We start from the raw sequence: 143081 nt of genomic DNA on the forward strand, positions 1-143081 counted from the left end.
CAAAAAGTGCCTGAGATCCATTTGTGATATGTATAAAATCCAGGTCGCTAAAGATAATGTTTGGCTAAACACCCATGGATTTAAGGGTTAAGGTGTCTCAAAATTGAAAAGAAGCATTAATTTTGTTTTGCTTTTGTCATCAAGAAGCTCATAGGTCTTTTGATAGCTAATAAATTCTGATGAACTGTTTTATTGTTATTATTATTAATTAATAATTCTAATAATTAGCAGTATTTACTATTATGACTATTTATGTAAATTAGTAGTGAAAAGAAACATTTTAATATTACATATTAAAGCATATTTAATTTGTTTACATCAGGATCACCGGTTCTTTTGTGAACAGTAGAGAGATATGAAACCGTTTAAGCAGTTTAATGCTTCTAGCCTAATTTCACTGAGCCGAAATAAATCCACCGTCTCAACAGCAGTGCAATCCTTTAAATCTATACGCGCTGTTTATTTCCCTAAACCCACACACATAAAAAAATAATCAAGACGATGTTATTCTTAATTCTGTATGGTATTTACTATCAAATATGACAAAGGAATGTCATTGACACTGTAGTTCCATTTATGAGGATGTCCATATTTATGTGTCAACATTGACACAGGAGGATGGTTAGGGACACGGTGATGATCCCATTAGCGCTGGCTGCAGTGGCACATGCTCAGTTACGCTTGTTGAAGGGGATCTCAGCAGGCTGCGCGTGAACACTGAGGTCATCGCCTGAGCCGAGGAAAAAATACTCAGCGCAGCCTCCATTTTGGGTAGTATGAAATAGACGAAAGCATAGTTTTGAGCCGCAGCTGCAAACAAACTGTTTACACTAGCGAAACGGCCTCTGCCATGGACGACTTGTTCAGTCCGCGAAGGTTTGTTGTTTCTTTCTGTTCCGGATTACTCGATTTGCACACGCCAGCGTTTTGCAGGCACCGCGGATACTTTTGCATTCTAGTGCGAACCGAGATGATTTTGAACTTGACAGCTCGTCTCGCTCGGCCACACACAAACACATAAAGGCCAGCTAGGAGCCTGACAAGATAAAATTGGGCAGATGTTGTGTAGAAACTGTTGCTAACTGTTATGTAGTGCATGCTGAATACGATGCGGTTCTTAACAAATTAGTTTAACCCGTCTGTTAGGTACATATTTGTTTAAGGAAATCATTTTCTGTTTTAGCGTACTGTTTTCTTTTTCGAAAAATGTCAAGATAACGAAAGGTATTTATGCACGTCGAGGTTGAAAGTTAATTCTACTGGTTTTGATTTGCACTGTAATTGATTCTGCACGCAGCGATTAAATGATTTATCTGTAAATGCATAAACTGGAAGAGCAAGCACACGTTTATATAACCTTTGGAGGGAACGGAGCAGTCGGACGTTGATTGGCTTGTTTCGCGAAGTGGGCGGGATTTGGATCGATCATCGCGACTGCTGATAGGCAAATCAGCTTTGATGATGAACACTGAAAGGAGGCGATTTAAATGTGTGGAAAACAGTGACATGAAACAGTTCAGATGACAGGGCGTGAAGTTTTCCAACTAAGTATGTTTCCATTAAAACATTGTTTATGTGTACAAGTGGGTGTATCTTCTAAATGTCACTTCTTGTTTCTGCCTTGAAACTTTATTGCATTTACACAGTAAAGTTGTATGTCATTATTTTAATTTTTTGGTCTTTCAGGCAGCTGAACAGTACACAAGGAGAGATTCGGGTGGGACCAAGTCATCAGGTTAGTAAAATCCTTACAAAGCGTTTCCAAAAAGTCCATGTTTGCAGATATATGGGATGCATTTTATTAATAAAAGTCCTTAAACACACTTGACTTTTGCTCTGTGACTGTTATTGTCACAGCTGTTAGATAAATATCATGCTGTAATGTGTGTAGGCCAAACTTCCTGAATTACAGCCCCCACCTGCCCTGAGATCAGAGTTTGTGACAGAAAATGAAGAGCTGGTGTGGGCACCTGGGGTCAATGACTGTGACCTCCTCATGTACTTGCGGGCTGCCAGGTAATAGCTGCAGGGCCAGATGCCAGTTCATATTCATGTTTTGCCAAATGCGTAAATGTTTTACATTTATCTTCACAACCGCTTCAGGTTGTGTCAAAAAAGGGAAGTGATATGTATGATTCAACATAACCTTTTCTATTTTCGTGTTTGCTGAATAATCAGGAGCATGGCAGCTTTTGCAGGAATGTGTGATGGAGGTTCAACAGAGGATGGTTGCCTTGCGGCTTCACGGGATGATACCACCTTGAATGCTTTAAATACGGTCAGTGAACGTGAGATCCTAACCAATCTGCCAACCCACTAAATTAGATCATTTTAATGAGGAATTCGATTGATTTGATTAATTTAAGATATCATCGTAGTATTTCCCAACTTTTAATCAAGTAATTAAGCAATTATATTTTATAAATCTTTAAATTCATTACATTCCGTCATTGTAATTGGATTAAAGGCAATGTCAAATTTTTTTTTTTAAAATAAATTGTAGCTGTGCAAGTTATAAATAATTTTGCAACTTGTACATTTTAATTTGTTCTGTGAACAGCTCCATGAAAGTCAGTATGATGCTGCAAAAGCCCTGCAGTGTCTGGTGAAGAAACCAGTTCCAAAACTCATTGAGAAATGCTGGTCAGAAGATGAAGTGGTGAGAGTCTTCCCCCCCCCCTTTTTTTACTCAGATAGTGTTAAACGGATAGTTCACCCAAAAATGAAAATTCTCTTATTTACTCACCTGATTTACTCATGCTATCCCAGATATGTATGGCTTTCTTTCTACTGATGAACACAAATTAAGATTTTTAGAAAAATATCTCAGCTCTGTATGTCTATACAATACAAGTGAATGGGGATCTGACCTTTGTAGCTCCAAAAATCATATAAGTAATCCATAAAACTCCAGTGGTTAAATTCATGTCTTCTGAAGTGATCCAATCGGTTTTGGATGAGAACAGACCAAAATGTAACACATTTTTACTGTATATCTTGCCATTGCTGTATCTAGGCACAATCATGATTTTAAGCTTGATAACACTTTCTAGTGCTTGATGCATGCACAGAGCACTAGATGGTGCTAGGAAGTGTAATTAAGCTTGAAATCATAAACCCAGTAAGACTGCTGCTGTCATCACTTTTAGTGCAAAATTAGCTATATTTTGGCATGTTCTTACTTCTAAAGCGGTCCAATCGGTTATAAGACATTGATTAAACCATCAGAGTCTTATGGATAAATGTTATGCTTTCTTTATGTGCTTTTGGGAGCTATAAAATTTAGGTCACCATTGACTTGCATTATATCGACCTACAGAGCTGAGATATTCTTTAAAACATCTTTGTTTTTGTTCTGCTGAAGAAAAAATGTAATTCATATCTAGGATGGCATGAGGGTGAGTAAATAATGAGAGAATTTAAACTATTCCTCTAAGGTTATGTACGACATATTGTGAGCACATATTTAAGGTAAAAAAAAATACTCATTCTGTTAATTTACAGAAACGGTTTATTAAAGGCCTCAGACAGTACGGCAAAAACTTCTTTAAGATCCGCAAGGAGCTACTACCCAGTAAGAAGACTGTAAGAACACCTTGTATTTCACATCTAACGATAAATGTGTATTTGTTTCTGTCAAATTTAAGTCTTCAGTTTAAAAATGCATTGTGCTCAGGGTGAGCTGATCACATTCTACTACTACTGGAAGAAAACTCCTGAGGCTGTGGGGTCACGACCTCATAGGCAGCAGAGAAGGCAGCCAGTGTCTCGCAAAGTCAAAACTCGCAATGCAACAGCTGTGACCAATGCAACATCACGCACTTCCTCGTGTAAGTCTATCACATTGCACCATTTGTTTGATAATTAATTTCAGCCTGTTTTTCCAAGTGTGATAGGAAATGTAATGCTATTAGTCACAATGTTGTAAAGGCAGTACTTCCTATCAGTGCTGGTATCGACTACTACCTCACAATACGATAGACATTGCAAAACACTATGTCAAGATTCAGTATATCATGATGCATCACAAATATAATAACTTTACCAAACCTTATTTGATCTAATTGATCTTGTATTTTGGGATGACTGTATTTCCTGTCTTGTCTATCTATAGTGGAGCCTAGTTCAGCCAGTGAAGATGATCTGGACAGTGAAGATAGTGAGCTGGGGGGCAAAGGTCAAGCCTGCAGTCACTGTCTAATCACTAGTAAGTTCACTTTAACCTTCATCAGTGGTGTTTATTAGGCTGTATATTCTGTGTATTGTACTCCATTCTGTTCATGTCGTAATTGTGACGATATGTGTGTGTTGAACCATTACACGAATCAGTAAGATGCTTTTATTTGGCCTGAACTTTGTTGAAATTTATGTCATTGTAATTTACCTGAATAAAAAAAGCAAGAACTTTCCAGTTCCTGGTCACTACATGGGATTCAGTATTCTTGTGTTTAAGCTTTTTAATTATAAACTGAATTAATTAATTTGGCAACACTTGTTGCTGTAAATAGTTACACTTATTGCAGTAGGAATCATGAACTAAAAATGAACAATCACATACTTTCATATTATTAGATGTTTTCGATTTCACCTTAGTCCCGCACAAATGTTTTTTCTCAGACTCCAAGGATTGGCATCGTGGAGGGCGAGACAATCTCTTGCTGTGCTCTAGTTGCTATTCTCACTTCAACAAGCACAGACGCCTGCCGCCTGTTCCCAAACCAGCTGATCCGCCCTACCTCTTCAAACCTGTCAAAGATGAGGAAGAGGGGCTCGCAGTCAGACATGGGATGAAGACTCGTCGAAGCCGTGTGCCGCCACATGTTTGTCTTTCTTTTCTATAATTGGTTGTGCTCAGGGCTTTGTGTAAAGAGTATTATCTAATAGAGCTGTTCAGTCATGACATGAATTTGTAGGCCAACCAGGGAGGCTATTTCGACATGGGTTCCCACTGGAATTTCTAATTGGTTTTTAAAATAGCAGTTTTTGATTTGAGTAAAATAAGGTCTGTGGTTACATCATAAATTACACAATTTCATACCTTAAACACAAATTTTGAGTTGCTACATATGGACTAAAACATTTGTTCCATTAATTACCCATTATTAATCAAGCATGTATTTGAGTTATACTGTATGCTTGGTAAAAATGTAATTCATCTGATAACCATTGTACAGTCCTTATTTTACCTTATTGAAAACTACTATTATGAACCTTATCTATTATGAAATTTATGAAAATTTCTAACTAATTTCAAATAAAAATATTGTTTAATTTAATCTTCTTATGTTTCCCTATGTAGATGTCATCTCTTCGAAGTGGGCGAAACAGGCCAACTGGAAGCCCTGACTCAGGCATGTCTCCCACCCCTGAAGATGCGCGATCTAATGGACAGTCCCCCAGAGGCAGTTCTACTGCTGTGGCAACCAGGGCTTCCATCTCTGATAGCAAGAATGGAGTTGCTGGGAAGACCAACAAGGTGCTGATAAAAAGGGACCTTTTTTACTGTTATTATTATTAAAATTAACTGCTACTAAATATATTCCCTTTCTCTTCCTTCATAACACACTCATTTTGATGCTGTGATGCTTAGACTTGAATTAATGTTCAGTTATTAGCTTTAATTTACTTTGGGCAAATGTAGGTGTTGTTGCAGATGTTATATGTTCATTTGGGGATAAGGGCTGACAGTTTAATCCATAACATGTTCCTCTCCAGATTTATTTAAAGATTTTTTTTTTCTAAAGAAAGAATAATACTGCCTGTTTCCTTTCTGGGTAACTCGTGTCACTATTACAAATGACCCGGCAACCATGTTTTGAAATTTTTTGGATTATTAAAAAAAAAAAATCCCACTTAAAAGTGCTACATGACTTCCATGGGCTCTCATTGGAACACACGTGTCAGAGTAATGGCGGAAGTGCAGCCGTTGCTAAAACAGGATTGGTCAGAAGCACTTTTAAGCCGGGGCTTAGCGAAGGGTCAATTGCCTCAGCACACCTCTATGTATTTAAAGTGTGTAATAAAGGTTACATATCACAATGCCCAGAAATTATTTGTAATGTCCTGTCAGTTGTCTATGTTTTTGATAACAGATACATAAAGTTATGTTATTATGTGGGTCTATGTCTTTGACTTCATTTGTCTATATGTTTCTTTTGAGTTGTTTATTGATTAAGAAAAAAAAAGGACCTTCTCAGTCAAGAGTGTGTTAAAAAAGTGTCTGTAACATTGCAGTGCCAGCTGTATATGTATACTATTTGTATTGTTTTATGTTCTCATTTTCAAATTACTTTCTCATTAAACTTTAGAAGATTAAAGTCGAGGTATCCGTTGTAAAGGGTGTGAAGAGAGAGAGAGAGGCCGCTGCTCCAGATGCTGATGAGCCAGAAAGGAAAAACATGAAACGACCCAAGAGTCAGGTAAGGGGAACTCTCTCAACAGTTTTATCCAGCTTGTGGTGCATGCTAAGCCAACACAACTCCGTAGAAAGCTTGACTGGCTACTCTGTTTCACCCAGCAGGGTCCCGACTCCCCATCAGAAGGCGAGGGTGAAGGTGAGAGCTCGGATAGCCGCAGTGCCAATGACGACGGCAGCAGCGACACTAAAGACATCGATCAAGACAACCGCAGCTCTTCCCCCAGCCTGGCCAGTCCCCTGCAGGCCAATGAGAGTGATTCAGACTCCCCAGCACCGCCCCCTCCACCTGGTACCACACCCCAACCCCTGCCCCAGCAGACTACTCCTACCCCAACAACAGATACCCCTTCTCAAACACCACCACCTCCACCACCTCAGCCCTCTGTGCCTGCATCCTCATCTGCACCCTCTCCTGGAGCTTCTACTACCCCCTCAAAGCCAGCATCTTCTGTGGATCTTTCTCAGGAGGTTCCATCTCCAAGCGCTTTCAGAAGTGGTCCCAAAGGCCTTGAAGCTCCCACCTCTTATTCTAGCTCTTCATCTCAGCAGGTGCAGGGTCAGGGGCAGTCTCTCTCTGCACTGTCCCATCATAAGCACCTTCCAGGCCAAATGCAGAATCCTTCAACTGGGGCCAATCAGCCACCAGGGTTTACTCCCAGGGCGCTACACATTCAAAGAGAGAGTTCAGTCCCTCCTCTTCCCCCTGCAGCAGCATCCCAAATCAAGCCACCTCCAACTACTCCAATTCCACCCTCTCTCAAGCAGCCCTCTCACCTTCCTGCTCCTCCACCTCATTTTCTCCAGATCCACCCCAATCTGCCGCCACCTCCTGCTTTGAAACCTCTCACTTCTTTGCCCTCACAGCACTTGCCTTGCTCCCAGCCTCCTCCATTGCATGTGATTCCACAAAATCACTCCTCTCAGCCATCCCCTCTGACACAGTCACAGAGCCAGCAGGTTAAAGTTCACCCAAGTGGTGCCCCTCCGGTTGCAGCTAGTTCTCACCCACCTCTACCACAAAATCGGCCCAACCCTGAGTCCACTGTTCCATTCTCTGTTTACTCCTCTTCAGTTCCTGTCCCTGCTCATCAACCCTCCATGTCCTCTTCAGAAAGCACTCCTGTTGGACAGGCTCATATCAAAGAAGAGCCAATTGATGAAGAGGAGTGTGATAGCCCGCCGCCTCCTCGCAGGAGTCCTTCTCCAGAACCGACAGTCGTTGAAATACCAATCCATGCAAGCCAGTCAGCAAGGTATTTGAGAATTTAGATCACATTTTTCAAAAATATACCACACTACAAGTATAGTAGCATATACATTTATGGCTAGTTGATGCATAATATGTCCATGGATTCTTTTGTTTATCAACAAAGATTTTAGGTGAAAAGTTATTTGAATGTATAATGGAAACTGTGTAACTGGTCCCCATTTCTTCCCATGTCCTGTGGTGTGATGTGTGTGTATATATACATTTTTAAAGGTAAAAGCATTCCATGTAGTCTCTCAATTAATATATATATATATATATAATATAGCAATATGCTTTTTTAAATAATAAGTTTTTTAAAAGCCACATATATTATATTTGATACATCATCATACTCTGTACACGATGTCTACTGCCTATTTCCCATGCTCTTCTGGAAGTAGAAATCCTTTTAAAGTAAAAGCAATGTGTAAAAGTAACTGTGGCATGAATCAAGTTAAACTGACATTACTGAAGTCCTATACAAAAATGAATTGCTGGGTCTCACAAGAAAGGCTGATTAAATATGATGAAATAAAATCACAGTTTTTGTTTTTAATTATTTCTTTTTTTCTATAGGTTAAAAACCAGCTCAAATTAAAAAAGTTTTTTTCCCCCTGAATATTATTTCAGATTTATATGGTTAAAAGAGCCCTACATTTCCTTTTTAAAACAAACCAGGTTTCAAAATGACACTTAAGATTAATTTATTTTTCAATTTAGCACATTGTATATTTGTTTGCCACCTGCAGATTCATCAAACACCTCAACCGAGGCTACAACTCCTGCGCTCGCACAGACCTGTACTTCACTCCTTTGGCCTCCTCAAAACTGGCCAAAAAACGAGAGGAAGCTACTGAAAGATCCAGGAGAGAGACAGAGCTGAGTGCTCGACAAGGGCGGGAAAGGGAAAGGGAAAGAGAAAGGGAGCGAGAGCGTGAGAGGGAGAGAGATAGACAGCGAGAGAGGGACTCTGATAAAGCTTCTGTAAGTGTGCATCATATTTACTTTGAATTATACATGCTGTATTTTACCTCAGTCAAATACATTTTTTTATTTTTATAATTTGCTTAAAGAAAATTGACATTATTTTCAAGACTACCAAGCACACCCCAGTTCTCAGTACTGTAATGCAATGTATCTAATTTAAGCATTTATGGTATAGTATTTGTTGTACCTTAATTTAATCTGATTTAAAAATGTGCTCGTGTTTTATAACAATAACAACAGAAAATCCATATTGTGAGAAATGTCACATTTGATATCTTTTGAAAAAACAGCTCTTGTAAAAAGATTGTAATATACAATTTCCATTGTTGTCGTTTTTTTATTTACAGCGTGCTTCAATCTCATCACATGATGGTCGCATTAGCGATCACCTGCTTGCTGCCCATGTGCAACCAGGTCGCCTATCATTTGAACCCCCTCCCCCCACAACCGTGGCAGCTGTTCCACCATATCTTGGCCCTGACACCCCAGCCCTCCGCACGCTCAGCGAGTACGCCCGCCCCCATGTCATGTCGCCCTCCAATCGCAACCATCCTTTCTTTATGCATCTTGGGCCAGGTGAGCACCTGCTAGCCTATCACATGCCAGGTCTTTACGCAGCAGACCCCGCCCTCCGGGAGCGAGAGCTTCGTGAGCTGAGAGAGAGAGAGATCAGAGAAAGAATGAAGCCTGGATTTGAGGTCAAGCCTCCAGAGCTGGAGAACCCACTCCATCCATCAGCTAATCCTATGGAGCATTTTGCTCGCCACGGAGCCCTGCCTCATGTGCATGGGCCACACCCCTTCGCCCAGTTCCACCCAGCCATGGAGCGTAATGTAGCAGCACCCCCCCGGCCGGAGATAACCTATGCTGAACGGCTGACAGCTGAGCGACTCCATGCTGAAAGAATGGCCTCTGTTGCCGCCGGTGACCCTGTTGCACGGTTACAGATGCTCAATGTTACGCCACACCATCACCAGCACTCACACATACACTCCCACCTTCATCTGCACCAACAGGATCTGCTCAACCAAGGTGAGAACTGAATACTCTTTAGAGAATTCTTTAGGAAATTTGAGAAAGTTTAATTTAAAAAAAAAGGTGAAGTATGTAGCTTCTGTTTCATTAGCATCCCAAAAGAACATTTTAAACTTGTAGAATGTTTCGAAGTGTTACAATTTTAGGTGAAATCAACCTGCAAATGGCTTACTGATAGTTGACTGTAGATTAAGCTGGGATACAAGAAAGAATTCTAACATTCTTTTCCTTTAAAGAAAGTATAATCCAGCTCTAATGTTGACATCTTTCTCTTTTAGGCTCAGGTCCTCATCCTCTGGACCCATTAGCTGCTGGCCCCCCTCTGGCTCGATTCCCTTACCCACCTGGTGCCATTGCCAACCCTCTACTGAGTGAGTTACCCCATGAGCACGAAATGCTGCGCCACCCTCTGTTTGGTGAGTCACCAAATAGTCTCCCCTGTTTCAATCTCTGTTACAAAAAAGAGAACTCTGAGCTTATCTGAAATGACAGGTGAACATTTCTAACTTGAATAGCTGCTGAAGATAACTTTGAATAAGTCTATAAAAGTAAAGTTAACAACTTTAGTGTATTATGTAATTGGATTGCACCAAGCGAGTGCTATAATGCGACAAAACTACAGTGCTCCCATTAATATCAATGAAGCTGTCTAAACATAAAGGGGTCATGACATGAGGAATCAAATTTTCTTGATCTTTTACTTAAGAGATCTTTGTATTATAAAAACACTTAAGTTTCAGAACTCAAAACATCCTCCTCACTGCAAAAACAGCATTTGTTGAAACCAAGCTGCAAAAACGACTCATTCTCTACTTCCTCCACATTGTGATGGCACACTGTGGTAGACATTTTGCATCTGACCGCCTCCACGACAACACATCATCGCCTACTTTATCACTTCTGTAGCCAGCCCAGTAGCGGTGAGCAGTGAGATGGCAAGGAGAGAGCAGGTCAGTCAAGAGCAGAGAGCCAATCATAACAGTGTTTGTTTACTGTCAAGTCTTAAAGGAGGAGTAGCAGCAAAACCAAGCATTTATAACAGCTGGTCAGAACGAGGGTGGAAAAAGATCATGTTTGACCAATTTATGACTTTTTTTTTTTTTTCTGTGCATAAAAACTTTATTAATATTATAAGTGAACCTCAAGGAACATATTGAAATTATAAAAAAAGGTGTGTCATGACCTCTCTAAAGCATAGCAATGTTTTTGTGGGCAAAAATTACCACATGATTTTTGTGGTAGTGATCTAGTTTTGTCCTGTCGCACTGCTTGCTTGTAGTGTAGACACAGTGTTTCATTATAATGCATAACAGATGAGTTGTTCATGTATTACGTTTCATAATATTTGTTGCTATTTAATTTACATTAACTAATGACCTGTTAAGCATTAAATAATATGGGGATGGGCATGAGTACTCGGAAGTGACTGGAATGATCGATAACTTCAACACAATACATGTGGGACAGTTTTTGTTTATTCTCTCATAATGGAACCTTAACAAACATCCAATAATAGCCAATCTTAATTTTTAAGTGTGTTGATTTCTCAGTGTACTCGAGCTGCCAAAATGACCAAAATGCACATCCCTAATTTAACTTAATGTTTGTTAACCTATTATTGGTTTATTGTTGTTTCACAATAACCATCCAGTGTCTATATATACAGTATATTATAGTCGCTTAGCAGGAAGTACTGTAGTTAAAAGTTACTGAATGGAGTTTTCTTTACAGGGGCACCATTCCCCAGGGACTTACCGGGACCCCTGGCTCCCATGTCAGCTGCACATCAGTTGCAAGCGATGCAGGTGCAGTCAGCAGAGCTGCAGAGGCTGGCACTGGAACAGCAGTGGCTACATGGACATGCACACTTGCATAGTGCTCCTCTACCAAGCCAAGAAGACTATTACAGGTGAACCACAGGGGCCTTGACATTTTGTTCTAAGTGTATGTGTAAATAAGCTCATAGTTTGACATGGAAAACATTTGTGACATTAAACTTACACATAAAAGGCATCTGCCAACTTTTTACTTCTGTTATGTGACATTGGCTATTTTCTGTGAGAAGAAAAGGGCTTGATTTTGTCTATTTGGAATTTATTGGATTGCGAAAAGGGGTCTCTATATGACAGGTGGTTGGAGGGTAAGGGTTGAAAAATAAGGGTGCTTGGCAAAATCAGCCGAAAAGGAAATTTATTTCAGAGGCAGAGCAAGTTATTACATTTTGATGAAAGTTTACAAAGACAAACATATTTTTTCCTTTTCGAATAACATGCATTGATGAATTGTTTACAATAACAACAGAAACGTCTATTAAGAAAGTAATTGGGTCAATTCTACTTCCATGTTGAATTTAAGACCCATAATTTCAAAACAATATTCTCTGCTTTTAGTGCAGTCTTTAGAGCCTAAAAATATAGAAAATACTTGAGCTGTCTTTTAAAGACAGCCAATAACAAGAAAGTGGCTTTCATTTACAGTGTTTTTAACAAAATTTGCTATCTCATGCAGATTACAGCTGTTTTTAACATCATTATGGTGCATGAATTACTTCTTTTTGATCACTTTTTTTGGGAATCACAATTTATCTCAGCCAAATGACAAAGTGCACAGTAAGATTTCATATAGGCCTGTTTGACCCGCCTGCTTCTCAATGGCTTTACCTATTTGTTCTTCTGTTTTCTTTTCAATAGTCGTCTGAAGAAAGAGGGAGACAAGCAGTCCTAAAATGAATGACACCTACACTATTGACTACAGAGTGGATTCTGTTTTCAGGGTATCAGACCTTTTATTTCAGAAGTCCCTGCATGGGTTCATCCCTTTTTCTGCACTTATTGACTCCTTTGTGCTATATGAAATAACTAGCCTTTTCAAGCACATTGAATTTGATTTCCTTGCATGAACACTACTTAGAAATGGTTTCTATCAGAAATGAAAATCCCATGTAATGTTGCTACTACACTAAAAGCAAAGTACTGTAGATTTCCTAAGTATTTGAAAAGTGTTGTCCAATCCAGAGTTTATCACAATATAGATTCAAAGTTTTTTGAAGCATTCGTTTTGAGATTGTAAATATTATATGTTTAAAATAATATATTAACTGTTAACTTTAAAAGTTGCAATGATAGATTTGGATACTTCAGATGACCTGTGTGCAAAAAGTGCATGCTTTACATACTGTATCCTACTTTTTCTCTGACAGCCTCTTTTCATCTATACCTCAGAGCACTTATATATATATAACCCAAGAAAAGTAAATGCCACAATACTTTTGCCACCTACCCAATTTAGCTTGTTCATCATTTGTTTTAGACCAAATGCAGCCCAAGTATTAGTATGTTGTTAACTGTAGTGCTGATCTTGCCCTTAATGAATGCAGTCCATTCCAGAGCTCGTCCATATCAGCATACAATGTTGCTTCACTGCCATGGTCATATTAAGGGAGTCCATATTTAAAAACATATTTTCACCTTTAGAGTTGAAAGTAGCAATAAATACCTAATGGCATATATAATGATATCCTCACTACCAGCTACATTTGAAATGCTAACTCACCTCCAAGCATGTGCACTTGGTAGCAAATTTAACAACCTGGCAACTGTTTAGGAAGTGGTGACAATGTTACATTTTCATAATTAGGCAGGATGGGAAAGAGCACAGCATTATCACAATAAACTGAAATGTATTATAAACAAAACACTGAGACTAATTTTGTGACAGTTTATTGCATTACAAGTGGAATTGTTGTGCACTACTATTAATTGTTAATATAACAATATAAAACATGAAATGGTGTGTAATTGTTTTGTAAATGGGACCTGTGTTCAACAGCATTTTTTTAAGTATATTAATATTTTAAATGGGAAATGTACTCTCATTTTTAGTATCCATGTTTATATACTTGTCTATATATGCATAGTGTTCTCTAGTTGCAAGTAGGTGAACATTTTCAGAATTACATTGTCATTTTGATTGATGATGATTATAAACCGCTTGCACCATAATTACCCTTCATACACCCCAGTACATTACTTAACTTGTCATACCAATGGCAATAGCCATCAACTCGAGATCTTTTCATTTATTTTTTAACTTTTACTAAATTCATTGATGTTTTTACATTTTATGTTTTCTGTGGCTGTTTCATATTCAACTGCTCTTATCACACTGACATCGGTCTACCTTTACAACCAGTGTGTTAGAAATATTTTACATACTGGAGTCATGGTGACACTTTCTGATGGCTCCATAACTTCAACTTTATTTTTATGTGCAAACTATATTCTTTCCTTAACTGAAAGTTATATGAACTTTTTTTTTAAGCTTTGGTAGCATGATGTATTTGCTTTAAATAGATACATCTAGAGTTATTATTATTGAAAAAGGAATTTTATTCACTGGTGACCAAAAGATTGGAATAATGCAGATTTTGCTGGAAAGAAATTGGTACTTTTAATTCACCAAAATGGCATTCAACTTATCAAAAATATAGTCAGGACATTACTGATGTAAAAAAAACAGCACCATCACTGTTTGAAAAAAGTCATTTTTGATCAAATCTAGACAGGCCCCATTTCCAACAGCCATCGCTCCAACATTTATCCTTGAGAAATCATGCTAAATTGCTAATTTGGTACTATAAAATCACTTGCCATTGTATCAAACACAGTTGAAAGCTGTTTGGTTCATTAAATGTAGCTGAACATTGTGTTTGTTTTTGATTTGCCACAGTATGCAATAGACTGGCATGTCTTAATGTCAATATTAGGTCAAAAATGGCAAAAAATGAAACCGCTTTCGTTAGAAACTCATCAGTCAATCATAGTTTTGAGGTTTGAAGTCTATACAATGCTTGAAAATGCCCAAAAATTTAAGATTTCATACAAAGGTTTACACTATAGTCTTTAGAGACAAAGGACAACTGGCTCTAACAAGGACAGAAAGAGATGAGGAAAGTATGACTAAACAAGGAGATAAGTACATCAGAGTCTCTAGATTGAGAAGTAGACGCCTCACATGTCCTCAGCAGACAGCTTCATTTAATTCTACCCGCTCATCACCAGTTTCGTGTAAAACCGTAAAGAGGAGACTCAAGTGTGCAGGCCTTATGGGAAGAATTGCAAAAAAAAAAGCCACTATTGAAACTGAAAAAGAAAAGGTTAGAGTGGGCAAAGAAACAGACATTGAACAGCAGATAATTGGAAATGAGTGTTATGGGTCGTAGCTGAGCTTTTGTGGGATCAGCTAGATTGTAAGGTGCGTGAGTAGTGCCCGACAAGACAGTCACATCTATGGCAAGTGCGACAGGAAGTGTGAGGTGAAATGTCACCTGAGTATCTGGACAAACTGACAGCTAGAATGTCAAGGATCTGCAAAGCTGTCATTGCTGCACGTGGAGGATTTTTTTGTTGAGCACTCTTTGAAGTAGTTTAAGAAGTTCTGAACAATTTTTTCAAATTGTAATAGAAATTTTCCACTTTTAATATTTTTGATCAGTTGAATGCCACTTTGGCGAATGAAAGAACCAAATTCTTCCCATAAGTGCAAAATCTGTACATTATTCCAAACTTTTGGCTACAAATGTATATACACAACAAATTAATTTGTATTTGAATTACATAAATATGTATAGCACAGCTTGGGTCCTGAATATAACTGATGCAAAACCAGTTGCCACTTCTGGTCCATGTCAACCTAATATCTAAAGCAATACATGTCTTCTAACTGAACAAGTGCTAGTACAGAAAAAAATATTTGTTTCCCCTGTTACTTTGTATGCTTATCTTTTAAAAACAAATTGTCCTTTTGATAAGTTATTTATTGATTGAACACATATTTTGTAACATGAAAATATTAGACTGTTAGGAAATGCGTCCTAATATGTGTATTTACTAAAGAGTGTTTGGTGTGAATTTGTGCAAAATTAACCCGTTCCCGTACACTGGCCCCTTTGTGAGAAATACTCCAAAATAATACTAGATTTTTATGGTTCATCCTCTGTTACTTCTTTTACGTATCGCCGCAAGTACTGGATAGCAGATATTGCGCTCACATTTGCCAGAAGAGCTGAGAATTAATAGAAGGAAAAAGGATTATGTTCATTTTGTGTGCTCATATTATCTGAATAAATTGCCTAATTTAATATGCAACAGACTGATCAGTGTCTTATTATAGAAATCTAGCATGTTCAGGTTTGTCTTACCTGCTTTCCACATGTCTGCAGATTTTAGGTTGGTTGATTTTAGTACCCATGATGCAAAAGCAATGCAAACCAGGCACATGTCTGCTTGCTTCAAGGAAAAAAAGAAGCAATCTCTGTCTGCAAACACAATTTTCAATGTTAGTTTAAAACATTTCAATCTGATCCATTTCCTCAAATTTTACTGACAGCATAAGGGTGCATGTCACTAAGAAATGTTCAGGTCATGTTTTACACCAAAAGGAAATAAATATACAGAACTGTTCAAAAGTCTTAGACAAATTAGATGTTTCACGAAAAACATTTGATGTTTATTTGATATCTTCTGCTTTAGTGTGTCAATAGGAAATGTCAATTTTAGATTTCTTTTTGCAAATAAAAAACAATAGAACTAAAAAAATTTATAAAAAGTCCAGCAAGAGATGGTACACATCATTGAGTTATTATGGACTAACGTGAAGAGATAGAATATTATTTTAGTTTAGAATATGTTTTTTTTTTTGTGTGTTTACTGCTCTTTGTATAAAGTTAATTTGTGAATAAAAATGATTCATCATTTTATTTTTGAAAACATCCTCACTTTACATTTTTCACATCAGCCTAAAACTTTTTCACTGTACTGTATATATATTTGGCACAAATATATACTATTTTTATTACAATTAAGCTCAGTTCCACCTTAAATTGTCATTAGTCACATAAAAAAACGCTCCTATTCATTTTTACTTATAATCAGCATAAATGTAATTAAGTATAAGAAATACTTCCTTGATGTTTAAATACTGTACAATTGTACTTAAATGCACTTTGAAATGTAAATAATTTTTTTTTATCTTCGCATTACAGTACGTTACTGTCATTAACTGTCATGAAAATAAAGCAAAAACATCGAATTGTCTGATGTAATCTGATTTAAAAAGTAATTAGTTACTGTAATCTAATTACTTTTAAGACAAAAATTACATTTGAATCCTTGTAATCAGATTTCAAATACTGACTTTCAATTAAGTTAATTACTTTTAAGTACATTGCAAGGGATATTTTGTAGAATTATTTTCATATGTACATCTGTTTGCATTTCTGTGACAGCTGGAGAGCGAGCGTCCCCTAATATGTCATTTTAAGGGTGAAACGTATGGTGCTGAGAGTATGATTTGTGCGACAGTGAACAAAGAGGAAATATAGACTTTATTTAAATTCATAGAACGAAACAATAATTAGTAATGTGATTACTTTTTCCATGAAATAATTCGTAAAGAAATCTGATTAGAATTTTGGAGAAGTAGTTAGTAATTTGTAGTTGATTCCTTTTTTGTGTAATTTACCCAATACTGATGGTCATAGACTCTAAATTCTTGTTTTTCTAATTGCAGTTTTCATGAAGACAAAGAAACTATTAGTTATCTAATTAAAATAACTATTTTAACACACTTACTTAAATACATGTAAAACAGACTTTACCTGGACCTGAGAGAGTTGTCCCTACATGTATCTGCTGATGTGTCAATTGTCCCAAAGTCTGGTTCTCTAGGAGAAGCATTGGAAGTTTTGAATAAGCTATAGAAGAATTTGAGGTTATTCCGGTTCCAAAATTTGCTGTAATGGCTTTGTCAGCTATTGTAGTCTTAGGAAAAACACAAGAGGTGGCCATTCTACACCAGGTCTTTTCCATGAAAGACAATTTGATTCGTCTCAAGGAAAGGTTTCTCCATGTTGTTTGGTTATTATGGCTTGTAATAAAGCACAGGTTTGGTGTTCCAGAGGGGCTTGAACACCTTGTTTGCTGATCTCGGATTGGGACACTCTTGTTTTCACTGTTTGAATGTTTCACCTCTTCCACCTTTGGAAACACTAGGTCTCTGATGACAGAGCGAGAGGAGGAATATATAGGAACCATCTTTTTCTCACTTTTCGTTGTACTTTGCTCTGAAGTAAAGAGAACATCAACCTCAAAGTCTGAGAACAAATACTCAAATGTCTCAGGCACAGACAGGTTCTGTGCAAACGGAAGTGAAACGACAGAGGTGCTTCTGCCTGGACTTCTCTCCTGGCGTTGCTCTAATTCAGTGTCATTCCTCAAAATTTCAAACAAGGACAGCAAACACTGGTCTTCTAGAATATCAGAAATAGATAAAACTGGAGAAGGTGTTGATCTCCTCATGGTACAGTGATCCAATAGAAAGGTACTCACGGTGGTGTCTTGATCATTGGTTGTAAGAAGCATCTCTTGCATATGTGTTTCCGAATACATATAGGGTTGAAGTTCACTCTCAGGAGGACATGGACTCTCCTCGGATTCACTTTGATAGCGTGACTTAGTTTGTTCTGGACCTTCTTGTAGGAGGTCTTTTCCAGAGGTAGACCCAAGGAAACTTTGAGTTTGCTCTTGACTGACATGGGGCTCAGGACTAGGGTTTGCACTTGCATGAAAAAGGTTTAGAAACTCTTCATCGAAATCCGAAAAAGTTGAGAATTCACAACTCGATCGGTCTGGTCTAGAGTCATCGACATGTGTGAAATAGTCTGAATCTGCATTGTCATCTACCAGGCCACTATCATCTATGCTCTCATCTTTAGAATCAACCTCACCTCTGTCTTGAAGATTGGCATCAACAGTTTCCACAGGCCTGCATTCCTCTGGAATATTGCTTTCTCTCAATGGAGAGCTGTTATTTGCTGTTCTAAGCTGCAAAATGTCATTTATTGTCAATTTTTCCATTTCATCCCAAAAGGAGGAAATGGCATATATGGGTCGAGCTGGACCTACTGCTGCTTCTAGAGTCTTTGCACTGTTACTAGAGGATTGTAGACATTGTATCTCTTGGTGAGTTGAAGAGTCTTTTACATTATCCATAGGCTGTCTAAAAAGTTCTTGCAGTTCTTTTCTTTCTTCTTCAGTATCTGAAGGAGCAGTTGGAGTGGAGGCACCCACAATAAATCTGGGACTTCCCACCCCTGTGTCATTAAAGTGGCTTAAATGATCAATTGTAGGTTGACATTCATTGTTGAAAGCTGTACTTTCATGATTCCATATTTGTTGCAAAGGGCCATCAACATTCTTAAATACTGACTGTGGGATTTGTTTAGGAGTTAAATGTGAAGATGAATTTATAGAGGCAGGATTACTTTCTAATTTTGCTTCTGGAATATCGGTTGTGCTTTCTTTTTTTAAATGTATAGCATAACTTATATTTTCCCATTCATCATCAGATGATCCAGCAGGTGAATCACATTTTATATCTTGATTATGAAGTACATTATGAATATTGGGCAAGTGAGAGGAAGAATTTTCATTGTGAGCATTGTTTTCTTCAGACTCACATTTGGGAGGTTTTTCAGATTTTACCTGAATTGTTTGTCTCTCAGTTATTTTGATATCTGCCTCTGCATTGTTATTTAAGGTAGCATGATTCTCTATTCTAACACTGCTATGCTGAGATTTTTTTTTTCTTCTTTTTTTTTGCCCAGAAGTGCTGGCCTTTTCTCTCAGGCGAACTGGGCTGTCATTCACAGTAACAAACCAACGTTCCTTCTCTTTTGTTGGCACTGGTGAACTGTCTGTCTCCTCAGTTCCTGTTTCTGTACCATCTGTGCTGTTTCCATGCCCTATATCCTGGGTACATGGTGAAGACATTTCAGAGACTAACTTGATGATGGCTTGGCTCGATCTATTCTCACCCTGACTCTTGCCATTTCCTCTTAAATTCCCTACATCTAAGTCTGTCTGGTCAGTGGGGTTGCTGTCTTCATTAGTGTTGTTGTTATCAAAGTCCAAACAGTCATAAGACGCTCCCTGGTCATTCAATCTGATATCAGAAGCCTGTCCAGCAGTCTTGGCATTGCATTCTGTAAACTCTGAATTCTCAGACTGACCTTTTTCTTGTGTTTTGCAATGTGTCTGTCCCTCTGCACTGCTATCTTTTTCAAAGAGGGGTTCAGGGCTTGCCTGAGTGGAAGGAGAGGACACATGGATGGATGTTTTGTCATCGTCATTGTCACTTAGGCCAGAGTCATCCAAGTCTGCAAGCTTGGCCTGCTGTACAGAGCATTCCTCACTCTCTGTACAGAAACTGTCCCAGTCCTGCTCCGCTATTAGCACGCTGTGGTCAAAGTCATCCATTCCAGCCGGGCTTATACGCTTTGTTCTAACATCTGAAAATAATTAATAACAAAAAATATCTATTATTTAGAATGATCTATTAGTTTGTTTTGTTCACCCTACATTGCTTCTTTTGGAATATTTAGGTGGAGAGTAAATACTGGGTGCATAATCACTTTTGAAAGTAATAGACAAAGGTTTTAAAAGTAAAAAACAAAACGCCATATAAACACATTAGCAACTGCTAGAACACCCTAGCAACACCCTTGAAACAATTCAGAACACATTTGAAAACATTGGGAAAGTTACCTGGCCAACTATAGCATCATGCTGGCACACAAATGTCATATTGCCTACAAATGTAGTTTGTTATTTAATGGTTGAGTGAAACTCAAGTGAAAGGATGTGTTAGTACAATAAGCTTCTTAGTCAAAAGATCACTTGTACAAATGTGTGTTTTCTCTAGCAAAGCTTTGTATGTTGATTTCAATATCTTTTTATTGAAAGGTATATAGCTATATAGAAACTGACTTGCAAAAGTAAAAAAGTGTGACAACTAGCGCCGTACTCCTATTCAAAAAACAAGATCTCTGTAGATTTCATTTTTTTAATTGGTTATTCAAATATCAGGTGAAAAAATCCCAACTATGTGGTCTTGGAAACCAAATAAATTTTCAACAACTAAACAAAAAGGGAAACATCCTTCTGCCTCTTAAGTAATGCAAATAAGACCTCCGTAATCTTCTTATAACTTGATGCCTCTTATAACTAGAATGCAAACAAAATGTCTCTAATGCCACTTTGGGAATCATCCTGTAAGCTGACACCAGAGCAGACTGTACCCAGAGTACATTTTCACAACAACTCACTAGAGAATGATTTGTGGACTTAAAACATGCCTGTCAGTAGCAACAGCCAGACAAACAAAGCATACCAGCATGCTTTCCTTTGAGTGTTGTTCTGCCTTTTGCAAATATTTGCATGGCCCTAATTTTATGACCTGGATTTGTCACTTGTTGCCTACAATTAAGATCATGATTTACAGCCATTAATAAGAAATAGTCTTATCTTATCTAGCTTGTGGAGTGTGTCCTTACAAACATTCTGGGTGCTGCAATAACTGCATTAAATGATGCTGTCATTTGTTATTTTTTCCTTTCATTACAATTTGAAGGAAGGTGACTCAATGTAATTTTTTGGGGAAAATCATGCCAATAAAGAATCTTTACAATGTTATTTCAATGTCCTTGCTCATTTGAGGTTGGGTTATGCAAAATTATGTTTGAGTTATATAGATATAGCCATCATGTTAATGCATACTCCGACTGAGTTTTACTACTTTGTTAGTGTGTGTAGTGTGCAATAATTCCATGATGCCAGTGCAGAGCCAGTACATTTTCAGGAAATCCCTTATCTGTGTGTTAAACATTTTTAAAAAAGTCAATTTGCGCTATATGGTATGCAACATGCTAGACTGGGCCACAAGTTTACATCAAGAGCTTTTAACATGCTCAAAATCTTACATGACCTAGGTCTATTTCTGTTGTGCAGCTGATATAATGTAGTATATTTTTAAGCATGCATTTTCAAGCTGTGCACTGTTTTCTTTAACGCTAAATGGCAGCCATTGAATAGTTGTATTTTGTTAATTTTAGAGCAAACATAATTGAACTCTTATGTCTGAAGTCTTTTTTCCTTGGGTTCATGGTTAAGGACTGTTTTGTACAGTATCACTAGTGCACACACCATAGACCAATGGAAAATATTTCCACATGCAAAAACTACTGAAACCGTTAAATAAATGTTCCACAAAGTTCTAGCTCCTTCATATTCAGTTCCTATACAAAATCTCTTATGTTTGTCCTACCTTTATCTGTTGATTACTCTTTTGAACTCTTCAGTGTTGATCAAGGACTGACATGGCACACCTTCCAAAATCCCACTGCCCTTGTGTGAAGGAGAGGGGGCCCTCTGTCCAGGTCTGTTATAAATAGAGCTATGTGTCTGATCACATGGAAGTGTATGTGTGTGCTGGCATTCTCAGAGGGGAATTCTGTTTCAGATTTATAAATAGGGTTTCTCTGGAAACATTATATGAATTTGTCTCTGGTCAGCCATTATCTACTGCTCATCAATAAAGGGTTAAACCACTGAACAATGTTCTCGGTGGATGGGTATAGCTTTAAGGAAGGAAAATAAGTCTCCAGGATCAATCTCCACGTATCTACTGTAATAAAAGTCTTGCAGAGTGCTAGAAAAGTGTCAAAGAATTACTGTAATTGTAATGGAACAATCTAGAAAAAGTAGATACTGTAAAACAACAGTGACCATTTGTAATAAAAAAGTTAATTTAGTTGTAAAAATGTTAATAACAAATTGATTGATAGATAAGACACATAATATAAAAAAGAGAAACTACATAAATTAGATAAAAATATATCTATCTATTTCAAATGCTACAAAAGAAAAAGAGAATTCTGGAAATTATTAATAATACCACAATTTAAAAACAAATGCCATTTGGTAAAGTGCTTACTGTAATCAAAATTCACATCAATAATTTGTGAGCATACAAAAATACAAAATAAATGGCATATTTTTGTATTTTACAGCAGGCACTATTATGGAGCTTTAGCCAAGACAATCTCTATATAGGATGTTGAATAATTAAAAAAAAATATTGTCAATTATTAAACCTTAGAGTCAATTTTGTTAATCTGTTTTAAACACATAAATACATTTTGAACATTTACAATGGAATATGGGAAGCATGTTACATAAATGAAATTGCAAACAAATATTTTTGCTTTCACTTTTTCAAATGAGAAATTTAATATCAAAGTCTTGTACTATATGTGAGCCATTCGTAAGCTGGTTTCCCCAAAATGATAAAAAAAAAAAATAAAAATGGCTCTGTGGTGCTTTCAAAACATTGCTCTGTTTGTTTAGTGCATCCTGACCAACCAAACCTGGCAACATGAACTCAACTAATGACTGGGTTTGGGGTGGGACTATCTTTTTGTCCAAACAATGGCAGAAGAGGGCGGAGCGGTCTGAAACCCCAAGCCATTATTTTTTCATTTCTGTTTGGTGCCGCTTGTGGCGCTAAAAAAAAATAACACATCACCTTTAACTTAAAGGGTTTTTACTGATATATCAAGCTGTAAATATTGTGGGCATGTTGTGACCTCTAGTGCATTCTTTTCACAACTTACCAACAAAGTATTTTGCCTTTGCTGAAACCAATTCTACCTGAAAGTTATTCAAGATTTGTGATATTCAAACAGCATCCAGGTTTTCATGAAAGATAACCTTCTCTGTTTCACAACATTGCTGTGTATACCTATATGTGTCTTATGAACCATTTGAAGGTGTGGTATTGAATGGAGTTGGATTCATTGATGTGTTCCGGAAACATACTGACATGTGGCCTTTTGTGAAAAAGCACTGGACAGGCCACAGTACCACAAAGAACAGCACAAGAAGAATCACAGTGAAGAGCACCAGCCTCTTCCAGTTACCATAAAATCCCATAAATCGCAGCATCCTGCTCCAACAACCGTCTCTTCTATCCTCTATCCTCTCATTCTCCTCCGGTTTATTCCCGCTGATGTCAATACAGATGCAGTTGGGTATCATTGGGTTTGAGTAGCACAGTCTCTTTCCATCTAGGAAAACTTTCTCCACTTGTTGCTGGTGACTTGGGAGTTGACCCAAAACTTCCTGGCTTGTGACCAGATCTGGAGGACCATGTGCAGGCACAGACGTTGGCTGGCGACAAAGGGGGCAAGTGATCAGGGTGCCCGACTGCTCTGGTGAAATAACCACAAAGCGCGCAAGACATTCCAGACAGAAGGTATGGGTACAGTCAAGAAGCTTTGGTGTCTTGAAAGTATTGTCGTATTCACTGAAGCAGATTGAACATTCCGGACCGGCGTCCCAGACATTGTCCACGTGATCGCTGGAAGGCAATGTCTTGTTTTTGTGCTGTATTGTTCCAGATGGTGTTACTGTTGACACTTCTGGTTCCTGCATCCTACTGTGTGTTCAGCAGAACCTGAAATGCATAAATAATCCCTCAGTTATTAATTGGCACAACCAATTAAAATGCTCTTTCCCAATCTCTGAAATGTTCAATGACACCTGAGAGAGGCTCACATTCATCACCGGAGCACACTGCTTTTACTTGTAGTTATGATCAGATATTCCCAATGTATAATCTGCTTTTCGTTGGAATTATAATAGATCACTTCTTAGGCGACTTTGATCTTGCTCTATATAAACACAAAAGTTAAATGCTGGATAACAAAAGCATGTGATCACAGTTAACTCTTTTTCAGTAGAAAAACTGTTTGAACTCCCTTATTTAAATACAATTATTAATGACTGACTGATTTGAGGTTTATTTGAATTTTATAAACCATTAAGGTTATATGGAAAGATTACAATATCTGACATGACATATACCAGAGTGTTAATGTGGTTGCTTTGGGCTATAGGTTGCTATAAGGTGATGCTGAGACTAAACACACAAAAGTCTAAATATCAATTATGAAAGGAAAGTGCTTTGAATGTCAATATAATAAGGATTGTGATGGTATCTATCATTTTACACTTTTATTTGTCATAAAATGTACCTGTTCATTGTGACTCACTTGTTTGAAATTTAATGCAGTTACAGGGAAAGGATACACCTGTCCCAACAATACAATTTCCTTAATTATTTACAATGTGGAAAAGTTGCACATTTAAAGATTTTCCCTTCTCATCATTGGAAAAAATTGTGGACATAACAATCTGCCTGAAAATTTGTTTACAGATTATTTTATAAAGTTACATTTGAACATCCGTTCACCTAAAAGAAGTTGAAGAGAGATATAATTACCTTAAAAGTAGTTTCGTTAAACCTTGTTGATACTTTGAGATCTTAAAGCTGGATCCAAATTTAGCTGAACACAGAAAAGTTTTCCAAACAAGTACTTCACTGCCTGTCTTTTTCCAGACTGGTCTGTTTTAGTATTCCAGTAAACTCTCTGCCCTCACCTGCTCCTCAGATATTTGATATACTTACAGTACAAGCTCTGACTCAAGTCAGTTAAGCCGTAAATCATTACCTTATTCTTCCTCTCTCCATTTGTGATTCTCATCTCGCCACCCCCATTGTACATACTCCAACTGACACACATAACTGTGCGAATTATGGAACAGCAGGTGAGACAAAGAAAGGGAAGTAGGAAGAAGTTTTCAGATAGGATTTGTTTACAGTACGCAGTCATTGTAGACATATGCTAATGGGAGAATAACAAAGCATTGTAAGTGACAAATGTTTGCCATGCAGGACTCATAAGGGCAGTTCTGTACATTTAAATGTAGTTTAATTTGAACTAATAAAACATTAACATAACATTTGCCACTGAATTTGGAGAGGCAATCTTTAGATAGATTACATTAGGCAGTATGCTGTCTGTTTGTTGACAAACTGCAACATTATTTACTACATTTACAAGTTTACTTTAATTATTCTTCCAGTTCTTCTGATCAATACGTCTGGTAACTGATAAGACATCACTATGCATAATAAAAACTTACTAATAAAGAAACTGGTCATTAATTAAATCCGTTTTCAAAGTCACAAAGTAATGATTGCTGCATGCCTGATCTCACCCTCGCTTGGAGATAAGCAGCCAGGTATGAAAAAAACACGGTCTGGACGTTCACATGTGTAACAATGTTCATGCGTCATCACAAGTCTCACCAAAGTTGTTTACTTTCCTGTTGTTTTACTGTTCATTTTATAGTGTAGTGTGCCAACTAGTGCTGCTAGCATGGCTTCAGTTGAACTGAATGCTTCAAATACTCCATCTGAAATGTGTACATTTGCAATTATATTACACATACGCCATATTTGCAGTGAGCAGCACATAATGGATTGAGCTAATGGAACGGCCATGTTTTTCTGGAACTTGCTTCATATTCATATGGTGATTACATTTGAGACCTACAGTAAATGGGATCAAAGTCCTCCCATCTGTTTACCAAAGGCAGATGAATGTCAATTTCGTATGGATTGTGATTTCCTGATCACAATAGCCGTTAAGTTTGATTATGTGAAATTGCTTTTGATGCGAAGTCCAACCTGCTCTAATCTTCTTCGATTTTAATATCTATTCTTCAGTATATAATACAATTATAGTAGTTAACCACCACACCCAACCTTGTCAACTCTTTGATGACCAAAACCAGCCACCACCTTGATTGTTTATTTTGCACTCTATGGCTCTCCAAAAGAACCACTGGTTCATATTTTTTATGCCATTTTCATAAACATAGGACAAATTGTATTAAGTGATGACAGGCCTTTGTGTTTTGTGATATGATGGGATGGTAGAGCCATTAAAACTAATAATGAAAGAGAAATGTCTTGTGAATCAAAATGTCTTTTATTTCTGACATCATCAAATATGATTCAATACTCACTCCCTTAAGATATCAACATAAAAATAGGTTCAGCATCTAATATCTGTACATAATAATAATAATAAAAAACAACGTACATGCTTGGCACAGGAAATAATTAGAATATATGTGGTTATATTCTGAAATCATTATCATTGCTGTATCCCCACACACAAACCACATAATTGACCTTTACCTTAAATAAAAAACAACATTCTGACAACACATTGAAGATTTTAAAATTTTACACAATATAAAAAAAAAGTTCCAATACCAATATTCCAATTTGTTGAATGGGTAAAAAACAAAAAGAAAGAATATGACAATCCTTCAGGTAAACAGAAGCATAATAGGAATACAAATGAGAAACTAAACAGAAAATCACAATCACATGAGATAATATGACAATTTAAAGGCCACCTTTTTCAAAAAAAGTAAAATAATAATAAAATAAAAACGGTAATTGAATAATCCAGCCATTTCATAGAAATAGTAGTGAATCACTCCATTTATGACATCAAAAACTGTAATAAAAAGATATATTTGCCTCTAGATCCAAGTTTTTTTTATATATATATATATATATATATATATATATATATATATATATATATATATATATATATACTCTTCCCAAATATTACATTCTAATTTGGTAACCAGGTCTTCTTCATCCATTATTACATTCAGTTAATGGCACTTTTGTCTGATAAAATGGAAAGACAAAATGATTAAAGTGGTCAAGGACAAGGTTCCTCAAATTAAAAATGGTATTTCTTTATTTGGCAACACATTTTCGTTACAATTTTGCTTAGATTTGTGCATTGACATCATAGTTTGTAACTTTAAGGCCTGAGGCCCATTTTAAATCATAATTATATACTTGGGAACAACTTTGGTGCATGCTATAACACACTATGAATATAGAAGAGCTCTATGAAGAACTAGCCACTGTTAACAGGAGGGTCTTTCATACTTGTTAGTATAACATAGTTGTACTATGTCCATATTTGTATTTTATATTGTTATTATATTATTTTTTGTAATATTCATGTGGAATTAATAAAGTGCTAATGGAATATGTGAACAAGGTACATAATCGATAGAAATAATCAAGTTTTTTTGTACAGGAACTGGACACTTAAACTGCTTTATCCACAAGTACAAAATGCTAATGGCTCACTGTGTGCAAATATCATCAAGGAAGTCATGTTTTGGATCCTAGGTACAATGTCAAAAGATTCAAAAGTACAATAATCACGTGAAAATACTGAAAATGAATATAAACATTACAAAATCCATTGAGAAAACAAATTACTTGACAAAAATAATAGATTTACACTACAAAAACTCTCCAGGTGTCAAAAACACCATGTGTGAAAAAAATATAAATAGAAATAAATATGAATCGAAAAAAAATTCCAAAAGAAAAATCTTACGTCAGTTTGAACATTTCACTCGCTCGTGTACATAACTAACGGAAAATGTTACTGCTCAATTAATTTTTAGAAAACAGTGCTGGCGGACACACTGTCCCATGTTTTGAGAGGGGGGCCCATAACTGGCCCTTTGAGGCTGGTCACACATTGTATACCTTTGTTACTGCACCAGTTGCCACAGTAGCATTGCGGGAGGCTGATGTTGCTGAAGGCCTCTCTCTCCTGACATACCTTTGTTTACGAACTGCAAACATAACAAAAATCATTAAGAAAAACAATGGCTAGCTTTAAATGCACTTTCCAAAGCTCAAAATATTCAGAAACCTGAGAGGCATTAAAGTGCATCATTTATCATATATACTAATCAGAGCTCACTGCTCTTACTAGTTTATAATAATCAAATATTCCAAATAGATGAAATATAGTCCAGCTGGTACTAGAATAAACCACATTTTGGACTACTTTGATCAAAGCATAAAATATCACAAAACTTTAGATAATAATTATCAGATTATGTACTAAGGGAGTTTTTCCCTCACTGCTGTTGCCATACACTTGCTCGCTGGAAAATGTGAGTCACTACACTTTGTAAAGCTGATCTGCATTGTGAAAAGTGCTGTACAAACATTTGAAATGAACTGAAGTAGTTCTAATTCCTCATACCTGAAGATGTGGCTTCAGGAATCATGACAGCCTTAGAAGAGAAATATTTCCTCATTAGTACTTTTGGTATCTTCTGCTTTGATAATATTTGAAGGCCAATGCTGCAATTATTCACATAACATTCAAAGAACATTAATGGATTATAAAGATCTTACCGTCTCACTTGGCTGGAACATAAAAGCTGACAAAGAGAAAAATTACAAACTGCTTACATATCCAAAAGAAAAAATTAAATGATTAAATTAACAATATTAAACATAATTGGGTAAAGACGGTTAACCTTAAACTTAAAGAGCTTGTCAGTAACAAAACATAAGAAACTTTTATACATTTTACCCTTGTTGCGCCTGTAGAAGAAACCAGGAAGGCGGTTTGAGCGCTTCAGGTAAAAGAAAGACGCCACAGTAAGGATGATGCCCAGGCTTATCAGAAGAGTTCCAAGAAGGACAGAGGCTGCTACACCTGAACCACCTGCCATTACACACACAATGCACAAAGGATGAAACTACTGAGTGCCAGTATAGAAATAAAAATTCTTTTTAAAGCCGTTTTGTTTGCGGGCTGCCCCCATTCACCCTATGGAAGTGGGTTTCATTATAGGTTCGTCTTCTCTCACTTGAGGAACATTTCAACAGTGATTTCAACTGATTTCACATTACAATCAGTTAACTTACCAATGAATGCAGGTACTGGAGTGTGACTGGACCTAGCTAGAGGGTGAGCAGAAAATACAATGAAAAGCAAAAAATAGACCTTATTCACAATTGTGCCATCTTTGATTTTTAATTGGAATGACAAGGAGGCTGTGAGGGATTACCATCTTTTCAATGGAAGGAACGGTATAAAGCTGTTTAAAGCTCCCAGATCACATCTGATTTTCCACAACTCATATTGTCTGGAGTTTGTCAACAGTGCTCTTGAAAATATATTTTTTTCAATGTTTTGTTGGTGGAATGATCCAAAAACATAAACAACAGTACAGACCATTGAAGAGACTGAACGTCTTTCCCTCACAGCGTCGTTGTCGTTCCCATTACGAATCAAAGATGGTGCTACGGTGAATGAGTTTTTAAAATCTGTTTTCCTAGATTTTAGCTTTAACATTTAAATTAAGTAAAATCTAAAATCATGACACAAGTGCACATGGAATTTATTCAACTGTCAAGCAATCTTATAAACTATGTAACTACACAATAATGTCTATAGCACAACACTTACTATTGTTGAATGTTGAATTCCACTGCTCCAGTGAGTCACAGTACACACAAAAATTTGTACTGTTCTCTTGAACATGTCGAAGCCCTGGTGATGGATTCAGAATTACAAAATATATAATGCACAAAGATTTATGTTTTTATATAAATTACATCTAAATGTTTGAGATCAAGCTTTGCACCAAATAAGCATATAAAATGGACAATCAATTTGCTCAGTTTGTATATTAAAAACACTCAAGCATTAATTTGCATCTCTGAGAATTATTCAACCAGGTTATTTATTTTGAAATATTTAGTATTTACCCTAAATTCAAAGTTTATTTCTTCTGTTAAATGACAAACATACCAGGATCACAGAGTGTAATATTTGCACAGGTTTCATTCATTCTCTTTATTCTTTCACAACAGTCATTGGAGTTTTCTAGCAGAGCCTGAAACACATACAAATCCAAAATATACACATAAAACATGGAACTGGTCTTAATAAATACAACCAAACAAGCTGCTTTGTTAAAGGGATGTTCAACCAAAAATAAAAATTCTCTCATAATTTACTCACCCTCATGACATTCCAGATGTGTATGACTTTCTTCAGCAGAATGCAAACGTAGGTCCATACAATGCAAGTGAAAGGTCATCAGACATTTGCAACTCCAAAAATCACATAAAGGAAACATAGCCATAACCCATATGAGTCCAGTGGTTAAATCCATATCTTCAGAAGCGATATAATAGATGTGAGTGAGAAACAGTTCAAAATGCAAGTAATTATTTTTACTCTAAATCTCCACTTTCACTTTTACATCTAAAAGTCACACGTTGTGCCTGTTTAGTTTCACTTTCACACCAGAAAGTGAAAGTTAAAGTGGAGAAAAAGGATTTAAACATTGTTCTGTTTCTCACTCACACCTATAATATCCCTTCTGAAGATATGGATTTAACCACTGGAGTCATATGGGTTACTTCTATGTTTCCTTTATGTGATTTTTGGAACTAGAAAAGGTCTGATCACCTTTCACTTGCACTGTATTGACCTACAGAGCTGAGATACTTAAAACAATATTTGTTTGTGTTCTGCTGAAGAAAGAAAGTAATACACATCTGGGATGGCATGAGGGTGAGTGAATGATAAGAGAATTTTCATTTTTGGTTGAACTATCCATTTAAGACTCACACTGAGAGTTGTGTGATTATTCCAAAGACACCTGAAGGGAAAAGACAAGAGATACCTTGGTTTCTGGAATTTCTAACACAAAAAGAGCAGCACTGACGATGTAGTAGGCTCTACTCATGATGAAATTACTCCTGTGGGTTAGATTGAGTCAATATAGAGCTGAAATCCATGTTCTAAACAATGTTATGTTCAATCTAAAATGTCACTTTAGGAGAAGAAAAAACGTAGGACGGGCACATCAACAGTTGAGCTAGTTTTTCTTCAACTAAACTCTTAATATCATTGTGCATTGAATTTGTAAGAAATGGCCTTCTTCACTGTAGTTTTTTTGTCTGACTCTGGACTCGTGGTTCAAATTCATTGTTTTGCTAGGTGGGTGTTTATTAGTAAATATGAAGAATGACATTTTATCACCAAGTACAATGACATTTGGCAAATATGTTAACCCACCAAACAGGTTCTTTATAAGTCTAGTGACTTTCAATCTGAGCAGCTGGCTAATTAGCTTGCAGTCTGTTTTAGACGCTATCATTCAAAAGACGCAATAAACAAGAGTGAATGAAGACTGTCACGTTTTCTCGGTTTAACGACAATAGAATCCAGATTTGATGATAATAAACACTTGCCTTACCAGCGAGACGTTTCAATGTGTCAGAAATCTGTTGACAACAGGAGTTTGCTTCCTGGTTAATAAACGTTCATTGCCAAAATACAGGTCTTTTTGTTGCCAGTTATAACGACAGCTTTGACATTACTAGAAGCATTTCCATGTCAAATCCATACTCAAGTCAAGTCAAGTGGTATTGTCATACGAATATCATTTAGTAACAAAAATATACATAAAACAGACGCGAACGCACGTTCGTAGCCAGCCAACGTAAGATTAAATGTTTCGTGTCTCAGTGAGGCATTTTAACAGACAGTTTTCTGTTCAAAAACATGTTTTTTTGTATTATTATTATTATTATTATTATTAATAATAATAATAATAATAAAACTAATATTATGATGTATATAAGATTCAATAGAATCTTGCGAAGATGGATCACAATATCAGAACCGAGTTTACAAGACTTTACATTTTCAAAGCTCAGTGACTTTTATTATGAAGACAACAAGTGCCTTCGTATTTTTAGTTGCTAGGAGACAGTTAGCTCATGAACCCGAGTGACCAATACCATATGATCATACAGGGAGGAATAAAAATGGAATGAAACTTCTCAAAGTCCTAGACGCTACAGACAAATGCACATACACATAACGTAGCTTAGCAAACTTCATTAGGCATCAGTTCACGAAATATATTAGCTCATGTAAAATAATAGCCATTTAAAATAATTAAGTGTTATTTATTGTCAGTTTCCTCTGATTTCACAGTGCAACAATGTTTTTTCTCTCTCTCTCTCTCTGAATAGTAAGTATTTCCTAATTGCTTTTGCCTCAAAAATATAGAAAATGACTATAATTCCCCACAATTTTTGCTTTTGTGACCGACAGTGATATTTTGAAAATGACCTATTTTCCAGAACATTCCAGATAGATTCAGTGCTGAGTAAACTTGGAGCAACTTCTAGAACTTTCCAGTAATATAAATATTAGTATAAATAGAGGGGCCGTGAGCCCACCTGTATGGTTCCAGCTGCCTAAGTGGACACATATTTGCATTTTTCTGAGATGGCATCAAGAGGCTGCAAGCATCATTTTGCTATGTCTGCGGCCAATTTATCAAGAAAAAGTACTTTGTGGAAGCACCTGCTAAGATGTGTGAGGCCTACAAGGCATATTTAGGCATGCCTGTCGGGTTCAAGACAAACCCTGGGAACCTCATTTCACCTGCGAGCACTGCAAAAAAAAAAAAAAAAAATTTTAAAAAAAATAACGCTGAAGATAAGATTATATATATATTATAAAATTGGTTAATTTTAAAAAATGCAAAAGTTTTTAATTTTAAAAGTTTTTAATGTTATTGAAAAAATATATAATATATGAAAAATGTTGCAAAATGTCTTAGACATTAGTCATAGGTGAAATAAATGTATTTTTGTAGGAAGGTACAGAGGGGAAAAGAGAGCCATGAAGTTCGCTATACCAACAATTTTGAGGGAACCCACTGACCACTCAAGCAACTGCTACTTCTGCATGGTGGACCCTTCCTAACGTCGGACTGGCAAGAATGCACCTGCTATCATGTATCCAGACCTTCCTTCATCCATCGCCCCGGTGCCACACTGCCATGAGCTCCCCGTACCCACTCCTCCGGAGAGAGAGCAGCCAACTTTAGAAGAGAGGAGCAAGTCAGAATGCGAGGAAGGTCGTTGTAGATCCAAATGACAATTTCAGAGGTGGAGCTGAAGAGAGAAACCCACACTACCCCAACCAAAAAGACCTCAACAACTAGATTAGAGATTTTGGTCTCACCAAGTACAATGCCGAGCTGTTTTGACATCTAGGCTCAAGCAGTGGAACTTTGTGGATGACAGTGTGTAAGTCGCAGATCAGAGGAAGCGTCACCAAACTTTTTCCAGCTTCTTTACCCGTCAAAATGGGCTCTGCTTCTACCACAATGTGACCAGTCTGTTTGAGGCAATCGGAATCACCTGTAACCAAACTGTAACCAGAATGAGTTGCACCTCTTCATTGACAGCTCATCCAGGAGCCTCAAAGCCGTGCTGCTCCATAATGGTAACAAGTACCTGTCTCTTCCCCTGGCTCATTCGGTGAACCTCAAAGAGGATTACAACAGCATCAAGACCTTGCTGGATGCCTTGAAGTATGATGAGTACATTTGGGGAGTGATTTACAGTATAATCGTAAATCTCGATCTACTCCTAAACCTTTTATATTAATTTTTGTATTACTTTATTATAAATACATGTTCATTTGGATTCATAACCGTAACGGTCAGGAGGATCTGCGGCGGCTAAATAAACCAATACGAATAGTTTCTTTCAACATTATAGAATATATCAACGTTACAGGTAAGACCAAGGTCTTTGAAATGAACACTGTAAGTGTAGACCTGTAAAACGAGTCCAGTTTTATATCTCTGCATTAGATTGTCATGAGTAGCCTAGTTATGTCCAGACATTGGCGCTCACTTGACGTTCGCACGGAATGATAAATACAACTATAAAGAATTAACATGAAGAAACACAACTCGCTATTTTGTACTAATGGCCAGACATTAAAGTTTATGAACTTTTTGTCAAAGCTTTGCTTTGTTGTGTGTTTTTGTGGATAGATTTTAATGCCCCTGCATCTTCTGGGTATAATTGTTTATTAGGGCATTTGTCAACAGGGTTAACTTTGGAATCGTTTTCATCAATATGTGCCCTTAAAGCAAACAATGCAATTTAGTCCTTATTTATGTATGGTTCACCAATTGGCAAAAAGCAGCATATTCAGAAGGCTTGTCTGTTACAGAAGGGTTAAAACAAGCAAGGTTCTGGAAACAGTGACTACTCAAGCCTGACTGACTCCCAGTTTCTGTTGACAGGGGCGTCGGACTGGGGGGGTAAAGGGTACCGAGTACCCAGGGCCGGAGGCAGGGGGGGCCCCTTAGAAGTCAGTTTTCTATACATACATATTTGGTACGGGGGCCCAGCAAGATGGTTTGTACCCAGGGCCCAAAATTTGGTGCTACGCCCCTGTCTGTTGAGGTCTCAACTCTGCCCTGACAATTCTCAAAGCCTTTCTCAGGAGATGAATGACCAGAGCAGAGGCTCTCTGCAAACCTCACAGGAGGTCAATAATTTGTACAGGCCTAATCTATTCATGATATGTGTGGCTGTGGCACCACATTTCCTCTTATCTAATATGCTGGACGTTTCTTGATTTGAACACCTATTTCTTTGGTCAGCAGCTGAAAATCTATCAATTATGTATCAATGCACTATTATCTGTGTGCTTCCTTATTGTCATAATCTTTTTGTTTGGTGGTGATGGGAAAATTCCAAACTTCTTTGGTGGCAAAGCCATAGGCATGTTGGACAGATTTGAAGAGGAGAAGAGGAAAGCCAAATAAAAATATGAAAGGTAATCAGTACATCTAACCTGATCAATTGATCAATGAAAAACGATGTTATCCATACAAATATCTATCACATTTTTCATTCTATCCTGATATATTGCCATGCAATTGTCCTCTTTCAGGATCATTCTCACCCATGGAATTCTACAATTGCAGGAGGCTCTAAAAAATGTAAGTACTGTACAAAAGGCACACATACATGGGTAACACTCTGTAGAATGATTTTAACAGAGTCACAGTTTAATTCGATCCCCACAGCCACCACCATTGTGCCCTTAAGCAAGGCACTTAACTCCAGGTTGCTCCGGGGGGATTGTCCTTGTAATAAGTGCACTGTAAGTTGCTTTGGATAAAAGCGTCTGCCAAATGCATAAATGTAGTTCAGTTAGCTCTTGCAAGTCCCATAAATTCCACTGTCATTAAACTATTTTATTAAAGTAGTTTAAAAAGCACATTTCAAAACATTTTAAATATAGTAAGTTAAAAATAAAATTAAAAAGTTTTATAAGTCGTTTGTATTTTAACATTAGCAAACATCTTTTCCATTACAGCTGATGGTTATTTAAACAGGAGTGGTGGTGGTGTAGTGGTCTAAACCACATAACTGGTAAACTGGTAATCAGAAGATCGCTGGTTTGATCCCCACAGCCACCACCATTGTGTCCTTGAGCAAGACACTTAACTCCAGGTTGCTCTGGGGGGATTGTCCCTGTAATAAGTGCACTGTAAGTTGCTTTGGATAAAAGCATCTGCCAAATGCATAAATGTAAAATGTAAACAAAATTAGAGAGGGCATAACATGCCAGTTTGAGACTCTGCAGAGCCAAACACAAATAGGGATGGATGACAGAGAAAAAAAAGGTAATGGCAGACTGTTCATCTGCATGTCTTGACTACTAGACCATTTTTGTAAATATATTACATCTAAAATGACTAAATATACACTCTATATTGGTATTATTTTGAAAAACCAAAGAAGAAGCAAGATATATGAAAGCATTAAACTCTATTTCAATATGACCTGGTTTAAAGGATAATTCTGTTCAATACAAGTTAAGCTCAATTGACAGCATTTGTGGCAAAATGTTGATTAGCACAATAGTAATTTCAACTTGTTCCCCCTTTTCTTAAAAAAAAGAAGAAGCAAAAATCGAGGTTACAGTGAGGCAGTTATTGGAAGTGAATAAGGTCCCATTTTTGACGAAAGCTTATAATTTCATAAAAGCACTTACATTAATTCTTCAGTGAAAACTTGTGTATTACACTGCCAAAATTAAAATTAGCCATTTAGATTATATAAGCAGATACTTAAGAGCCTATGATTGGTTCATTATTGCAGTTTCAGCTGGCAATTTTAACCCTAACTGATGCAGTGTGTATCTTCTCATTCCTTAAACAACCATGTTGGAAGACGTATTCTGTGGTCGTGGAAAAGGTGTTACTGTGTTAACAGTACTGTGGTACTGCAGGAGCAAATTATTGGCCTGCATCAAGCAAAGAAAACAACTAAGGAGATTGTTGAAATCACTGGAATGGTGATAAGAACTGTCCAACGCATTATTAAAACCTGGAAAGATAGTGGTGAAGCATCAGATTTGTGGAAGAAATGTGGTCAGAAAAAAAATCTTGAATGATTGTGATCGCAGATCACTGAAACTCGTGGTGAAGTCGCTTAAAAAAAAATCAACAGTACAACTCATGACTATGTTTAATAGTAAACGTTTCCACATGCACAATGTGACAAGAACTTACAGGTTTGGGTCTAATTGGGTATATTCCAGGATGACAATGGCAAGATTCATCAGGCTCAAATTGTGAAAGTGTGGTTCAAGAAGTATGAGGAATCATTTTCACACATGAATTGGCCACCACAGAGTCCTGACCTTAACCCCATTGATAGTCTTTGGGGTGTGCTGGAGTAGACATTACGGAGTGGATCGACTCTACTGTTGTCAATACAAGATCTTGGCCTAAAATTAATGCAACTCTGGATGGAAATAAATGTTGTGACATTGCATAAGGTTGTCAAAACCATGCCACGACGAATGCGCGCTGTAATCAAAGCTAAAGGCTGTCCAGAAATATTAGAGTATGCAAAGTTTTTTTTTTTTGGCCAGACAGTGTATTTGAGATGTAGAGTTGTTTAATAATTTTTCAGTAAGTTTAGGGTTTCAGGGTTTATGGTATTACATTGTCATGGCAGCAAAGTTGTAAAATACACAGAAAAGTGAGTATACATGCATAGATTTAGGCACAAAAGGACATTATATGCATATTGTTTACATCTTGTAGCTCTATATTTTAAAAGGTGAGTATTATAATGTTTACTTACTTCCATTGTAAGTGCTTCACTGTAACCTAGATTTTTTATATGTTTTTTAAAGGAGGGAGAAGTCAAAACAAATTTTTGTGGCTATAAATCAATATTATGTCATAAATGCTGCTGATTGAGCTTAACTTCTATTAAACCTGGAATATTCCTTTAAGTGTTTATCAATTGAATAAAGGCACATTTATTTTCTATTAAATTAGATCAGTATGGCTGTAAAAGATTTGGGCTCAAACATGCTTCTGGAGCATCTGAAAGCAGAGTAGAGCAAGGAACATGGCATGCTGGGAGAGATTCTGTCACAGCTTGGCATAGACAGTACCTCTTCTCTTTGTGAAAACTGGAAAATGACCAACAAATCGGTTGCAGATGACTTAAGACCACAGCAGTGAGCCTCTGTAGCACCAGTCAGTTGGAGTGTAGCTGAAGAACCTCTAAACCCCTTCAGTATGTGGTCCCAGGACACAAACCGCTCCCAAATGATTGTGGAATACAAGATGAGTGAGTGGGAAGAAGTGGTGCATAAACCCAAAGGCAATATCATAGCAGGAGAAGGCAGCTCTTTGACTTTAATAATGACTCAGAATGAGATGCAACATACTTCAATGCATGTTAAATACTCAGATATCCAAGAAATGTCATAAAGTATATTCTATGTTCAGTTTCCTTCACATTGGATTAGCATTGTAAGTGAAACCTAGAAATTGCATGTGACTGGTGAACTTTGTTCTGTATTTACTTTGCCTGCTGTAGATATCTGGACTTTGTGGATTCTTTTTGAAAGATATTAATTGACACGTGTGGATATTATAAAAACCCTGAGACAGTATGGTATATCTTACTGCAACTAAAAGTATTCTGTTCTATTTTAGTTGGACCATGCCACATCCAAACAGTTTTCACAAATAATATTGCAAATCTGTATGTGACAAAACTAAGAACTATCTTGAATGTTTGTAAAGTTCTTCCGAATATTTTAGACAACCTTAATATAACATCAATACATCAAATAATTATTTTAATATTTTAAAATATATTTTGAAAGTTTGTTTACAGTTGAAACATAACAAAAATGTAGCAATTGTTAAATTGAACAGATTAACATCTGTTTCATAAATTGCATAGACTGCTTAAAAGTTGCAAATATTGTTCAACTCAATCCAATAAATTTTTTCTTCTGTATTTTAAATCTGTATATAATATCTCACATCCTTTTGACACATTGTATTTTTCAACTTTTTGTAAAATTAATAAATAAAATCAAGGAACTTAAAACATTACTAAAAATCATTAAAGCACTTGCTACATTATAATTCAAAATAATTGGAGCTATAACTGAAAGTCCTATTGTTGCTAAATCTACTCTTTCATCCTACACTACCACCTTGCAGATGACATAATAGCCTAAATCCAACTTTTATGAAATTCTTAATCAGATGTTGTTGTCATTCATCTACCAAATCAGCAGGAGGTGGCAAGAGTCTACAAGGGTTCAGATATGCCACCAAGCACACGTCGTAACTGTTGTGCATTAGAGCCTACTTTGCCAACACAGTCGATATACATTTTCCAAGGGTTCAACTGCAGGATGTCTTTTGTGATGTTAAGACAATCTTTTGGGAGAAAGTGAAGTTTACTTTTGTATGTTAACGTTACAATGTTACAGAGGTGTAATTTAAGAGGGATGCATTAATTCAGCTACATGTTTGTGAGGCAAGAGGTTAAATGGGTGGGCTTATATTACAATATTTAAATATTTACCTGTTCCTTTGTAGTATCCACAAAGTTTTCCATCAACCACACCAGCATTTGATGCATTGCTGCGAAATGATTGGAGAGGCCATGGTAAAAGAAGGCCATCCCTCCAGAATTCCCCATCAGGGTTGTAGATCTCCACTACATTAAACAGTTTTAGATAGAAATTATTTGGGCTCAAACATATTAGCATACTGTATTGTCAGGGTTGGGAGGGTTACATTTGAAAAGTTTTCCACTACAGATTACTGGATACATGCTGTGAAATTTAATTTGTAACGTATTCCGTTAGATTACTCAAGGTCAGTAACATATTTTAAATACTTTGGATTACTTCTTCAGCACTGGTAGATTTTTTTCACTTATTTTGACTATAAAAATTCTGCAGTAAGACAAAATGCACATGTTAAAAATACATTATCTGAAAAACCTAAATATCTTATGCAGTGTTGTTTCTAAAACAAGATCAATCAAATTAATCTTGTTTTAAGGATTTATTAAAAAAAATATTATTATAGGTAAACAATACTAAAATTATTATCTAGAATATGATTTTTGCCCTAATATCAAAGGTCTTACTATAAAAAAAAATTATGATCCAACGTGAATTTTCTTGATAAAAACATGATCGTGCCTGGTAACGTGCATATAAAATGGCTAGAAATAAAATTTTAGCTTAGTGTAAAGCTGACAATTTACACAAGGTTTATTTCTATTTCTTCTGCTCCAAACTTACTTCAAACTTACTTCTCTGTCTGCTCGTATGAATTTAACACATCATAAGAAAGTGTTTCACTGCTGTTCAGATGCACTTTGAATCGCATCATTTATATGTATAAATGTTTTCCATCTGAAAGGACTAAATATTAAATGAAACAAATGACAATAAAATGCAAAGTAATCTCTTCAGTAATCAAAATACTTTTAGAATGTAACTGTATTCTAAATGATTTAAATTGTAACTGTAGTGGAATACAGTTACTTATATTTTGTATTTTTAAATACGTATTCCCGTTACATGTATTTCGTTACTCCCCAACCCTGTGTATTGTATTCATTCTGTTGACATTCTTACCCAGTACATTGATTTCCCCATTGAGTGCAGCTGTACTGCAATGATATTTTGAATATTTCATTTGACCAAGTCCACTCCATTTGTTGGTTTTTGGGTCAGACTCAAGCAGGCAATTACCCATACAGTCAGGCTAATCATCTGTGTGGTATGATTGTTGTTCATGAGACATGGCAGAACAGGTGCAGTTAAGGGAAAGGCAAAATGGAGATGGCAATAAACTTTACTTTACTAGTTACTGTGGTCCTCACTTGGTTTTATTTACATTTATTTGAAGAAATAAGAGCATGTGCTGACAGTATAGCACACAAGTTTTTTAGTGTTTAAAAAAAAACATTACATTGAAAAAAATATTTGTACCTGAGGGGTCCATCCTCCGAGCACATATAGGCGGCCCTTCATCCTAACGACACAATGATATGCAAGGGGCATAGGCAAAGTGGCATAGATATATTCACCAGTGTTGGGTGCATAACAGAAGCTGCGCTCAGAGTAGCTTCTGTAACGTGAACATATCGCTCCTCCATCATTACTAATGCAGAGCAATAGATCTGTTATCTCCATGCCATAGCGCAGCTTCAATCTGAGGAATGGAGCATCTGAAACCATTCTTGCTGCTTCCACTGATTCTTCCATCATCTCTAGACATTCAGCATCAACTAGCAGAGGTGTGTTCCGTTTCATTGTCTCTTCAAATAATGCACATCCACCAGTGGAAGATCTACCTTCTTGGAGTGGTGATGGCGTAGTGGCTAAAGCACAGGGCTGTTAATCAGAAGGTCATTGGTTTGAACCCCACAGCCACCACCATTGTGTCCTTGAGCAAGGCACTTAACTCCAGGTTGTTCTGGGGGGATTGTCCCTGTAATAAGTGCTCTGTAAGTCGCTTTGGATAAAAGCGTCTGCCAAATGCATAAATGTAAATGTTTAAGAGCTCTGGAAGGGGACTGACACAGTTTTCTTCCTCATACCCTACACCACCTGGGCAGTACTACACCCAATGCAGCACCATCTCTTCCACTGAGGCAAACATCAGTGAAGTGCTGCCGCAGGTAGCACTGAGCCTGGTCAGCCAAATCCTCTGCCCCAAGGTCCCGGGTTTAGTAATAGATGCCTAGGTAGTTGGAGGTATCCATGTTGTCGATCATGTAGATCTGACAATGGCTGAACACATCATCTACCTGTAGCAGAACAGCAGCAACAGAGATCCCCTGCACATTGGCTGCAGTGAGTGGAAGATTGGAGCTGTACATGTACTTCAGCAAAAGGGCCAGGTTTTGGGCTTGCATATCTCTTAACATTACCTGACAGTTGGTACACTCATGCAGGCTGCAGGTGAACATTACACGAAAGTAGGGGCTGAATGCAGAAAGCACTGTGTGATGACATGGGAAGCTGACTCCCTCAGAACCACATCTATGAACTGCGCTGCGTCCCACATTCGATTTAGCTGCTCCAACAGCATCAAACCATGCTTGGCTCTAAGATCCATTTTTGTACTTTGTCTCTTTATATCTCTGCCCTATCTTAAACACATCCTGAAGACCATTAAAAAGTGAAAATTCATCTGAAGAGATAAAAGATATTTTGTAAGCTAATGCAGAAAATTGAGATGGCACAGAAACTTGCAGCAACATGTTAGACCCAGTGTTTAAAAATCCACAGAAGCACTAATTCAAAGTTCTATTCTTATTTAATTTTATCATTTTGATGGAAATGTATAAACTGTTTCCTTCTTAAATGAGTCAATGTTTTGACATTTAAATTAAATGACATTTATAGTCGTATCTGTCATATAGCATTGGCAACAGTTCCAGAAACATGCAAAGTCTAATGCATTACATTACAGTATTGTAATGCCTTCAATACTGTATTGAAGGCATTCTGCCTTCAGGCAACAATGTGTTCATGTAATGTAATGCATTGTAATTTATCAAGTATTAGCACAAGCATTAATGAATCCTACCAGATCTCTGGCTTCCTGTGGTTTCTGCCTTCAGGCAACAATGTGTTCATTACCCACATTTGACACAAACACACTGGCTGCCTTGCTTCTGACAGTAAACACTGGGAGAGACACTGGGAGAGCCCTGTGTACTCAACCTTCTATGACCATTCCTGCTAAGCAACAGAGCTAATTATAGGCCATGATTTGTCAAACAGCTGAAGTGGGGGAGACAACAAAAATATTAAACAAATATTCTTGTACCTTAAAAAAATTAACATTTCTTGATATTGCAGCCTGTGCAGAAGGTCACAGTAACTTTCCTACACTGTTTGTGATTCTGGGGAAAGGCCCTAAGTACATTGGAGTGTAGAGGTCACATTTCACCCCATCATGCTCTTAAAGAATTTCACCTACTGTTGCACTTGTGTACATGGTAGTGTGACAATAAAGTGATTTGATTTGATTTGATTGATTTGAAAGTGACCACACAATCTGTTTGAAAGCTTTTTTTCCTTAAAGGAATAGTTCACCCAAAAATGAAAATTTGCTGATAATTTACTCATCCATCTCATCCAGGCCATCCAAGATGTATATGACCTTCTTTCTTCACCAGAACAGGATTTTAGATTTTTAGAAATGTGTCCATGGTTTTTAGCTTCACACCGTGTCCTAACTACACACGATAAAATTCCAGCGACAGCAAGTGTGTCGGTCCACACTAGACGCCCAACTTGATGATGTCACGTAACAGCGATGTGAGGCACTGAGTGTTTACAGGATGCAATATTTTAAAGTTAATAAAGTTTTAATTAGCGATTCGTTTTTCACACAAACGTATCGATTCACTTAAGAAGACATTACTTCACTGGCTGGAGTCGTGTGGATTAAGTGTGTTTTTTTAACTGTAAGAAATTGGTGTCCATTCATTTGCATTGGATGAAGCTAAAAACCTGGGATACTTTCCTAAAAAATCTTAAACCCTGTTCTGATGAGGGCCCTGGGTAGCTTAGCAAGTATCGACGCTAACAAACACCCCTGGAGTCATGAGTTTGAATCCAGGGCATGCTGAGTGACTCCAGCCAGGTCTCCTAACCAACCAAATTTGCAGGGAGGGTAGAGTCACATGGGGTAACATCCTCGTGGTCGTTATAATCTGTGGTTCTCAATCTCGGTGGGGCACGTGGTTAGTTGTGTGTGGATGCTGCAGAGAATAACGTGGGCTTCCACACACATGTCTCCGTGGTAACACGCTCAACAAGCCACGTGATAAGATACGCATATTGATGGTGTCAGATGCGGAGGCAACTGAGATTCATCCTCCGCCACCCGGACTGAGGTGAGTCACTACACCACCACGAGGACATAGAGCGCATTGAGAATTGGGCATTCCAACTAGGGGAGAAAAAAATATCAGGGTTAGGGTTAGTATCTAACTAGTTATGTAAAAAGAACCAAAATGGCAGTGGCCTCAACAGTTAACCCTTGTGCACTGTTTGTTACGGGTGCATTCTCGTGGTCTTTGGGGTCAAGCAATAACAATAGCTGTGTAATTTTGTACCGTAATCATGGAATTTTTTTAACAAATGTAATTACACTAACATCACAAATTTAGTTATTAAACTACACATTAATTTTCATATAAAATAAGATCATGTTATGTTATATTCACTTCAGTAAAGATCTACATTTCTCAATTTCAGTCAGGGAAAAAATATGATAAAGGTGTCATGCGTTAGGGGCAGATTGGTGTTTTTACTGACATTTTCAACCTTTCCCTCTTCTTGTCTGTGGTCCCCACATGCTTTAAAAAATCCACCATTGTGCCTGTACCAAAGCAACTCAAAATAATTTACTTAAATGACTGGCGTCCTGTTGCTCTGACCCCCATCATCAGCAAATGCTTTGAGAGGCTAATCAGAGATTAAATCTGCTCTGTGCTGCCTCCCTCACTGGACTCACTGCAGTTTGCTTAGGGCAACAACCACTCCACTGATGATGCTATTGCACTTACACTACACACTGCTCTTTCTCCTACCTGAAAAAAGGAACACATATGTGAGAATGCTGTTTGTAGACTACAGCTTAGCATTGAACACCATAGTGCCCTCCAATGTAGATGTGAGGCTCTGGGCTTAAACAGCTCTTTGTGCAGCTGGATCCTGGACTTCCTGTCAAGCAGACGCCAGGTGGTTAGAATGGGCAGCAACATCTCCTTATCACTGACCCTCAACACTGGAGCCCCGCAGGGCTGTGTTCTCAGGCCACTCCTGTATTGCCTTTACACACATGACTGTGTGGCAACACATAGCTCCTGTGCCATCATTAAGTATGCTGATGATATGACGGTGGTAGGTTTGATCAATGACAACAACAGTTGTCGGGTGGCTGTGGCTCAGTTGGTAGAGCGGGTTGGCCACTAATCACAGGGTTGGTGGTTCGAACCCCGGCCCACATGACTCCACATGCTGAAGTGTCCTTGGGCAAGACACTGTACCCCAAGTTGCAAATTTTTTTTGTACAGTATAAAAATCATTATGTCTATGGAGAGTCCTCATAAGGATGGCCGCACCAACGTGTGTGTGTTTTGTGTGTTCTGCATTGTGGCTGATTTGTTGATTTTATTTGACAAATTAAAAACAAAATGCTCCTTTTTATCATCTTACCCATTCATTTTCTATGTTGGGTCAAATTTGACCCTGAACACAACAAGTGTGCATTTTTCTTTCACACCTCCACTTCACCAGAATCCACCCACATTTGTGTGTGTGTGTGTGTGTGTGTGTGTGTGTGTATAGATAGCAAATGTAGGAAAAGTCACCAAACCTCATGCCACTGAGATGAAGGAAACCATGTTTTTTAAAGAAGCTCAGTTCAAAAGGGGTCATTTTTTTTTTTTACCTCAAAGCTAAGGGTTAAAGGTAGTTTACATATATTTCTGTTTGAAATTAAATTTTATTATAGTCAGTGTTGCCTGGATTGCTTTGCTCATAAACATTACGCAAGAACATATAGAGGTGAATTAATGAATTAACATTAATGTGATTAAAAATGTCATTGTAATCAACAACAAAGCCACACATTATGAGTGTTGCCAGGTCCTAGGACACGAACAGTGAAATTGTCATATTGTACCTTAATTACATTACGACATGACGTGCACGCAGCATATTCAACATGACAAGATGCAAAGCAGATTTTAAACATGAAGAATCAATAACTAGGCTTTAATTAAACAATGTGGGGTTTATTGAAGGTTGTATAGGGGGTTGTAACTAAATTCAGTAGACACTCTAGTTAAGAAAATATGCATAGAAGAACACGTACACATATTTATGTTTACATTTACTTATAATTGTGAATGGGGTAAAAAGAGGATATAATCAGCAGATATCAGATGCTTAAACATTAGTGAACTCAATTATTAATTAATATATTAACCACAGAAGAGAAGCATTCAACCTTCAGCCCTCATGCACGTACTCCTTACCCATTTATTTCTAGACCTTTTAAGGACCTAGTGTACACAGATGCGTATGTCTTGAGTTGTAAAGATTAGAGGATGAGTGACTTCAAAACGTCTTTTCCTGTTTTCTTTAGTGTAGTCATCAAATCTAACATGATATATTGCATATCACAATGGAATTTTCTACTGGAACAGGGAAAGTTTCCATTGCAGTTTACCCCAGACTGCAATAATGAGCGGATACTAATGAACACAGGAGGAAAGGCTGAGTCAGCATAGTACTATGATAATACAATAGAGTGAGATAGAATTCGCAGTTTGATATTCAGTGTGTCAGTTTTCACTGTGAAAACATCCACATTGGAAAGACATTTGTATTTTTTTTATTTGTTTAAATCTTTTTGGTGCTAATTTTAGTATTGTACAATAGTACGTATTCATCAAGGTTATTATACATTATCATCTGTCCTTAAGTTAATCATTGGTAGAAAGCACAACCTCTTGTTACTACAGACCAACCCCATCATCTCCCCTTTTAAATATCCCACTCAGGGTTAGATTGAAGGTATATCAGTGATCACTACCATGCAGAACGCCTTGTTTTTTCGATACTGAAAGGACAGTGTAACTTTGTGTTTTGTGAAAAGAGTGGTTTATTATTTTTAAGTCACCACTTGACACAGACCATTTATAACAAGTACAGCATACTCGCTCACAAAATAGAGAAAATGGACTCAGAGCATGCAGGGTATCGTGTACAGAGAGAGGTTATAGATGAACAAAGACTGAAAGAGCTGTCTCAGAGAATGGACTTTTCCCAGACCAACACTCCCTTTTCCCATCGGCTGAAAAAGTCACTCAGGTAAACTTCAGTCATGCATTGTGTTTGTGGGAATGGCATAAGGCCTGAATGTTTATAGATTTACTTCCAGAAGTGCTTTCAATTGACACCAAGGAACAATCTCTGCTTCTTTTATGTCTGTATGTCAGCTGTTCTGTACCCAGACTGAAGCATAGCATCATTGGTTTTTTGCCTATTCTATCCTGGTTACCTCGTTATTCCATCTGGGATTATGGCATGCCAGATCTTATCTCTGGCATCAGCGTGGGCATCATGCATCTTCCACAAGGTAAGAGGACATGTCTGGGCTATTGTTTGTCAAGGACTGTAAATATAATCCTTTGATTAGGGGTGTTTAAGGGACCTGTTCGTGTGTTTTAGGAATGGCCTATGCATTGCTGGCCTCTTTGCCTCCAGTGTTTGGACTTTACACATCCCTCTATCCACCATTAATTTACTTTATTTTTGGAACATCCAGACACATCTCCGTAGGTGAGAGCAAAATGTGCCTTCTTTTCACATCGGAAATTGAACAACAAAATATTAGCTAATTTCACTGGGTCTGAATGGATTGTTTTCTATCTTTAAAAATAAATTTTGTATCAGTTCTGCTTGCTATGTTTCATATTTTATTATTTATTTGAACCTCATAATGCTCTGACTTTAATAGTGTTTGTGTGTGTGTATGCATAGGCACGTTTACCATCCTTAGTATTATGATTGGAAGTGTAACAGAGAGACTGGCCCCTGATGCAAATTTCCTTATTTGCAATGGCACTAATGTGACTGAGGAGGTGGATATCATATCTAGAGACTTCTACAGAATACAGGTTGCTGCTGCCGCCACTGTACTGGGAGGTCTAATTCAGGTTCCTAAATACACGCACACATGAAAACATATACTTATGCATACTGTACATAAAGTATATATAAACTCACCACGTAAATGTAAACTGTCTATAAATATATATCACTTAATACTCTTTGCAAACAGAGAGCTGCATTTAAACACATACGCATTATATCTAATTACATAAACAAAAATAACTTTACTAATGTAGGTTTACTTATTGTCTTTCCATTTGAAATGATACATTTTGTATTCTCACTCAGGTTGTATTAGGATTGGTGCAGTTTGGGTTTGTCGGTACCTATCTTTCAGAGCCATTGGTCAGAGGTTATACAACAGCAGCGTCAGCTCATGCTGTAGTAGCGCAGTTAAAGTACATCTTTGGAGTCTCGCCCAAGCGCTTCAATGGACCTCTGTCTATTGTTTATGTGAGTAAAATCAAACAAGCATTGGATGTGGATGACTCAATGCATTCATGATTAAGCATTAATAAGCACTACTCCGCCATTTCTCTGTGCAGACTCTGGCAGACTTGTTTTGGTTGCTACCAGAGACTCATCTCCCATCACTGCTGGTCAGTGTTGTGTCCATTGTGGTTCTCATCACTGCCAAAGAAATTAACAACACATTCAGACAAAAACTGCTGGTGCCCATTCCAGTAGAACTTTGCACTGTACGTAGCGTTCCAACAAATTTTTTGATCTTTCACTCATGTTTGCTGGCATCTCTTGTTCATAGTTTGATTCCATGTCATTGTATGTACTTGTAGCTGTTTTATTTTATAGTTAAGCCTTGTGTACTGTAAGCCTTGTTAAGCAGGGTCTCTGTCGAATCCCTTGGTAGTGGCTGTCCTTGATGCCCTCTTTGTGTTATTATTCTGTGTAGTCAGCATTTCCGTTCTCTGCATCATACTGTTTGCATCACATCTCTTAGCAATTACTAATAGTATTACCTAGTCTGGCTTCTTATTTACTACACAGGAATCATTAACCTAAGTTTACCCTTAGCTCATGAAATTTATGAAAGTTTATGTGTATATTTATGCTAGATTGTAGTGGCAACAGTTGTATCATTCTACACTCAGTTGAGTGCAAGGTATTCGATTTCGGTTGTTGGGGAGATCCCAAGTGGGTAAGTTTTTACATCTTAAAATATTTTAATAACAATTTTTTGTAAATTATACTTCACAATAATATCTTGTGGAAATAAGTTTATGACTATAATATTTACTGTAAAATATTAGTTGCATTACTGTTATTTGTTTTGTTTTTGGGTCAATTGTCTTTAATTTGCCTCTATGTTTGTTCTGATGTGCTTGCTAAGACTTGAGCCTCCTAGAGTTCCAATTGCCAGTGTCTTTTCTGATGTGGTGGTGGATGCCTTTGCTATGGCCATTGTTGGCTATGCAATTTCCATCTCTTTGGGCAAAACCTTTGGTCTCAAACATGGTTACAAAGTAGAGAGCAACCAGGTGAGTAAATTACCATAGCACATAGGGATAAAGACAATCAAATAACTACACTGTAACTGAACTCTCTCTTTCTCTCTCTCTCAATGTATTGTAGGAACTGGTGGCTTTGGGTCTCAGTAATACAGTCGGAGGATTTTTCCAGTGTTTTTCAGTTTGTTCCTCTATGTCACGAAGTCTTATACAGGAAAGCACTGGAGGCAAGACACAGGCAAGACAAATTCACCTGCGTGGCTGACCCATGCATGCACTTAAGCATTTACCTAGGCTAGTATTGTTTTTTTTTTTTGCATTTTGTTTAGATCGCAGGTGTGGTGTCCGTGGTGATAGTACTGGTGACTGTGCTGAAATTAGGTTCACTTTTTCAAGAGTTGCCAAAGGTATGTGTAAACGGTTCTCTTTGAGGACTGAGTCAGACTCCATCTATTTGTGTTATATCAGCATACATTATTTTAATATGAGCTTTGAATAAAGTCTTAACTAGATTCCATTCTTTTTGTGTGTCTAGGCAGTTCTTTCCGCCATTGTCTTTGTGAATCTGAAGGGAATGTTCAAGCAGTACTATGACACGGTTACACTGTGGCGTAGTAGCAAGATTGATCTGGTAAGTAAAGTTTCCCCCCAAAATGCTGTATTCTTCTTCTACAGTCATTTTATTTAAAAAAATGTATCCTGCAGATTGCTTTCCATAATTTCTGCTTTGTTAATGTGCATAGCAATTAATCAAAGTCCTATGTTTTTGTTGTCTGTAGCTGATATGGTTGGTGACGTATGTGTCTACCATACTCTTTAACTTGGATATGGGTCTGGGTGCCTCCATGGGGTTCGCTCTACTCACTGTTATCTTCAGAACTCAACGGTTAGAATATTTCCTTCTGCTTCTAATATTGCAGGCATATTTCTTTGGGAGCACTCTTTTTAGGGGTTCTCCATTCTCAATGTTGTTCCATTGCTTACTGTACCTTGTTTGACTGTATCGTACAACATCTGCTTTCTGTTTAAGGCCCAGATACTCACTACTGGGACATCTCCCTGGCACTGAGCTTTATCTAGACATGGAGACACACAAGGAGGTGTGGTATATGAGTGGTATCTATTATCATATTATTGTACAAATAAAAATGTTTACTGGATTGTTGAACTGTGGGCCATTTGTTTATTATGGCAGCTAAAATTTATATAAATAATGTCCTGTCCAGAAATATCAAGTAAAATGTATTCCATATGGCCTCCATTACACTTATGCGAGTATTTGTATTTCCAATTTACTGTGCATTCATTAGGTGAGGGAGGTATCAGGCATCACCATATTTCGCTCCTCTGCCACCATGTACTTTGCTAATGCTGAACTTTATCTTGAGGCACTTAAGAAAAAGGTAAAATACTTTGTTTGAAATATGTACATTTCAGTACTTTAGAATATCTAAGAAGATACACCTACTTCTATTCATTGTGTTTGCTAATACACATTCAATTGCTGTGTACAAAAAGAGTGGCCTAGACATCGGAAAAATGCTCACCTACAAGCGCAGACAGGAGGCCAAGCAAAGACGCAGAGAGAGGAGAGCTGAGCAAAGAGCACGAAGAGATGCTAAAAGACAAGTAGATGACCTCTGCTAATTGTTTTCATGTTACTGGATGATGATATTATAAATGGCTTTCATAGTTTCTTTGTTTTTTACTACCGCCATTGTATGTGTACAATACTGCCTACTTATGGTTGTGGCTTGAATTTCTAGTGAACAGTTGTTCAACTCCGCACAGTCAAGCTTTGATTCACTTCTGTTACAGAAAAAAGTTCTTAGAGCAGCCTCTCAACGATCTAAAAATGCCATATTTTCAGTGGAAGAAGAGGCAGGACAGTTGAGGGAAAGAGATGAAGACACACAAAGAGAGGGAGAGCCTGGCTGGAGAGAGCGAGAAAACAGTACAGTGTTTGTAATGCCTTCTGATGGCAATCATACCTGGGAATACCTTAAGGGCACTGACCCTGAAACCAGCACCCTGGGGTCAATGTCAGATATACTCGATGGGGACACCACCACGATAGACTCCAGCAGTGAGGACACTTTAAGCAGGGACCTGGAGAGGGTTTCTCTGGGATCTCTGGGGAAGTGGACCTGGGACATCCATTCTATTATCTTAGATTTCTCCACTGCAAATTTTATTGATACAGTGGCCATCAAGACACTACGGAATGTAAGTGATCCAAAAGTATGTAAGAAAATACTAAGCCACTTTTTGCAAAAAGTGATTTTGTATTGAAACAGATCAAACTGTACAGCTCTCATCTCAATCCTTTATTCTAGATATTCCATGATTTTGGAGAGATTGATGTGGATATTTACTTAGCAGGCTGTCAAGGTAGGTGCATCTCTCACTTTCAGAGCTTCTACAAAGTCTGTCAGTGATGTTAGTTGTATTATGGTTCATCAGATTTATTACTTTTACATTGGACTTCAGACCAACATTCCTCTCTAAACATTTTATTCAATCCAAAACAAAGCTGATATGGTTAAATTATGTGGGCTATGCTTTGTTTTCAAGCACTGGTGGTGGAACAGCTTGAGCGTGGCGGGTTCTTCTCTGATGACATCACTGAGGGTCATGTCTTTGCTACTGTGCATGATGCAGTTATGTACTGTCTGAAGCATCAAGTAGCTGGGACTATACACAGCTATGAGAATGCTCTGGTAGGTTCTAAATTATATGTGTACGTTCACCAACATGCACACAAATTTGAACACACATTATTTATTTTAATAACAATTAGCATGCATGCCTGTTAAGACAACGTACACACTTTGGTCAATTCATAATGGAATATGATTTCTATCATTTACAGCATTATGTTTTTACAGCATGTTTTAAACTTCTCATTTCAGAATGTGAGTGGTACCCGACTATAAGGATTTCTGATTAGTTCTGCATGCTCCTCGTCTCATTCACACTGTATAAACAAAAACTAGACCTCAGCATTAAGTTATCTAATAGCATTTTGGTCAGGAGTTGTGAGTAATAAGGTACAACTGTTACTTGTTTATTAAATGTAGTCTTTTAAACGTATTATGCATGTTTGTGTTTCAGTTTCTGGTTTTAGGTTACTAGTAAGGGAATATTTTATATGTTAATGAATACTCATTTCTAAGGTAAATACCTATTTTTAATTGAAATGTAATTACTGTGATTTATGACAGTTTTGTGATAACAAATCGTCAAATTGGAGGCTAATTAATTTTTTGAGAGTATAAAAGTTGTGTTTTTAAAGAAACTTACTTAGTCATGGCTTGTCTTTATTTAATATTTTATTGAAGAAAGTGATTCTGTGCATTTTAAGGTCACAGCAACAGTGTGACAAAACTACAACATGTAAACAATAAATAAATACAATTAACTTCAGTTAGTCTTCTTTGGATGCAATTCATAAAAGGCAAACATTGTATTTACTAAATAAAACATTACAATACAAATGACTAAAATCCAAACAAATCGTACGAGATTGTGCAAGTTTAACATGCTTATCTTCAGGAGTATCTAAGAGGGAATAAGTGCAAGAAACATCTGGCAGGGATGGACGCTTACTAGATGTCACATAGGTTGGACCTCTTGGTGTTTTTATTTTACTAAAGCTAGTAAACAAACCTGTAGTTCATTGAAACGACTACAACTATCGAATGCTAAAAAGGAATATTCTGGGTTCAATACAAGTTAAACTCAATCGACAGCATTTGTGGCATAATGCTGATTACCGCAAAAATAACAATCGTCTCACCTTTTCTTTAAAAAAAAAGCCAAAAATAAGGTTACAGTGAGGCACATGGAAGTGAATGTGGCCCTTTTTTGGAAGGTTTGAAAAGGCATAATTGTGAAGCTTTTAATTTTATAAAAGAATTTACATCAATTCATCTGTTAAAACTAATGTATTATTTGAGCTCTGTAAATTGTACTTTTTACAGTAATTTAAGGTTTTAAAGGTTTGTTGACATTACATCGTCAAGGCAACGAAGTTGTAAAATCGGCTATACCTTTACACAAAATTTTTTATTAATCAATTGTATGACACTAAAATCATGTTTACATGCATATTGTTTATGTCTTGTGGCTATACTTATGAAAAAGTTCATATTTTAATGTTTACAGATTGGACACATATACACATTGTAATTGCCTCACTTGCCAACCAAGATTGTTTTTTTTATTTATTTTTTATTAATTTGTAGAAGAAAAGGAGGGACAAACTAAACTAATTGTACATTTTTCTGGAAATCAACATTATGCCACAAATAGTGTCGACTGAGCTTAAATTGTATTGAACCCGGAAAATATCTTTAACACCTTTTGCAGGTCATCTTCCTCAAACCCGTTTGGGGATTTTAAATGTGCGAAATTCTCTTCAGTAGAAAGCAACTGAATATTTTTCACACTCTTTGGCCACATACACACTGCACATTTTTTGAGAAGGGTATAGCTGCAGACAGAGCTCTGAAAAGGGGCAGGAGCTCCAAATCGCCAGCAAAGATATAGGGTGTACCTTACCTAACCCTAAACGTCTGCGGAGGTGTCTCCCACTTTTGGAGTTGGTGCAACCCCCCCCCCATGCATTGGTTTGGTGTCACACAATAAAAAACAAAATGGAAAAAAAAAATAATAATAAATGTAGATATCGAAAGTTTAATATGTTTGGTGTTAGCTCTAATGTTACTGAGTAAAGATGCATTATTGTCTTGCAATTTGGTATTCACACATGACTAATAAATTGCTAGAGGTCACCAAGTCGCCATACTGTGTGTTGTTAGTAGATATTCCTACTCGACAACACTATCCAGTGGTATTAGGAGGCGGATCACGTGAGATCCAGTGCCAGCACTGCCACTGTTAGCTCTGATGCTGCGGCAACAGTCGCTGTCAATTAATGGCTTCCAGTTGCTTTGTAGCTGCAAATGACTAATTAATATGTCACTGCATTAACAACTATTTGTTCAATTCTGTTTATTTTTAGGGAGCAAATCCTGTTGTAGTATGCGGTTGTCACTACCCTAAAACCATCTTTAACTGCAGTGTGCATGTGGCTTTTAGAAGGTACACTGGAGTGTAAACTCAATATGTAAACATAGTTATCAAATATGGCTGCATTTCCAAGAAAATAAATAATCATTCCTTCAAATATCTACAATCAGAACAGTAGCATTGTCGTTCACAATTACATAAAGCTTAAGCTTATTCTTGATTATCCCTGAATCCAACCTAGTAGACGTTCCAGCTTAGTCACTGGGACTACTGGAGATTGGGTGAGGCCTCATTCAGTTCTGAATATGAAGAGATGTCTTTTTATAATCTGTTTTGTTTTTGCGAATGTGACAAAAACAGACAGTGTATTTTGTGTATGTATTGGTATGTGTCTGTGAATGAGGTCAGTGTGTTTAAATGCTTTGGGGTATATGAGTGATCCTGAGGTATGCATGTGTGTGTGTGTGTGTGTGTGTACACGTGATTTTCTGCTGGTAATCGATTGATAATGTGTCTATTCGTCTTAGCATGCATGGGTGTGTGTGTGTGTGTGTGTGTGTGATAGAGAGTGAGTAACTATCTATAGATCATGACACACAATTGAGTATGTATATGTGTTGTGCATTGTTCCAAGTAGAGGAGTGTGTGCTACAGAACATGCTGTGTATTTTTACAGGTCTTGGTGTGTTTCTGTGTGCTGGTCCGAGTTCAGTTCTGAAATCTGTTCTTCCTGCTCCTGTGTCTCTTGTTGTTGTGAAACAAACTGTTGGTAGCGTGCCTGCCGCTGGTAGTCTGGGTCAACATTGATCCAATTATTTGCGACCCACTTGGTCCCTCGTGTGACCACACAGCCCCCATGAAGAGAATACTCATCCTGATCACCCACCCAACCTACAGAGGGCAGCACATCAAGTTTTTATAGTTTATGAAAAACATTTTCTATATAGGTAGCACTATATAAAACAGCAAAAATATACTATAAAAGAGAAGATTAATTATATTTATTACCTCTGCCATCAGAAAGGTAGTTATACCAGAAAACCGCTGTCCCCTTAGTGGGCTTCACTCTCAGGTTGCCTTTATCACAGTTTTTCCTCGTGTCCAACAGATCTACATCATTCTGTATCAATGACTGAAGAACCCACATAAATATGCATGTCATTTTTGGCTGTAAGTGCTAAAAAATTGCAGAGATGTTGCTTTTAACTAAAGAACACACCTCCATATAAAAATACACATTTATATTTATAGTAATTTCCACACACCGCTTCTTCATAGGTCCTATTATCTGCCACTGGAAAGGTTGTTTCCCCTCCTTCTTCAACATTATTAAGGTAAAACAGAACTGTGATATACCTGCAAAGACAACATAAACACTATGAACCTAGGGTACACCTACTTAGCTCAAGAACATGTATTCAACATCAACAACAATTTAAACCAAAAAAAAAAAAACACTTACAAAAGGAATAATAAAGACATAATAGACAGCATTTTTGGCATTTTATCTTACAGTGTTTGTGAACCTAAAGCTAAATACATATTCCAATTTATTAACATATACATTAGAGTTGTGAAACCTAACCTCTGTGATTCACCTGCAGGAAGTCTGAAATGGGGATGTGGTGTTGGCAGCGAGGCGAGTGTGTGCACAGGCTGTTTCAGGGTACACTGGCCCACTATCATGATGAGCGTGGTAATGGCCTCCCTGCTCATAGCGCACTACTTGAAGCGGTTCACTTAACTCCACCAGCGAGTACGGGAGTCGTGTTAAACGTGTCACTCTTAAAAGGCAGAAATAAAAATAGTAGCGCAAAAGAGAGAGAGAGCGAGAGAGAGAGAGAGAGACATGGAGAAAGAGAAGCTTGTGAAATGCTGTATAAAGTTAGTAAACTTTACAGGACAATGATGAGAAAGAACAGATATAGATAGGATTGAGGAATGAGGGGTGGACACCTTTTGCGGAGGTCTTGTAGGACCCAATGTGCTCCCTGGCCCTGGTAGAGCCAGGTGTGTCTGCTGTTCCTCACCAGCTGGCTCCTCTCCACTCCACGCTGTAGCAGAAAATGCTGAAAGGTATCACTTCTCAGACGCCTAAACTCCTCTAAACTCAAGAGACCTGTGTCAAAAAAAACAAAAAACAGACATACATGCATACATACACTCAAATTGAACAAGTATTTGTCAGGTTATGATCTACGTGTTGTAAAGGTTTAGTTCACCCGAAAATGATAAATCTCTCATCATTTACTCACCCTTATGCCATCTCACACTCATCTGACTTTCTTCTGTGCAACACAACAATTTTATTAAGGATGTATGAGGCATATTTGTCCATATTATGTAAGTCAATGGGATCCAAACATCCTGAAAACTCAGAAAAGGACATAAAGGCAGCATAAAAAGTAATCCATATGATTTGAGTGCTTTAATCCAGGTCTTCTGAGGAAATATGATAGCTTTAGGTGAAAAGCAAAGCAAAAATTCAGTCCTAAAGGTGCGTACACACTGACAGCGACATCGCGCGCGACAGCGACTCAATACCATTCATTTTCAATGCGAGCACAGCGACTTCCGGTGACACAAGCTGTCACGACCGTTGGCGCTAGATGTGGGTGTGTCCAGCGACGCGACAAAGTTGAGAAAAGTTCAACTTTGGAGCGACTAATGGAAGCGACAGCCAATAGGAGAGAAGACGGGAGAGCTCACGTGATCCTTCTCTCTCTCTCAGCTCCTGCAGTAACGGAAAGATGGATGAAAGGCTAATTCTTGCTGTTAGAAATGTTCCAGTGCTCTATGATATGTCTCTTCCCACGTACCAGGACATTTTTAAGAAAAATACTGCGTGGAAAGGTGTATCTGAGATCGCGGGGATTTTATGGACTCAGACAGACCGGCATTTGCATTTTCGCCGCAGATAAACAGCCGCTATGGCAAACAGCACGCCTGGTTTCTCATTCATCTTTGATTTAAAGCATTTTATGTACTGATTCCATTTATATTTAGTCCTTTCCCTCCAAAATGTTTGTTTTTAGTGGCAAGAAAAGAGATTCGCTGTCAACAGCAATGGAATGGCATCCGTGAATGTCATTTATAAACGTTACTAGGCAACCAGTAGTGGGAACGCCCACTAGCGACTTCACCGCCAGCCACTGGCGACCTGCAGCGATAAAGTCGCTGGCAGTGTGTACGCACCTTTATTCACCAAAAAGTTTGCACGTTCATGAGAGAAGTTTTTTCACAAGTCCTCACGCTTGACAACATACAAGTTTGCATGTTCGCGTGAGAACTAACACAGGCACAATACAACTCGAAGTTCTTGTGTGACCTTATTCACGTAGTGCCATCTTTTTAATGGGAATAACAATGAGGCTGTGAGGGATAGACTTACCATCTCTTCAATGGGCTGTTCTGCAATTTAAAGTGTTTTTGGATCATTCTGCAGACAAAACATTGATAAAATATCTGTCCAAGAACATTCAGTATACAAAGAACTGCAGACAACATGATTTGTGGAAAATCAGACGTGATCTAGGAGCTTTATACAGCTTTATACCATCCGTGCCATTGAAGACAAAGAGATTGTCAGTCTATCCATCACAGCTCATTGTCATTCCCAATAAAAATCAAAGATGGTGCTAGCGTGAATAAGGATCTATGTTTGGTGGATGGACTGCATTTTTTTCTTTGTTTCTCATCCCAAACTATCGTACCGCTTCAGAAGACATGGATTAAACCACTCAAATCATATGGATTATTTTTATGCTGCCTTTACATCCATGTTGAACTCCATTGACTTGACAAAAACACCTAATACAGCTTTCAAAAAATCTTTGTTTGTGTTAATGAATAAATGGTGAGAGAATGATCCTTTTAAGAATGGACCTTTAAGTTTTGTTGGACCATTTATGGTAGACCTGCAGTAATGCTGTAATGTTCGTAGGATCTCCAACTTAGGTCTTTACCATTTCCATCCTGATCAACTTTTAGGCCATCATAGATTTCCTTAAGGTTCTCGGAAGTTAACCAGATTCCATCTCTCACTCGAGAGTGAGTCAGTATCTACACCAGAAAATATAGCAACAAATTTACAGACTGTAAATGAAAAATAATTTAAAAAAATAAACCCAGATATAAACACTGATACCTGTACAGCCACAAACACACACTTTTGCCCAAAATATCCATGTGGAACAAACATGCACTTTTTTGTAAAAAGCAGGGCTAATGGATAATTGTTGATAGATACCTCATGAGGTTGCAGTTGGCCATCCTGGTTTAGGTCAAGGAAATGAAAGATTTCTTCGGGACTTAGGTTAAGTTGCTGATTAAGCTCCTCTTGACCTTCAGGAACCATAACCTGACTCTCCATCAAACCCTTCAGCTGAGCCAGGTGCACAACTACACTACACTCCTCCTCTGATAGAAATTCAGGGATCTCTACAGCAACACACAAACAAACAAACAGACTCACAATGGTGTTTTACATTGGTTAATAGATCATTTTACAGTATAAACTACATTAATGGATCAACATGTAAACTATTTGATAGCGATAATGAAAAGGAGGATTAAACTTTTAATCTAATTTAAAGGTATAGTTCACCCAAAAATATAATTTCTCCCATTATTTACTCACCCTCATGCCATCCCAGATGTGTATGACTTTCTGTCTTCTGCAGAATACAAACTAGATTTTTTTTAAATATCTACGCTCTGTATGTCCATACAATGCAAGCTAATGTTGATAAAAATGTTGAAGCTCCAAAAACCACATAAAGGCAGCATAAAAGTAATCAATAAGACTCCGGAGGTTTAGTCCATGTCTTTAGAGGAGACCTAATCGGTTTTGAGTGAGAACACACCAAAATGTAACTCCTTTTTCACCATACATCTTGCCATAAAAGTCATTAGGCAAGATCATGACTTCAAGCTCAATCACACATCCCATTACTTGAATCATGTGCAGAGCACTAGATTTTCCTAAGAAGTGTAATCGAGCTTGTAATCATGACTGCCAAGGAGAAATTTATAGTGAAAAAGAATTATATTTCAGTCTGTTCTCATCCAAAACCTACTGGATTCAGAAGACTAAACTACTGCAGTCTTATGGATTACATTTATGCTGCCTTTATGTGCTTCAAAATTCTGGTCACCATTCACTTGCAATGTATGAACCTATATAGGTGAGATATTCTTTTAAAAATCTTTGTTCCTGCAGAAGAAAGTCATACACATCTGGGATGGCATGAGGGCGAGAAACTGAAAAGAGAATTTCCATCTTTATATGGACTACATTTGTTGTACTTTTTTGGGAGCTTGACAGCATCCTAGTCAGTGTTAACTATCACTGTATGTAAAAGAGCACCTTGGACACTCAGTTAATATATCCTTTTGTGTTCCTTGATAGAAAGAATTAGGAACAAACAGGTGAGTAAATAAAAACTGTTGGGTGAACTATTCTATAAAAGCAACTTGTCTTTACCAAACAGTAGGGGCTTTAGACTGAGTGTCTTCATCACATGGACTTTGCCTGGAACCAATGACACTTTCTGAACATGACCCACCTAAGTAAAAAAATATATATGTCAATAAATAAAATATCCTACTGTAGATTGGAAAACCGAAAAATATGACAACACTCACAGAGCCATTTTTTTTTTTGCTAAACATATGCAATTCTCTGTACCCGTATTCCTTCAATGCGTGGAAGATACATATTTCGAGGGAATCCAAAGTCTGCAGGAGTCTGCAAATCCGGTGATCCGGTAATTTTATGACTGCTACCTCGACTCCTGAAATCCCGGTTTGACGTGCTCGTGTTAGAGCCGTTATTATAATGAACAAACAGTAGAAGTGCGATGACATTGATGATGTAAACGTGGAAGAAAATCATAACCACCATGAAATAGGAGCGCGAACACACGCTGCTCTTCTGCAGAGAGACGCGCTGACGGGGCAGAGATTTGGGTTGCGGTGATGATGCGGTGTCATTCTGCTCAATATTTTCCTGGGGTTCCATCATTTTGACACTCTCGGTTGACAGCACTTTTATTGATCTATATAAATCGTACTATTTAAAGGCTACAAACCTGTTTCTAAAATAATGCAGAATTATGATGCAAGCCACAGCCAGAGTTTGGCTATTAATAGACAGAAAATCCCGCATAAAAACAAAGACGTCACCTTTGAAGAAATTAGTTGCTGACTTGCTATGGGACCGTTCACACCGAACACGTTTTACGTCAGCCTATGCTGTTTTTTCTATGTAAACATGCGCTTGACTGACGGTCTTTACCCGTTGCGCCGCGTCTCGATGTCCCCCCCCCAACGTCTCGTGCAGGAGCGTCAACTTTTAAAAACGCGTCTCGAGACACCTGCGTTTCTGATTCGTTACACTGCGTCTATGTTTTTATGTGCAATAACACGTTCGGTCTGAACGGCCCCTACGTTGCTAAAAGGCTACTTTTCTAACAAGCTAACTACACAAACCGATAGCAAAATTCGATAATTTCCCCCTCCTTAAACTACTTCAGCGTCGATTTTTGTTGTTGTTGTGTCGTCTGCACTAACACTCCTCCAGATCGAGGCAGCATCACTCTCTGTGGCTTAGTAAGCACTTAGTTGTCAACATTCACTCTCTTGTTTACTTCGAGACGAGGGATTATAGGGGCTGCGTAGCTTCTAGTATCCGTCGTCCGGTTGCGTTGCGCCGGAGCACCATTTTGAAATCCGACGTCCTTAAAATCCTCGTTGTGAATATCTTTTAGTGTTTACTGAATTATGATTTTTTATTTATCCGGCAACTTCCCTGTTTATGCATCTGTAAGTGAAAAATGGCATCTCAGACGCACCGCTCGCTCATATCCCGCTACTCACTAATAATAATAATAATACTGACAGCAGCAGTGTTTCTGAGCTTAAAGCGAGTACAGCACTGCAACCCCCTGGTGGTCATATACTGTAATGATTACATAGAGGAATGAGCCGTTGTATGTTTTGCATGAATGGTGACCAGACGAGCCGAATTTACGAGCCGGTACCTGTACACAGGTACAGACGGGACGTCTTTAACTAAAGTTAATTGCTGTGCTTCGTGCTTTTTATGTATGCTAATGAAAAACCGCTATGAATAATGAAAGAATCGTTCATTTCGCAGTCTCAGAATCAGCGGAGATTTTTCCGCTGTGCTAAACTTCCTCCCTCACGAACAGGTTTGCCCATTTTCTAGCCCAATGGCAACTCAAAACCGGCCCAAAAGGAATGAAAAGTAGACCAATTTTCCCCTTCCAATAAGAGACAACTGCTGGATTCCCACAAAAAGCCTTAAAATAAATGTTTACCATTGCTTTTGATGTATTTATTGTTTTAAAACATATTTGGATGGTTTCAGCTAGGCTAAAATGTAGTTGCCCCTAATTAAATGTAGTAATTAATTATGTAATAATTTGATAATTTGTTCAGTTTGTCCAATTTGTTCATATATGTTTCAGAAAATTAATCTGATCTTAATTTTACAAACTTTGAAGCACTTTGCATGATACATTCTTTTAAAATCTGATAAATATGAATAAAACAGTCATATGTTCAACTGAGCCATCCATAAATTTGGATATCTATAAGCCAGAGATTTTGACTATTCTCTTACCTTTCTACAATTCTTATATCACATTGTTTTTTAACACAACCCTTATACAATAAAATAAAAACAAGAACATGTTCTCATTGATATTTTCTAATCCCTGTCAAGAACATTATAAATACTAGTAGCTACAGCCTATGTGAATTGTACTTTTTTTTTTTTGTAGATGTGTATGCAGTTTCTCTTCTCTTCATACTTGCTGTTGTTCTGTCAAAAAGTGTCAATATGAAATTAACCTACACTGGCAAACTCAATTAACAAAAACTAGCTATTACCAAGGTTATTAGCAATATGCTTACTGGATGAACGTGAACACTTGATCCTTTGTTTTTGTTCTTTTTTGTCTTATCTTTTTTTTAGAACTCTTCACAACATTTTCTTGGTACATTTTATGAGGCCTAACTGTGGTGCCTCCTTTCAATTACAACTATCTACAATCTTAGGGTTGTGTTCTTATAAAAATGTGTTCACTTTTACCCCTCCTCCTGGTGAGGAATAGATTTCAGCAGTAAAGAGAGAAAGCATCTGTGGTGATGGTTTGAATACATGGCAGCAGGTTTATCTTCTCTGCATGTAAGCTCGGATCCTCATTATAATTAGCAAAGACTTCTGCTCTAGACTGTTTCGTAGCTTGTTCTTCATCATTGACATTTCGGAAAATGAACATTTAACTGCTGCATATCTGAATGGTAAAGCAAGAAGACACAGTGCAATATTTCAGAGATCTTCAAAGTTTATATCACCTAAAGTGTCTGTGTATGCAGCAAATTCTACCCAGAAGTCCTCCGTTTTGTTGTCTTCATATTATTCCATTCTTGAGTGTGAATAACTCTGTTCCTCTGCTTTCCCTACATCTCCCTTGAAAAGGTGGAAAATGGGAAGATCATCTAGCCTTGGCTTACTTCAGGACAGAACATGTTTCAGTGACAGGAATTTGATGTTAACTGGAAGTCTCTTCCTAATCTCCTTAACTCCAGCACGTAGTCCCTGCACATGCTTATTGTGTCCTGTTATTCATGGCCGTGCACAGACATTTTGAAGGGCAGTGGCCCAAAACCAAAAAAGGGGCACTAAGAGGGTGGGTGCTTGTTAATACAAATTATCCAGTTGTTACAAATATACAATTAAAATTGAAGACAGTACATGATCTAATACATAGAGACACATACTTTATTGTAGATGTTTTGATAGAACATCACAATTCCACGTTGCTGATAATAACAGAAATTATTTACTGTTTTACATTTTTACATTTACCAGTTCCATTTACAGCAAAAACTTTTGATTTGGTACCATGTCCTTCATCTTAATATTGAGAATAAATAACAAACCTTTTACAATCATATTGTAAATACAATTGTTAGGCTTAGTGCTAATTCAATGTATGTTGTTGTAATGCAATTACTCTTCCATTCAATAATTGAATGTCTTATCTTTTCTTCACACTCCAGTCTTTTTATCACACTCTAGCATATTCCTTTACTGTCAGCCAGTTTAACAGTCTACTGTAACTGTCTTATTTGGCCGATGCTCAGTGGGCTCTCCCTCACTCTTTGAGCCTGCCTCTGCCTCATTTAATTTCATATTATACAGCATAAATCTATATTATATACTATACTATGCTAATTTACAACTCATTTAGAACATTTATATTACCATTTTAACTATTTATAGGCCTACTATTAATATGGTCTTAATAAAATAATAAAAATAGCCTGATGTGTTATAGATTACTAGTATCAACTAAAACAAGTGATTATAATGGGAAATATAACAGAATTAAAGTGTGACAAACTGTCTGCTATATATTCTGTGATGATTTACCTGCTGCAGCTTTGAATCCATGTTTGCAATGTTGAACTGCCCCTTCGCTCTTTCTCTCTCTGTCTTATTTTTTGTGAAGGCATTGTTTTTTGTCTACAAAGTGTGCCAACAGCTAATTTGGTGTTGTTTATATTAGATCTGATCGGGTACAATGTGATTAGACAAGCATTCTAATTCTAAGAACGTGGATGTTTTGTACAAGTTGTTTGCACTACTAGAAAACCAAGAGCAAAACATTACCGACAGAATTACAAAAACAAACTACCAAATTACTAATTCCACGGAACAACTACTGTCTGTAATGTGGATTGTAATCTACCTGTTAATGTGACGGCCTTCGTAAACTGTCGTCTCACTCTCCAGAGAACGCCGCGAACACACATACTGTGAGTGATGCTGCGGAGCGAGCGGGAAACTCCGGAGCGGATTAGCGGAATCAGTGGATCTTTAACGGAGTGACAACACAACGCTTTGAGCTGGGGGTGCGAGAGGGGCGCCTCAGTCGATGAGGGCAGAGGGGCAGTGGCTCTAGCCACCGGGTCACTCCCCTGTGCACGGCCCTGCTGTTAATCTTGGTAATTTATTCCCTTTGATTCATGCAAGTCAAGAAGAAACTGCAACCCAAAATCTACAGCTTTAAGGGGCAAAAGATTATCATCAGAAAGGTTAAACTCATGATGTACAGCCGGTTAAACTCATGATGTACAGCCGGTTAAACTCATGATGTACAGCCAGCTCTGGAATGTCTTTGGCAATCTTATACGCTTAAGAACGGACTGGTAAAATAAGTTCTGTGAGAAGTTTTACAGGACTGGGTTTGTCAAGTTGAAAGATTTTAATAAGTTTGTTTAACTCTGACACAATTGGTTGGAGGAATTTCAAGTAGATCAGGTTAATATCGTCGCTGTACATTTGGTACAGCAATTCCGCAGCATAGCTCCTCTCACTATATTTTGTCAACTGGATACGCAACTTAAGCTCCTCAAACGAGACATATCCAGCTGCAGACCCGCAGCACCACCAGTTTCAGAATCCCAGCGCCAGAACCTGAAGTGAGGGGCGGAGTTATTGACAATGAGACAAGCATGGCGGAGAGCATGGTGAGTTGTGTAACGTTGTCTAACGTTTTTGAAATCATGTGGTGAAAAATTATCGCATATATTAAGTTCAGCGTTTATCTGCTAAATATTTAATTTGTGCATAACTTTATCGTCTTATTGAAGCTTGAATATGTTGTCATACTTTATTGTATTAAAACATTGTTTTGATATAATTAAACCAATGATTGGTGTGGTGGTGTTTTTATTTTAATTTTTTAAAGTTGTTAAATACGGAACAAGGAAGAATTTTTTTAATTTGACGTTTACAGAGATAATGTTCCTTAATTTTTCCAGTATGCTCTACATCTTGTCTTGGGAGCACCCTTTGATTTTACATCTGTAAGTAATTACCAGTTCAAGTAATTGACCTTTATGATGTTGTAGCAGTTGAAATATCAAGATTTCTCTATTTTTGTCTTCCAGTGCGACTTTCCAAACATACGGAGATGGTGGGCTCTTATTCTTCTGGAGAAGTTTGGGGTTTTCTCTGAAAGGTAGATACTGGACATTTACTCCAGCCCACTGTTACATTTGCACCCTCTTCTGATTAATTTTAAATTAACCAGAACCAGAAACCCTACAAGAGTCCCTTCCATGTGAAGAACAAGCTACGCTTAGCAGCAGTGAGGCGGTGTGTGTGTGTATGTGTATATATATATATATAAAATCTCTTAACATATAATAAATTTATATGTCACATTTATAAAGTCACATTTTCCTTTAATATTCTGTAATGAAGGAGCTCCCAATAATCCGGCACATGAAAGAAGCTGTGAAATGGCTCCATTCCAACAGCCATCTGCTCAGGGGTCCAGTGGAAGAGCCTCTTTTCATTCGAATGAATGAAGACCACAAGGAAAAGGCCCGCAACAATCTCCTGGAACAGTCAGAAGCTTCCAGAGAGCCCTTTCTATTTCATTTTGTGTTCAGGGATGACATGGAGTTATTTTTACAAGAATGTAAGGACAAAATGGGCCTGAGAGTGAATGCCTCATTTGATACATTTTAAGTTTAATTTATACAGGATTGTCATGATAAAATGGGCCTAGGGGTGAATTGGTCATTTGTTGTATATATTTTTATTGTTTCTTTTAAAATGATGCTTAGTTTTCTCTCTTTTTTAGTTTTTTGACATGTTTTATTTTACATAAAGAAAAATGCATGCTGCACATGTTCTTGTGAAATAAAGTATATTTTATATAAAATGCCCATAAGTTTCAAGCATTTTTTTTCACCATCATGATCAGGAAGTAACTCTCATAATACAATGAAACGGATAACTATATACAATTATATTACACAAGATCAATGTTTTAAAATGCTTATTGTACTGTACCTTAAAGAATCATTATAACATAAGTATAAAGTATGATGTTTCATTTGTAATAAAAGCAAAGTACTCTCCAAAACGTTAGGTGGCGCTACTCGGTTTAGAACGTAAGCTCCGCCCCTCACTTCAGGTTCTGGCACTGGGGTCCTGAAACTGGGGTTCTGAAACTGGTGGTGCTGCGGGTCTGCAGCTGGATACTATTGCCTCAAACGGTAAAATGATACGGTTGACACACTCACTAATAGAGAGCCACCTAGTGTCTTACAGTTGCAGAATCTTCAGAGGGCTTTCTCTTACATGTACAGTTCAGAATATTTTTGGTGATGCTGGGTGGCATTTGAAAACCAGCTGCAGGTCTCGGAAACAATGTACTCTACATTTCTAGCCAGGACACTGACAGCTTTTGATGCAAAGAGCAAAAGAGAATGGCACACACACACACACTTTATTTACTGTAGACGATATGAGGATTGCAGTCACTGAATTTCTGTAGCACTGAGTTACATTGCCCACACATTGTGTTCCAGCCATCCATTGCAAGGCTGATGCAATTCAGTAAAGACAATTTGTTGTTGTCCAGGAATTTGAACAAAGCATTTACTATGGTCAGTGAATCACCTACTATATGTATCACTCCTGCAAAGGTGCTAAAGATTTGTGAGAGCTTCTTGCTGTAATATCTAATGACTATGCATAGTTGTTTTCTAGCCGTGACATCCGTGCTCTCATCAACAATAAGAGAGCATGGTCCAGTTCCTATATCCTCCAGAAGGCCTTCATACACTACTGGTCCTATCACCAAATTAATTAGAGCTGTGCATTTCGTTCTGTGTAAACTGATACCTTGGAAATGTCTTCCACAACGCTTCCTAAATAATCAACAGTTAAGGTGCTTGAGTGGCAAGCAACATGAGCAGCCAGCTTCAACTGTGCTGCCTTTACTGCAACATTAGTTCTTAGAAAGGAACTGCCTGTGTCAAATAAAGTTCTGGCATTTGAGAAAGAAGCTAAATTTTTGGCTTTTCAGTTGCAGCATGAGCTAACAGTTCACTGTGGTGAGCTCTGATTTCACATCTGCAATATTTGCAGAACGCTTTTTTATCATCATTTGGAACACTTCGATTCCATTCCATTAATCCTTTTTCTGTCTCCCATTCTTTGCAATATTTCTTTCCGTATTTACTCCATTTACCTTCCATTTTATAATGCTGCTTGACTTTTCATCCGCAGACCAACCAACACTTCACACTGTGTCTCGTTTGGAAGTATGCGTCCTCCAGGTGTCGCATCTCGATAATGTATGCAGCCGATAAATGCCACCTCCGGAGGATGCATCCTTCCAAACGAGACACAGCCACTGACTGCTGCAACAGTACCACTGCTTTCGCAGATGTCGGCGTAACTCACGTAATGCTCATTTAATACATGACGTGCAGTCAAAAAGGCGCACTTCCACTCCCTCACTCACTGCAGCGGTCCTTGGTTTGCCAGGTATTCATTCCGGGGATCAATACCCATAAAGAAAAAAATCCAATTTTAGTTTTTTCTATGTTCACATCAAAACATTTTTGCGGCCACAGCACATTACAAAAGTAGCCCAAAAAACACAACCCGCGACTTCCCTTGAATGCATTTTCAAAATAGCCCAATCGTGCAAGAAAACCGCGACCCTCGGATCAGCAGGAGAAACCTCCGCAGGGCAAGAAATACAGCCAGCAACTCTAGGCATTTGATGTGCCAACGTAACCACGGGATCGACCAGGAACCGGCGGTTGCGTGCCCGTTGCACACGGCTCCCCTACCCTTTTTGGAGGCATCTGTGGTGACCACGATGCATCTGGACACCTGCTGCAGGGGAACTCCTGTACGCAGAAAACAGAGGTCTGTCCAGGGGTTGAATAACTGATGGCAAAGGGGGGTGAAGATCACAAAATACGTGCCGTGGCGCCATGCCCATCTCTCGACTCGAGTCTGAAGCCAATGCTGAAGCAGTCTCATATGCATCAACCCTAGTGGCGCGACCGCGATTGAGGATGCCATATGCCCCAGGAGCCTCTGGAACTGTTTTAGAGGGGCCACAGTGCCTATTTTGAAAAACGAGAGGCAATTCACCACTTTGCCTGTAAGGGTTTGATGCTGGGGCACCATAAGAACAGTGTTTTGCGGGCACCAGCTAGGTGACCCAGGGGATGAGGAAATCGCTCTTTTATTGAAAAGTGGGTACCGCAACCCGAAGGGGGTGTGGCAAATGAAAATAAGGAAACCAAGGATTCTACTCCTGGCCCTCCACCGGGGGAAGGAGTGGTCTGGCTACCAGCTTCTGCGCAAACATCTTGTGCCCTGGGTGGTCCGTCTCGGGAATGCTTGGCAGCCTTCTGGGTCCCTGAAAAGGTTCTTGAGACGGGGACATCCGCTTTCTGTGGGCCCTGGTTGAGGCGGAGCTACCTGCTGGTTTCTTGCTGCCGCAGTGGGATGCCCTCGGCGAGCCTGACGGGGCTCGGCTGGTTTTAGTCTGGCACCAAGGTAAGATTTTTTGGATGGCCTCCGTCTGAAGAAAGGAACCAAAGGGGGGAGTGGCTGTGAGCGGCGCCCTGACCTGAGGAACCAGTTGTCTAACCGTGAGGGCTAAGGGGGGATGGGAAGTTCCGGTCCAGCTCAACGCTCTCGGCGGCCCAGGCAAGCATGCCGGACATCTGCGCATCGGTCTCAGAGTGGGCAAACAGACCAGAAGGTGGCAGCCCAGTCAAGTCCTCAGCGTCAGATGCCGCCACACTGTCCGATGTAGCGGCGATATTCTCATCCAGCTCGGGGGGTCTGACGGAGACATCGATCTGGCCGTGGGGTGAGCTGGTCTCACATCAAGCCCGGACGGAATCAAACGATCGTGCAGGGGGGCGGGTGGTCTGCAGAGATGAGAACATGAACCATTCATAAACGCTGCTTCAGTGTGATTGCAGCCCATACACGTGAAGCAGCATATATGACCGTCAGAAGCGGAAAGATATCTACCGCATCCAGGAACTACACAAAGGTGGAAAGGCATCTTGAAAAAGACGTGTCTTTGTGTAAACTCAACGTTGTGTGATGCCAATGTGTAAACTCTTTTAGAGGAAATATACTCTTTTAGGAAACGCTGTCGAAGCCCCCAGAGGTGTGGACTGCACTGGCATGCAGAGAAGGGAGAAAGCCACTGGTAATGCGCCATAGGATCCAACAGCAATGCTCATAGAGGTGAATGGAACAGTAGTGAGTGTCTCAACTCGCTGATCACACAACCGCTCGGCTCCGAAGAAAGAATCTGACTGAACAGATGCACAATCCCCGCCTTTTATACCTGTATGTCCGGGGGCGGGACATGCAAATTATGTTTGCCTATTTGGCATTGGCCTTTTTTATGTTCAGTGGTATCCGAGGCTCTTGAAAGAAGCCCCTTGTGTCACTACAATCGACACAATATCGAGTGAGTGACAGAAGGGAACAAAACAAGACAATAGTAACTGAGAACAATCCGACTGGATAACAGGACAGGATACAAACAATATAACCGGAACTTGAGACTGAACACAACAAAACATACTGATGAGAAAGACAAAACAAAGGAGAGAATATAAAGAGGAAGGGAAGACTGAACACAGGTGCTGCCAATAATCACAAGTGTGAATCAGTGCTGCCATGACAATGCTGATTGCTCTGCTTAACAGCACCCATGGGAAACACGAGGGAAGGAAGAAAACAAAAGCACATGGACAACCTGAGAGGTGGTGGAAACTGTCACAATCCCGCCATACAACGAAGAAAACCAGACCAATATGGCACGATCATGACTGTAAGCGCCATTTATTAGTAGCAAGTTTGTTTATGTTATAACATTTGTTACTCTTTCATTCTTGTGTTTATTTTGGTATATTGGTGCAACTTCTGTATTGAAACTCTTATTTTGAAGTTGAACTGGAACTCTTATTTGAAGTTTAAAGGAAGCTGTGAGGAAAATAAATAATAAATGAGTGTGGACGGCGGAGCAACACGGTTGTTTTACCGTCGTTGGTTCTCTCCAAGCCACCACCGACTTCCCAAGAACAGAGAAGACCTGGACAAAAGTAAAGCTGCAGATAAGTGCCCAAAGAGCTGCAGGAAAGAAGTCAAAATTAAACATGAGGACAAGAGTCGTGAAAAAGTAAAGAATGCTGTTATGCCGCAGAAATGTGCCAAAATGAGGGTGCTGCTCAACTTCTTGTGAGAATAATACGATTAGAATGTTTTGGTCTTCAGAAGATGACATTCATTATGAAAGCCTGGTGAGCTTTATGTCATAGACCATTATTTGTGAACATTTGTCGAACTAGAAGTTGTGTTTACGGCCATAATGGCGGACGATTCACACGATGCAAAGTCAAGAGCTCAGAGCGGCTGCAGCGGGAGTAGCCACAAGAGGGCGCCAAAGTACACAGAAAAAGGTCTGGAAGAAAGAGTGAGCAGGCTTATAGGTGCAAGACGATCCAAGTTGTCACAGTTAACATCAAAAAGGAACAAGATTGAAAGAGTAATGAAAGATAATGAAAATCCAGACATTGTTGATGAACATTTAAATGAATCCTCAAAACTGCTAGAAGAGTTTGCTCATTCAAATGATGATGTACTGTTGCTGTTACCTGATGATGAACATGATGCTGATCAGATGTATTGGTTCAAGCCAAAAATGGAACAGTTCAGCGTTTTCATGACTGATGTTAAAATGTGGATAGCTACATCAAGGCAACAACATCAGGAGATCATCCAAAGTCTCATCTATATCATCGGTGCGACAGAAAGAACAAGCAGAACGTGCTGCCTACACGTGCAGCATCACTAAAACAGAGGCAGGCGTTAGACATCGAAGAATGCAAATTAAAGGCAAAGAAGGAACAACTTGAGCTTGAGATAGCTATTGCTGCTTCTACAGCAAAAATACAAGTGTTGGAAAACAGTGAGTATGGCAACTGCAAAGGTGATGTAGGTATTCATCCTGAGACTGTCTTACCAGGAATGCCACAGCTATATAACCAACAGCCTATGGTAAATGATGAGCACCTTGGTCAATTAAAGGCAGATGATCTTCAAGTGAAGCATGAAACTGACACACAATCTTATGTTAACAGAAGTCCAGTAAATCTGTGTGAGGTAATGTTGAAACAAAATGATATCACGGAGATGTTAGTCAAACAGCAAAGACTGTCACATTTGCCCCAGAGAGATGTGCCTCTTTTCAGTGGGGATCCACTTGAGTTCAAAGCTTTCATAAGAGCTTTTGATCATACCATTCATGACAAAGCTGATAGTGACAGTGACAGGTTATATTACCTAGAGCAGTTTACCAGAGGGGAACCCAGGGACTTAGTCAGAAGTTGCCAGCATATGAGTCAGTATCAAGCTTATAGTGAGGCGAGGAAGTTGCTAACTTATCACTATGGCAATGAACTAAAAATCGCAACTGCCTATATGAATAGAGCATTCAGCTGGCCACAAATAAAACCAGATCACGGCAAGGCCCTTCAGAGTTACTCTTTGTTCCTCACTGGATGTAACAACGCCATGCAAGACATTACCCAACTTACAGAAATGGACAGTCCCACTAACCTCAGAAACATTGTCTCCAAGTTACCATACAAAATGAGAGAAATGTGGAGAGTTTCTGCATTTGACATTCAAGAGAAACATGGTACAAGAGCAGAGTTTTCAGATTTAGTCATGTTCATAAACAGACAAGCTAAAATAGTTGTGGATCCTGTTTTCGGTGACATAAAGGATGTTGAAGATAAGGGAAAATATTATGTAAATGTGAAAGCGACGAAATCATCAAGGCCAAAGGGGAGTGCGTTTGCTACAAGTGTTGCACCTACAGAAATTGAAAGGCCACCAGACAATGGTAGAAACTCATTTCGTTGCAACATCAGTGCCTTCCAGAAGCCTTGTGTATATTGTGAAAAACAACACACACTATCAGAATGTCACAAAATCAGAAATCAGCCATACAAAGAAAGGTTAGAGTTTCTTAAAGGAAAGGGTTTGTGTTTTGCATGCTTGACACAAGGACATCTGAGCAAAGACTGTAAGAAAAGAGCTACATGTGAATATTGTTCTAAGAAACATCCAAGTATGCTCCACTTCTCAAAAGAAAAGGATGATGTAGCTTCAGAAAGCAGGCAGAAAGACACTGCTGAAAACACAGAGACTGGTGCAATAGCACACACTTCAGGTGGAGTTTGTGGAGCTACTGGGGCCGGAAAAGACAGTTGTGTGCTTTCAATTGTACCTGTGTGTGTCAAATCAAAGAAGAGCAATAATATCATTCAGACTTATGCATTCATGGATAGTGGAAGTCAAGCCACTTTCTGCACAGAGAGCTTGATGAGACAGCTCAACATGGAAGGCAAGAAAACTCAAAGCCTGCTTCGCACGATGGGACAGGAAAAGTTGGAGTCAAGCTACCATATTAAAGGACTAGAGGTGTGTGGTTTGAAAGAGAACATTTACATTGACATACCTGAGAGCTACACCCACAAATATATTCCTGTGTCCAAAGAGAACATTCCAGTGCCTGAAGATTTGGAAAACTGGCCACATTTGCAAGGAATCCAGCTTCCACACATAGATGCAGACATTGGACTTTTAATAGGATGTGATGTACACAAGGCTATGGAACCATGGGAAGTAATTCACAGTGAGGATAATGGTCCATATGCAGTTCGAACAATCCTGGGTTGGGTCATCAATGGTCCTCTCAGGAGAGACAGTTGCAACACTGCATCTGAAAGTTTTTCCAGTGTTTCAGTGAATCGCATTTCTATTGCTAATGTGGAGAACCTGTTGGTACAGCAGTTTAATTATGATTTCCCTGAAAAGGCCAGTGAGGAAAAACAGGAAATGTCAAGAGAAGACATTAAGTTTATGGACTGTGTTAGTGAAACAGCAAAGAGGGTTGATGGTCACCATACCATAGGACTTCCCCTGAAAAACAGATACGTCAAGATGCCTAACAACCGCAGTGTAGTTGTGCAGAGAGCAGAAAACCTGAAAAGAAAACTTGTCAAAAACAAAGAGTTTCACAGTGAATATCAAAGCTTCATGTCTGACCTGTTGAACAAAGGCTATGCGGTCCCGGTACCAGATGAAGAGACCCAGTCTGACAATGGGAGGGTCTGGTATATACCTCATCACGGGGTTTACCATCCCCAAAAAGGAAAGCTCCGTGTAGTTTTTGACTGTGCAGCATCATATCAAGGCAAGTCACTAAATGGAGAGCTTCTTCAGGGTCCAGGCTTAACTAACTCACTAATCGGGGTTTTAACATGATTCAGGCAAAATCATGTAGCTTTAATGTCAGACATAGAAGCTATATACCATCAAGTACGTGTACCATCTGAGGATAGTGACCTGCTGCGCTTCCTCTGGTGGCTGGAAGGAAACTTGACGAAACCTCTGCAACAATACATAATGGTGGTTCACTTGTTTGGGGCCACATCCTCCCCCAGCTGTGCAAACTTCGCGCTGAGGAAGACGGCTGAAGATGCTAAGGAAAACATGGCTCCTGCTGCAGTTGCAGCAGTGTTGAACAATTTTTATGTAGATGATTGTCTGTTGTCAGTGTCAGATGAAATCCAAGCATGTGCTATGGTCAGGGACTTGACAGCACTGTGTGAGAGCGGAGGATTTCACTTAACGAAGTGGATGAGTAACAGCAGAGTTGTTCTTGCTTCTATTCCTGAAACAGAAAGGGCTAAAGAGGTCAAAGACTTGGATCTTAGTCATGATGCATTACCTGAGGAGCGAGTACTAGGAGTGACCTGGTGTAGTGAGTCAGACGTATTTAAGATCAGGATAAATGCAAAACCAACACCACAGACAAGACGAAGTATCCTCTCATTTGTAAGTGCGATATATGATCCTTTAGGGTTTCTGTCACCTGTCATTCTTCCAGCAAAGATGATCTTGCAGAAGCTGTGTAGCATGAAAATCACCTGGGATGAAGACGTCCCTGCAGAACTGGCTCAAAGGATATTGTTGTGGCTTTCTGACCTAACAAAGCTTCATGGTTTTACTGTGAGTAGATGTCTGAAACCGACTGGCTTTGGAGCTGTGACATCTGCTCAGTTGCATCATTTCACAGACGCGAGTGAGAAAGGTTATGGAGTTGTTTCCTACCTTCGTATGACAAATAAAGACGGAGAAGTTCACTGTTCGTTCATCATCGGCAAGTCCAGAGTGGCACCATTGAAACAAACAACAATTCCGAGGCTGGAGCTAACAGCGGCTGCTGTTGCTGTAAAAATGGATCGACTCATGAGAAAGGAGCTGCACATGCAGCTTGAAGAATCTGTGTTTTGGTGTGATAGCACTACAGTGTTGAAGTACATCGCCAGTGAAAATCTGAGATTTAAAACATTTGTTGCAAACCGAGTGTCACTCATTAGAGACAACACAGAGCCAAGTCAGTGGATGTATGTTAATTCAGAGTTGAATCCCGCTGACCATGCGTCATGAGGAATGACTGCAGAAACATTCAAAATATGTCAAAACTGGATTGGTGGGCCAGAGTTTTTGACAAAGCACAGGAAACACTGGCCAGTTTCACCAGACATGAAAGACATACAGAAAAAGGATGCTGAAGTGAAAGAAGTAGTATGTGTAACTGCCACCAAGATGAATGAGAATCCATTTAACAAGCTCATTTGTTATTATTCAGAGTGGCATTGTTTGAAAAGGGCAGTTTCATGGATGATGAAGGTTAAAAAACTGCTTCAAAATCTGAGCTCACACCGCAAGCTTATCACGTCACAATTAAGTCATCATTTAAGTCATGAGAAGAAAACTGAAATCGTTACACACAGAATGCAACAGTTCAAGTTAACTGTCAAGGGGTCTTTGCTCACCACTGAAGATTTTGTTATGGCAGAAGTTGAGATTATCAGGTTTTGTCAAAATCAATGCTTTAGTGATGAACTTAAAGCTCTTCAGAGAGGTGACAAACTCAAAGGAAGCAGTCACATTGTCAAGCTTGATCCTGTTGTACAAGACAGGATTTTACGTGTTGGTGGAAGATTGCATCAGTCTGCACTGCCAACAGATGTTAAACATCCTGTGATACTTCCTAAAGATCATCATGTCTCCACGTTGATCCTCAGACATATCCACAAAGAAACAGGACATTGTGGGAGAAATTACATGCTATCCCGGCTGAGAGAGAGATTCTGGATCCCGCAAGCAAACTCTGCTGTTAGGAAAATATTGTCGAAGTGTGTACCATGTAAAAAAATTTCAGCAAAATCTGGAGAACAGAGGATGGCAAATTTGCCACAAGATCGCCTAATGCCTGACAAGCCACCCTTCACTAATGTGGGCATAGACTATGTTGGGCCCTTCGAAGTGAAACGTGGGCGAAGTACAGTAAAAAGGTATGGTGTATTGTTCCCCTGTCTCAGTGTTAGAGCAATTCACATCGAAGTTGCCAACACACTTGAAACTGACTCGTGCATAAACGCATTCAGGAGATTTGTTGCTAGGAGAGGTCAAGTGTCTGTTGTGAGATCAGACAATGGAACAAATCTGGTGGGAGCAGAGAAAGAAATGCGTGAAGCAATTCACAGATGGAACCACTCAAAAATCTCAGAAATGTTCATACAAAAGGGCATTACCTGGATGTTCAACCCGCCAACAGGCTCACATTTTGGTGGCATCTGGGAGAGACTAATACGTTCTGTGAGAAAAATCCTCACCCACATTCTGAAACAGCAGCCTCTCGACGACGAGCGTCTTCATACATTGATGTGTGAAGTCGAGGCAATTGTTAATGACAGGCCTATAACACGAGTGTCAAGTGACCCAAATGATTTGGAGGCACTCTCACCTAATCATTTGCTTCTCCTTAAACGCCAGCCTGTGCTGCCACCAGGACTGTTTGACAGAGAGGACTTGTATGGCAAGAGGAGGTGGAAACAAGTGCAGTACCTGTCTGACATCTTTTGGAAGCGATGGACTAAAGAGTACTTGCCACTGTTGCAAGAGAGGCAGAAGTGGACAGTAACAAGGAGAAATCTGAAACCAGGAGATGTTGTTCTTATAGTTGATGACAGTGCACCCAAGAAGTTCCTGGTTGATGGGAAAGGTTGAACGGACACTTTCTGATTCAAAGGGATTTGTGAGAAGTGTATTTGTCAAAACTAAATCTAGTATTTTGGAAAGGCCAATACATAAATTATGTGTGTTGCTTGAGATGGAGGAGTAAACTAAGTGAAGGCATTTTTTGTTTTGTTTTAGGTTATATGTGCTTTAACTATACTTTTGTATAAGGCAAGATGTTGATACATGCTAAAAGTGCATTTTGAGTTCAATTGAATGCAGATTGAAATATACTGTTAAGGTTAAGTACAAGTTTTTGTTTGTGCAAGTGATGAATCCTTAATTCTGAGAGAAATGACGCTTTAATATTAAAGATGTAATTGTTATGTTGCAGAATTAACAATTAGGGGCCGGAATGTAAGCGCCATTTATTAGTAGCAAGTTTGTTTATGTTATAACATTTGTTACTCTTTCATTCTTGTGTTTATTTTGGTATATTGGTGCAACTTCTGTATTGAAACTCTTATTTTGAAGTTGTACTGGAACTCTTATTTGAAGTTTAAAGGAAGCTGTAAGGAAAATAAATAATAAATGAGTGTGGACGGCGGAGCAACACGGTTGTTTTACCGTCGTTGGTTCTCTCCAAGCCAACTCAACGCGTAAAACTGTCTTATGTCATTCATACAATGTGGTTATAATAAGAGAAGTAAGTTTAGTTGAAGTTTATAATTACGAACAATTAAGATAGCCACTACAATGACGTAGACAGCTTTAATGACAAATAAATCCAGACAGGACGGCTTTAATGCATGAGAGCAGATCCATACAAACACATTTATATAATTTTTGGGGAGTTATAATGGAAGGAATACTACGTGCGAGCGACTGTTTCCTACCAGTTGAGATCATAGACATTAGACATCTACTACAGCACTATAATTTATATATAGCCTTAATGTATAAGAATATATCCATAGAAATACATTAATGTAAAGTAGTGAGAATCTGACAGTTGTCAATGGTTCCAGCCATTTGCCAAAGTGGCTGGTCACAAGACCGGCCATCAGCTGGCTGCTTCCTGCCAGTACGGACTGGCAGATCTTGTGAGCTGCCACAATGGTCTCCCCATCTGCCAGTGGTTGGTGGCAGGTCACGCGATCCGCCAGTGGTGGCTTCTGCCAGCCAGTAAGAGATTGAACCCCTACAGAGAAAAGTTTTCTAAGAAGAGTTTAGGTCTACTCATGTGCTTGATGCCAAAAACCGTTGAGGATGAATGATAATAGCGTCAAACAGCACAGGTCAAGGTAATCAAATGCATCCCCATCCTAACATACTGTACATCCTCTTACATACCATCAGTAAAATAGCAACCCTTGTCATGGTCATCTGGTCAGCCTAGGTGCATGTAAAAAATATATTGCAAAGTGTGGCAGGGCGGAGGGCGGGGCCGGGTCGTGATCCTACACACCCGGTCCCGTATTAGGCTAATCAAGCCATTCGGGAGGGATAAAGGTCGACTGCAGAGGACCGTGCGGGAGAGAGAGATAGTTTAAGGACATGTCCCTCATGTCTGTTTGTGTCCTTGTTTTAAGTTTCTCATTAAAATATTATTTATGTCATCAAGCCAGTTCTCGCCTCCTCCTTTCCATTGATCCCTTTACACAAAGTAAATTTTGCTCTAAGCTTTTAGATTAGGCTACTAATGAAGTACTATTCATGATTGAAGCATACCACATCACCTTTGAAACCTGTGGAGACACTGTTATGGAATGGGCATGTTTAGCTGCCATTGGAAATGGGTCACAGGTGTTTGTTGATGATATGACTGCTGACAGAAGCAGCAGGATGAATTCTGAAGTGTTTAAGGCTATTTTATCTGCTCAGATTCAGCCAAAAGCTGCCAAACTGAGAGGATGGCCTCACAGTACTAATTAATAGTGACACAAAACAAGCTGTGAAAGCAAAAGCTTTTCAAGGCAAAGAAGTGGACTATTCTTCAATGGCTGAGTCAGTCTCCTGATCTCAACACAATTGAACATGCTGAAGACAAAATGTAAGGCAGTTAGACCCACATACAAGCAGCAACTTTACCAGTAAAGGCCTGGCAAAGCATCACTAAGGCTTCCTGAATGTGTAATGACCATGGGTTCCAGACTTCAGACATTCACTGTAAAGGGTTTTCAACCCAGTATTAATAATAATATATGTTTATATTAGTTTGTCCAATTACTTTTGAGCCCCTGACAAGGCAAGTCTGTGTTTAAAATGTGCTGTAATTCCCAAACCATTCAACCAATTTGGACAAAATTATGAAACTTGTGTCACTGCCTAAATACTTACGAACCTAACTGTAGATGTGTACAATTTTGTTTTTGGTCTGCACAATTTTGTGTATCAGATTAATTTGTATAAATAAATTGTAAATATGTCACACTTGGCCTTCCTTTGAAACACATACAGATTACACGATGTGATGGCCTACATCTTTCTATTTAAATGTTGGGATGTATATGTTCCAAACCATTAACCGAACCCATTGCTTATTGATCTGGATTTCCTCCAAAGAGTTTTTAAATATACAAAATAAGCACTGTGATGAAGAGTCTGTGAATCGGACTCCATTGCGGGACTTCAGTGAGTCTAAAGGATTTATTTCCTTAAATATGCAATAAATATTTATTTTCAATATTTATTGGATTTTTAATTTGTCATCTGGAGTACTTTTATGTTGCCTGTATGTCGATTTTGGAGCTTCAAAAATTTGGCACCCATTCACTTGCATTTTATGGACCAAAAGAGCTGAGAAATTATTAAAAAAAAAACGTCATTGGAGTTCAGCAGATGAAAGAAAGTCACACATCTGGGATATCATAAGTAAATAATGAGAATTTTCATTTTTGGGTGAACCAATCCTTTAACCCAGATGTTAATAGGGGGAAGACAAAATGGAATATTGAGCTCATGAATCAGATTGTTTGGTGAATGTGACATACTCCGGCCTCTGTTGATATTTGAGAGTGTGTAAGTACTCCACTTAGTACCAAAAAATGAGCTTTGTAGCAAACTCGCTGCAAATTGTCCATAGATGCCAAAGGTTTGCTGCAGGTTCTCCACTACCGGTGAAGAGCTGCAAACATTTGCAACAAATCACAACTCATTTGCATGTGAAAATAATGAGTGCCATATTTTCTGCAGGTTTGGGGGAAATCTAGCTTTTAGATTGTTTAAGTGACCTTGGTAAGTATGTGTGTTTTATAATGCACATTTTGCAACTCTTATGAAGTAAACAACATCTTCGGAATGCCATTCCTGCTTCCTGGTGTGATCACTCATTGTGACTGCTTTGGTCCCCATCACAAGCACATTTCATTGGAATTCTGTGGAACCAACATTTGTGGTAGTTGTCGCAATGCTAGTACACACTATCCTAACAAACAGGGCTCAAAACCCTGGATAAGGGGCATAAAACACAAAAATCATTGAATGTGGGCATTTGTTGGAACAGTTTATTTAGAACTTTTGTTGTTTGTGCTGAAAAAAAAAAAAATCCTTATTTTGGGGGAAATGTCAAAAAATATTTACATATTAGCAAAATAAAAATACTGACATTTGAATGTCTACTTTTATTTTATGACTGAAATGAATGCACACACTTTGCAGCAAGCTGTAATAGAACAGATTCACAAAACACAAACATACACCAGGTCGTTTGCTTGCTTTTTATTAGTTACTTGACAAATCTATTGGGCATTTCTGTCCACTCTCTCATTGTTCATTCTTCAGCCTCTTTAGCCTGTAAACAAATACAAATTTAAATGAAGCATTAAATAATCAAGCACATAGGCTAATGTAGTTAAATAAGTAGGCACTTGCATTTTGTGGACTTTGTATACAATGCTTATGTGCAAATAATGTGACTGTATTCACATCACTTTATTTACTAGCTGTATGTGTATGATATATTACCTTTCCAAATTCACGGCTTTTAGTTCTCAGCTTGTTGACCTGGGACTCGGCGATGTCAGCTGTCTCCTGTGCCTCCTCTAGCTCATGCTGCACCTTCCAATACCTGGACAGGTGAGTGTTGGCATGTTCCTCCTGTCAATGGAATATCGCCTGGTAAAGGTTCATAAAAATATTCAAATAAAATGGCATACCATAACCAATTTAGACTGACATGATTGGAGCATTTCTAATGCATAATGTTAATGTATATGTACAGTAAATTATATTTCTTCTGTCAAAGTTGGAAGCAAGAATCTGTATACCACAGGCTATGAAACTTAAACTCTAAAATCACTCACATACTCTTTACTCTGTCTTTTGTAGGCCTTGACTTTCACCTGAAGTTTGTCCACAAGGTCTTGTAGTCTGACAATATTCATCTTATCTTAACAAAATATTAGAAAGTCTCTCGATTTGATCATTTTCTATCCCTATGTATACAGTATGTGTTAGATTAATAACCTGATATGTGAGTTCCTTGACTCTTCTTTCGTATTTGCAAACACCTTTCACAGCATCAGCACCACATCTCTGTTCTGCTTCAACTTCACGAACCGGAAACACAGGAAATAATAACTGACATTATGCCTGATCTTATAGTAGTTGAGTTGAAGTAAATTAATTCAGACTGATGTGGTGTGTAGCATGGCACATATTTAAAGACACATACCCTGGGCTCTAGTTTCTGGAGCTGATTCTTTCCCCTTTCATGGCCAGACGCTCAGCCTCATCCAGACAGTGCTGCAGGATTTTCTTCATCCTCTCAAGAACTTGCGTCCTGTTCTTTCTTGAGCTCCTCTGCCATCCTAGCAGCCTGGAATCATTTTGATTCATTTTTATTTTTTTTTAATAATGTAAGATTTAGAAGTTCTTATTTCATATTAGGAAGTTGTAATGCTCAGAATTTAATATAATTTATATTTGAGTAATTTACTAGGAATGTATTTGCAGTGTTTGGTCAGTTAATTATTTACGTGTTTACATATTTAACACGGTCAGGATATTCTGCTGAATCTGCCTCTCTGATTCTCTCATGTTTACCTCAGTCTAAGTTCTCGCTTCTGATTGGTTAGTTCAGTCACGTGGGAGGTCTGAACAAGGAAGTGTTGTAGTTGTGATCGGTGTTCAGTAAAGTACTACTTCGGAAAGTCCTCCGTCTCCATTCTGTTGTTTATTATCATAAGGAGTGATCCACCACCACATACAGAACCCTCACGTTACATTTGGTGGCAGCGGTGGGATTATTTTGGTGGTTTTGGCGCATTTGGTGAGTTTTACTCCTACGAACTGTGGATGCGTTCACTTTTTTTTTGTGCCATCTGGATTTTACACTCTTTGAGAGCAGTGGATTACCTGAACACTAGTTGGAGATATTAATGGACTTTTGCAGTATTTTTTTTTTCTCTACTTTACATGCTTTTTGTGATTTTTGGACTGAATATTTTGTCACCATGTCGGCTGATGAAAGTGAGGCTGTGCTGCAGTCTCCTTCCTCACAACGACGGCGAGCTGCTAATGTTACATTGACAGGTGCTGCTTCTCTAGCCACACACGCTGTCTCCGGTGCCCTAAAAATTGATCTTCCACCTGCTTTTAAAGGAGATGGGACTGAATCATTCACAAGTTGGTCTCGACGTTTTGAAGTGGCAGTGCAGGCTATGAGTTCAACTGATACGGATCTGCCTACGGTGATGGCCGCCGTCCTCCCTACTCGCCTAGCAGATGTTGCATTTCTGTATTGGGACAGCCTTCCTTCTTCAACACAGAGGGACTATGATTCAGTAAGGAGAAACTCAGGGATGTTTTTGGACCAATATACTCCCTGCCATTCTTCCAGACACATGTGAATGCTCGACCTCGTCGACCAGGTGAAAGTTTGGATGTGTACAGTGCTGACATCACTCGTCTTGTACTAGAAGCCTTTCCCAACTATGACCACAATGCACTAGAGGGTGAAAAATTTTGCCGCTTTGTTGCTGGCTTGGACCCAAATCTTCAGTCAAAAGTCCATGAGCTGGGTGCGGAAGATCTTGAGGATGCCCTGCGTATCGCCAGCCACTGTGAGAGAGCACGTGCAGCGCTCCAACTGACAACTGTAGGGTCTCTACACACTCAATCTTCAGAGCAGGTAGCTATGGTTCGTCCAAAACCTACTGATGACAAGCTTCTGCATGCAGTTGAACAGCTGACTCTTACTGTCAACAGCTTACAAAGTGAAGTACACCTGTTACGAGAGAAACACAGTTACCTGGCTCAGCGCGTAGACTCCAAACTTCAAAGGTTTGCTCGATACAGTGCACGCGGTGTCTCTCCACAACCCTACCATAACAGACAACACCGTAGAGACAATTACTTACCTGAGCAGCATCATGGTCAAGATTCAGGGTCCTGCTATGAACATTGTCCTTCTTCCCCTGTTCCTCAGAGAGACCGTCAGTGGCATGACAATGACAGACGTGACCGGCATCGCTCTCCCTCATGCCAGTCCTATCAGTACTCCAGATATGGTCGCCATGACAAGGATGACACAAACAGATACAGACGCAGCCCTAGTCCTGCTTCACAGGGAAACAGAGATGCAAGTCCACATGCTAGAGGCAGTGTTCGTTTCCAGTCTCCTGAAAGATACCCACACTCTGGCTCCAACCGTCAGGGAAACTTCCATTAGCTGCTGTTGAGGGGCAAACATCAGCTACTGTCTCGCAGCCCCAGAATGATTCCCCCAAGTTAATGCCTGACAAGAATGACTCAAACCCTGGTGATTCGGTCTCTTCTACAATCTTGGCTATTGTTGAGGGCACTGAAGTTTGCACTTTAATTGACTCTGGTTCTACTGTCTCCATTGTGAGCGAAGATTTTCATAACGCTCACCCAGCATTGAGAAAACGTCCCATGACTTCCTCCTCTCTGCCAGCTCGCTCAGTCAATGGACAGTGCCTGGACATTTTAGGCAAGTTAACGATTGGAATCAGACTTGGACATCAGGTATGGCAACAGGATTTCGAAATTCTCAGAGGTGCTTGCCAGCCAGTCATTCTTGGTTTCGATTTTCTGCGGAAAAACCATGCCCTCCTTGACATCAACAACAAAATGCTGCAACTTTGGGACATGAAAATTCCTCTCCTGCCCAAAGGACATGAAGTGGCTGCCTGCTGTAATGTGTCTGTGCTAGCGCCCACTAAGATTCCAGCTATGAGTGAAACCCTTATCACAGCCTGTGTGTCAGCCGCTACACCTGCTTCTCCCATGCCAACTGACTACTATGGTGTTCTTATGCCCAACCCATCGTGTGACATCATTGTGGCACATTCTCTCAGTGAGGTTCAAAATGGCACAACTGTTGTTCGAATCTTAAATCCCTCCAGAGATGACGTTGAGCTGCATTCAGGGCAACACCTGGGTGAGTTTCATTCGGCTTCATCTGTTGACATCATATCAGGTGGAGGGACAGAGTGTGCAACCTCCCCCATTCATGATTTATCTCCAGCTGTCCAGATAAATGACAGCGACCTGTCACTTTCCCAAGCTCAGGCTCTGAAACCACTGCTTCAGAAATACTCAGCAATATTCAGTAAACACTCAGAGGACAGAGGTCGCACGAGCATCATCAAGCATCAAATCCGCACCGGTGAGGCCACACCAATTAAACAGAGAGCCTATAGAGTGACACCAGACCAGAGAGCTGAAATACAGACTCAAGTTGAAAACTTGTTAAAAGCAGATGTCATTGAAGAAAGCTACAGTCCCTGGGCTGCGCCAGTTGTGTTGGTGCGCAAGAAAAATGGCACATGGCGTTTCTGCCTGGACTACAGAAAACTAAATGCAGTGACAATCAAAGATTCCCACCCTCTTCCGAGAGTCGACGACGCACTGGATGCTTTGTCGGGCTCTGCCTGGTTCTCCACAATGGACCTGCAACATGGCTATTGGCAAGCTGAGCTGCAGGAGGTAGACCGTGAAAAAACAGCATTCACAACAGGTAGTGGCCTTTATCACTTTAAAGTTATGCCAATGGGTCTCACCAACGCTCCAGCCACATGCCAGCGCTTGATGGAAATGGTACTTCGTGGCCTCCCATGGGAAACCTGCCTTGTGTATTTGGATGATGTCCTCATCTACAGCCGTTCTTTCAGTGAACATCTCCAGCACCTGGAAGAAATTCTCTCCAGATTCCAGTCAAGTGGCCTGAAGCTGAATCCCTCAAAATGCTGTTTTGCCAGAGATCAGGTACAGTTTCTGGGCCATGTTGTATCCAAAGACGGCATTCAGCCAGACCCGCGAAATGTGAAAAGTGTTCAAGACTGACCTATTCCACGGTCAGCTACAGAAGTAAGAGCATTCCTGGGACTTTGTTCATAATACCGTAAGTTCATCCGAAGCTTTGCGCATCATAGTGTTCCCCTGCATGCCCTCACAGAGAAGAATGCACCTTTCCAATGGACTTCTCAAAGTCAGGATGCATTCACTTATCTGAAACATGCACTCACAAACCCTCCAGTGGTTGCATTCCCTGATTTTACTGTGCCATTCTCCCTCTACACAGATGCTTCAGGCTCTGCTATTGGTGCTGTGCTTGCTCAGAGACAAGGGAATCAAGAAAAAGTGGTTGCTTATGAGAGTCATGTCCTCACAAAAGCAGAAAGAAAATGGTCAACATATGACAGAGAACTCTGGGCCATTGTCTGGGCCGTGCGACATTTCCGCCATTACCTCTACAAACAACCCTTTGTTATTGTCACTGACCACAAACCTCTCTTGGGTCTCAGAAAAATACCCATTGGCAATGACAGAACTGGTCGTCGTGCACGCTGGGCTCTTGAAATTGATCCTTTTGAATGGACTGTAATTCACAAGGATGGCCACAGTCACCTCAATGCAGATGCAATGTCACGTCGCCCTGCTGACATCAGATCAACAGAGCAGAGCACTTGCTCCAGTGCGCTTGGTAATTTACACTCTGACAAGAGACATTCTAGTCTGAGTCCTGTGAGTCTGTCTAGTCCGGTCAGTTGTGTACATCACAGCCTCTGCAGTACGGATACAAAGACAGTTTGCTGTAACCTGACTGGACCACAGCCTCCTCCAGCATCCTCACAGTGTGTTTCACAGTCTGTCTCCTCCACATTTGTGCTTCAGTTCCCTGAAGAGGATTTCAAAAAGGAACAACAGCGGGACTCCTTACTGTGAGAGGTCATTAGCTGGACAGTTAAAGGACAGAAACCACCATACTGGTGCATGAAAAAAGGCACACTTGCTGAGAAGGCACTTTGGCACGAGTTCCACAGACTTATCTTTCATAATGGTGTACTCTGCCGTAAAGTTTTCAAACCATCCACAACATCAATGCTCCATCAACTAATTGTCCCTCATGCTTTGAAAGACACTGTTCTGCAGATGCTGCATGGAAATCCTGTAACTGGTCATCTATCTGCTGATAAGGTCCTGAAACGTGCTCAACAACTGTGCTACTGGCCCTTTATGTCACGTGACATCAAGTTGTGGTGCAAGCAATGTACTCCATGTGATGCCAGACGGAGTCCCACACCTCATCAGAGAGCTCCAATGAAAACAATTGTTGCTACTGAGCCATTCCAAAAGGTTGCAGCTGACATACTTGAGCTCCCCATCACGAGTCGTGGCAACAGGTATGTGCTTGTTGTCCAAGATTATTTCTCCAAGTATGTTAACCTCTATGCTATTCCAGACCAGCGTTCCATAACAGTTCGCGAAATGTCTGTTTGAAAACTTCATCTGTGAACATGGCATTCGGAAATGCTTCACACTGATCAGGGACGTCAGTTTGAGTCTGACCTGGTAAAACATCTGTGTGACCTGCTGGGCATGCAGAAAACACGAACCAGCCCATATCATCCTCAGTGTGATGGCATGATTGAGAGGTTCAACAGGACACTTATTGATCAGTTAGCCAAGACACTTCTTCAGCAGCCTGGTGAATGGGATGATTGCCTCAACCAAGTTGCTTTGGCTTACAATACTAACCCACACTCTACAGCAGGTTTCACACCATTCTTTCTCACGCATGGTGATGAAGCCAGGATGCCGGCCAACATGCTGTTACCTAACAACACACCATCTTCGTCGATTACGGGTTCTCCTGCTGACTATGTTGCACAATTGACACAGAAACTTCAGTCTGCTTTCAGTTCTGCTGCATGGAACAGAGATTGGGCCCACAATCAGCAGAAACGACAGTATGACAAGAGTGTTAAGCACACTCCCTATGTTCCTGGAGACCTTGTCTGGTTAAATGACCCCACTAAAGCAAAACAAAAACTCGCTCCTCACTGGAAAGGCCCCTTTGAAATATTAGAGTGCCTTGGATCTGATGTGGATTCTCCTGGAGTGACATACAGGATTCACTACTTCCTGGATCAGTCTGATAAGTCCCAGATTGTCCACTACAACCGTCTCAGACCCTACCATGCTCCTGTGCCAGATCGTGGACATGAGACACCTCCATGTGACTCTTTGCAGTCTCAACTTCCTTGTTTGACTGCATTGTCAGGTGCTTTGCCCTTTACGCCTTCAAAGTTGGCAGCCACAAAGAGCTACACTGTATCTGGCCACCGCAGTACTCCCTCATTAGTCCCTCCTACTGGCCATCCACAACCCCGAACACAGCCCCAATCCCGCTCTCCCCTGACTCAGTCTCAGTACACCAGTTTGAGACTGTCCCCTCTTCTACTCCTCAAGCTCTTGGTTCTTTGCTACGCCCTGGGAAACGTCCAGTTCGACCTCCCAGATTCCTTAAGGACTATGTCCTGGAGTGACACTGTTGCTTTCTTGTTGTTGTTTAAATTTACGTGGTTAGTTGATGGGAAACGGGGACGTTTCTTTTGTGGGAGGGGGAGGAAATGTAAGATTTAGAAGTTCATATTTCATATTTGGAAGTTGTAATGCTCAGAATTTAATATAATTTATATTTGAGTGATTTACTAGGAATGTATTTTGCAATGTTTGGTCAGTTAATTATTTACGTGTTTACATATTTAACACGGTCAGGATATTCTGCTGAATCTGCCTCTCTGATTCTCTCATGTTTACCTCAGTCTAAGTTCTCGCTTCTGATTGGTTAGTTCAGTCACGTGGGAGGTCTGAACAAGGAAGTGTTGTAGTTGTGATCGGTGTTCAGTAAAGGCAGTCACTTATTTCCAGGGGTTTCAGTACAGCGTAAAAATGTGACGTGGTAGTGTAGGCGTTCTCCTAATTCAAAATTTGCATAGGTCACCGATCATGCGCACTAAAAGTGAATGATGATGATAACCCACATCGCTAACGGTTGAATTATTTTCCTTTTTTGCCGCTAATAGAAACTGATGTTGAAATTTAATATGTCAGTTTGGCAAAGTAGATTAATCCAAAATCACACGCTAAAATATGTAAATATTAATGTACCAATAGTATCAATGTAAACAATCTGAAGCCCGCGATGAAAATATGAAACGCCCGCGGAAAGAAGGCACTATAATGCGCATGTGCGCTGACCTGAAATTTGTTTTATGTCATGGCCACGCCCCTTGTGCGTCGCTGTACTGAAACCCCTGTACTTTAGTGAATGCCGTTCAGTAAAGTACTACTTCGGAAAGTCCTCCGTCTCCATTCTGTTGTTTATTATCATAAGGAGTGATCCACCACCACATACAGAACCCTCACGTTACAATAATATTATGACTGCAGCTTCAACAAAATAAAAATATGTGCAACTTAGCCTGCAAATAATATTGCAATTAGAACGCAGTCGATTAGCATGAATTCAGTTTTTAACTTATATCAGTAATTGCTTTTTTGGCCTTCTCAGCATTTCGTGCTTCCTGGACTATGTCCTCCATCTCGACTTGAATCTGAACAAGATCTTCTTCAAGCTTCTTTTTGGTGTTGATAAGACTGTTATTCTGAAGAAACAGAAATGGATGGATATTTTATTTTAAAGTTATATACATGCATTGTTTAATAACTAGGTTTATGAGTTAAAATGTTTAAAAAAGGTTAAAAAGGTTCATTATCATTCCTCTTACTAAATAATTTACTGTTGGTATATTTATCACACTATCAGCTTTCTCTTTCACCTGTGTTTCTCTAACAAAACACACCACACATAGTTTGCCTGATTTAGCTAAAAACTTTCATGATAGAGATCCCAGATGCATGCAATAATTTGTGTCACTGTTGCTTCATGCTCTCTCAGCTCAATTCTTTGCTGTCACGCGCTATATTCTCTCTGGTCCGATCCGCTCTCATGAAATATGTTGTGTTTCTGACTGTGTCGGCACTTGGCAGCTCTTTACTCACATAATGCGAGGAGAGATGATTGTATCACGATAAGGGAGAAACTGGCTCAGGCTGCAGGAAGAATGCCGCAGTAACCACAAACTAAGGGCTGACACCGTTCAGACTGAATCATTTTAATTATATATATATATATATATATAATTACATGCTATGACACTGGCTGACTTTGTACGATTTCCCAAGAATCCCTACAGTACATTACCAAAAATGCACACAACAGTTTGGCATATCAATTATGCAAATTAAAAATATCTTTATTTATTTGGAATAATACTATAACATAAAAACATTTTGGAAAAAGTGAAGCGTTGTGAATCCTTTCCGGATGCACTGTATATATAAAATATTCAACCATATGTTTATTACTACAACTTTACACTGGTGGCCAAAAGTTTGGAATAATGCACAGATTTTGCTGTTTCAGAAGGAAATTGGTAGGCCTATTTTAATTCACCAAAATTGCATTTAACTGATCACAAAGTATAGTAAGGAAATTATTGATGTAAAAAATGGCACCATCGCTATTTGAAAATAAATGTCATTTTTGATCAAATCTAGACAGGTCCCATTTCCAGCAACCATCACTCCAACACCTTATCATTGATTTATCATGCTAAATTCCTAATTTGGTACTAGAAAATCACTTGCCATTATATCAAACACAGTTGAAATCTATTTGGTTAGCTAAAAATAAGCATAACATTGACTTTGTGTTTTTTTTGTTGCCACAGTATGCAATAGACTGGCATGTCTTAAGGTCAATATTAGGTCAAAAATGTAAAAAAAGAAAGTGCTTTCTCTAGAAACTCATCAACCAATCATTGTTATGTGGAAAGAAGGCTATACAATGCTTGAAATTGCCTAAAAACTGAAGATTTCATACAAAGTTGTACACTACAGTCTACAGACAACTGGCTCTAACAAGGACAGAAAGAGATGTGGAAGGACAGATGTACAACAAAACAAGAGGATAAGTACATAAGAGTCACTAGTTTTAGAAATAGATGCATCACATGTCCTCAGCAGACAGCTGAATTGAATTTTACCCACTCAACAACAGTTTCATGTACAACAGTAAAGAGGAGACTCAGTGGTGCAAGCCTTATGGGAAGAATTGCAAAGAAAAAGCCACTTTTGAAATAGAAAAACAAAATGAAACGTTTAGAGTGGGAAAGAAACACAGACATTGGACACAGATAATTAGAAGAGAGTGTTATGGATCTTAACCCCATTGAGCTTTTGTGGCATCAGCTAGATTTTAGGGTGCGTGAGAAGTGCCCAACAAGCCAGTCACATCTATAGCAAGAGCTTCAGGAAGTGTGGGGTGAAATTTATCTGGAGAATCTGGACAAACTGACAGCTAGAATGCCAAGGATCTGCAAAGCTGTCATTGCTGCACGTGAAGGATTTTTTGATGAACTCTTTGTAGTAGTTTTAAAAAAAAAAATCAAACTGTAGTAGTAATTTCTCACATTATTAATAACCTGACTATACACATTGTGATCAGTTGAATGCCACTTTGGTGAATAAATGTACAACATTGTTTCCAGAAGAGCAAAATCTGCACATTATTCCAAACTTTTGGCCACCAGTGTATGAATTTTATTATAACAATGTGAAGTTGTGCAAAGATGCCCTTTAACTAAAATAAGAAAACTTAAGCATATAATTTAGAATATTTTAAAAATAATCAACTCTGCTCTTAACCTCTACATCTATAGATATACCCTTGCTAATTTTTCTAACATATTGTATGTGACGAGGCAGAACCCTTAATTTTCTAATATTTCAGTTGATCAGACTGTTTAGTTACTCCTTTGCCTTTAATGATTAGTCAATTTTCCATGTAATGCTTGCTCAATCTATTTCTTACAGCTTGAATTCCATCCTTGATTAGTTCAGGAGAGATGCCTTTTGTGATTACAACAAAAAAATTTCACATGTCAACAATAGCTACTATGTGTTAATGCCATAACACATAGTAGCTATTGTTGACATGTGAATTTTTTTTTGTTGTAATCACAAAAGGCATCTCTCTGAACTAATCAAGGATGGATTATATATATGGCCTTACAGCAGTTAACCTCACTAACTTGTAGGATCAACATTTGAATAACGTAGGCCAAACATAAAAAAATAGAACTCTCTCTTACCTCAAAACTTTCCAAATGGTTCCATGCAATGGTAACTAAATTACTGGCATATTGTGTGTGTGTGTGTGAACCAAGAGCTGTTATTTCCACAGTACACAAAAAATACAAGCAATAAAAGGATTTATTTAGCCATCACTGATATGGTTTGTAAGATCTGTGTGCACCAACGTGAGGGTTTATTTATATCAAAACTCAACATGAAAATGGTCATTGAACACAGTATACATATATATATATATATATATATATATATATATATATATATATATATATAAAAAACACAAAAAAGAAAAACCAACCGTTTAAATTATTGGTACAATATTTTTCCTTTGTGCTCATGAGCATTGATTGTTTTGCTTTTTTTTCTCTCTATAGACCCACCCAGATTTTAAAGTTTGTTAGAAAGGCATAGGTAAAAATTTTAATATTTTTAATATTTACAAACTTAGAAATATTCATGAGCACAAGGGAAAGCTGAGGCATATTTAGAATATTGCAACGTACATTAGAGTACAGACGAACAAAATACTTCAAACAGAAAATTGGGTTGTTTGCAAAAGGGCATTAACAAATTCTTAAGGGGCCCGGGTAGCTCAGCGAATAAAGACGCTGACTACCACCCCTGGAGTCACGAGTTCGAACCAGGGTGTGCCGAGTGTCTCCAGACAGGTCTCCTAAGCAACAAAATTGGCCTGGTTGCTAGGGAGGGAAGTCACATGGGGTAACCTCCTCACTATAATGTGGTTCGCTCTCGGTGGGGTGCGAGGTGAGTTATGCGTGGACGCTATATATCCGCGGTAATGCACTCAAGCCACATGACAGTGTCAGACGCGGAGGAAACTTGTCCTCCGCCAACTGGATTGAGGTGAGTCTTTTTTTTTATATTGGTGGGGGGCGCAAAACAGCAAAAGAAGTACCATGCCTGACTTTACTCTGGACTTTGCTCCATTACTCTGCTCTTGAGTTATAATACTGCAATACTCAGAATCAATTCCTGTGATATAGGGCCCACCCTCTGGATCCAACTGATGTCCCTTTTGGTGGAGTTCCAGGTTCATCATCATTTACACTTCAACTCCTTACTGGCCCCAAAACTCTCCATCCACTTTTCTGGTGACCAAGGTAACAAGAGTATTGCAGCCAGCAGAGGGTGCTGTTCATTTCCTAAAACTGTTCAGCACCAAAAGAATACAGCATTAGATGATGTTGGTAAGACAGCAAGATTCTCATTAAATAAAATCAGGAGAGACTTACATTTTTGAGGAACTCCTCTGCAACTATGCGGGCCCTTGCATTGACTGACAGTTTCATTTCGCTGATTTCCTTATCGATCTCCTCCATAAAATGGATGACAAAGTCCACTAACTTATGCTTGTACATCTGTTCTGTGTGGAAGTTAGTAATGAGGAAACTGATGTCATATCCCTGAGGAAAGAGAGGATAGAAGAGAAAGAAAAAAAAAAGTTATTCACTGCTAAAATATAATATAATATTAATGTGGACATTACATTACATATTCTTTTATTATTATAACTATATTTTAAACTAGTTTTGGCAAAAGGACAATACAAAAAGGCAAAAATGAACCAAGTAAATAAGAAAAATGCACTGCAAGCACAAAGCTTTGCATCAAAGAAATATATATATGCTCTCTCTTACCTCCACAGGTTTTCTCCTCAGAATGAAGAAGTTCTCAGCTCTCATCATCATGAAGCGCATGAACTTATGGCACAGGATCTTTTCAATCTCATCAGCCTTTAAAGGACCAATTGAGGTGCATCATCCAATCACAGTTTAAAACAATTTCAAACAGAAATGACACACAAGTTCTTTATTGGATTCTTAGCGTGTTCTGTTAGAATAGTGCATGACTCGCATACAGTTGAAGTCAGAAGTTTACATACACTTTGGTTGAAGTCATAAAACACATTTTTTAACCACTCCACAAATTTCATATTAGCAAACTATAGTTTTGACAAGTCGTTTAGGACATCTGTGTAAAGGGATCAATGGAAAGGAGGAGGCGAGAACCGGCTTGATAATATAAATGATTGTTTTAAGTTTCTCATTAAATTAAGACACAAACACATATGACGGACATGTCCGCTAACGATCTCTTTCCCGCACGATCCCCGGCAGTCAGCATTTAACCCTCACAGAGGCATAATTAGCCTAATACGGGACTGGGTGTGCAGGATCACGACCCGGCCCCGCCCTCCGCCCTGCCACAATCTACTTTGTGCATAACACAAGTAATTTTTCCAACAATTGTTTACAGACAGACCGTTTCACTTTTAATTGACTATATCACAATTCCAGTGGGTCACAAGTTTACATACACTAATTTAACTGTGCCTTTAAGCAGCTTGGTCAATTCCAGAAAATAACGCCAAGCCTTTAAGCAATTAGCTTCTGATAGGCTAATTGGCATCAATTGGAAGTGTACCTGTGGATGTATTTTAAGGTCTACCTTCAAACTCAGTGCCTCTTTGCTTGACATCATGGGAAAATCATGGGAGAAATCAGCAAAGACCTCAGAAAAAAAATTGTGTACCTCCACAAGTCTGCTTCATCAATAGTACACAAGTATAAACACCATGGGCCCACACAGCCAGGAAGGAGATCAAAGGAGACCCAAGACAACAGCAAAGGACCTTGTGAAGATGCTGGAGGAAACAGGTAGACAAGTATCTATATCCACAGTAAAACAAGTCCTATATCGACATAACCTGAAAGGCTGCTCGGCAAGGAAGAAGCCACTGCTCAAAAAACGCAATAAAAAACGCCAGAATACAGTTTGCAAGTGCACATGGGAACAAAGATCATAATTTATGTAGAACTGTCCTCTGGTCTGATGAAACAAATGTAAATGTTTGGCCATAATGACCAACGTTATGTTTGGAGGAAAAAGGGTGAGGCTTGTAAGCCGAAGAAAATGAAGCATGGGGGTGGCAGCATCATGTTATGGGGGTGCTTTGCTGCAGGAGGGACTGGTGCACTTCACAAAATAGATGGCATCATGAGGAAGGAAAATGATGTGGATATATTGAAGCAACATCTCAAGACATCAGACAGGATGTTAAAGCTTGGTCACTCAAAATGGACAATGACCACAAGTATACCTCCAAAAGTTGCGGCAAAATGGCTTAAGGACAACAAAGTCAAGGTTTTGGAGAAGTCATCACAAAGCCCTGACCTCAATCCGATAGATAATTTGTGGACAGAACTGAGAAAGCATGTGCGAGCAAGGAGGCCTACAAACCTGTCTCAGTTACACCAGTTCTGTCTGGAGGAATGGGCCAAAATTCCAGCAACTTATTGTGAGAAGCTTGTGGAAGGCTCCCCAAAATGTTGATCCAAGTTAAACAATTTAAAAGGCAATACTACCAAATACTAACAAACTGTATGTAATCTTCTGACCCACTGGGAATGTGATGAAAAATATAAAAGCTCAAATAAATCATTCTCTCTACTATTATTCTGACATTTCGCATTCTTAAAGTAAAGTGATGATCCAAACTGACCTAAGACAGGGAGTGTTTTCTACGATTAAATGTCAGGAATTGTTAAAAACGGTGTTTAAATGTATTTGGCTAAGGAGTATGTAAACTTCTGACTTCAACTGTACTTGTGTGTATATATAAGTGAGTCAGAGTGAAACTATGCATTTTCATACCTCAGTATGTATTTTTACCTCATCGCCATTACAATAGTTCTCTTTTTTTAATAATTAGTTTGTGAAATATTCTCAATATAAAATATAAAAGACCTGTAAAACCTAAGAAACGTTAACAAGAGTGAGTTTTGGATACAATAGCCTGTTCAAATGTGTTTACCTGTTTCACAGCAATGCTGACTCGCACAGAGTTGATGGAACCTTCTATTAGAACCTTCTCTTTATCATTCCTACTGATCACAACAGGCTGAAGTAACAACTCCTTGCTGCTCCTGGAGAGAAAGACACAGATACTTGTGTAAGAATAAGACACAAAGGAGACACGCTGTGTTCAAAACAACACAGTATCATACTGACGGCAATATAAATTATCTAGATGCTAGTTGTTATATAGGAATACTAATGCAGTATACAACTATAAAGGTTTCAGCTTGACAGTTTGAATCGCTGCCATATGACCTACAAGCCTGCCTAATTCCCATAGACATTAGGTTTCAGTTCAATGCACATCACAAGATTAAGTAACTGACCCACCATGTGTCTTTGTTTTTAAAACATATTAAATAGGGTTGCACCGATACCACTTTTTCTCTTCCGATAAGCTCAGTATCGGCCTATACCGATCTGAAACCAGCGTTGTTTTTTTGCATAATCAGTTTAGAATATCTTTACATTACTGTGTGGAACTAATTGAGAGTACTCTTTGTAAAGAAGCACAAACCACATTACTTCAATGTAAATATATGATTTATTAAGAAATACTTTATTATTAACTAGTATACAAAACAATGTAGCAGCAAAATTAACAGTAATTCCAGTACAAGTGTTCAGTAGAAAAGAAACCAGTGTTTTATTTTTGCCTTTTTTCCCCAAATATTTTTCAACTTGCTTCTGGACTTTAAAGGATTTAGATCTCTTTTTTTGTTCAATTTAGTTGTAAGTCCTGTAAATGTCTGTATTATAAGTGAACCAAACTATTGAGCATCTATATCTGAGATGTTGTTCTTGAATAGCACGCAAATAGTGCACACCGCTGTGAAGGATAAAAATAGCTGCGAGTGTGTGTGTAAACAGAGCAGCGCCATTCACTAACATGCTGGCGCTGCACATACTATATACTTACTTGTAAAACACAGCCTTTTGTGATTCATAGAGCGATTGCACGTCTTCAAGGGGCTTTGAATAAAATACATCATATGAACTTTGTGTTTTTATGGTTCAATTTATGTCATTTTTGAGCTTGAAAGTAACGAATATGACCAACACACAGTATCGGACTCGTCAGACCATTACCTGATCCGTCTAAAAGCTTCAGTATCAGAGCCGATAACGATCCAAGTATCGGATCGGTCCGTCCTTAATATTAACCATGACAAATGTTCCAAATCGCACATATAGTGAGACAATTCCCATAACAATGGTGTGTAATTTAAAAAAATAAGCAATTATGTCCTTCAGATGTGTGGCAAACTATAATATATAATGAAGCCTAGATGTTCATGAATAAAACATTACCAGACATTCCTGCATATCTACTAAGCCTATTTCTTTCAAAGCTGAAATGAGAGTTTGGATGCTCATTGACAACATTGCACTGTGGGCCAAGCTACTAAGTTTGGCTATATGGACAATGTCATGACAGACAACATATTTAATTTGACACAAAAAAAAAGACCCAATGTGGGATGAAAGTGAAGTCTGTTCAATGGGTTTGACTAGGTCACATAACATTTTTGTCTCCTGGAAAGTTTGTTGTCCTCTTGAAACTTTTGGAAAAAAGTATTTTTTAATGTTTTGTCAGTTGAACAATCTTGAAAGCTTTGCTTTCATTCATGTAAAAAAAAAAAAGTGTTTAAGGTTTAGAGCCAGTGGCAAGTACAGTAGGTCATTTAGGTACCATGCACATACCAAAAATGTGCATGTACCTGTCAGTATGTTTTATGCTAGTATGCTATTTCAATCACAGCTAATGCCAAAGCGCTCATACTGCAAACATACCTCAACTGTCAAAAAGGCAACATGAATCTCACATACACTTACCGGACTTCAACCTCAGGTTTGTTGTGTCGTTCGACCACCTGTGAGGAGAAGTTCTCCAGACAGACAGCTGCCTGCAGTGTAGCACGCACTGCATTCAGGTACGGACGCAGAGTCGCCGTCTGCCGAAACAAATAAACAAACTAAAGCAGTTCTTGGTATAATGAATCTCCTCTGCAACCTCACAGTTAGCACAAAGATAGTAAATGGTTCACAATTCTGTTTTTTCATTCATACACACATCTGAACCTGCAGGGTAATTCTTGGGATACTGTAGCCCTCCAAAGGAAAAAAATGCTGTGAACACTATTATGTTGTTCACTCAAACTGCTGCAAATACCATACATGTCTTTGTAGAATGCGGTTTCGTAGAATTTTTGCAGTTGACGTTGGTCCCTTGTCACTTCCTGTGCCATGGAGGAAGTGCAAACCCTTGAAAACCTCTGCATGTATTATTAAAACACTGACTTTAATTAACTTATAGTTATGATGACTTCCAAAATAACTACATAACCACATAAAATACGAAAATAGAAATAAAACGGACAGTTGTCTGCTCAAATATACAATACTTCTAAGGAATGTTAATAGTGTTAGACAGCAAATTTTGCAATACACATTAAGCAGGTTGAGCAACTATCTGTACAGTCAGTAGTGTTACAAAAGAGGTAAAAAGCACAGGAGACCATACTAATGTTTCACTGGTGAGTGCAATATAGGCTAAAGCATAAACATATTACTTTGTTGTACTTGACAATTATGGGCTGCCTATCAGTTAATTTCTCGCCATCGGTTTATACGAAAGGGGGTACATTTGACTTTGCTCACAAAAGAATGTCACATAAAAAAAATCGCTGGCAATGTCAGTAAACACCAAATGCTAAGGCGAAAGGGAAATATGGGTGGGGTTTTACAACTTCAAATCAGTGCAGAAAAAAATCAGGGCCCAAACAATTGTATGACAACGGTGATTTCATTCACGTAACACTAATGGTGCATATTGTCTTACTATATATGTTATGTTGAAAGACAGTCCTACCATTTCTGAGTACCCGATGGTGCAGAAGACGGGAAGTGTTACAAACACCGGGCGACTTCCGCGAGTAGTCATCGGGAGATACCACTTGTTCAGTAAAAAGGGGGACGTGTACACTATGATAGTTGATAAGAAATTAAAATAGAGCTCATTTGACACACCTGCAAGTGCTTCATTAACTGGAAGGACTCAGTGGGTTCAATACAAGTTAAAGAGATAGTTCACACAAAAATTTAAATTCTCTCATCATTTACCCTCATACCATCCCAGATGTGTGGCTGAATTCGGAACGGCATACTACCCATACAAGACTTACTACGTCTAACATACAGTATCTGTCTATGGCAGAACTAGTAAGAGTAGTATAGGCCTATGCCATTCTGAATTTGGCTAATGATTTTCTTGCTTCATCTGAACACAAACGAAGATTTTCAGAAGAATATTTCAGCTTTGTATGTCATTACAATGCAAGTGAATGGGTACAAAAATGTTGCAGCTCCAGATGCGCTTAAAGGCAGCATAAAAATAATCCATATGAATCCAGGGGTTAAATCTGTGTAATTTGAAGTGATAAGTGTGGGTGAGAAACAGATTAATATAATAAAAAGTAATTTTTACTATCAATCTCCACTTTAACATTTTTCTTCTTTTGTTTTTGGCAGTTCACATTATTCATGCATATTGACACACCATATGCATCATACACACACCAACACACACCCACACACACACACACACACACACACACACCCACACACACACTTTATTATGCTATTATACTCCATATAACTCCATGTAAAAGCCAGAAACTAAGCTTTTTTTTGCACAGGCCTATCTAAAGGGTTAATGGTGCCACGTGGTTATCAACAGTAAAAATTACAAATTTTACCTCTTCCCAACAGGGAAAACCACAAACAATCAAAAATGCATGACTATATGGTGTCATGGCTTTGCAGTCAAAAAATGTGGTTATAATGGAAGTCAATGGGGCAAAAACAGCCACGAACAGTAAATAAGGGAGAAAAAGTTAAAATCTGATGCTGCACAAAAACTAACAATGTATCGAAACCAATGTTGTTTCTAATCTTTGCCATGTCCAAGACTGTGATAAAAGGTAAAAAAAAAATCCAGTCCACAATCACATTTTATATTGAAAATACGTCATTTTGTGTCCCCCCAAATCAGTGACATCATTTATGAATTTGGCAATTAAAGAGTTAAAATCCAGATTTTTTTTTTTTTTTTTTTTAAACATTTAGTAGTTTTGAACAGGACTGTGGTTGATTAATAGATTTATGCAAAACAAATTGGGAAAAAATATTTATCTGATAAATTTTTATAGCAGTTTAAAGTAGTGGCTGTTTTCAGCCACGAACATAACGAAAGGGTAGTGAATTTGAACAATGCACAAGGGTTAAAAAAAAATATTATTTTATTTTACATACAGATTTGCAGACAGCTTCAGGGATACAGTGTAGGGATGAAGTAGTCTAACAGACGTATACAATATTCTAATGCTAAATTGTATTTACAAAGCGTCCCCAAAAATGTTATCAAACAGACAAATTCAAAGCCAGTAGCAATACTCCCCAAATTTTTTATTTTTTTTTTAATACAAAATCAAAAGTCTTGCAGTTCTGAAAATCATGACGTCCTGCAGCGCAGAAAATAAAGTGCATCTGCGACTCCGGGAAGCTGTTTCTAGAAGACCTTCAAAAAAAAAAAAAAAAAAAAGTAAATAGTCCTAGGTAATCAGAAGTTATTTTAAGGAATAATATCCGAATTTATTCAAACATTTAAAACGCTTCCCCATATATCGCAGTAGGCTAGGCCTACTATTGTAAAAAAAAAAAAAAAAAAAACGGATTAAAACTAACGAATATATTCGGTAGATTTAATCAGAAAGTCTATTTGGGTTGCTTTGCCTTCGTCGCTTTCTTCGCCACGACTTTTGGCTTTTTTGCAGCTGCTTTGTTCGGTTTAGTTGTCGTCTTCATGCTCGGTTTCTTCGTGGTTGTGGAAGTCTTCTTTTTAACCGAGCTCCTTTTGGCGCTCTTCTTTGCACTCACTTTCTTTGGCACAGCTTTTTTGGACGCCGGTTTTGCAGACTTCTCTGTTTTGGTTGCCTTGGCTGCACGTTTCTTTGCCTTTTTCTCAAATTTACTTTTATTAAGCTTGAATGAGCCATTGGCTCCCAGTCCCTTCACCTGCACGAGCGTGTCGTTCAGCAGGAGCGCGCGGATAGAATAGCGCAGATACATGCGACCATTCTGCTTATCAAACCAGCTCACTTTCTTCGCTTCATTGAATATCTTGAAAAGGGACGAGCCTCTTTTCTCACTCAAGGTTCGGATCGCATCAATGACGAGCTGGCTGTACTTGCCGGGTCCCTTGCTCTTCTTTTTCTTCTTTTTAGCTGGAGAGGTATTTACGGCTGGTTTTGCCTTATTCGCCGGTGCATTCTTGGTTTTGGTTCTATTTGGAGCAGGAGCTTTGTCAGGCGCTGACTCTTCGATTTGTTCAGACATGATCAAAGTTGATTCGTATATGTGTGTTTTTACTGAGAATGTGAGCAGCGGCTCAGTGATGCACGTATTATCCCCGAGTTTCATGTTTCGCAGTTAAAGGAGATACGCGGACGTGATTGAGAACAACAACAATACCGTCGACAGAGGCGCTTGTGGAGTTGTGTTTTCTAACACGAATTTGGGAGCTTATATCTTGTTGTTTCAACGCATATTACTCATTCGGATTATTTATTTGGAAAGAACAGACGAGGCTCTTTCTAGCAGTGTGCGAGAGACGTTACATAAACGCGACACTATATCAAGAGCAAGCAAAGCAAAGATCTCACCCACAGAATATTTTACGATTGCGGATAGGGGCACCAACTTTGCGAGCAAAAAACTTTTTATGTCTATACTGACAGTGCGTGTATTAGGCGTAAGACAATAATTAAGAAACTCAAGAAGCAACAATTATATTACTTGTATCGAGTTTACCAAATGTAATCGAGATAGGAGAAGTTTAATTTCACTCAACTAACACATTAAACGCCCTCGCGTGGCTGTATTGCAAACTTTTATCTTTGTATTTCATTTAGTCTTCCTGGAACGGTAGTCTCTGCCATTTATGAAAGACTTAAGTCTAACTTCTTATAAGATAAAGTCCTATTTATGTTACGACTTTAAATAAATACTTGAAAATGTTGGGGTGTTTTTGTTTTATGCTAGGCCTACTGTGAAGTCGACACATATTTAGAGTTTTAAAATGCCCAAAGTGGTGCATTCCTGGCAAGAGAATCCTTCTGTGCATCCTCCTTTTACTTCTCTAAAACTATTATGGTGTCGAGAGTACTAATTTGAAGTACTTACTAATATGATCATATTTTACATATGTGTTTGGTTTAAAAATGAATCTCAGGCTGTGTATAGTTCAGGGGCATTTTCAAATTTGTTGGGATAAGCCCCTAAATCCGCCCCTAAAGTGCCATGAGCAGTTTCATTACTTCAGGGGTCGCCAAAGAGTAGGCCTATTTAAAACCTGTCATACCAGATCCAGGTTTGGTTAATATAAAAGGAAATCCCTGGGGATTTTAAAACATTAAGGCACGGGCTATTTGCACTAAGTATAAATAGCAATCAAAAGCATGTATACGCTAAGTGCAATAGTGTTAGATACTATCTGCCCCCCTTTGCAAATTCTGGTTCTATTTGTACCCATAATTAAGTACTAACATACAGTATAGGTGTATCACTACAGCGTGTTTATTTATTTAGAGTACCACAGACACCATACAGTGCCTACACCCACCCCTACCCCTAAATCTAACCCTAACCTTCCCATACAAAAATGAACCATGATTTTTCTACAGTATAGTTTAACCATGGTACTTTGGAGTAAAATCAAAGTAACCAAAAAATTAATGTATGGATACTATATTAATACCATATTATTGTAGTAGGTTAATTTGACCCGAATCAAACCTCTCTCAACTACTCAACCTTCACTGTGACCAAATCACTGCGAGGAAATCAACCTTTCTATAAATTTTTATTTATTATTATAAGTAGTATTAAAGGAAATATTCAGAGTGGTGACAGAAAACAGGAAAAACTGGGGATCGAACCTGGTTCGAAAAGCACGCTCTCAAATTTTGTGTCTTTGCAAATTATGCCATTGAAGCGACACTTGGGGATGCATTTTGCCTTTATTTTCACTGTTTCTACAAGACTATTTGTATGCAAACACGTGCTGTGTGGCAGGTGCTATTTTACAGGTGCAAATAGTCACTCAGAAAAAGATAAATATACACCTTTTTTTTTTTTTTTTTAACAATGTACACTGTGTAAGTTATTCAGTTATTATGAGAGATCACTGTTCTCTAATTTCAGATCCACCTGCAGGGCTCAACAAAAAAGATGGCCCACTGGACCAGTGTGAGAGATTTTAAGGCCAGTTGATGAAACTCAATTACCCTTGGCCAGTGCTGCATTTTCACTAAAAGTTACATTCATTTATTTTTTTATGGGTTTTTATGACTTGCAACTTAAACATATGGATTTCTTAGCAATTTCTGCTCATTTTGTAACATTATCTAACTGACTTGTTATTAAAATGGTTATAATAGTTTGTTAGTCTTAGATCACAGACTAAAAACAATTCAAGGATTTTTTTTTTTTTTTAGCAGAATGTGACAGAAACCCAGAACAAAGTGATTTTCAATGGCTCTGGAGTGAAAAAAAAATATTTTTAAATGCTGGTAACCGGTTATTAATTTGTTTCCAATAATTTTTTCATAAAACCAAAGGCCAAAGGGTTTTATACCACTTCATGTTGCCTGATATATGAAACATGTGCTTTGATCCTGAAGGAAACTGCTGCATCACACATTTCTTTGCCTAATTGCCAGTTGTGGATGAAGCATTCTGTGATTGAAGACCTTTTGAACAACTAATAACTACATGTACATGCACGGCTAATCCAAATACAAAGAAAAGATTATTAGAGGTAAAAAGTACTTTTCTCAGTTGTGTTCAAGTCTTCAGTGAATTATTGTTAGATATGATGCATTAATACAGATTTGATGCTGCCGGGTTTTGACTCAGTAGCAGATCTGTAAATACAATTATACTTAACTGGTAATTAAGGTAATTAAATGCTTGTTAATATTTTTATGGCAATAAATTCACCATATATATATATATATATATATATATATATATATATATATATATATATATATATATATATATATATATCAGACCATGTTGCTTGTTTCTCTTGCGAGATCTGGTAACACTGCAATTGGTGTTTCACCCACACCTTAGCTGAGTACTGTCATTTTTGTATATTTTTTTAAAGAACATTATTAACATTTCTTTTATATTTTTCTAACCAGTAACGTTTCGAAAAGAAGGCTGCAAAACTTCTGAACCGGAACGAGAAAAAAAAATGGTTTTGCTCAGAACAACCGAAATGAAAAACATTTCTTTTTTAGTCCCTGTCTTGGATTCATCAATAAGAATGAAAATTTTAAAATGAATCACTGATTCATTGTTAAGAAAACTTTACATTTAATAAAAAATATAAATCATTCTATTTTATTCATTTATAATAAAAAAAAATATATATATATTATCTTTATTCACGGTACATGAATGTAAAGGAAACATTGCTTAAAATACTATTTAGAATTATTAGTATTATTTTTGCTTTTTGTTGTGGGGCCAGAGACATGGCAGGGCTAGAAAGACAAAATCCTTAACACAGCCCTGCTGTGTTGCTTGACTGCACAATAAATATCGAAGACTTTGTAAGTTCACAGAGGTAAACAGCAGAACAGGTTCTTTAGAGAAATTGAGAAATGTAAATGGAGTACCTCCAGAAATGCTTTAGAGGCTGCTTTAAAATCTGAATCAACATGTGTAATTTCTGCCCAGCCTATTGGCTTCTGGAAGTTTATTATACAAATCCACCTCTGTGTCTTGAAGAAACATTCACTTGATTCAACAAGAAAAGCGTTCACTTGATTCTCTAAATGTGTTTAATTGAAACTCAAAGTAGCAGTAATAGACTGCGCTATCAAAAAGGCAGAATAAAACAAAGTGAAGTTCAAGATCTGTGTATATATGTTTTCATTCATATTTATGTTTCCCCTCACATATGATTTCATCCAAAACAACTGACTGTTGGTGTCATTGCACAAATGTAGCACTAGATGGCAACTCAAGCCTATCTTCTTGTAATGACTTGTGTATGTTTGAGAACACGCAGTGTGTTTAGCTTGTCAGAAACGTACACAGCCCGTACTCATCTAATCATTGTTGCAAAAAGGGTTTTATCTTGCTGCAACCCAGTGAATTACCTCCTGGTGAGAAATACTGTTTAGTGGTTTGTGGACATCTGTTCATTTCGACACAAATCGATCTCGAATCACACCTCGACTGTAACATGCATGTAGCTCCTTAACTTACCAGTTCACTTGTATTTATAGCATACCACTTCCTATTACATGCACACGTGCATACAAAGAGCAAACATCCTTCAATAAAACAGGTCTAGCACTTTCCTCCTGGAGACTAAAGTTTAAAGGTCAAAATGTAGCAGAGGTCAACCTATTTAAAAGATTTTTTATCCTTCACTGCCTGTGTGCATATTAATTAGTGTGTGTGTGTGTGTGTGTGTGTGTGTGTGTAGTATGTGGGCAGGTTTAAGTGGTTTACAAGGACTTTTTTTTTAGGTTACAAACTGGTAATTACAAGGGTATTATGCTATATACGTGGTTTATGAGGACATTTGTAGTGTCCCCATAATTTAAATTGCTTAAAAAACATACAGAGTGATGTTTAATTGAAAATGTAAAAATGCAGAAAGTCTTTTTTCAGGTTTAGGTTTAGGGGTAGAGTTAGAGTAAGGGGATAGAATCTATAGTTCGTACAGAATAAAAATCATTATGTCTATGGAGAGTCCTCATAAGGATAGCCGCACCAACATGTGTAAGTTCTAAAATGTGGTAAAAAATTGTTTTTATCAGTTAAGGACTATTGCTAAAATGAAATCTTTTTTGTCTGTTCCTGATTTGGAGACAGTGATTCACGCATTTATCTCCACACGTTTGGACTACTGCAATGCTTTATATGTAGGAATTAGTCAATCTCTTATCTCAAGATTGCAGTTGGTTCAAAACGCTGCAGCGAGGCTGATTGCTGGTATTAAGAAGAGGGAGCATATTACTCCTGTTTTGAAAAGGCTTCATTGGCTCCCTGTGAAATATCAGATACAGTATAAGATTTTGTTATATGTTTATAAAGCTGTTCACGAATTGGCCCCGGAATATATCAAGGATTTGGTGCTAATGAACTCTAGTAGATCTCAAAGGTCTTTTAATTGTCTACTGCTTTTTGTTCTAAGAACTCGACTTAAAACTAAAGGAGATCGAGCTTTTTCAGTCGCTGGCCCTAGACTGTGGAATGCTCTTCCCCCTGATATTAGAACTGCACCGTCAGTTGATGTTTTTAAAATTCGTGTGAAAACGTATTTGTATTCTGTTTGTTTTAATTCTTGACTTTGTCATTGCATATTGTATGTATGTTTTTTCTTGTTTTTGGATGTACAGCCCTTTGGTCTATGTTGTAGTTGAAGGGGCTATATAAATAAATGAGACTTGAGACTTCTAGAAAGTATAACCCCAGAAAGGATTCCAGGCGGTGATTGCTTGCTTGTATGTGTACGTACATACTGTAGGTATGAGTATGTGTGTGTCTGTGTGTTAGGGGGTGGGTGTACCAGTGCATGTCAAAGAGCTGCAGTTATCTAGGAATCTGAGCCAAAAGAGCCTCACAAACAGAAAGAAAGTGCTCAGGAGAGCAAGAGGGAGGGATAGAGGAGAGAAGATCAAATAAAAGAGAAAAACAGGAGAGGAGCACCAAGTGAGACAGAAATACAATGTGAAGGACTGAGAACTTGATAGAGTGATATACTGCAGAAGATACAGCACAACTGTCTTAAAGATAGAGAAAACATCATTAAAGATAAGTTGCTGACACCAGTGGACTAGAGAGAAAAACTGAGGGAGCAGGTGCATATACTATCTCTTTGGACTCCTCTCTGATTTCCCACTAGCAGTGTGAGCAGCATGCATGTGAGTGAGCGTGTTATGCCCTTGCTTTATTTGGGTGTGTACATGATGAGCATCTGTGTGCTGTGTCAGAAGGACATCTTGGTGGCCGGTCCTCCAAACAGAAAATGTGAGGGTGGTTGCACTGCAATAGCATTGCCCCCCAAAATACACCACCCACACGCTCAGGACTCACGACACAGAAAGACTCCAGAGAACCACAGAAATGCACAGGTAAGCTTATGTGAGTATCTGAACGTGTGCAAAACAATAATGTTGGTAATGTGGTGCCCAATATGAGATATGAGTTCTGTGTGGGCGTGTATGTTGTGGGGTAATGCATTAGGATGTGTATCCATTCCGATATTAAGGAATTTACCAAATAAAAATTAAATAACAATACAGCTATTTCCTGATAAATTCAACTGCACACATGCCTAGATAATTTGTATTTATAAGACAATTATATGTATATGTGTAGATATAGGCCAGGTGTAATATGTAATTTCAGGAGTATGTTCGATTTAGCAAACACGAGACATTAGAATTCTTAAAACTTAATATAAAGTAATTTTGAATGTGATAACACCTTATCTCAAAGTGCCAGGCTATCTAATGGTTAAATGTTTATGGTCATCTTATTAATTTTACAGAGTGAAAGTAATAGTATATGCAATAGTGTATTTTCCAACAATTTGTTTATTGGTGTCAGGAAATTCTGTATGAAGAAAGCATGAAAGATACAGTAGTAAATACTCCTGACTATGTGGCAAAAAGTGAAAGTGTTAACAAATGGGCAATTGGCTTACAATATATTGTATTGAATAAAGTTTTCCATTACATCTTAATGTGCCTCCAATTAGAGATTAATTGTAAAAGTTTGAAGTGTACTCTAAGATGACTGAGATTTAAGATATAATTACTTTGTGTGTGTCTGTGCATTTTTATGTATGTGTCCTATACTTTAGGTGTCTGACACGTCTGAACGTCTCATCCAGCTGCAGCGCTGTATGTTGCAGCATGAATCAGTGGTCGTGAGTCAAGCCGATGGGTCTAACACACTGGTAGCCTTTTTGGCTCTCATGGCAGCAGTGCTGACAGAATGTGACCTCCACTGTCATAGTCAGAGACTCAGAGAAATGTCAAACAGGCTAGGTTGTTACATTATACAACATATCTGATTTACAACTTTAAATCTGATTCACCTTAAAGGAATAGTTACCTTAATTATTTTTAAGAATATCCTACCTAGACTAGTCTTTTCCCTCAAATTAGAATGAACGAGGACAGTGGCTGTCAAGTACAAAAAATGGATCATAAAAAATAAAATGAAAATGTTTTACTTCTGCACCATGCCTAGATTTCTAAAGCCATATGATAGGATGTGTGAGGAACAGGTTAGTTTTGTGAACTGTATTAACCGATTAATTGATCTAGCTCTAAGGAGCTAATTGTTCAGGAACTGATATCATAATCAATATTGTATGGCTTTAGAATGAGTCATATTGACCACTTTAATGATGCTTTGTTTCACATTTTTTTGATAAAGTTTGATAGCCCCAATCCTCATTCACTTGAGGGTATTCTTTCAACTCGCCTTTTGTGTTCCAAGGAAGATTGCAAATCATTCATATTTGGGTGAGTATTTCAAAATGTAGGTAAGTGATGACAGGATTTTCAGTTTTGGGTCAACTGTTCCTTTAAACATTTACAGTTGCATCATATTAGGTCAATATTTAAACTCACTAACTTCTTTTCATTTTCTTTTGTTAGTATTCTCTCATTCCTGTTCTTCCCTTAATGAAGTCAACTCCTAATTTACACTCAGCAGATAGAAGTGTTCTTTAGAATGCAGGACTTGTAGACCCTTGAAAGCCTTCTCATTTGACCCACTCATTACCTTTCTCTAACCTTTGTATTACCTCACACTAAACCCTAACTATTCTGAAATAACTAACTAGCAAACATACCAATTTAAAGATAATTTAATGACATCCTTCTAACATTTAACAACCTTTTTCGCATTAGATTCATGCATTTTTTTTTGTTTTAACTAATTTTCATGGTCTGTTTCACCTTCTCTGTCTTAGAAAGTGCGGTAGGCAGAAATGGCGAGAAAGACTTGCTGCTGTTGCTGAAGAGCATCACACATGCTACACCAAATGGCTCAAAACCAAGGACTCCTACAGGTGAGACACAAACAGATAGATACACATAGAACAAACAGTCCCATGCAGCCCAGGAGAGTACTAGTTTGTTTAATGCACAAATGTTCACAGATGTTTTGATTCTGTGTATATGGCAGTGCCTCCTACCACAGGGCTTTACCCTCAAGACTGTCATGAGATCTACCAATTAGGAATCAAAGAGAACGGAATCTACACCATTCAGCCAGATCCAATGCGGCCAGCACTAGAGGTACAAACATAAAAGAAGGCACAGACACACCTGTTTATAATTGGTCCTTTCAAATTCCCATATAAATTCCCCCTTCCTCTTGCAAAATAAAGAAATAGAAGAGAAGAGACAACTTTTGGAAAATTTTGTGAGATCCAATCTCCAGAATGTCTCTTAAGCCAAGTTAGTGGAGTTTTCTTGGCAAACATCACTATTGCTCATACTCAGGGTTAGACTATATATATATATATTCAAATTTGTGGTAAAAGGGTTTTTGCCTGGTGGTCAATAAAACATGTAAAAAATCTTGCAAAGAATTGAACTGAAGGATGGGACAAGAATATTTCAAACCACCCACCCAGAACACCCTAGCAACCACCTAACAATGCCCTCACAACCGCCAAGAACACCATAGCAGCCTGCTAGAAACCACTCAGAACACCACAGCAACCATATAGAAACCACCCTGGCAACCACCCATACCATCTTAACATCATGGCAGTGAGTTGAGCATGGGGAAGAACCAGAACCTATTTTATTTAGAAAATGTAAAAATGCTGTTAGGTTTGCAATTTTTTATGAATATGTGTGATTTCTTTGCGATTTTATATAGAGTCTGTGTTTAACTAATGCTCCTTTCTCACTATAGGCTGTGTGTGACATGGTTTCAGCTGGTGGGGGATGGACGGTGTTTCAGCGCAGGTTTGATGGACAGATTGATTTTAACAGAACCTGGCAAGCATACCGTGATGGATTTGGATCCCCACAGACAGAGCACTGGTTAGGGAATGCAGTTCTATATGCCCTGACTGCAAACGGGCATTACACACTCCTCATTACTCTCCAAGACTGGCACGAACAGACACGTCATGCTAACTATAACACCTTTAAAGTGGCCGGAGAAAACCAGAGGTAAAGTATATGCACACACAGACATAAACAATGGCCTAATGCTAAAGTGGTCAATTTTGATATAAGAATCTTTCAGCATCCGTTTCTTTTTAAAATCCAGTGCCAAGGCAAAATTTCAACCTATAGCTGTAGGAAATGGATCCAACTATGAACCAAATATTGTTTCCAGTAATTACCTGTAAATTATACAGAGACCATAACCTTCTCAAAACAAATATGAACATTTACACAAGCTCTAATTGGAACCTTAAAATTAGTTTAGACCAGTATACAGTATCAGCCAGGCTGAAAATAATAGACTTTACTCACAGTAGCGCCATCTTTGATTTTTAATGGGAATCAAAACGAGGCTGAGGAATGGAATTACCATCTTGACAATGGCATGGATGTTATAAAGCAGTATGCTCCTATATCCCATCTGATTTTGCACAACTCATGTTGTCTGGAGTTTTTTCATCTACTGAATATTCTTGGAATGGTATTTTTTTATATATGTTTCTAATGCTTTAAACTGAGTACAGTCTTTAAAAGAGTACAGCCCATTGAAGAGATTGTATGTAAATCCTGCACAGCCTCGTTGTGAATAATGTCTATTGGCTAATATTCTGCCATTTTGAGATAAACCAATATCCATTCCCACTTGGGCGATAAACAAAAGTATTAGTTTCCAACATTCCTGTCAATGGATTTTAAACTATTTCTGTTTTTTTGTTTTGTTTTCCCTTTAAGTGAATTTTGAGTAAACGTTGAATAAAATTAGGGTTGTTTACATCTCATTTGATGTCATTAAATTATAATATGTATACTGTATATTGACATTATATCGGCAACCTTGCTCTTAAAATATTTGTATTGACATCGGCCAATGAAAAATCGATATTGGTCGACCACCACTTAAATCGTTGCATTTAAAGTAGCTAAATCAGAAAGATGCAAACATGGACGAGTTGAATGACATGACATAACAATCCTTAAAAGTTTGCATGGGATAAAGAGAAAAATCATTTGGACAGAGCACATACAGTCTGGTGGCCACAATTAAGGTCCTCATTATATAAGAACACCTTTTTACAAACACACACGGTAACAGTTTCTTATGATGTGTGTTTTCTCTCTGTAAGGTTTCGCCTCACTGCTCGAGATTACCATGGTGATGCTGGCAATGCACTCAGCTATAGTAAACAGTATAATCATGATGGCAGAGCTTTCAGTACATACGACCGGGATCATGATCGCTATGCTGCTGGTAACTGTGCCCGTTATTATGGTGCAGGCTGGTGGTTTGACTCCTGTTTGGCTGCTAACCTCAATGGCCGCTTCTACGATGGGCGTTACAGTGGCATCACAGATGGCATCTACTGGGGCACCTGGTATATCCTGACTGACTATCGCACAGGAGAAAGATACTCATTCAAAAGTGTTGAAATGAAAACAAGACCAAGTAGGAGCTAGGACAGACAGGGTGACAAATAATGGAGATAATAATATTTGAGATTTTGTCATGTAATCCATTCACTGTATGTTTCATTTGCAATATTTTAGTAAATTATAATATTATATGGAACTTTCATTGTATTGAACGTGAGATGAACAATTCTTTGAAAATACATTTCAAACTGTCCAAGTTTAAGAAGTGTAAAGTCTTTGCCTCTGTCACTGTGCAAATTCTCATTTAATTCAGTTATATTTGTTTTATGAAATGCAAACAAACTATCACATGCTATTCATTCTGCAAAAGCATGAATTTATTTTAATTCCAAATAAAACATGGTATTTAAGTTTATTTCACAGCTGTCTGGGGTCCTTGATTGTGACTGTTCAATCACAGCATTCTTCTGTCAAATATATATATATATATATATCTCGTTTCTTGTCTAAGCTTCACAATTGATCAGCATCAAAGGCAAACAATTTCCTGCATAGCTGTAGATTCATACTTGCGCTGCTAACTCCAGATTTATTTAGCAATAATGACTGTAAGTGTATTCCCTGAGAATCAAACCCATGACCTCACCGTTGATTGCACTATGCTCTACCAGTTGAGCTACAGAAACACCTTTCTGAATGGTGTTAATGCAAGCTGAACCAACATAACAGGAAATCAAATGGCTGATAAAAGCTTTGTTTTACTATGTGTGTATGCTCGTGTAATTTCTACCAATACACTTTCTCTGTTCATTCTCCAGAAGAATGGCTGCCAAACCAAAGCTAGCCTGCTAGACAGTCAATTGCGTTGATATATCTTTCCCACCATCACATTCTAAACCATAAATCCTTTTTACATCTTTGATTAAAAGGATAACAGTAAACTGTGGATGCATTGGGGTTGGGTGTAAAAAAAAAAAAAAAAGAAACTTTTTTGTAAGATACTGTGGTCAGAGTATTGGGATTTCAGTGTGATGGCATCATAGATAAAATTTTAAATGCACACAAACAAACTCACATGCACATGGCATAATAAGACGGACCTCTGATCTTGATGCTTAAAAGACAGAAAGTGTGTGTGTGATGGAGGGAAAACAGGGTAAGTGTGTACACAGTTGAATCTGCCCCATTTAGCTGCCCTCACAAAGAGATGTCAGTCTGTTCAACACACTCTCAGTATCTATTAATAACATTTGACTACCAACCAGATATGATATTTCACAGACACTCACTAGCATACACATGCACACACATTTAAACGCACTCATGCACAAAAAGGAATGCTGTAGTACATTCTCGTTGAAGGACTATTTTAATCAATTCAGTGGGGCATGTGTCTACAAAAATATATTGGTCAGGGAATATTTTTCTTTCTTAATTATCTATCTTTCTGTTTCACATAAAATACACAAACAAAAACTAAAAAACTAAACAAAAAACAAATGTATGATGCTTCGCATATTTTTATTTGGTTCAGATCTATTGAATAATTTTTTTTAAATACATTACTAATGCAATGCACAAAAAACAATTACTTGAATACACCTCCACTATAATGAACATGTTTTCAATCCTGTGTTTCAAGTCATTTTGGTATTTTTTATGGGGCTTAAAGTAAAAAATGTGGTGTATCCACAGAACATTTTATAAATAAAAATAATAATAAAAAAAATCTAATTCTCATTAAAAGCTGGAATTCTTGAAATAAAAATATAACATGAGTGGTGTAGGATAATCTTTTATTATGATTTCTTTAAAATAATAAATGAAGCCATTTTATTTTACAACCCCAATTCCGAAAAAAAATTTGGGACAGAATGAAAAAATGCTAATAAAAGCAAAAATAAGTTGTTTGTAAATTACATTCACCCCTTGCTATTTTAAAAGCACTACAACTAAACATTATATGATGTTTTACCTTGTGAATTTCATTGTTTTGTTTTAACATACAGTAATTTCAAATCAGATGATTGCAACACATTCCAAAAAAGTTAGGACAGTCACCACTGAAACATAACACTTATTAAGCACTGAGTAAAAAAGTGGAATTTTCTCCCATTCATTCATTATGCAGGTCTTCAGCTACACAATTGTAGGGGGTCCTCATTGCCAACTTATTGTGGGCTTCGGGGACATGCAGAGACATTTTGGGGGGCAGGGGCTCAAGTGGGAAAAAAGGGCACTTCTCATAATTATTTATTTAAAAAAAAAATCTTTTTTTTTAAACAAAACTTTAAATATATTAACAACTCTGACTTCCTTACCAATTTATTTTAATTTCCTCACACTCACGCAATTGATTTATACTCAACAGATTTCTACAAAATAATCAGTTCACACAGAGACAATGGTCTTCTTTAGTATTCACTAGGTTTATCACAAGAGCAGGCAACAGCAAAGGAAACTATGCCACAATGTGCATGTTTTCTATGCTAGTAGTTTCAAGTATATATTTAGAATAAATGTCTGCACCAAGGAGAGGGACATAGTTTCACAAATAATTAGTTCATAAGGCAATAAATCATTTGAATTGTTTTGGTGTTATTGGGTTTGCATGTTCTCCCCGTGTCTGCGTGGGTTCTCTCCGGGTACTCTGGCTTCCTCCCACCATCCAAAAGACATGCAGGCTAGGTTAATTGGTGTCTCCAAAAAAATTGCCCTAGGTGTGGATGTGAGTGTGAGTGTATGTCTGTCTATGTGTGGCCCTGCGATGGACTGGCGACCTGTCCAGGGTGTCCCCCGCCTTTCGCCCAATGTTAGCTGGGATAGGCTCCAGCCCCCCGCGACCCTGTACACAGGATAAGCGGTTGACGATGGATGGATGGATGGATGGATGGATGGATGGATGGATGGTGTTATTGGAATACATAACACGTCAATGTATGCAAATTAGCACATTTTAATTAGTTAACACCTAATTTGCATATTAATATGTCGATTGTGATGATGTTATTAGACACAAATTTTACTGTATTCACCTGTACTGTCTCATTAATTACAGTACATTAGGAGGTATGGCCATGATATATTGCCTTAGCTAAACTTTAGCTAACTTATTACATTAGCTAGTAGCTCACGAGTCTTTAGCAAGACACAAGTTAAATATATTTGTCGTTTGGCTTTTGGCTGATTAGCAGTAAAGTCGAGGCAATGGTAGCTTAGTCTTTTGTTCATCACCACTTACCTCCACACAAGCCAAGAAAAACACAACTGGGATAGGAGCTGGGAGGGGCTGCTGTCCGCCTGTCTGATGTGCTGATGTGTGCTCCACTGCTGCACGGAGACGCGGAGGGAGAGAGAGAGGGAGAGAGAGAGAGAGAGAGAGAGAGAGAAAGAGAGAGGGAGGGAGGGAGGGAGGGCATCGGAACTCGACTTATTCTCATCTCCTGATATTTAGATTTTTTTATTCAATAAATATATTTGTTTGACAGGGAAACAGTGTGCAAACAAGAATATATATATATATATATATATATATATATATATATATATATATATATATATATATATATATATATATATATCGTATATATTCATTTATTTAATCAAATAAAAAATCACCCCAGAAAAAAAGTCACTTTTTCTCGAGGAAGAAAAAGGGCAGGTGCTCAAACCCCCCTTGATGTCTATGTGTGCACGTGCCTGGTGCGCTTCATAATGCACCACACTTTCTCAACTGGAGATGGTCAGGACTGCAGGCAGGCCAGTCTAGCATCCTAGCATCCATGGTTTGAAGTTGTCCTGCTGAAAATGCTGGGACGTCCCTGGAAAACACATATATACATGTATATGCTGCTCCAACATTTTTACATATCTGTATACATTAATGGTGCCCTCACGTATGTGCAAGTTACCCATGCCATGGGCTCTGACACACCCATGGCCCATACAGAGACTGGCTTTTGGACCTGATGCGGATAACAGCTTGGATGGTCCTTTTCCTCTTTGGCCTGGAGAACACAATGGCTGTGTTTTTGAAATGTGGACTCATCAGACCAAAAAACACGGTTCCACTGTTCTACTTTACATCTAAGATGAGACTGAGCCCAGAGAAGTCGGCAGCTGTTTCATACTGTCCCAACTTTTTGGGGGTTGTAAAATATTCACAAAGTCATGTTGTGTAACCAACCATTTTGTGAACATCAAGGTTGTGAACAAAACAAAAAAAACAAAAAAAAAAAACATTATTTTGTATATTCATATCAATATTTTTACATTGTTATGCAGGCACATTTGGTTCAGGTCATTTGGTGTTAACCTGATAATATGTCTTAATTTATTTATTTAAATACATATCTGTAAAAAAAACCTTGAAAAATATGTTTGAAATCTTTTTACATTTATGCACTCTGATGTATACAAAGTGCAAGGAAACCATTTTAATGCACTTTTCTTGATAGGTATACAACGTGAAATTTTTAAAGTCATCAAATCATTTGTTTTCGTAGAAAATACTATAAAATAGTCCCACAATTTTTTACATTTGTGAAACCAACATGAACTCACATTTCTATGAACTTGACTTATGTTTTCATTTAATTCTTTTAGCTAGATTTTTTAAATATTTCACATCAGACAAATGTATTTGTCAATGATCCAAGTCAAGTCAAGTCAATTTTATTTGTATAGCGCCTTTCACAACTCACATAGTTTCAAAGCAGCTTTACAGAAGATCAGCATTAACAGATGATAAAACTGTAATGTCTATAAAGTCGATGAATCATCATTGTGTAATTAGATAAAATACGATTCTTAATCATGTTTAAAAATAATTAAATAATAGTTGTATTAATAAAGCCAGTGAGCAAGCTGTAGGCGACTGTGGCAAGGAACACAAAACTCCATAAGATGTAGATTAATGGAGAAAAATAACCTTGGGAGAAACCAGACTCACTGTGGGGGCCATACAAAGTACATTTTTTAAGTATGCCTATGAGTGCCTTAAGTATTTGCTGTTGGTTCACCCACAAATGTAGATAAAATTGCATACACATGGTAATGGTAAAATGGGCCTCTGATTTATTTAGGTCTTTAACAGTCCATAATTTGTCATCTTATTTTTAGCGGTTGAATAAACCATGTGGATGAAGAGCACAGAAAATAAACACTGTTAATTTAATTGAAGGCTTCTCTTATCCTCTCCACAATCAAGATCACTGTAATGAAGCAGAAGCCCGCTCGTCTGTTACCACAGTATCCTGGCTGAGGGCCTGGCTGGTGTGATAAAGAGATAACAGGAGTGATGGGGAAAGTGATAGATGGAGAGGGAGAGGAGGAACTGGCAGTCTGCAGGCACCCAGTCCGGAAACCCAAAGCGGGCAGCAGTTACCCAGCACATCCCCTTTAAGCTGAAAACACTCATGCATGCTTACACTCTCTTGCCACACATGTTTACACATTACACATAGTGGAGAAATGCTCATGTGCATTTGTCCCCAAGGAAACTTTCAACATCTGTATGTCTGTTACTGAAGCACACCTTGTTAACACTTAAAAGCTACTTAATGCATAAAAATCACTGCTATATTGTATGTTTATCTTCTAAAGTATATGGTATATATCCATATTCTCCCTTTATTTAAGTTTCCCAGTCAGGTCAATAAGAATACAGGGCCTGAAGTAGTTGGCTGGTTGTGCAGTGAGCATGTTTTCTTGGTACAAGTGAAGTGCTATGATTCTTTGGCCCAAGAATGGCCAGGAGATGGCAGATTTGGGTTAAAAATGGCTAAAACTTGTCTCCTCAATTTGATTGCATGGTGCACAATTTGCTGACCTCAAGAGATTCAAATTCCATCATAATTTAACATAATGCAAACTGATGAAACTTTGTCAGCACCTAATCCCATTCTATATATATATATAGAATGGGATTAGGTCAAATGATAAAAAAATATATGTTTTAAAGAGTGTGGGGGACAAGAGCATATATATATATAAACGGTCTAAGAACCTTAAGTTGCTCTTGTCCCCCACACTCTTTAAAACATATATTTTTTTTATCATTTGACCTAATCCCATTCTATATATATATATAGAATGGGATTAGGTGCTGACAAAGTTTCATCAGTAAATATAAAACGGTCTAAGAACCTTAAGTTGCTCTTGTCCCCCACACTCTTTAAAACATATATTTTTTTATCATTTGAATTTTCTGCCAAATTAATCCAGTGTCTTCTCACCCACAATCATGCACCCACAGAATCAAATACATTGATTTATAAAAAAAAATAAAAAAATTAAATAAAAATGCTATATGGTTGGCTACTATTCGAATGGATGCCATGGATGGACTTTGCTTATGGTCTTGCAAAATGTTGCATTTAAATAATTTGAAATCTTATTTAACTATTGGAAGAGTTTAGTTAACCTTTTTTGTATTAAAGTGAGTAAAAATGTTGCAATGTAACTGCTCCTTTAAAATGTATTTACATAAAAAGCTCATGTGCTCATAATTTACATCCATGGTAGGAGTTTCAAATCATGAATGGAAAGACTCTAGCTTGCATCCACCATACTTCATGATAAATGCTTGACTTCTGTCAAGATCACCAATTCACTAGCTTTGCTGACACCACAAAATACCATTGGCACCCCTCTCTTTCAGATTATATAAGCTACATAGTATTCCCGGGATACCCAGCAGATTCAAAATAAATAAAGATCATAACAATGTTAATGTCAAAAGCGCTGTACAGTAAAGCCAACAAAACTTGGATACCCCAATGGAATTTGTGTGCACTGTGTGTAATGGAGGTCTGGTAGTCATTTGCACAGGGTGGATAAGGCCTAACACCTGCAGTCGTACATGTGGATTGGACTACATAATGACAGTGTGTGTGATATGAAACAAACTGGTAAGTAGTGGCTAGAATGTCATGAATGTAACAACGTGTATGAAAGCAAGTGTCCGTTACAGCACCTGTCCATCTGCCTAAAGAGGGATGTACATGTGTATGACACACACATTGCGGTGCACCAGCGCGCCGTTTCACACCGGAATTCAGCCAGCAACCCTGTATCCTGATGTGGTGAAAACCAGGCCTGCAAGGCATTCTGGGTATGGGAGGGGTGGAGGGTTATTCACACCACATCATCTTCATACACACACATTCACACTCATATGCACATACACAAACAAATGCACTTACTAATTCACACATATGCACACCTACACACTGCATCTCATTAAACCTTCCAAAGAGGGTTTAGGTTAGGACAACAGAACTATGCCTTCAGATTTCATTATTCCAGAATCATGTCTGAAATGAGAAATAATTGATATGAACTTGAAGAAATAATTGAAGTCCATAAATAACTGGAATCTGTTCAGTTAAGGTTTCAAAAAATGATCAACAGCATGAAATTTGGTTCATGATCAGGTAAAAGTGTTAACAAAGGTTTGATTTGAGGAAAAGATACGCAAGATGCCCTTTTGAATAACATAACTGACATTCCAAACTTGACTGAAAGTAGGCTGATCATGTGAATTGCTAATTGTTAATGAATGAATGAATCACTGATAATGTGTAACAAATATATTGTGGGTAGTTGCTATAAATTTCTAGTTGTTTGCCTGAGAAAGGGAAAAGATGACTGGCAGGTTAATACAGTTTGCTATAATTACTGCCTTCCTGCCTTCCTATGGTTTCCCACAGGTTACAATTATGACAAGAATAAATCTCATACTTTCACTAACTTGGAGAAAAAGAATAATAATAGTAACAAAAAGACATATATTTTATTACATTGGGCTATCCAAGGAGTATAATACATGTAGCAGGGAAAAAATTGGGAATAAATAAAATAGGGAAACAACTCGGGCACAAAGACTTTTCTTTTTTTTTTTTCTTTTTTTTTTTTTTCATAAAATGATTTATGAAGAATTACATGAATATATTCAGCAGTAATGTTTCCATCATGTTGATTAATTCATTTATTTATAATTGTCCTTCAATAGTCTATTTGCGATGTAATAATGGTAATGATAGTAAAAAAATTGTCAAATTGAAAAACTACAAACACTCTCTTGCTTTCACATGAAAGAAGATGCCTCTGTGTATGCTAGCTCTATATTTGTATAGAATTAATATAGTTAAATACTATTAAAAAATACAATACAGTATTTAGTTGTTTTTGGTGATTTTTGTTCTCTTGGCTTAAAAATAAATTTGCGGGAATACATTTTTTTTATAGGAAGTATATTAGGAGTGGGTACAGCTCCTTAAATTTACTTAGGAATTTCTTTTGCTATACAAGCTAAATGTATAGACGGGATATAAGTAAAGGATATTTTTATAAAATAAATAGCCCTATACCGCATGCAAAGAGCTTATCTTAACTACCACTGTTCTTCGAAACCTGTGGAAACTAAAGGACTCTGCCATATGTCATCTCCCACTCTCCATCACATTCACTCATTTACTCTTTCACACTCTCATCAAAGTGATGGAAAGATCTTATGATTGAGGGGAGGTGGTCAGCGGTTTCATGTTGTCACTGACCGTGCATGCCGATTTTGGCTAAAGAGAAATCGGCACACACTTGCTGAATTCTATGTGAGATCAGGCTGCACGAGACGTGTCTGCCAAGAGTCGATGGAGGAGGGCGTTGTATTGCTTCTTGAAGAAATACACACCTGGACCAAGGAACTGAGCACGCTGTTCTTCTCAGTGACAAAAGTGGCTACTTTTAGAACCATTTCATAAAGACAGACTTCTTTTTCTTAAGCGATGCAATTTATTTTCATTCTGTTATATCGGTTTCTAGCTAAGTGGGAGTTTAGATATATGTGAATGTAGCCCACTAGTTGTATATGATCTTTTGCTGTCCTTAAAGCAAGACTGAATTACATCTTGTTAAGATGTAGCTGATTAAATAACAGCAAAATAAATATGTTCTTAAATGTGAGACCCTACCTCTTTTCAGCTTTTATAATAGGCCTAGATTTATAATCAGGAAAATATAGAAGAAGAAGAAAAAAAAACTGTAAAGTAAAATAGCACTTAGGGCAAATATTGAAAAGGAAAAAAAATTCTGCATTAATTTTGGTCATAGCCTAAACACCAACACATTCTCACACCCCAACTCGTCACATACGGACGCTCGGGCAGGACCCCTTGGCGTCGCTTATTGACGCGCCGGGTGTGTTGTAACAATGTAATTGGAAACATTACGCAGACTGGATGCTGCTAAAGGGTGAAATGTGAATAAATGTCACCCTTTATTTAAGACTTATAGAGAAACGAATGGATGAGAAGCTGCCTAATGTTAAGTGGAGTTTCAGGTGTCAAGCTGGAAACGGGACTGACTCTAATTGGCTAGAAAAGCTCCATCCTGGCGGGAGGAGTCAACCCTTGGCCCCTGTCTCATAAAGTCTTTTGCATATAGGCTCTTTGACCAGTAGTTCGAGTACCTGTGTCAGTCCTTCCCGAAGCGTATCCTTGTACGGACGAGTTAAAAGAAAGTGGTCTGATACACGCGTGCTACAGCTCTGCCATGGAGTTGGAGTGACAGATAAGAAGGTCGGTTGTTGTTAATGGACTAAATGTTCCACCTAAATAACAGGATTTTGTTTAAGATATTAGGGTATCTGTCGTAACAATGTCATGTGAATCAGTTCACCCAAGCATATATAGCGGAGGAAATCAGTAATTAATTGTGGTATTTTTAAGGCGCGAGATCTTAATCTTTGAGGGCATCGCTCGCGCTCATCCTCTTGAAACTTAAGACTGAGTCTAACCGCGTAGACACACAGCAGACACGCGAACTCCTCTCCTCTCCGCTCAACGTTGTATTTATTATATATTCATTTACGTTTACGCTTTCAGGGGTGTACTAAAGCATTTTATGTGTAACGGTGGGGAAAGAGAGGGCACACATTTGGGAAATAAGCATTCAAGCTGGATGAACTTGCATGAACTTTTTTTTTAACCGCATCTACAGATGGAGCTCCCGGCGGAACCCCGGTGGATGATGCATGCTCATCATTCAGCCTTAATGGGTACCCCAGATTCAGTGGCTCCTCATCCTGGTTTAGGGCATCATGGCTCGGGATATATGGAGCCCGGAGCCCCGTTATTACCACCAGATGAGGTGGACGTATTTCTCAGACATTTGGACTCTCAAGGAAAAACCTATTATCACACACATGGAACCCACTCTCACACTCGTGCACGAATCTCTTATAGTCAAACACATGGTGAGTAGGCCTGGAGCATTATTGTCCTTACAGGAATTTTTTTTAATAGTTGCCTTTTATCCAGTTTTCAGTGCTTACATTTTATGCATAAATTGAGGTTTTCAATCCACGTTCCATAAAATTGTCGGTCATATTTATTAAATCATCTGGGTATGGAAAATAGGCTAGTGCTATTTTTATTTGTTATTTTTCTTTTCTTTCCCTTTTTTTTTTTTTTTTTACATCCATTATTATCTCCAAGCTTAATTTCCAAAAGAATGTGTACAGTTTAAAATCTTTCAATCGTTAATAAAAATGATTCATTAATGTTATGTTGGTTTAATTCTGTCTTAATATTCTGAAATTATCACTTTTCCTTTCTATATTCAATAAACACTGAATTCAGCATTTCAGCAAATTTGCACTTAGTTTGATAGCCATTTACGTAGATTTAAATATATTGGTTTTACGCATATTTTCTTGTTTTCTTAAATGGTCTGCACTTATATAGCGCCTTTGTAAACTTAACAGTATTCAAAGCACTTTACACTGTGACACATTCACCCATTCATACACACATTCATACACCAATGGCGGCAGAGGCGCTAGCCTCCCATTGGGAGCAACTTCGGGTTCAGTGTCTTGCCCAAGGACACTTCGGCATGTGGAGACATGTGGCCGGAATTCGAACCACCAATCCTGCGATAAGTGGCTGACCCACTCTACCAACTGAGCCACAGTAAAAAAAACTTTTAGGCTTTACACGTTTTGTTTTCTTCCATCAAATTATAACTATAATTTATCTATTGTTTTAATTGTTATAATAGACCCTATTGTTATACTATTGTTATAACTATGTTATAACTTATTACTGTGGTTAAAAGTAGTTTGATAACGCAAAGAAGTTAGAATAAAAAGTTGCCTATTCACGTAATAGCCAGGTGTCTTGACCACCTTTGTCATGGAGTAGTCTGACTCTACACAGTTACATTTCAAGTGTTTACAAAATTGTATTTTTTTTTTCTTTTTTGCAGCACGGCTTACGGGTGGCTCAATGTGTCGTCCCCACCTTATCCACTCTCAAGGACATTCTTTACTGGAGAACAGCAAGTCGACCCTGTCGGCGGTCCAACACCACAACAAATGGGCAGTCAGCCACCTGGGTAAAGCGGTTCTACATTCAGCAGGCGCTGAAAACTCTAATGGATTTTACATGGGCACCAGTACACCTGCCCCAGGTTCGATGCCTTGCCTGTCAATGACACAAGACTGCAGCCCTCAGCTCTACTGCCTACCCCCTACTCCACCCAAGGACGCGTCCCCTGACCCAGCGTGTGCTGCTGCTGTAAGAGATACTGGGAAGTACCATATGCAGCTTGTCGACGGGATGAAAATGGAGTGCTCTAGTCCAATCCGTAGTAATCTGGCACAGACTACATCACATATAGGCCTACCTTCTTATTCTGATTATGCTTTTGCGGGAGCACACGACTTGTCCAGCAGTATGTTTCATTCCAGAAGTTTGCTCGAGAGCAGTGCAAACAACATGATGTCAAAAAGCAAAAGCCGTGCTTTCTCAGGTAAACTCAGAGTTCACAGTTCACTGTCAGATGTGGAATGTGTAGCTTTAAACATCTTCTTATTTTACACAATTAGGACCACACTTACAGTGTTCATATAACAGTGTTATTACATTAAGTGGTCATGCTCCAGTAATTGGCTAGTATTGAACATGTAGGCTTACTTGCCTACTTTATATTATTTTATGGAGCAGCTTGCAAACACCCACTTTTATTGTTATTGCAATAAATTACAGTATATTAAGTTATGCGGACACTGTAATGTGTCAAGTGCTATTATAATTTGATGACTAGATTATCACAAGAGGCACAGTTTATGCATCTGTATTATAGATATGCACCTGTACAGTAAAAAAACAAAACAAATATAAAATGTAAAACAAATTATTTATTTTTTTGAATGTTTCAGGTGCAGTTCATTTGCACACTACTTCTTATAACATAGCACTCACAGAAGTGAAGAATCATATTTTGTATGTGTCCTTCATTGGTATTTGTTTATGGACATGATCATGTAGGTTTACATTTTTTGCACGAAGATGGACAGAGAATCATCTTGCATGCTGTTGAAAGATGTTATGAAGGAAGTGTGTGGTGCGCACCTTGTGCCAAATGGTGTTGTTTCTGGAACAGTTTTGAAGTTAGCACATCTGTCCTTTTGTGTTATATAATATTGTGATGTGAAAACTTATTTCACACATTCTCAAAAAAGATTACATAATGTTAGCTGCGATGTCTCAGTGCACAACCACACTACGCATTCATTGGACTCAGTATGAATAAGTTGCTTAAACTTATTTTCTTATCATTTCGTGCATCTCTGTGGATAATATATGGTGGAAGGGCGTGAATGTGTGAATTGTGGAGCAACATCAACTCCTCTGTGGCGGAGGGATGGAACAGGTCATTATCTGTGTAATGCATGTGGACTCTATCACAAGATGAATGGCCAGAACCGACCACTTATCAGACCCAAGCGGCGACTGGTAAGTGCCAGACACAGACACGTACACTTTTGCATACGCTTGCAAGCACAAACAGAGTTGCAACACGAACATCTTTTAGGACACTGCTCTAAAAACAAACTGAAGAAAACCATTGATAAAGGTTTGCCTGCTAACCTTTAACCTGCATTTTGCCCATATATTTGGGAAATGCCAAAGTTTTCACCCCATGACAAGGGTAAAGAAAAAAAGAAGCATTAAGGATTCTTCATCTAGACAGTCAGGTGATACATTTCAATAAAAAACACTGCTTGTGTATGTAAAGCTCTTGACAGTAATAACATTTACAGTTAAAATGGTAAAGGTTCTAAATAGTGACTACTAACATTGTGCCCATGTGATGTAAACTGTAAAATAGAAATCCGTAAAATGTATGGGTAAATTACCGACAGCTGTGTTTGCTAGAGATTTACTGTGAAAAATGCGGTAACCACGTTTCAAGCTTTACGGGATGTCATTTTGATGCCTGTATATTTTACGGTGCATTACCATTTTTATTATTAAATTATAAACTTGATACATTAAAGGTGCTATATGTAAGATTGACAACAAGCATTTGAAATGGGTACTACAGTCCAAATTAAAAATATTGAAGAGTTGTCTGCCTGGCCCCAGACTCGAAGCTCATGTGGGTTGCCAGAATGTTGACATGCAAATATAGCCAACACAGCATCTGTTTTAAAGGACTTCTGGACATTAAGCTGTCTCCATCTTCCAAAGGCATCTCCAATATGTATCCTTGTTTTACTACACCTCTGGTCATGGTTGTTTTTAGATGGATGGCAAGGCCTTTTAAGTCGGGTGGACTCTGTTATCTTTGATCCAGTTCATTTGCTGGCTTCCATGACTGCAGCATGCAGTGATGTATGCCAGCAAACTTGTTCAAATCTGCCAACCTGGCGGTGTTGAAATACTATTGGTGAGTGGGCAGTGGGCGGGATCACACAGGTCAAAATATAAACAGAAATTTCAGCCCAGAATGGAAACTTCAAAGTAGAATATACTGGCTGTAGCATTGTTATCGGAGAAGCCAGTATTTCAACTTAGCATGTTTTCCAATTCTCTAATGACATATTATGGTTATTTTATGATTTAGTACAGTATAAATATTACATATAGCATCTTTAACCTTCTGAAACTGTAAAAATCTGCTTTACACTTTATAATGTATTGGTAATCACTGAAGTAATTACAGAAGAGCACATGATGACATGAAATTCATCAATAGTGGCCCTTCTAGGAGCAATGACTAATAAACATGTAGACACAGAGCTTAGTGTCACTTACACAAACACTAAACACCATCAGGGTAACACGTGAAATTAAATAATGCAATAAACACGAACAAAACGACATAAAATATAACACAGAACAGCTCAAAGTACATAACTTCTATTAAAAATAAGAAGAAACTTTACTATTCCCATAAAACGTAATGAAATTTAATGGGTCATACAGGGAATTCTGGAAACCGGCTCGGTTACTAACCTAACCTCGGTTCCCTGAGAGGAGGGAACGAGTATTGCGTAAGTAGCTTACGCTATGGGAAAACTCAGTTTCTCAACAAATATTGAAGTCTTTATGTAAAACGCATTGCAGCTGCACAGCAGACAGTAATGAGCGAGGCAGCTCGGTCATTGGCTGTGCTGCGGCAACTGCTCGAACCAATGACGGGGCGACTCTGAACGCGCGACCAATGGGCGCGCGCCTCGTGTTCGCGCGCTCAGAGCCCGCCGAAATTAGCATAGCCAGGCTATATAATGGGCACCCCGTCATACGAGTTCCATTAGGTTCAATCACGGCAGCTTACCCAATACTCGTTCCCTCCTCTAAGGGAACCGAGGTTACGTTAGTAACCGAGTCGTTCCCTATCGAGAGGTCTCTCCTATTGCATAAGTAGCTTACGCTATGGGAACACCATGTAAAATGCCGTGCGTGCTGACTTCGCTCTATAAAGCCAGAGGCAGATGCCTGAGCCTTAAAGCAAAGTGATTATTCCATGAGCCGGCCAACGGCGAGCTACATAATGGGATAGTATAGAGCGCCCTTCCAAGGTGGTCCATAGTGGGGCGCTCATAGTACAAACACAAGCACATATCTTATGTACTGAGTTTTCTATGTACTGATATGCATAAAACATCCTCTAAGTCGGTCAGAGACGGACCTTATAAGGGAGGAGATAATGCTCAGCATATACATACTCCAGTCCATTCTACAGTCAGGCTGATAGAATGTTGGAATGCATTTTTCAATGTACTGATATGCATAAAAAATCCTCTAAGTCGGTCAGAGACGGACCTTATAAGGGAGGAGATAATGCTCAGCATATACATACTCCAGTCCATTCTACAGTCAGGCTGATAGAATGTTGGAATGCATTTTTTCTATGTACTGATATGCATAAAAAATCCTCTAAGTCGGTCAGAGACGGACCTTATAAGGGAGGAGATAATGCTCAGCATATACATACTCCAGTCCATTCTACAGTCAGGCTGATAGAATGTTGGAATGCAATGAGGGGACCTGTAGGTTATAAAACCTGATAAATGTCGAAGGCGAGGCCCAGCCCGCCGCCGCACAAATATCTTCAATGGGTATCCCACTCGACCAAGCCCACGAGGAGGCCATGCTCCTCGTAGAGTGAGCTCTGACGCCTAAAGGGCATTGAAGGCCCTTGGCTTCATAAGCTAGCGCTATAGCATCCACTATCCAGCGCGATATTCTTTGCTTTGAGACTGCGAGACCTTTAGTGCGGCCGCCAAAGCATACGAATAATTGTTCCGTCTGTCTGAACAGGGCAGAATGTTCCAAATATACTCTGAGCGCCCTGACCGGGCAGAGTAAATTAGCGTCGCTTTCGTCTGCTGGGGACGATAGCGCTGCCAGAGATATCACCTGTGCTCTGAAGGGTGTGGAGAGCACTTTAGGAATATACCCGTGCTTTGGCCTAAGGACAACTCTGCAGTCGTTAGGTCCAAATTCCAGGCAAGCAGCGCTTGATGACAGCGCGTGCAGGTCGCCCACTCTCTTGACTGAGGCGAGCGCCAGCAAGAGCGCAGTTTTGAGCGAGAGCTGTTTAAGGTGCACGGTTCGGAGAGGTTCGAATGGGGCACTCTTGAGTGAGTCCAGGACCGTGGCCAGGTCCCAGATCGGCACCGAGGTTCATCCTCCTGGTTCATCCTCCTAGCGCCTCTTAGGAAACGAATGATTAGGTCGTTTTTCCCTAATGAACGTCCTTTATCAGGATTGTGTGACGCCGCTATGGCAGCCACATAGACTTTGAGCGTGGAGGGTGTGTGGCCCGCCTCCAGCAGCTCTTGCAAAAAGGCGAGTACACTTGGTATCTCGCACGATTTGGGGTTCAAGCTCTTGGTATCACACCAGTCACTGAACACTTTCCACTTTTGGGCACATAAGCGCCTCGTAGAGGGTGCTCGCACCTCAGTGATGGTTCTCAAAACTCCACTGGGGAGGTTCTCGGGAACCCGTTGAGGGGCCATGCATGGAGGGCCCACAGATCGGGGCGGGGATGAAGAATCATCCCGTTGGCCTGCCTGAGGAGGTCTAGCCTCAACGGAATCGGCCATGGGGCAGATTGCATCATCTGCATCAGTTCTGGAAACCACGTTTGGTTGTTCCAGAGTGGGGCTACCAGAAGCACTGCACATCTCACTTCCCTGATCCGACTGATGACCTGAGGTAGCATCGTGATCGGGGGAAAAGCATACAAGGGGCGGCTCGGCCAGACTTGGGCGGCGCGTCCGTGCTCTTTGAGAAGAAAAGGGGGCATTGCGCGTTTTCCCTGGAGGCGAAGAGGTCGACCTCTGCCTCGCCAAAGTTTTGCCATAACCACTGAACCGTCAGGGGGTGGAGAGACCATTCTCCTGGGAGAACCTTGTCTCTGGACAGCATGTCTGCTCCCTGGTTCAGGGCGCCTGGCACATGCGCTGCTCTCAGCGAGCGCAGGTGGTGTTGTGACCATAAATGAGCTCCCTGGCCATAGAGTGCAGGGAGCTCGACCTGAGTCCACCCTGGCTATTTATATACGAAACTACCGTCATGTTGTCCGTTCGGACCAGGACGTGTTCGTTTTCAGGTACGGAAGCAGGGCTCTGAGAGCCAAGGCGACCGCTTTCATTTCCAGACAGTTTATATGTAGGCGCTTTTCCGGGTTTGACCAAAAGCCGGATACAGGCCTGCCCTCGTAAAGGGCCCCCCATCCTATTTTGGAGGCATCTGTCGTGATAATTTTTCTCCGCGTATTTACGCCCAGACTCACGCCGGTTTGATACCAGTTGACGGCTTTCCAGGGCGTCAGGGCTTTTATACAGCCGTGATTCGCTCTGATCAAAAAGTGGCCCGAGCGCCACGCGTGAGTGGGGACACGGCTCTTGAGCCAGCGCTGGAGAGGACGCATGTGCAACAATCCTAGCTGGAGTACCGCTGATGCCGAGGCCATGAGACCGAGCATTCTTTGAAATCATTTGACGGGGCTTGTGCGCCCGTTCTGAATGATGTTGCAAGGCGTCGAATAGAGAGTGCACGCTCTGATGAGAGGCGCGCTGTCATCTGCACTGAGTCTAGCACTATTCCCAGAAAAGAGATATTCTGGCTGGGGGATAGCACGCTCTTTGCAAAATTGATTCTCAGACCCAGGCATTCTAGATGGCTGATAATCCAAGATCTGTGCGTCATTAACTGACCCTCTGATTGTGCTATGATTAGCCAATCGTCGAGGTAATTCAGTATTCGCACTCCCGCTGTCTCAGGGGAAAGTGCCGCGTCCATACATTTCGTGAATGTACGGGGGCCAATGATAGGCCGAATGGTAGTACTGTGTACTGGTATGACTGTCCCTCGAGCGAATCTCAGAAAAGGCTTGTGATGAGCGCTATCGAATGTGAAAGTAAGCGTCTTTCAAATCCACTGATAGAAACCAATCCCGAGGCGAACTTGCGCGAGGATATGTTTGGTTGTTAACATTCTGAACGAGCGAATCATTAAAGCTTTGTTCAGATGTCTGAGATCTAGGATGGGGCGGAGGCCACCGTCCTTTTTCGGGACGAGAAAATAGCGGCTGTAAAAATCCGCCTCGCTCATAGAGGGAGGAACAGTTTCTATAGCGCCTTTCTCTATCAGTTTGAGCACCTCGGTGCGTAGAACATGTGACACATCTTTCCTCACTTTCGTCTCGACCACCGCTGAAAAGCGGGGTGGTCTCGTGGCGAATTGAAGTGAGTAACCGTGTTTTATTATGTTCAAAACCCATTTTGGCATGTCGGGGATTTTTTCCCAGGCTTTTGCTCGCACAGATATGGGCTGAATGTTGGCTGGGGGCGTGTCGCAGTGACGTATGGGCCCCACCGGCAAATTGCCTTTTTGCCTACAGCTCCCAGAGGCGCAGGTGCGCGCTGAGCAGCCGTGTTGAGTGCCGAGTGCAGGGGTGCGTGTGAGCTTACAGGCACGCACGCTATCTCCGTAATGCTCGCATCGTGAGCTGGAGAAATGTTTGAAACTGTATAGACAGTGTTTACAGGTGGGGGTGCATACATTGTAATAGGCACGCGCGCCACTTTCATAAAGCTTCCCGCTCTTAGCGGGGAGTTTCTTAACTCGTGCGTCGCATCTGTGATGCTTGCGGCATGAGACAGAGAACTGTTTGAAACTGTATGTGCAGCTCTTATGGGTGGGGGTGCATCTACTGTAGTAGGCACGCGCGCCACTTTCATAAAGCCTCCCGCTCGCGGCGGGGTGTTTTTGGCCATGCATACAGTGTTTGTAACTGCAGGAATGCGCACTTTAGTGTGGACAAGTGACCCCTTAGTAACACAGGCAGAAAATGTGCTAACACTGAGCTTACAGCTCTCAGAGGCGCGGGCGCGCGCTCAGCAGCTGTGTTGAGTGCCGAGTGCAGGGGTGCGTGTGAGATTACAGGCACGCGCGCTATCTCCGTAATGCTCGCAGCAAGAGCCGGAGAAATGTTTGAAACGACAGTGTTTACGGGTGGGGGTGCATACATTGTAATAGGCACGTGCGCCACTTCCCTAAAGCTTCCCGCTCTTAGCGGGGAGTTTCTTGGCTCGCGCGTCGCATCTGTGATGCTCGCGGCGTGAGCCAGAGATCTGTTTGGAACTGTATGGGCAGCGCTTATGGGTGGGGGTGCATCTACTGTGGTAGGCACGCGCGCCACTTTCATAAAGCCTCCCGCTAGCGGTGGGGTTTTTGGCCATGCATACAGTGTTTGTGTGTAGGGGTGCGTGCAGGACAGCAGGCACGCGTGCTACATTTATAGTATTTCCCGCTTTTACTGGGGAAGTATTTATAACTGTGGGAACAGTGCTTGTGTGTAGTGGTGCATACATGACAATAGGCACACGATCTACATTTATGGGGCGTCCAGCTCGAGCTGGGAAAGTATTCGGCACTGTTTGGACAGTATTGATATGTGGGAGTGCGCACTTTAGTGTGGACATGTGACCCCTTAGTGACACAGTCAGAAAATGACTCTTTTTGTGATTTCTGTGTGTTGCCGTGAAAACGGCGTTTGATTGCAGGTGAGCGAGTTCTGTGACTGGCCCATTGACTGCTGTACAGACATTTCCAGCCGCCTGTAAGGGGACTGGGTAATGTTTTACACGTTTTGCTCGCTGCAGTGAAGCGTTCAGCGAACTCTCTTACCGTGCTGGTGCCCGTGCTCGTGTCCGCTAATGTCGACGGCGCGGGGTCGAAGGCCGAGCCCGGCCAGTCGTCGGATGCAGCGCCAATTGGAAAGGCTGTCATCCTTTTCACCGTCGTCCCCTGGCGCGCCGAACGAGATGAGACCCACTGCTCTGTTGGAGGGGTGCTGGTCCGTCTGCGTGAATTGGACTGGCGGCGGGAGTTCTCGGGTGGTGGTGAAGCACGCGGGACTGGCCCGGCGTGGCGTCACTGAAGTCCGCGTGCTCTGGCGGCCTCCGTGGCGGCACTTTTTCTTGCACGGCTCTAACAGAGGGACGGCAGCACGGTGGTAGCAGGCTCGTTCGCGGCGAAGGCGGCGAGCGAGCTGGCTCGTTGAGGCCCAGGGAGTCACATTCGGGGCATCCGCCTCGAGTGAAAGCAGCTTCTGCGTGGTCAGGTCCCAGGCAGCGAGTGCAGATAATGTGACGGTCCCTGTCAGGAAGAAGGCCTCTGCACGAGGCGCAGGTCGAAGGCATTTGGAACAACGCCTCGAATTTGCTCTTTTACTAAATACAAAAAGTGTCACAAAGGCGAACAATTGCAAAGTAGCTTAGTAAAAAGGATATAGTGATGCGCGCCGGATGGCGTAGCAGAAGGCTTCGAAGGCGGCTGAAGACGCCGGCGTCCTCTTAGCAGTCCTGCTGTAGGCTTGTCAACGGCGGGCGAAAGACTCCAACAATCCGGAGGATCCAGCGAAAAGGAGGTCTTCGCTGAAGGAGATTAAATCTAAAGGAACTCGTATGACGGGGTGCCCATTATATAGCCTGGCTATGCTAATTTCGGCGGGCTCTGAGCCGCTGAAGCATGCGTAGCGCCCATTGGTCGCTGCGTTCAGAGTCGCCCGTCATTGGTTCGAGCAGTTGCCGCAGCACAGCCAATGACCGAGCTGCCTCGCTCATTACTGTCTGCTGTGCAGCTGCAATGCGTTTTACATAAAGACTTCAATATTTCTCGAGAAACGGAGTTTTCCCATAGCGTAAGCTACTTACGCAATAGGAGAGACCTCTCGATAGGGAAACCCAATTACGGTTTTTTAATGTAATTTTAACAATAATTTACCTTTAAAAAGTACATGTACTAATAGTATCAATTAAACATAGTATACATTTTTACCGTTAATTATACAGGAAAATCATACTTTTTACTTCTAAAATAAATTTTTTAGCATTTCAGCATTTTATTTTTAAATATATTATAACTTTTTACCATATATTTCAAGGTAACTAATAGTTAACCAATAAAAATGTTTTACAGTAGCACTTTTAGAGTATTTTACTGTTAAAATTACGGACATTTTATAAGTATATGATGGTGGTAGTGACAGAGAATATGTATTGAGACTGGAGAATAACAGAGAAATAGAAAGAGAAAGTCTTGTGTGTTTATGTGATGGACCACTGAAGATGCCTTTTCACTGCATCCAAGCTTTTGGAATTACAGTAAACGTGTGATTAAATACATAAGTCATTTATTTCTGAACACGCAAAACCTATATATTTAATGAATTTCTGATTCATATTTGCTGAATTAGAGTTGTAGTTGCTGTTAATGATCATAATATTAACAATAAAAACAGTAATAATGATAAATAATACTATTAATTAATGATAAATACAGAGAGAATATTAATCCTGTTTTTTTTTTTTCATTCATTCATCTGCTCAACAAAATCACACTCAGTAATATCATTCTGAGATATACCTCTGGGAGCTTCGCCTTCAATGAATAAAATCCAGAATACAGACTTCCGGTTCACAGCTTATTCACAATACGTACACAATGCATGATGATGATGATAGAAAGCACTTAAATATGAAAACAGACAAATCTGGGAATCTGCTTTTTAAGGTCCAAAAAAGAGGACATGTATGTGAAAAGATGACTATGGTCTCCCTAGTTTTCATTTAAAAATCAGCAGATTTGAGGGACGTACCATTTGGAATTATCCGTCAGTGTTTTAAAAAAATAGGCAAATGATGGTGTGCACCCCCCGAACTAATGTCAGTTGCATAAATTAGTTCACATTTAATATATAGTCTAGTCAAAAAAAGCATTTTAATTTTCATTCCAAAATGTCAACAAAATGAAGTAATCTTTAATCAAATAAACAAAAATAAATACAGTTTTAGAAATTCTGTTTTGTTAAATATTACACAATTCAACTTGATGGACTTTTTTTTTATTAAAATAGTAGTACAACTACACTCAGCAAGGAACATTATTGTTTTTCTGCAAAGCCTACTTTAAAACTACATTTGTGTGATTAGATATGAGTAAAGAGAAGAAAATATTTTAACATTAGTAACCATTCAAATAAATATTTCAAGTAGGCTATAGGCTTATTATAATCTGATGAGGGGACTGCTATGCAGACATCTGCAGAACTGCTATCGTGACTAAAAAATGAAGGAAAACACCTAATAAATCAGCTTGAAAGTGGCTGCCTCGATGGATTTTGTATGACCCTCTTTCTGAATGTATTAGCTGTAAATTAGACTGACAAGCTTCGGAACTCATGCTTTTATTCAGTGTGTGACGAGCGCTGGTGCACCAGTCAGCTACAGGTCGTATATTTCAAGAGGGCCTGTCGAGACAGGTCGGTCCATTTATTTCCGTGGCAGGATGTCTGTCCGGTACCGATAACTTCGCGAACTTCGGAAGAGCTTCCGTTCGCGGTTGTTTTCTCACTCTATTTTTCTGACATATGGAGAGTCTACAATAGCTCCTTGAGCACCTCTCCACAAGACAGGCAAAAATATATAAGAGATGGGAAAGGCGTTAAACGAGTCACGTATATGCTATAATTACGTTAAATTATGGTTTGTTTAAGGGCGTAATTTTAGAGATAATAACAAAGATTCTGACCAGGCCAGTATGCTGTTTCTTTGTTTTGTTTTATTTCTTAATTACATTGGCTTCATAACAAATAAAAAAGTCCTACTGTTAACATTAAGCTCTGAGGAGATATTTTTCTGTACATGATTGATATATATATATATATATATATATATATATATATATATATATATATATATATATATATATATATATATATACACACACACACACAGGGTTGGGAGGGTTACTTTTGAAATGTATTCCTCTACAGATTACAGAATACATGCTGTAAAATGTAATTTGTAATGTATTCTGTAAGATTACTCAATGTCAGTAATGTATTCTAAATACTTTGGATTACTTCTTCAGCACTGGTAGATTTTTTTCACTTGTTTTGACTATAAAACCTCTGTCAGTACAGTAAGACAAAATACACATGTTAAAAATACATTATCTGAAAAACATAAATATCTTGTGCAGTGTTGTTTCTAAAACAAGATTCATCAAATTGATCTTGTTTTAAGGATTTTTAGATATTTTTACTGGAAAACAATTAAAAAATTGTGATCAAGAATAAGATTTTTGTCCTAATATCAAAGATCTTAATAGAAAAAAGAAATTATAATCTAACGTGAATTTTCTTGATAAAAAAATATGATTGTGCTGGTAACATGTGCATGTAAAATGGCTAGAAATAGCATTTTAGTTTAGCGTAAAGCTGACAATTTACACACTGTTTATTTCTATTTATTCTGCTCCAAACTTACTTCAAACTTTTCCATCTGAAAGGACTAAATATTAAATGAAACAAATGACAATAAAATGTAAAGTAATCTCTTCAGTAATCAAAATACTTTTTGAATGTAATTGTATTCTAAATTACTTAAATTGTAACTGCAGTAGAATACAGTTACTTATATTTGTATTTTAAATACGTAATCCCGTTATATGTATTCCGTTACTCCCCAAACCTTTCTATATAGTACTGTGCAAAAGTCTTAGGCACTAGATACTTCACAAAAACATTTGTCTTAAGATGATTATTTATATTTTCAGTTTTAGTGTGTCAATAGGAAATATACATTTTAGGCTCCCAAACATTACTTTTGCAAATAGATCCAACAACTAAGAAAAACTGTATCCAGGTGTACCTAGTATAATTGGTGCTGTTTTAAAGGAAAAGATGGTCACACCAAATATTGATTTAGTTTTTTTTAGTTTTTTTTTATGTTTACTGGACTTTGTATGACATTAATTGATAAATGAAAAATATTTATGTCATTATTTTTGAAGACAACCTCACTATGCAACATTTTTCCCAAGTGCCTAAAACTTTGCACAGTACTGTGTATATATATATATATATATATATATATATATATATATATATATATATATATTGCAAAGCTTAAAGGTCTAATCTAAATATTTATTATTTTCATAACATTATGTCTATCATATAATTTCAGTCATATTCTTTTTTAAATTTCAGTGTTTTAATGGAGACAAAAAATCTCTTCCTGTTAAAATTAATTTAAATAACATTTACTTTTAATAACTTAAAAAAAAAACCTTTTTTTCTACATGCCATTTCAACTTTCAAGCCAGAGCATACAAATCTTGCTACAGGCTTCCTAATATCGGACGTGAAACTGTTTTTTCCCTCCTGCATGACCTACTTAAATTATTTTGTTCTTAAGTTTTATGTTCTGTCATTGTCCATTGTCTTGGCATTTTATCTCTGTGTTTTTGTGTGATATGTATGTGGCAGTCAGCATCTAGTCGAGCAGGAACCTGTTGTGCCAACTGCCATACAGGCACCACCACACTTTGGAGACGTAATGCCAATGGAGAACCTGTGTGTAATGCCTGTGGTCTGTACTACAAACTACACAACGTAAGTGGCACTGGAACTTTGTATAGACAGAGCCCACCAAACTGAATGATCTAGAATGATCGTGGTTTTTATTTGGATATTTAATTACACATATACTGTACTTTATATGCCTTTCCTAAATGCATACTTGTTAGAGGACTTGTAAGGGTTCTCAAAGAATTGTTTATGATTGAACTGAGAACAATTGCCCAAGAATTGCTTAAATTACCTAGCTTGTACTTAAAAATTTGCTATTTTTTATGTTGAATCTGCTGGCTATGACGGGGAGATGCTGAATGACTCAGTCAGGCTTCCTTAGCAACCAGTTGGCCCGGTTGCTAGGGTGGGAAGTGTCACGCTGATTCTCGCTCTTGGTGGGGCACGTGGTGAGTTGTGTGTGGGTGTCACGGAGAACAGCGTTGGCCTCCATGCGCGCTAAGTCTCTATGGTAACCTGCTCAACAAGCCACGTGATAAGATGTGCGGATTGACTGTCTCAGATGCAGAGGCAACTGAGATTTGTCCTCCGTCACCCGGATTGAGGCGAGTCACTACGCCACCACCAGGACCTAGAGAGCATTGGGAATTGGGCATGCCAAATTGGGGAGAAAATCCCCCCAAAATAGAAACCTTTAGTTTCATTGTTGTACAAATGGTGTACGATATCTCTGTATTTTTTGCATTCAGGTGAACCGCCCCCTTACAATGAAGAAAGATGGGATTCAGACCCGCAATAGGAAAATGTCTAGGAAGCCTAAGAAGAGGATAGTGGAACATTTTCCACAGTTTGACAGTTGTGTGCATGATAAACCATCCACCTGTAGCCACATGGCCACTATGCCCCACCCCTTCAATATGACCCCACCCTTACAATTACATTCTGCATTCGGTCACACCAATTTAGTCACTGCCATAATTTGAGAGACAATACCATATTAAACACATATTAAAACATACCTAATGAACCACAGCATCCATTTTATTAATGATTCAGCCTTAAATATTAGTCCAAATGTTCATTATGTAAGATGTTGTTAAAATGCTTTGTTCAATTTTTTATATGAAATTATATATTGTCTTGGTCTGCGCTTTATTTAGTGGATTCTCGTTTTGTCAAAATGTATTTTAAGACAACATAGAATCTGACTGTACACCAAGAGTTTAACGAATTAACTAGGCACTATCAATTAATAATAAATAGACCATATTTATTCAAATCATAATCACAAGTACAACAATTTTATGCCAGATTAAATCCCCTTTATGCCCACACCTGCCTCATTGAATCTAATCCCTAATCTAATACTGCACTGTATTTTATGGAACTGTGAAAAAGGAAGGAGAACGTCTTCCCCCACATAACGACTGCTGGCGTCCTGTTTCAACTGCATTAGGATTTTAAAGATCATATTATAAATAGTTTGCAAGTCTCTCTTTAAACCATTTTGTTATTATATAATTATTGCTTTAATTTATTTATTTCTTTATTCATATTTTCAAGCTTTATATAAAAATGCTTATATCAACATTAGTATCTTCTCTGAACACACACATATTTACACACATAAAATGTAAACAGAACACACACTTTTTTACTGTGTACCTGGATTTTGGTTAATAAATTATTTAAACACTATATCTTATGACTCCTTGCCTTATTTGCAAAAAGTTACAAAATGCGAGTGAGGATATGCTGCAAACATATTTAGACAAAAAGGACATGTTTTACAGAGTCTTACACAAACACACACGGCTAAACAGCTTATCAGCATCCTGACTGGACTGAAGCAGTGAATGAAGAGCAGGACACTAGAGAGACAAGTGGAAATGGAGAGATGAGATAAAGAAGAAAGAGCAGAGAGAGTCTTCAGGCTTTGTGTTCAGGATGACTTGTGGCCTGGATAAAAGCAGCCTTTTGTCACTGGAGTCCCTGCTCACTCATTACATCTTGCGTTTAGACAATCATCAAAGTTCCAAAGGTTGTATACCACAGTAGAGCAACAAGGGCTGGTTAGATTTCTAACTACATTTCAATTTGCAAGTCATTGTATTATGACTCTGTACATTTTATTTAAACTCAAATGGCTGTGATGCCTTTGTACAATACTATCAGCACAATTACGTACCACTCATGGAAAGATCCAGGAGCTTTCTTTTACAGCTTAAGATACTCCAACCAAATAAAAAAATGAAACAGGTCTGGACAAATCTAGTATTCTCTAATGTTGCTGAAGATATTTTTAGGCATATTTCCTGTCAATATCTTAGGGATTTGAGGTCATCCTTCACACATATTGGCCAGCTATTATTCTTTCACCTGTGTCTCTCAGTATCTCATTACTTAGTCAAAGTCCATGCCTCTTATGTCCCTGTATATCTCTAACCTAAATCACTTTGCTTTTGTTTACCCTTTAATGCTAAACGACCCATTGAACATCGCTTCAGGAGTCCATGAAACTGATTCTTTGGCAGTTAAAAAGATGAGGACTTAACCCCTAACATCTACAGAAACACATACAATAACATGAACCAAATATTCATTAAATATTAAAATATTTGATATATTAGTCAGGACATACTACAAAGACACTTAAAGATTCCTTTAAAAAAAAAACATCCAAAGATGCCAAAACATTCTTATATGAAATGGGAAACTACTGTGAACATTTTTTAATTCCTTTTTTAATCTTTTAAATCTGACCTAACAGTTGTAGCTATTTGCAAACATTGTGTCTGAAAACTGGGGCACAACAGAACTCTCCCATCCAACACAGGCCTAGCAGCATTTAACCCCTTTCTTTGACTCTTTTCTTCTGCTCTCCTTATCATCCTGTTTAGCAGTTACATAAATTCATTCATCCTCTGTCTCTGACCAATCACTTATTTCAAATGACAAACACCAACTGTGAGCACTCAGTTCCCATTTCCAGGGACAGTTTGTGTGGTGTTGGAAGGTAAATGAGTATGTGTGAGTACTTTATTGTTATCCTCCTGAGACGGCGTACCAAATCTGCTTAATTCTCTCTCCCATCCTCTTTCTTCACTCTTTTTGTCCCTGTCCTAGTGATTTTGTCCTAAGAGAAACCTTAGAAGGAGGAATGTAGGCCGAAATCAGGAGGGGATTGGATATAAAGACAACAATCAATAATATATTTACAAGCCCTGTAGTGAAAATGCTCTTTCTATTACATATTATAGTTTCAGCATAACAGTTGAATACATTTTTTTACATGAATATCTCAATTTCGTAGTGTTTGACATGTCCCCGTTTTTCTCTAATGACAGCATGTACTGGCATTTATTCTTTGATTTTTGTGCAACATCTGAACCCATATTATCCCAGCATGAATGAGCAGCCAGATCTAAAAGGAAATTATGTGTCAGGAACATTTTGCAAAACAAATTAAATGGTTTATCACGGCAGTTTCAACATAAAATATTCACTGTGTGACACTGTTCCCTCAAATGGATTTTTAGGCAAAAAACCTACCTCTCTAGCCTAAACCTTAACCCAGACCTAACCACTATGACACTTTTGGCTCATGTGTCGACTCTTGTGCCCTTCAGAGTCCAATGCATAGCAAGTGCAATTTGGTTGCACTTGAACAAGCTGGTAAATGTTGGTCATTTAATGCAAATGTTAAAATGTGTCACCTTTCAAGTCATGTAATTGTAAAAGTGTTCTGTCATAAGATAGCTGTATGAGGAACAGTGTGAAAAGTAAGTGTTAATGAACTGATTATCAGCCCTTGACTTCTGTGAAAGTGAAAGAAAGTAATGGTTGGTGTAGTGTTTATTTCACCAGGACACTGCCCGTGTAAAAATCCACAAGACAAGATTGGATTCAAGAATGTACTTTTGTTGAGTCAGCAAGCTCAATGTCACAAATTTGCTTACATTTGATAAGCCACCTTGGAAAAGTGCAGAATTAAATATTTATCTTTGCCCTAACCCTTGTGTTGTGCTCGTTTTGAACTAACACATTTTGTCTTCCTGGTCAAAAATGAATGGCTCGCACTAAGATTGTTTTATAAATCTCATATTGCATATATTATCACAAGATACGGCATTAGATCTTTTTATCATGTTTTTAAAATTGATTGATCTGAGTTTATGAGACGATGCACAATAGGGTTCTCAACACACATTGTGTGTGTGTGTTGTGAATATGCACATGTCTGAGGACTTGGTGTTTGCATACACTCATCCACATAAATGCACAAATAAGCATTGGGATGCCCTGAACACTAAATATTTCTGTAGTCTAATCTGTAGGGTAATCTTGTCTAATCTACTCATTTCCAATGGCCGGTCATTTAAAAAAAAAAAAAAAATGTTAATCCCATTTTCTCCCAATTTGGAATGCCCAATTCTCATTAGAGGTCCTCATGGTGGCACGGTTACTTGCCTCAATCCAGGTGGCGGAGGATAAGTCTTAGTTGCCTCCACTTCTGTCCGTGCATTTTATCATGTGACTCAATGTGCATGACACCGCGGAGACTCACGGCATATGGAGACTCATGCTACTCTACGCGATCCACACACAATTGACCAAACGCCCCATTGAGAGTGAGAACCACTCATCGTGACCACGAGGAGTTTACCCCATGTGACTCTACCCTCCCTAGCAACTGAGCCAATTTGGTTTCTTAGGACACCTGGCCAGAGTCACTCAGCACATCCTGGATTCAAACTCGTGACTCCAGGTGTGGTATATGTCATTTTTGACAGGGAACACAACAAGTGTAACAAAGTGGAGGAAAAAACAATAAAGAAAATTGTCAATTTTTTTTGTGTTTTCAGATACCATATTTGAACAAATTCAAGGAATTTTATTCCAATTGGGTTAGGTAAAAGAAAAAAAGATACCCTGGTCAGAATGACCAGAACACCACATAAGGGTTAAATTGGTCACGATCATAAAATTACACCACAGCAATCAATCTGACAAGTTGAATATTCAGGTGCTTAATGAGTCATTTGAAACTTAATAATTACACTTTTATAATACAATAAGAGAGGCAGGATAAAACACTAATACACAGAGTCACATACTGTATAGAGCTGTGAAAGGCAAGAAAAAAAGATGAAAATGAGACTCAGTGAGAGCAGGCAGAAAGCAAGAAAACAGGCCGGCTACAGATTTAAGATAAGCTGGCTGGCTGTCAAATATTTGTAAAATGTGCAGACAGAGATTGAAACAAAGGAAAAAAGAAAGAAAGAAAGAATACATTTACTAATACTTCAGTCTTTTAGGGAAACAAAAGCACACACTTTTAGTCAGGCGACTCCTTCAGTGAGCCGCTATTGTGTTTTTTTTTTATTGTTGGGATTGAAAAAGCCTGAAAAGATTGAAAGGCTTACGAATAGAACGGGACTCACATTTCTACAGTGACCCGAGCTGTACTGAGTGACAGCTAGGTCATTAGAACATCAACTGTAATTAGTATACTTTTTGAAACCCACACTATACAACCTATATACACACAAGCACTTATTCTACCCTTCATGTATCCAAGTAGCAATTCACAGAAGCTGTTGTTTTCAAATTTGTATAGGTGCAGGGCCAGATGGAGCATGTGTAGCAGCATAATATATACATCATTTAGATTTAGATAGAGTGCTTTAAATACGGATGTTATTGAACCAATTCAAATCATTAAACAAAACACATGCTCTTTTTTTAGATTTGTAAATCAAACCATCATGCATGCATTACTTACACAAGAAGTCTCCAGGCATCGAAAAAAAATTTAAATAAAAAATGGGCTTCATGTGGTAATGTCTAAATTAACTGGTTTGATTCAAGTCAAGACTATCATTTAAAATCACTAAATCAACCTGAATACATGAGGTTACACCAACAAAACAAATTTTAGGGGTTAGATTAGGTAGAAATAGCTCCTTATGGTAACAATTGCAGGTTACTACTTACAACACTCTCTGTTTTAACTCCTTTTACCCATCCCACACTAACATTCAGGTAATTGTTTTTTTAGAGACTGTTTCTAATTTAATAGCACTAATCTAATAGCTGGCTGTTTATCATTCAAAGATAAGATGGAAAGCCTGCTAATTTTGTTAGACCCTTCGGTAAGGGATGTGGTAGGCTTTTACCGCCCCATCTAATTGGTCCAAAGAGTCGGATATTGTATGTGTGTGTGACCTGAACTGTTCAAAACCGACTGACCTCTGTTATTTTCTCTCCTTTTGTCTATCAATTCATATTGAAGTGTCTGTCACTTGTGTAAACAAATTGATCACAAAACCTACAATGACAGTTTGATGCACTCTTTAACAATTGCATGGAAACTTCAAAGGGCAAGGGTTACAATCTTAGAAAGATCGACACACACTCTTTTAAAAGGATAGTTCACCCAAAAATGTTGCTCATTTCGTTCCAAACCCACATGACTTTATTTCCGACGTGGAACACAAAATCAGATGTCATGCAAGATGTTAGCCTCATTCACTTTTATTGTATGAAAAAAAAGATGCAATAAAAGTAAATGGTGACTGAGGGTAACATTCTTCTTAACTCACCTTTTTGTGTTCCATGGAAGAAATAAATCCTTTGGGTTTGGAACAACATGAGGATGAGTAATTGATAAAGAATTTTCATTTTTGAGTTTACAATCCCTTTAAATGTCTCTTTAGACTTAGTTCCAACAAATGATCAAATTCCCTTTTACACATAAAAGACATACACACCTGAGTGACAAAGCTCAATTCTTCAAAAGAGTGTGGCAATACTGCTGTAAAGAAGCCTGACCTGGAGGAAATGTGAAGAACAAAGAAAAAGGAAACAAGAGAAAGGAAGGCGTGGGCTAAAGGTTGTATGGACCTAACAAAGCAAAAAACGTAAAAAAAAAAAAATAAAATAGGTAAGAAAGAACAAGGGGTGACAGAGATAAAGTGCATTAGAAAAAAGGATGGAAAGGGGGATAATGGACTAGAACAAAGCACCTCTTGAATGAATGTGTTACATGACTGTGGGTTTTTTTGTGTGGAGGTGAATGTTACCTGTATGTTACTTTCTGACTCTGTGAAGACAACAGACTTTGCTTGCAAGGAAACGTGATATGTGTCTGAGTGTGTAAGTGAGTGAGTGAGTGAGTGAGCTTACAAAATCAGGGCTTCAAATCACTTCCATTGTAGACTTTAAAGGAATAGTTTACCCAAAAAATGAAAATTCTCTCAACATTTACTCCCTTGTACCATCCCAGATGACCTTCTTGCTTAGCCTTTCTTGCTGATCATAAACAAAGAGTTTTAGAAGAATATCTCAGCTCTGTAGGTCCTCACAATGCAAGTGAATGGGTACCATAATGTTGAAGCTCCAAAAGCACATAAAGGCAGAATTAAAGTAATCCATACGACTCCAGTGGTTAAATCCATATCTTCCGAATTTATATGATAGAAACAGATAAACATTTAAGTAATTTTTGCCTATCAGTCTCCATTTCACAATTTTCTTCTTTTGTTTTTTGCGATTCACGTTATTTTGCATATTGCTACCTGCTGTGCAGGGAGGAGAATTTATAGTAAAAAAGGACTTTTCACCCACATCTATCATTTCACCTGTGAAGATTTAGATTAATTTTATGCAGCATTCCTGTGCTTTTTGGAGCTTCACATTTTGGAGTACCCATTCACTTGCATTGTGAGGACCTACAGAGCTGAAATATTTTTTGAAAATCTTTATTGTGTTCTGTAGAAGAAAGAAAGGCATACATATTGGATGGTATGAGAGTGATTCAATTATGATAGAATCTCAAATGTCATGTCATCAGTCCTAATATTACTAGTAAGTACCTTATTCTCATTAAAAATACAATTCCTTATATATCACATGACGCCATTCATGTGAGTGTGTATGCAATTTTCTATGTGTTTGTAAAATGCTCTGAACATCATCATTTCAGAAAGTGATTTCAGTAAACCTAGAGTGCACAGACATAGTCAAGATCCTGCAAAAGCTTTAATGCAAATTATGTGATTAGTCTCTAGCAATAGCTCATTGATTTATCGAAGGATTGATGTTTTTGCTCAATTGCAAAAGTAATTGATTTATTGAGATCTTTGAACCTCTCTGGGGATAAAAACCTGGTCCGTTTTGACCACTGTGTGCTGTTTCAAATCAGACTAAACCCAACAGGTTTTCATAGTTTGCATTTTGTTCATGTTGTAGTTACATCTCAAAAACATACTCAATGAGGACTGACAAATCCATACACAACTCCACAGACCACTGAGATAAAGAAAGACATACAGTACAAAATGGCCCACATTACCCCCCAAAAAAAGAATCAACCACACATACTGTATAAATAAGTAGAGGGTAGTATTACTGCAATATTCAAATATTGACACTTCCTGATAGACAGGGTTACATGTCAATTTTACACAACACACATATGCAGCATAAGATAAAAGAACACTTCAGTATTGTGTGCATCTGCCATGAACAAAAATACCGTAACAGTCTTTTCTTAGCCAATGAAACTCATATTAATATGAATAAATAAATGAATAAATATATTTATATTTGATCCAATTGTAATTCATTCACAAAGTAGTTGTTACAAAGAACTGGTCAGTTTCTAGACAACACGAACACCGAATTCTGAGTCTAGTGACCACCTTTTAAATTTTTGTCTGTAGATCAAACATTATGATTGCGAACAATTATTATATTCTAAATTTAGTTTTCTGATAGCAATGTGTGTTGTGCTCACCTGTGAAAAACAGCACTATTCAACAGTGTGTTGTGGGTGGTCGGCAGTATGTTGCTAAGGTGTTCTGTGTGGTTTTTAGCAGTTTGTTCTGCAGGTGCTAGGTAGTTGCTTAAATGTCCAGAGTCAAAAGAGCCCATCCAAGTTTCTTTGATATTCTGGTCCTATTCACCTTATTCTTCGCCCGTTCTATTTCCCATGATTCATAGCGGGTTCAACTGACAAAACGGTTTCCTACTTCCGGTTGAAGTGTTTGTTTACATAGAATGCTAGCACTCGCGTAAAGGCTACGGTGATAGATTGTAGTTCTTAAAGTATAAGATAATTGTTCTGTCAAGATGGGAAGTAGTAGGTGGCTACACAAAATATCGTGAAAGCGACCGTATCAGAGTGCCACATCC

General features: G+C 38.6%; 10 protein-coding genes, 1 long non-coding RNA gene and 2 pseudogenes across 16 annotated transcripts; 5 read left to right on the plus strand and 8 right to left on the minus strand.

The window, feature by feature from the left end:
* The first annotated feature begins 694 nt into the window (after nucleotides 1-694).
* Nucleotides 695-12528, plus strand: LOC127653677 (arginine-glutamic acid dipeptide repeats protein-like). 3 transcript variants are annotated; one of them, XM_052140451.1, is made up of 17 exons: nucleotides 695-876; nucleotides 1687-1735; nucleotides 1892-2016; nucleotides 2179-2278; nucleotides 2561-2659; nucleotides 3505-3585; nucleotides 3677-3830; nucleotides 4115-4207; nucleotides 4618-4820; nucleotides 5300-5476; nucleotides 6309-6419; nucleotides 6518-7671; nucleotides 8417-8651; nucleotides 9002-9686; nucleotides 9968-10105; nucleotides 11421-11598; nucleotides 12380-12528. In XM_052140451.1, exons 1-17 carry the CDS (start codon nucleotides 851-853, stop codon nucleotides 12411-12413), a joined length of 3642 nt encoding a protein of 1213 aa, XP_051996411.1. In that variant the 5' UTR covers nucleotides 695-850; the 3' UTR covers nucleotides 12414-12528. The 3 variants fall into 3 exon arrangements, with proteins under 3 accessions (XP_051996411.1, XP_051996412.1, XP_051996413.1); XM_052140452.1 differs by having other exon boundaries at nucleotides 6521-7671; XM_052140453.1 differs by lacking the exon at nucleotides 695-876 and adding an exon at nucleotides 902-1548.
* On the minus strand, nucleotides 11862-21932 carry LOC127653679 (PPARGC1 and ESRR induced regulator, muscle 1). The gene is made up of 4 exons (XM_052140456.1): nucleotides 21852-21932; nucleotides 17347-20037; nucleotides 15889-16005; nucleotides 11862-15752 (listed from the first exon to the last, which is right to left on the minus strand). Exons 2-4 carry the CDS (start codon nucleotides 20003-20005, stop codon nucleotides 15670-15672), a joined length of 2859 nt encoding a protein of 952 aa, XP_051996416.1. The 5' UTR covers nucleotides 20006-20037; nucleotides 21852-21932; the 3' UTR covers nucleotides 11862-15669.
* A 487-nt stretch (nucleotides 21933-22419) lies between these two features.
* Nucleotides 22420-25021, minus strand: LOC127653692 (RING finger protein 223-like). Of its 2 annotated transcripts, none has more exons than XM_052140481.1 (2): nucleotides 24143-24239; nucleotides 22420-24041 (listed from the first exon to the last, which is right to left on the minus strand). In XM_052140481.1, the coding sequence occupies exon 2, from the start codon at nucleotides 24017-24019 to the stop codon at nucleotides 23339-23341; it is 681 nt and encodes a 226-aa protein (XP_051996441.1). In that variant the 5' UTR covers nucleotides 24020-24041; nucleotides 24143-24239; the 3' UTR covers nucleotides 22420-23338. The 2 variants fall into 2 exon arrangements, with proteins under 2 accessions (XP_051996441.1, XP_051996439.1); XM_052140479.1 differs by lacking the exon at nucleotides 24143-24239 and adding an exon at nucleotides 24870-25021 and having other exon boundaries at nucleotides 22422-24041.
* Nucleotides 25022-27073: 2052 nt separating this feature from the next.
* On the minus strand, nucleotides 27074-31623 carry c13h1orf159 (chromosome 13 C1orf159 homolog). Of its 2 annotated transcripts, XM_052140483.1 has the most exons (9): nucleotides 31565-31623; nucleotides 30989-31064; nucleotides 30106-30190; nucleotides 29761-29844; nucleotides 29217-29252; nucleotides 28879-29013; nucleotides 28698-28723; nucleotides 28543-28573; nucleotides 27074-28123 (listed from the first exon to the last, which is right to left on the minus strand). In XM_052140483.1, exons 2-9 carry the CDS (start codon nucleotides 31049-31051, stop codon nucleotides 28020-28022), a joined length of 564 nt encoding a protein of 187 aa, XP_051996443.1. In that variant the 5' UTR covers nucleotides 31052-31064; nucleotides 31565-31623; the 3' UTR covers nucleotides 27074-28019. The 2 variants fall into 2 exon arrangements, with proteins under 2 accessions (XP_051996443.1, XP_051996442.1); XM_052140482.1 differs by lacking the exons at nucleotides 30989-31064; nucleotides 31565-31623 and having other exon boundaries at nucleotides 30106-30688.
* A 7114-nt stretch (nucleotides 31624-38737) lies between these two features.
* LOC127653687 (kelch repeat and BTB domain-containing protein 12-like) lies at nucleotides 38738-41739 on the minus strand (annotated as a pseudogene).
* A 4378-nt stretch (nucleotides 41740-46117) lies between these two features.
* Nucleotides 46118-51719, plus strand: LOC127653680 (solute carrier family 26 member 6-like). 2 transcript variants are annotated; one of them, XM_052140457.1, is made up of 19 exons: nucleotides 46118-46392; nucleotides 46521-46660; nucleotides 46753-46863; nucleotides 47065-47240; nucleotides 47485-47649; nucleotides 47742-47894; nucleotides 48270-48352; nucleotides 48545-48692; nucleotides 48787-48900; nucleotides 48992-49069; nucleotides 49198-49293; nucleotides 49442-49548; nucleotides 49693-49762; nucleotides 49973-50065; nucleotides 50181-50291; nucleotides 50481-50888; nucleotides 50999-51053; nucleotides 51237-51382; nucleotides 51575-51719. In XM_052140457.1, exons 1-19 carry the CDS (start codon nucleotides 46259-46261, stop codon nucleotides 51596-51598), a joined length of 2412 nt encoding a protein of 803 aa, XP_051996417.1. In that variant the 5' UTR covers nucleotides 46118-46258; the 3' UTR covers nucleotides 51599-51719. The 2 variants fall into 2 exon arrangements, with proteins under 2 accessions (XP_051996417.1, XP_051996418.1); XM_052140458.1 differs by having other exon boundaries at nucleotides 47065-47201.
* A 2644-nt stretch (nucleotides 51720-54363) lies between these two features.
* p4htmb (prolyl 4-hydroxylase, transmembrane b) lies at nucleotides 54364-60618 on the minus strand. Its single transcript, XM_052140469.1, has 9 exons — nucleotides 59386-60618; nucleotides 59182-59263; nucleotides 57946-58136; nucleotides 57662-57758; nucleotides 55653-55815; nucleotides 55295-55480; nucleotides 54962-55052; nucleotides 54705-54828; nucleotides 54364-54587 (listed from the first exon to the last, which is right to left on the minus strand). Exons 1-9 carry the CDS (start codon nucleotides 59719-59721, stop codon nucleotides 54367-54369), a joined length of 1491 nt encoding a protein of 496 aa, XP_051996429.1. The 5' UTR covers nucleotides 59722-60618; the 3' UTR covers nucleotides 54364-54366.
* A 3943-nt stretch (nucleotides 60619-64561) lies between these two features.
* Nucleotides 64562-65568, plus strand: LOC127653702 (uncharacterized). The gene is made up of 3 exons (XR_007971856.1): nucleotides 64562-64601; nucleotides 64686-64893; nucleotides 65002-65568. It is a non-coding gene; the product is annotated as an uncharacterized LOC127653702 (long non-coding RNA).
* Nucleotides 65569-79456: 13888 nt separating this feature from the next.
* Nucleotides 79457-80742, minus strand: LOC127653698 (myosin heavy chain, fast skeletal muscle-like; annotated as a pseudogene).
* A 10302-nt stretch (nucleotides 80743-91044) lies between these two features.
* LOC127653694 (actin-related protein 2/3 complex subunit 4-like) lies at nucleotides 91045-97005 on the minus strand. Its single transcript, XM_052140484.1, has 6 exons — nucleotides 96905-97005; nucleotides 95869-95987; nucleotides 93989-94100; nucleotides 91812-91907; nucleotides 91407-91577; nucleotides 91045-91322 (listed from the first exon to the last, which is right to left on the minus strand). The coding sequence occupies exons 1-6, from the start codon at nucleotides 96974-96976 to the stop codon at nucleotides 91317-91319; spliced, it is 576 nt and encodes a 191-aa protein (XP_051996444.1). The 5' UTR covers nucleotides 96977-97005; the 3' UTR covers nucleotides 91045-91316.
* Nucleotides 97006-98493: 1488 nt separating this feature from the next.
* LOC127654183 (histone H1.10-like) lies at nucleotides 98494-99505 on the minus strand. Its single transcript, XM_052141243.1, has one exon. It carries the CDS (start codon nucleotides 99427-99429, stop codon nucleotides 98809-98811), a length of 621 nt encoding a protein of 206 aa, XP_051997203.1. The 5' UTR covers nucleotides 99430-99505; the 3' UTR covers nucleotides 98494-98808.
* Nucleotides 99506-106324: 6819 nt separating this feature from the next.
* On the plus strand, nucleotides 106325-110060 carry LOC127654391 (fibroleukin-like). The gene is made up of 4 exons (XM_052141543.1): nucleotides 106325-107209; nucleotides 107326-107438; nucleotides 108067-108329; nucleotides 109451-110060. The coding sequence occupies exons 1-4, from the start codon at nucleotides 107083-107085 to the stop codon at nucleotides 109779-109781; spliced, it is 834 nt and encodes a 277-aa protein (XP_051997503.1). The 5' UTR covers nucleotides 106325-107082; the 3' UTR covers nucleotides 109782-110060.
* A 9125-nt stretch (nucleotides 110061-119185) lies between these two features.
* Nucleotides 119186-135543, plus strand: LOC127654255 (GATA-binding factor 2-like). Its single transcript, XM_052141370.1, has 6 exons — nucleotides 119186-119275; nucleotides 119697-119952; nucleotides 120966-121511; nucleotides 122355-122497; nucleotides 133842-133967; nucleotides 134633-135543. Exons 2-6 carry the CDS (start codon nucleotides 119697-119699, stop codon nucleotides 134864-134866), a joined length of 1305 nt encoding a protein of 434 aa, XP_051997330.1. The 5' UTR covers nucleotides 119186-119275; the 3' UTR covers nucleotides 134867-135543.
* The last annotated feature ends 7538 nt before the right edge of the window (nucleotides 135544-143081 follow it).

This window comes from Xyrauchen texanus, chromosome 13 (genome assembly GCF_025860055.1).
Source record: "Xyrauchen texanus isolate HMW12.3.18 chromosome 13, RBS_HiC_50CHRs, whole genome shotgun sequence".
Lineage (NCBI taxonomy): Eukaryota > Metazoa > Chordata > Actinopteri > Cypriniformes > Catostomidae > Xyrauchen > Xyrauchen texanus.

Excerpts from the sequence above, each read along its gene's own strand:
- LOC127653677 (XM_052140451.1), top strand. The coding sequence starts at position 851 with ATGGACGACTTGTTCAGTCCGCGAAG. Across the intron at positions 5,477-6,308 it reads TTGCTGGGAAGACCAACAAG|AAGATTAAAGTCGAGGTATC; the intron begins GTGCTGATAAAA and ends ATTAAACTTTAG. Across the intron at positions 10,106-11,420 it reads GCTGCGCCACCCTCTGTTTG|GGGCACCATTCCCCAGGGAC; the intron begins GTGAGTCACCAA and ends TTTTCTTTACAG.
- LOC127653679 (XM_052140456.1), bottom strand. The coding sequence starts at position 20,005 with ATGGATGACTTTGACCACAGCGTGCTAATAGCGGAGCAGGACTGGGAC. Across the intron at positions 16,006-17,346 it reads GACAACTCTCTCAGGTCCAG|ACAGAGATTGCTTCTTTTTT; the intron begins GTAAAGTCTGTT and ends TTGTGTTTGCAG. Across the intron at positions 15,753-15,888 it reads TGCAGACATGTGGAAAGCAG|CTCTTCTGGCAAATGTGAGC; the intron begins GTAAGACAAACC and ends ATTAATTCTCAG.
- LOC127653692 (XM_052140481.1), bottom strand. The coding sequence starts at position 24,019 with ATGCAGGAACCAGAAGTGTCAACAGTAACACCATCTGGAACAATACAG.
- c13h1orf159 (XM_052140482.1), bottom strand. The coding sequence starts at position 30,307 with ATGAGAGAATTTTTATTTTTGGTTGAACATCCCTTTAACAAAGCAGCT. Across the intron at positions 29,845-30,105 it reads TATTACACTCTGTGATCCTG|GGCTTCGACATGTTCAAGAG; the intron begins GTATGTTTGTCA and ends ATCCATCACCAG. Across the intron at positions 28,724-28,878 it reads CTTCTACAGGCGCAACAAGG|CTTTTATGTTCCAGCCAAGT; the intron begins GTAAAATGTATA and ends TCTCTTTGTCAG.
- LOC127653680 (XM_052140457.1), top strand. The coding sequence starts at position 46,259 with ATGGACTCAGAGCATGCAGGGTATCGTGTACAGAGAGAGGTTATAGAT. Across the intron at positions 48,353-48,544 it reads GTTGGGGAGATCCCAAGTGG|ACTTGAGCCTCCTAGAGTTC; the intron begins GTAAGTTTTTAC and ends GTGCTTGCTAAG. Across the intron at positions 48,901-48,991 it reads GCACTGGAGGCAAGACACAG|ATCGCAGGTGTGGTGTCCGT; the intron begins GCAAGACAAATT and ends CATTTTGTTTAG.
- p4htmb (XM_052140469.1), bottom strand. The coding sequence starts at position 59,721 with ATGATGGAACCCCAGGAAAATATTGAGCAGAATGACACCGCATCATCA. Across the intron at positions 58,137-59,181 it reads TCTAAAGCCCCTACTGTTTG|AGATCCCTGAATTTCTATCA; the intron begins GTAAAGACAAGT and ends GTGTTGCTGTAG. Across the intron at positions 55,053-55,294 it reads CCATTTCAGACTTCCTGCAG|GTATATCACAGTTCTGTTTT; the intron begins GTGAATCACAGA and ends TTGTCTTTGCAG.
- LOC127653694 (XM_052140484.1), bottom strand. The coding sequence starts at position 96,976 with ATGACTACTCGCGGAAGTCGCCCGGTGTTTGTAACACTTCCCGTCTTC. Across the intron at positions 94,101-95,868 it reads AAACCTGAGGTTGAAGTCCG|GAGCAGCAAGGAGTTGTTAC; the intron begins GTAAGTGTATGT and ends CTTTCTCTCCAG. Across the intron at positions 91,578-91,811 it reads TGAGGAGAAAACCTGTGGAG|GGATATGACATCAGTTTCCT; the intron begins GTAAGAGAGAGC and ends CTCTTTCCTCAG.
- LOC127654183 (XM_052141243.1), bottom strand. The coding sequence starts at position 99,429 with ATGTCTGAACAAATCGAAGAGTCAGCGCCTGACAAAGCTCCTGCTCCA.
- LOC127654391 (XM_052141543.1), top strand. The coding sequence starts at position 107,083 with ATGGTCTGTTTCACCTTCTCTGTCTTAGAAAGTGCGGTAGGCAGAAAT. Across the intron at positions 107,210-107,325 it reads AAAACCAAGGACTCCTACAG|TGCCTCCTACCACAGGGCTT; the intron begins GTGAGACACAAA and ends TGTATATGGCAG. Across the intron at positions 108,330-109,450 it reads GTGGCCGGAGAAAACCAGAG|GTTTCGCCTCACTGCTCGAG; the intron begins GTAAAGTATATG and ends TCTCTCTGTAAG.
- LOC127654255 (XM_052141370.1), top strand. The coding sequence starts at position 119,697 with ATGGAGCTCCCGGCGGAACCCCGGTGGATGATGCATGCTCATCATTCA. Across the intron at positions 119,953-120,965 it reads CTCTTATAGTCAAACACATG|CACGGCTTACGGGTGGCTCA; the intron begins GTGAGTAGGCCT and ends TCTTTTTTGCAG. Across the intron at positions 122,498-133,841 it reads TCAGACCCAAGCGGCGACTG|TCAGCATCTAGTCGAGCAGG; the intron begins GTAAGTGCCAGA and ends TGTATGTGGCAG.